At 53.4% G+C, this 122,952-nt stretch overlaps 6 protein-coding genes, 1 long non-coding RNA gene and 2 other non-coding genes across 17 annotated transcripts in view; 5 read left to right on the top strand and 4 right to left on the bottom strand.

Annotated features, from left to right (window-relative positions):
- Positions 1-11,548: 11,548 nt before the first annotated feature.
- Positions 11,549-45,099, top strand: PAK6 (p21 (RAC1) activated kinase 6). 5 transcript variants are annotated; one of them, XM_032481509.1, is made up of 11 exons: positions 11,549-11,830; positions 12,604-12,684; positions 22,214-22,331; positions 32,873-33,081; positions 33,959-34,612; positions 40,074-40,571; positions 40,696-40,829; positions 41,171-41,297; positions 41,396-41,521; positions 41,996-42,130; positions 43,508-45,099. In XM_032481509.1, the coding sequence occupies exons 4-11, from the start codon at positions 32,878-32,880 to the stop codon at positions 43,673-43,675; spliced, it is 2,046 nt and encodes a 681-aa protein (XP_032337400.1). In that variant the 5' UTR covers positions 11,549-11,830; positions 12,604-12,684; positions 22,214-22,331; positions 32,873-32,877; the 3' UTR covers positions 43,676-45,099. The 5 variants fall into 5 exon arrangements, with proteins under 5 accessions (XP_032337400.1, XP_032337399.1, XP_032337403.1 ...); XM_032481508.1 differs by lacking the exon at positions 11,549-11,830 and adding an exon at positions 11,872-12,024; XM_032481512.1 differs by lacking the exon at positions 11,549-11,830 and adding an exon at positions 11,872-12,024 and having other exon boundaries at positions 41,996-42,147; positions 43,508-43,644.
- A 955-nt stretch (positions 45,100-46,054) lies between these two features.
- Positions 46,055-50,615, bottom strand: ANKRD63 (ankyrin repeat domain 63). The gene has a single exon (XM_032481506.1). The coding sequence runs from the start codon at positions 50,132-50,134 to the stop codon at positions 48,986-48,988; it is 1,149 nt and encodes a 382-aa protein (XP_032337397.1). The 5' UTR covers positions 50,135-50,615; the 3' UTR covers positions 46,055-48,985.
- Positions 50,616-55,202: 4,587 nt separating this feature from the next.
- PLCB2 (phospholipase C beta 2) lies at positions 55,203-74,450 on the bottom strand. Of its 5 annotated transcripts, none has more exons than XM_032481504.1 (32): positions 74,129-74,446; positions 70,760-70,837; positions 70,036-70,104; positions 69,238-69,378; positions 69,025-69,104; positions 68,888-68,941; positions 68,708-68,783; positions 66,434-66,534; positions 66,111-66,277; positions 65,874-66,020; positions 65,550-65,707; positions 65,191-65,273; positions 64,846-64,930; positions 64,081-64,243; positions 63,845-63,972; positions 63,653-63,749; positions 62,625-62,709; positions 62,372-62,496; positions 61,704-61,858; positions 61,006-61,170; positions 60,339-60,438; positions 59,750-59,854; positions 59,487-59,581; positions 59,273-59,348; positions 58,965-59,009; positions 58,611-58,857; positions 58,356-58,521; positions 58,171-58,247; positions 57,985-58,080; positions 57,372-57,429; positions 56,650-56,736; positions 55,203-56,295 (listed from the first exon to the last, which is right to left on the bottom strand). In XM_032481504.1, the coding sequence occupies exons 1-32, from the start codon at positions 74,210-74,212 to the stop codon at positions 56,092-56,094; spliced, it is 3,597 nt and encodes a 1,198-aa protein (XP_032337395.1). In that variant the 5' UTR covers positions 74,213-74,446; the 3' UTR covers positions 55,203-56,091. The 5 variants fall into 5 exon arrangements, 3 of the variants coding, with proteins under 3 accessions (XP_032337395.1, XP_032337396.1, XP_014407755.1); XM_032481505.1 differs by lacking the exon at positions 74,129-74,446 and adding an exon at positions 70,920-71,270; XR_004320511.1 differs by lacking the exons at positions 55,203-56,295; positions 56,650-56,736; positions 57,372-57,429; ... (4 more) ...; positions 58,965-59,009; positions 59,273-59,348 and having other exon boundaries at positions 60,339-60,409; positions 74,129-74,450.
- Positions 74,451-78,254: 3,804 nt separating this feature from the next.
- TRNAI-UAU lies at positions 78,255-78,327 on the bottom strand. Its single transcript has one exon. It is a non-coding gene; the product is annotated as a tRNA-Ile (tRNA).
- Positions 78,328-81,051: 2,724 nt separating this feature from the next.
- On the top strand, positions 81,052-81,123 carry TRNAF-AAA. The gene has a single exon. It is a non-coding gene; the product is annotated as a tRNA-Phe (tRNA).
- A 5,895-nt stretch (positions 81,124-87,018) lies between these two features.
- On the top strand, positions 87,019-90,275 carry INAFM2 (InaF motif containing 2). The gene has a single exon (XM_032481503.1). The coding sequence runs from the start codon at positions 87,613-87,615 to the stop codon at positions 88,075-88,077; it is 465 nt and encodes a 154-aa protein (XP_032337394.1). The 5' UTR covers positions 87,019-87,612; the 3' UTR covers positions 88,078-90,275.
- Positions 90,276-94,994: 4,719 nt separating this feature from the next.
- Positions 94,995-104,053, bottom strand: CCDC9B (coiled-coil domain containing 9B). The gene is given in 12 exon segments (XM_006176608.3): positions 94,995-98,784; positions 98,867-98,909; positions 99,569-99,668; positions 99,768-99,821; positions 100,402-100,463; positions 100,758-100,957; positions 101,618-101,743; positions 101,835-101,990; positions 102,583-102,690; positions 102,964-103,077; positions 103,893-103,976; positions 103,979-104,053. Coding segments are annotated over 12 exon segments (1,653 nt in total). The 5' UTR covers positions 104,039-104,053; the 3' UTR covers positions 94,995-98,238.
- A 1,393-nt stretch (positions 104,054-105,446) lies between these two features.
- Positions 105,447-110,883, top strand: LOC116664152. The gene is made up of 4 exons (XR_004320510.1): positions 105,447-105,616; positions 106,017-106,145; positions 110,296-110,466; positions 110,567-110,883. It is a non-coding gene; the product is annotated as an uncharacterized LOC116664152 (long non-coding RNA).
- An 8,396-nt stretch (positions 110,884-119,279) lies between these two features.
- Positions 119,280-122,952, top strand: part of DISP2 (dispatched RND transporter family member 2) — a 14,741-nt gene continuing 11,068 nt past the window's right edge. The window contains exon 1 of the mRNA XM_032481495.1: positions 119,280-119,724. Within this exon, the coding sequence (XP_032337386.1) occupies positions 119,609-119,724 (116 nt within the window). The 5' untranslated portion in view covers positions 119,280-119,608. The remainder of the gene's footprint in view (positions 119,725-122,952) is intronic.

Genomic DNA, 122,952 nt, shown 5'->3' with positions numbered 1-122,952 from the left:
TTTGTGCAAGTTAGAAAAAGGCCCCTTCCTCTAGTGGATTCAGTACCCCACTGTGCACCATAGCTTGACTGGATTTCAGTACCCACTTACCCCCTTGGCCTGTGCCCTTTTGCAGTGAATAAATTGCACAGCCATATGCAGTGGTCTTCCCTGTTTCACTATTTATCTGCAAAACAAATTTTAGATAGATCAAAAATATTAATGTAAAAAACTGAAAATATGAAATACAAAGTGAGTGAAATTTTTTGTCTGTGACATAACACTAAGATTTAAGCAAGAAGATTGCTGTTTAATTATTATAATAGATAAAAAACAAAGTCTAATATACCCATTTATCTCTCCCTCTCCTCCCTGAAAAAACCCTAAATTCAAACTAGGAAAAATTACTTGCCACACGTTTGCATCATCTTTCACTTGCATTATCTTAAGGTCTCGTAACTAGTCTCTCTGCTTCCCCCACCCACCTCCAGTCATATCAGAACCCTCCAATGACTTCCCATCTCACATGACACAAAATCCCAAGAACTGTCGCAGCCGGCAAGACCATACCAGGTCTAACCCCGCTCTTTCCTGACTCCTTTTTAACTTGCTCACTCCACTGTAGCCTGCCCACCTCCTTTCTGTTCCTTAAACGTGCCAACTAGTTTCTCTCTTTATGACCTTTTTGCTGCTATTTCTTCTGCCTGGAATGTTCTTTTCCATACCCTCACATGGATTACTCCCTTCCTTCCCTTCAGGTGTCTTCTCAGACCTCCATCTTATCAGAGGCCTTCCCTGGCCATTCTGTATAAATAGCACCCCACACACACACTGCTGTGCTGCTGGTAGTCGGTTCCTCTTTACCCTGCTTTATTTTTTCCATGCTATCTACCACCTATTCTTTCCCATAGCATATATATAAGTTTTTTTTTTTTCTTTTTCCCTGTATCCCACTCCCAGAATTTAAGCTCTTTAAGGGCAGGGCTTTTGTTTCTTATTCTAATCCCAGGGCCTAGAGCACTGTCAAAGCACCATTTTACGTAAGGTACAAAGAAGTCTTAAAAAATTGAAAACCAGTAGAAATAGACAAGACATGAACAATCCACTAAAAACATTTTGATGGCCAGCTTATGAGATGTTTGCTCTCATTCCTAACTAAATAAGATGCAAGATAAACCTGAAATTTTCACCAGTCACATGGTATATGATTGAAAATTGTGTTTGTGAGGGTGAGGAGAAAGAAGCACTCATATTATTATTAGTGGGAGTGTAATTGGTACATTATTAGAAGGTGATTTGGCAATATTAATTAAATTTAAATAATCATTCCCTTCAGCTAAGAAATTTTCCTAAGAATTTATCTTGAAGAAGCATTGGCTGGGTGCCCAAATAAAGCACTGTTTGTAGCAGTTGTTTTCCCTGCCTCCAAGGTTCATTAGGCCTAAAGGGATAATCAGTGTGACAGACCTTGGGAAAAGAGGAGTCCTAGAACCAATGGAGAGGGGAAGTCGGACCATTTCCGTAGATGACAGGGCTGCCTTGGCATTGGTGCTGAAGTCCAGCCTTCCAGTTTTGCATGAGCCTGTAGAGGTGGCAGAACCTGAGTTAGGCTTTGAAAGTTGAATTCCAGACATTTCAACTTATGTTCAAAAAAGAAAAGCTGAGGGGAAGAAGTGATTGCCTTTGGGGAGTATGTGTAGGGGCAGAGAGGAACAGATGAAGGCTTTTACTTTTTAATTTGTATGTTTCTGAACATTTTGAATATTCTAATTTTTTATGTCTATGGGATAATCTTGGCTAAGAAATTATGGGCTATGGTTTTGCCATCTTTTCCCTTCTCTACATTAAAAAAAATTAAAAGCCTGAAAAAAAAGCCTTAGTGTTAGGGATTTTTTTTTTTAAGTGGGAAATTTGGGAGACTTTATCATCCAAATATAAAAGCAAGATTAACTTGGAATTAAAATGAGAGAGTGAAAATAATGTTAAATTATTGCAGTAATGTATCTAAACTTCTATTTTTAGTGTGCTTAAAAACTCATACATGTTCAAATGTTTTATAATGTTTCTATTCCAGATATGCTTTCTAAAATTATCATCTTCCTACTATTACAACTTCCTGTCTGTAAATGAGGGATTGAATTACATAAAATTCAACTTTTTTCAGAAACAAAATACATTTTATGGCTTTCATATAAAAACTTGCATTTCCCACAAACTGACATTGTATAATTAAAAAAGGCACAATGACAAATTCGGTTAAGTGTCTATAAACATACTTTTATTCCCACCAAAGCATACTTCTTCCAATAAGCTTGCTCTTTAGATGCTCCCGCGGCGTACTTCCAGCTGCTGAGCAGTGTTGTCCCCTAAGTTCAAACTGGCTTCTCCATGGGAAGTAGCGGTTGCCCAGTCACACCGCTAGTTTTCAAACCCCTTGTGAGCAAAGGACTATTGTGTCTATTAATTTTATATAGTTCCAGAAATTAGTAGTGAATTAAATACATAGTGAGTTAAAAATTAGTAATGAATTAAAATGTTGGAAAAATAGCAGCCACAAGTTCAAAAACTAGTTATTTGCAGACTTGGTGAAGGGAGAAACCTATCCTACGCTATCGATGTGCCTAGAATCACAATCTTGCTTTCATTTCTAGTGTGTCACTTTGTGTGTCTGTCTTTAACCTTCTGTTTTAATCAGTTGGTGGCCTTACATCATGATACACTTCATTGTCCTGTTTACTCCTTTCAAAATTAAATGTTATTTTCACAGGTATATTTATACCATCAAAATGTGTACTTTCTTTTCCACGTGTGTCTAAGTCAGCCTTACATTCATTTGAAACAGTTATGTGAATCAGCATATGCTGCAGTTTCAAAGCAGTTTAATCTTACTGGCCTGGTCATGTGATGCATTTTATTATTTAATTGCCTCAGTCCTGCCATTAGCAAAGTGAGGATGGCATTTCATAAAAATAAATACCCATTAAAATCTATGAACAAAATGATGAATATACATTTGTTTGCTTTTGCATTTTTTTAACAAAAATAAAAAAGAAATCTGGCAGTGCTAGAATAAAGTGATAAAAATACTGAAAAGGATGACACATGAAGCTTCAGTGAGACTGGCTCATTCAAGGAGATGAGGTAGCTAAGGGTGAGAGAGTGTGTGGTACAGCAAGTCAGGGCGTCCCAGCAAACAGGGGATCAAGTGGGCAGAAATATGAGCATTGCTAAGAGAGACCTTCCAGATCAACTGTACCCTGTCACAGAACAGATTGAGGAAGCTGCTTGCTCAAGGACTCACCCAAACAGGCACATCCAGTTTCCTGACATGTGGACTAATGGTCTAGGTGTAGGCCACTGGGGGCAGCCCCATAGCTCCTGCCTGCATTGTATTATCAGTTGCCTTGGACAGGTACATGTACATGCCTTACCTCTCTAACTTAGGTGAGCTCTTTGGAACAAGATCTGTCTCTTTTTATACCCTAGTTGTAACTTGAATGCAGTGCTCACATTGTAGGTCAACTTCACAGTCCAGGGCCTGCTAGGACTTCCTCAGTATTGAGGTGGCTCCTTGTCTGTGGTGCCAAACCAAATGCTAGCATGGCGGTGACAGATGCTGCCTGTACAGCCAGAATGCCTGGGTTTGAATCCTGGCTGTGTGGCAGTGAACAAGTTACTTACCCTCTCTGAGCCTCTATAAAATGAGGATAACCTAAGTGCCTACTTTACTGAGTATTGCAAACTAAATAAAGCTTTTAGTACACATGCTTGTGAGTGTTTGTATTGATTTAGTTCTAATGTTGTTAAAGTGATCTGCAGTTCTCTGGAAACCTCTCCAGTAGATTGGAATCCTAGTTAGTTGATTGGAGCCTTTCTTTCTTTTGAATTAATTTACAGTACAGAGTATAGCCAAACCTGTAATATAATAAAGGTAGGTGAAAGAAGAATGGTGTTCTGTAATCTAAAGGGGAAATGAGTTGTTTCTATTGAGTGACCTTCAGAGAACCAAATATTTGTACGTAAAGAAGGCAGTCTCTAGATCAGCCAGGTACCAAGGCTATCGGGGAGGCCCGCTTGGTCCTGTCCTCAGTCCACAAGGCCATTTCTGTCTGAAGGCCTCCTCTGACTCACAGCTTTCCGCTGCTTCTGTGCCATGTTCAGAGCACAGGAATCTTTTAAATGCTGCCTCTGGTCCCATTTGCTCTGACACTCCAGGCAGGGTCTTGCCCTCATTGGTGGGAAGCAGGATGTAGCTCCCTTCCTGCTAGCCACCTACAGTTCCGTCTCACTCCTCCTCTGCCCTCTTCTCTTCCTCTACCAGGGGAAAGGCTTTCTGGCTTAGGCAACAGAGCCTACTCACCCCATTTAAGGCCAAGACATTTAGTCTTCCTGAGACTCTTCCTGCTAGAGCTTAGGCTTTCAGAATATTCCTATATTATGCTGCGCTACATCCCTCTCCTGAGCCAATGGATAAAAAGTGACCACTTACTTAATAGGAAAAGGGAAGAGGGAATATAGGAAGCCCTATAAAACTTAATTCATGAACTGGAAAACCTGGCTCCAACCCCAGGTACCCATACCGGCAGCTTAATCAGGGCAGGTCAACCTGCCGCCTATAAACTAGTGCTGATGGCTTCTACCCTAAAGGGTTGTTGTGAGAATTTAAAAACACAATATGGTTGCTAAACATGAAAGTTCCTTGACTCTTAGCAAGCAGGAGATTCTCTGTCTCTCCCCAGCAGCCAGCCCTGAGCCAGGCACACAGCGGGCAGCAGGAGCCATGTGGAATCTAAACCACAATGGAGATGCCTGACATTCTTATTTAGTCAGGCCTCCAGCTGCAACCTGTTGACTCCTGTTTACTCTTTGTTGAAATGTGTTCATTTACCCGCTTCAGGGCAGCAAATCTATTGGAATGTGTCAAAGACAATTAGCCAATAAATATTAAACTACTTTTAATGACAATTACCATGAAAGACATAAAGAAATGTAAGGCGTGCTCACTCCCCTCAGGGAGTTAATAATTTAGTTAGAGAAACGGTATTACAGGTTAAAAGCCAAGAAAATATAGAAGGAAGTCAAAGGACATCTCAAGGTAAGCCATGCCCAAGAGCCCAAAGAGTGGAGCAGATGTGTTAGAACACTTGGAAGAAGCAAAGGCCAGCATGGATTAGGGCATCGTGGGAGCCATCATGGCACTGGAGCTAGTCTGTACTGGGTAGTTTTCAGCTGCAAAAATCAGAAAAACAATCCAAACTATGGTGAGAGCTAAGAATATCTGTTATCACACGTAATAGCCTGGAGCCCAGCAATTTGTGGAAGACCCACGTTGCTTCCCTGTTCTGCCATCCTCAGTATGTTGGGTTTTGTCCTCAGGCTGGTCCCCTTACTGGAACCCAGTTGGCTACCAATTTTCTCCCAAAAACTCTCCCAGCAAACTTGCATTCCTGTCTCAATTGTCATATACTTAAACCAATCCCTGGCAAAAGGGAATTACCAAGATTGGTTCAAACTAATCAAGATTCACCTGGAGGGCCTGGTGCTGCAGAGGGGCCCTTCCCTGAGCTGACAGGAGAGAGGATTATACATCCAAATGAGTTGGGTTTCTTCCAGCAAGTAAGAAGGAAGATGAGATGGATATAGAGAGAACCAGTCGTGTCCGCCACATGGGTGGTGTTGGGAAGGAAAAAGGCAGGATTTGGTAGGAAAATAGCATCCTGGACTCTGAAACAGATTGCCTGGGTTCAAAGCCCTGCCCTGTCACTTAATGACCTGAGCAAGTAAGTTAACTTAAGGAGGCCTTAGTTTCTTCATCTCTGAAATGGGATAATAGTTCCCACCTCAATTATAAATTTCATGAGGACAGGGACCTGTCTTGTTCCCGAAGTTATCCCCAGCACCTAGCACAGAGCTTCATACTTAGCAAGTACTCAGTAGCTGTTTATTGAAAGGATTCATTCATTGGATTGTTGTGAGGATTTAATGAGTTAATAATGTATGGCAGGGGCTTAGCACAGTGTATAGCCTATAATACGTGCTCAAGAAAATGAGATTTCAGCCACAGTCACGGACAGTGGGAACCCTGCACGTGTGTCCTTTTGCTGCTTTGCTTCACCTGTGCTGCCAGATTTATCACTAGCTCTTGCTAATCGCAGCAGAAACAGCTATCAGGAAGGCTCTGCCCCTGGTGAACTGGAGCTGGGATGGCAAAACCCCATCACATCCTCTCCTGGGAAGAGGACACACTGGTAACTCCAGTGCTTAGGACTCCGCAGTTTGTAACTGCTCTGACTAGTTTCTGAGCCAGCCCTCACATTGTCAGTAACCCGTCGGGGTCAAGCCCCTGAAGCCGCCTGGGACCAGCCTAATTCACAGCTAAAGTCATGTGGCCAGAGTGGAGAGGGGCCCATTTCACTGACAAAAGGCTTTTTTGCTCTGTCCCAAGTGAAGTCCCAGCAAGTTTCCACCAGTCCCTCCTTTTCCTGGCTCCAACAGAGGTGGACTAGCTCCTCCCAGAGAGGCTGCTCCCGGGATGGCTTATCCATAGGAAATGCCGCTGCTGGGCTGGCTGCCAGCCGCTGCCCTTCTGGGCATTGAGGGCTGACTCCCTCCTGAAGTCTAAAGGCCTTGTCCTTTCACACAGCAATGAAAGCCAGCCAGAGGCGGCACTCAGCCCAGTCAGAGCAGGTTGTGGCCGGACCCTAAGTGAATGGTTCTCATCAGCCATCTGTGCAGCGTCACCCAGAAATAGTCATGCCAGAGCTCCCCGGGGAGATCCCGCCTCAGCACAGGGTGTTCCAATGAGAGCCGGGGCTTTGCACTCAGACCCTGGCTTTGCCACTTCCTAACTGGTGGGGGGGAGGGAAATTTTTTAAGCACTCTGAGCATCAGGCTCCTCTTCTGTACAAATTGGGATAATAATACTTACCCCTTGTCATTTGGAGGATTCAGTGAATGAACAGGTGGCAAGAGCCTCGCCATATATTCTGCCCGGAACATGGTGAATACTTCATAAAATGGTTTTCTTCTGCTGCCACATCCCTGTCATGAAAACAGGGTCTTTTCACAATTCTATACACCTAGTTCTGGAAAAAATATGCCATCCCCTATTCACTTACTTGAAAAATCCTGTTTCTCTTGAGAGGAAACTCCTGGAGATCAAGAGCAGAAACCCTCACCAGGGTCGCTCCGAATCCTGATGAGATTCAGGTCTGTGCCCCCCTCACGTCCCCTGTGGCAGTAACAGACCGGGCCAGAAGGGAAGACCCTACACTCTCTGCCCTCAGGCCATCTGCTAACTGCCGTCTTCTCTGGGTCTGTCTCCTCACTGGCCATGACCCGTCACCCTCTCTTCTTGCTTCCCCCAGTTGCCCCAGAAGTAGAGGCACTGTGGGGAGGAAGGCATGGGGGATGCCAAGTCAGCTTCTCAGGGGCTAGTCCCCACCTTCCCTCAGTCCGTGCTGTGTCCCTTGGCCTCCCCCACATCCCCCGCCCACTGGCGTCCAGGCAGGTCCTGCAGCCCCGCCTGGGCATTCAGAAAGCCTCATCGTTCCCTCTTCACTTTTAGGCAGAGGGCCAGCGTTGGGCCTTCTGATCAAGGGCAGGGGGCAGTGGCCCAGCAGCCAGGCTGTTGGCCAGCAACAATAGGAATTCCTCCTGGGCTTTTCCAATGTCTATTGTTGAAGAGAAAGAGTTCCTGGAAAAAATGCCCTAACATGCAGCCCGGCGGGCATTCCTACTCCGCGGAGCAAGGTGGAGAGACTCCCACCAGTCACACCTGGCCTCCTGCCAGCCGTCCCGCACACACCTTGCCCCTCCACCAGGGTGCCTCATTTCCCTGGGCTCCCGCCCCACTCCACCCCAACAGGAGGGAAAAGGAGCAGGGTAGGGGGACAGAGCCCAGAAGGGACTCAAGCATCCTTATCTGGTGAGGCCCTTAAGTGTCCTTCCCACTGAGGACCCCCAGGACTCGACTGGTCATTCTCTCTTTTGCTATCAACACCTTGGAGGGTAGGCGGGTGCCCTGGAGGCATCTGCTCCCCAGGCACCCCACCTGCTCTGCAGGAAGCCATTTGGAAAAATCTCTTGTAGATGGGGCCCCTGCCTCTGACCTGGAGGCCCAGGGCTGCGGGGCACCTTTGCTGTAGTACCAGTCCTGAAGCACAGGACACAGGTCTCCAGTGACAACACCTGCTCATTAGTCCCAGCCCTTCCTTTCCGGAGTCTGCTTTGGGATGGGTGAAGGCAGGCAGAGCTGTTCCTCCCTTCCTGGCCCTGTGGTGAGAGGTGCTGACGAGTGTAGGCAGGTGGAGACAGGCCCACACAGCCATCAGAAAGGCCTGTGTGAAGCACAAGGGGGCCGGGAAATGTGGGGAAGAATCTAAAGATCTAGAAAAAGTTGGTAGTACGAGGCCATTTTTCCAATACGATAGAACCCTAGACTTTGGATGTGAAGCTTGATATTCTTTGGGAAAGCCTGGGAAGCATTCATTTATGAAAATTTGAGAACTTCACTGTTACATGGCCTTTCTAAACACATCACTAGAGGGGACATTTCGGTGTAAGCAATCAATCCAGCAGAACCTAACTCACCAAAATGGTGCAGGTGCAGCAAAGTTGCTTCGGGGGCTTTTATCTCCATTTTGAAAAACAAAATGGAGAGTCAAGTGAAAGACTATTAAGTAATTGTAAGGACACCATCTTGGCTGATTCACATGCTGCCACTCCCTGGGAGCCAAGAGTCAAGGCAGAAATGGCCACGGTGACACCACCGCTGCTGCCTTGGATGAAATTACAGACACGTCACTCTCTGGGCTTGAGCTGGAACGGCCCGCGTGGGCAGTGCAGGGAACACCATGGGCCTGTGAGGAGGAAAGCTGAGCTCCAATCCCAACTCGGCCTCTGATTCCCTCTGTGGCTTTGCTGAGTCACGTAATATCCGGGGGCTTCAGTTTTCTAACCTGCAGAATGTAGGGTGGGGCTGGTGATTCCAGAGTCCCTCTCAGCTCCGTGATTCACTGTATTCCAAGGAAGGGTCCAAGTTAGGGTGGCCAGAGCACAGAAGAACCTCTTCAGATGTTCCTGCATTCACTCATTCATTCAGCAAAGCTTGCATGAGCACCTACTGTGTGCCAAGCGCCAGGCCGGGTTTCCCGCCCTTAAGAGCTCAGCCTACTGGGATTAGCAGGGCAGTGACTCTGCTGGGACAAAGAAGGGCTCAGGGCACCTGACTGGCCCAAGAACACAGGCAGTGTCCCCTACAACAGGCAGCCAAGCCTCTGCGAGATTTCTTCCAACGGCTGGCAGATCCCCTCTCTTCTATAACTTGTGAGGAAAGGGATCTAAATTGGCAGGTATTTTCACCAAATCAAGAACACATGCAATATGATAGAGGAAAGAGTTCCAGTCTATGCAGCCATCAGGGTTCAGAAGTTCATGAAGACAAGAATAACAGAATCAACAGTGACTGATTATCATGCTCAGGAATTTAAAATGATGAGAAAAAGTGGCCAAGATGCCACGGTAACCCTTGGCTGGTTTTTGGCCTCCAGCACCCTTTCCTTTAGTAGCAGCACCCTGATCTTCTTCCCCACCTCAAATGTAATGGGAACACTTGCCCAGCCTACCCTCCCCTCAGCCAGGCCAGAGGTGGGCAGGTAACCTGAGCCTCCAATCAGACACCTCCTGCTCTTGGACCAGGCAGGGCAATACGTCTTCTGTCCAGGAAGGGGAAGCCCGGAGGCTGCAGAGTCAGGCTTGATGCATAGAGACCTCAGGGCTGTCCAGCTTCTGTCCTGAGCTTCATTCTCCAGACTTCTCATCAGTGCTAAGAGTTAGTTACCAAATGGCCGTCAAAAAATCCCTTTCCTGCTCAAGATGGCTAGCAGTTAGAGAACCTGAGTTTTTATGATTAATGCCATATGGTCCAATACTGTGCAGCTCAATCAAAATGTCTACATGAGCAGCCTGAGACCTGAGTGACTGGGGTCATCATTTGGAAGATTAACCTGCCTCCATTGGGGGTGGAGAAGAATGAGCCACAAACAGCACAGTCATGAAGCTGTAACTGAGAAGAACATTCGTGTTTATTGAGCTCTCACGGTGAGCAGTCCCTGTGCTAAGAGCTTTGTTCATTTATTTCCCACAACTCTGTAGGTGGGCGAAATCATCCCCATTTTATGGATGAGGAAATTGAGGTCCAGGTGGTTAAATAAAATGCCAAGGGTCATTCAACTGATGGACAGTAGAGCTGGGATGTGAACCCAGGACAAAAAACTCAGAGCCTGGGCTTTTAACCAAACACCACATTGCTTCCCTACGGAAGAAAATTCATGAAGGAGTTTCCAAAAATAATGTGAGCAGCCTAGTGCCACCTTGGATGTATGGGGCTGGGGGTGGGAAGCGTCGAGGGAAATGGCAGATTTCATCTGGCTGTCAGCAGCAGTGGACACTGGAAGCAGGAGCTGGTCGGTCCAGGTGGTGCCTGCAGTGGGGCAGCTGTGACTTTGGCTCTAGGGTGAGCATTCCCAGGTTGATGGTCAAAGCCACAGAGAGGATGGTGTTCCAACAGGAGTGTGGGTGAGTTCAGAAGAGAGGAGCAGGGGGCCAAGACTGGGGGTGGGCACTGGGAGAAGAAAGGGAGCCAGGGAGGGGACAGGTGGGTTCCGAGACCCAGAGGGCCTTGTGGAAGACTGTGTTCCACCTGGCGCCCTTGGAGCTCAAGCTCCCACCTGCAAAGGCTCCTGTTTCTGATCAGGGCTGGAAAACAAAGGGTCCCTGCCAACCCCGGAAGCCGGCACCCACGCTGCCCAGCACTCCCATGTGCCACTGTCTCACCTTCGTGGCAAAACCAGCCGAGACCCCAAAAGGGGAGCTCAGCCAGCTGTGGCCTGGCAGCCAGTTCTGAATCCCACAGCTCTGGGGGTGGGGAGCCTTGGAGGTCTGGCTTCCCACGGACTGAGGGAGGCTTGCACTGAGTCGAGCGGGCAGCCCTTCTCCTCCCTCCCCCTCAGTAAAGGAAGGCAGGAAAAAAAATGTGTTTTTATAAATAGCTCCAGCCCAGCTGATTTGTAAATTCAGTGGTTTCTTTGTGTCAATGACATCACCCTCCTCCCCATGGCAACCCCCGACGATATCAAAATTGCCAAGCAACGTTGAAGCAGCTCAGCGCCCCAAATGAGCAGGTCGCTGCCTGAGGATTTAATGGAGAAATCCCAAAGTGAACTGGGGTGCTCAGTGGAGGAGGGGCACACGGCAGCCGAGGAGGAGGCTGGAGCCCGCCGGTGCTGCCTGCCAGCCGGGGCTCCTCGGCTGTGCTCCCTTTGACAGCCTGCTGCCGGCAGCAGGGGGGAGGGCACCGCTCCCGGCCTGATGTGCCAGGAGCCAGGAGCAGCCATCCAGGTGACTAAGCCGGCCCACGGGCACTGAGTCACCTGCTGGCCTGGAGGTTCCTTTCTTTGCTTTTGCATCTGATTATTTTGGGAGCTGGAAACTTGGAGCTGCACCTGGGTCCCGCCCCTTCTAGCCCTCCCCTCCCTACCTGGGGCTCTGAGAAAGATGGGATCTGCCACGAGTCTGCTGCCACCACCTAAGGATACAGAAGATGCTGTAGGGGCCCAAGGTGCCCAGGGAGAGACGCCAGCCAGCAAAGTGCAATAGCAGATATGGTGATGAGGCTGCCTGTCCTCTGGAGGTGTTGGAAGAGAAGGGGAGTCTGGTGCAAGCCGACTGGAGTCCTCCTGGGCTGGCTTTGAACTCACGTCCTCTGGGATATTTCTGTAAATGAGCGCCTCCTAGAGTCAGAGTGGCATTTGGAGAGTGAGGCTGGATTGGCTTAGGCTGGCCTGGGCAGGTAGGTGGCTCTGCGCTGGGTGTGGCCCGACGTGTGTACGAGAGAAGCAAGCGTGTGTGAGTGCGGACAGCAGAGGAGCGGGCAGAGAGCTGAGATGGGGGACTCGGCAGCAATTCGTCCTAATTGATCCTGGGGCCGCCCACGCCCCAGGGTGCTGCTGTGGAAGAGGGACACCAGGCACCTGGCCAGAGCAGGTGAGAAGCAGCTCTAGCTCAGACAGGCCCAGGCCCTCTCTGAGTCCACAGGACAGAGAGACCGGCAGGTCGCCAGGGTAGGGAGTGGTCCAAACGGGCTGGTGGAGGATGGAAGCCAACCCGCCAGGGGGCCAGCCGGTGCTTGGGCTGCCTCCTCTTCCGCCAGCCCAGGGCATCAAGGAAGCAGCTTCCCAGCAGGAATTCTGTCCCCTTCCCATGCAGTGCTTGTCAGCACCTCTGAGTGTCCTCCTCCGAGCTCACGTGGGTGCATCCCTGAGAAGAGTGCTGCCCAGAGCTCTGCTCTCCCATGACCTGGCGGGCGCTCAGGCCAGCCCCTCGGGCCCTGACCTCCCAGGGCATGCATGCTCCAGTGTGTCAGGCTGAGGGGTGTGGGCCCCCTGCATCCCCCACACAGCTGGCAGCCACACAGGCACACCGGTGAGTAAGCCGCCGGAGGGAGGAGGCTGTGTGCCCACAGAGGCAGGACGACACCAACCAGGAGCCTTCGGGAGAAGCGGCTGGGTGAGAAAAGCACTGAGGTTTTCTTTTCCTTTCCCTTTTTTTCTTTTTTGCCTGAAGGGAGTGCCACTTCCTGGGCTAGAGACAAGCACCAGCCTGCAGTGAGGAGCTTGGGGCCCAGCTGCCCGGAGGACGGCCAAGGTAAGATCCCTGCTGCCTCCGTGGCTCAGGAACCCCTGGGTGGGGTGGGGGTGCCAAGATGTCTAGGTTACCCACCACCTGGGACCCGGGCGGCAGCTGTGGGATCCTGGGCTGAGCCCCACTCGACCTGCCACTCCCTTTCCACATGGATTTTGAAGCGACCCAGTGCAAGCTGCCCTCTGGCTTCCTGGCCAGAGAGAAATTCTTCTTTCTGCTATTCCTGCCTTTACCTCCCCTTCCTGCTGGGCCACGCCAGTGCCACCAGAACACCCGTCCAGGAAGCCTCACCACTTATGGACACTCCCCTCATATCTACGGAGCATCCGCTGGGCCCCAGGATCCAAGGCACACCCCTATGCTGAGCTTGGCCTGGCACAGATTCTGATTGTGAAACTCGGGGTGAGGCTGGGTTTGGGGGCTCCCTGGCTGAGAGCACCATCTTTCCTCACTAGCCTCAGACTCCCCTTCAGGGTTAATGACTTAGTCGGCTCCAGGGATGTCAAGCCCAGTGAGCTCGGGTTTATAAAGCCCCACCGAGAAGCCAGGCTCACACAGTGTAGTTTGCTGTTCCCCTGGCATCACAAACCACAGTTAGAGGGTCCAGCTTAGAGTCTTTCCCTAAGTGGTTTTGGTGGGAACCTGGTTCCTGAAGTAGTGCACTTGGGCCTTGGCCTCACTGAAGCTCATCCAGCTGAGAATAAGGCCTTGGGGCCAAGCAAGGGGTCCCCTCCACAGCTCAGGAGTGACAAACCTGGGAGCTCCAGTGACCAGGGTGCCTGTCAGGGGGGGTCAGCACCAGGAGCCAGCTTTCCAGGAGCCTCTGATCTGGATGGAAAGCGCTGTGCAGCTGAGAGTGGCCACAAGGTGGGGATGGGGGCCGCATGGACCTATCAGTCCCCCAAGGACAGACATTTCTTGTGAGCTCTCTGGGATGTGCCAGGCCCAGGGAGAGTTACAGGCAGGTCTGGGACCCTCAGCCACAGCAAACCCACTCTGGGCACAACTCCCAAGAACGAACAGGATGCCCTCTGTCCTGGAGGAGTTCATGGGACCAGAATCAGGATGAACCCAAGTGTCTCCCACTGAATTAATCCCCACATCTGGCTCCAGAATGAGGAAATGGGGTATTCTGCTGCCTGGAAAAAGGTGACTCCAAGCCTGGGGGGTGCCCCATGTACACAGAGCTGAGCAGTGGAGAGTGCCCCATTACGGGCAGAGTGGCCGAGGCAGGGGAGCCCCAGACAAACAGCAGGCCAGTAGGGTGGCAGCTGGCTGGGCCAGGACAGGGCAGAGGGTGGAGGCCAGGGCTTAGCGAGGAAGAGAGGAAAAGGCTGAGGGAAGGCTCTGGTCGCTGGCTCTCTTATACCAACTATCTGCCTCGGTGGGCGGGCCAGGCAGGGAGGAGGCGGAGACCCTGAGGGACTGCATTCCTTACCCAAATGGCCCCAGGGGCTCCTCTGTGCAGTGTCTTGGGTGCGAAAGGCAGGAAGGACCCCTGGGAAGCCCACCTGTGGTCAAGGCAGAGCCCTTCCCAGAGGATGCCCTCCACATTTGAGTGGGAAGGTGACTGGGGCGGAAGGAAGGGTGCTAGTAAAACTTATAAGCGGGCCTTCTGTAGCCTGTCCCTAAAAGAAGCAGACTAGCCAGGAGGTTGGAATAGAGCATGGAAAATGGACGCTTCGGAGGCAGAAAGAACTTCCTAAAGCCGGGCTGGCCCTCCTGCCCCAGGTCAACAGGCCGACTGGTCCTGAGAAGCTGTGCCTTCCGAGCTCAGCCCGAGGGCCCACTGGGGCTAAAGGTGAGAAGTGGGAGGTGTGAGCTAAGGGGGCCGTGTCCTTTCTGGGCAAGCTGTGGGCTCTAGGCAGCACTAGGCCCCTTCTATCTGGCTCAGTCCTTCCAGGGCAGGGACAGCGATGGCCTGAAGAACTAGAGTACAAAATGCTGGTGGCAGCACGGGGGTGGGGGTGGGGTGGGAAGTGCTGATAAGAGCAGGGCAGAGTCCTTGCCCTGGGGGAGGTTACAGCCCTCCAATGGGGGAGTGGAAAGGAAAGCCGAACATGACAGACTCTTGCATGTTCATAAAAACCAGGTTCCCTCATAACTATGTGGGGCCACATCCCCCCCAACAAAGGGACACCCATGCTGGCCAGCATTTTCTATAAAATCTCATCATGAGCCACCAGGCAGTGCAGAGACCCAGGTCTTTGCAGAGGGACAATAATGATCTTTTTCATACACCTGTGGATCCTCTGTGGCGACCTTTCCCAAAGAGCTGCCTCAGTCAGCAATGCTGGCACCTTTCTGCTTGGTTCTGCTTTGCCTGAGTTTGCTAAGCTCTCAGGGCTCTGGGCCTCTGGCTAAGGGGGTGGAGGCAGGGCTGTGTTCTCTTGCACACTCAGGCTGCCCAGGACCTGGAGAGGGCCTCTGCACGCTCAGAGAAGCAGGCCCGGAAAGCTCAGGTCAGCTGGTCCCTTGTTCTGGTCTCTGATCCCAGTGCAGTGAGAACCCTGCCCACTCACCTCGGGGCAAATAGCAATGAACCGGTCACCTTGCTCAAGGCCCCTGCTGCCTGCCTGCCCGGGCTCCTGAGTGCTACAGCGGTGGCAGGGTTAAAACCGGGAGGACTGGTTCTCTGGTTCAGTCCTGGCCTGGCACCTCCAGCCTCCATTTTCTTTCCTTCAGCTTTGAGTGAGGCGCCATATGGACTTGTGCGAGAAGGCACAAAGAGGTGCAGGGAACAGGGTCCTGTTGTGCGTCCAGCGGGGAAGAGCGCAGAGGAGGAAAGGTCTGCCCCAGAAAGGAGCTGGTCACCTGGGATTGCCTTGGATTGCTGTACCATACATATTCAAGCCAAAAGGAGGCCCTGAGAATGTTCAACGCAGCCCTCATAATTGTATACAGGGAAGCAGAACCCCGGGAAGGAAAGTGAGGTCCTGAGATCACAGAGCTAACTGGGGGCAGAGCCAGTTTCAGGCCCAGGCGTCACTGTCTCCCACCCCAGGACTCTTTTACTGCCCCGACTGCCCTTCCCTTGACAGCATCATCAAAGGTGCCCCCAAGCAGGGGCAGGTGAGAGCTGCCAGGTAACCTGATGGCTTGAGAGAGGCAGTCTGGCCTGACACACTAAGAGGCTGGACAGGTTCCCTGTGCCTCCTGTCCTAACAGGGGCTGGGCCCTGCTATCCCCCACCCCCTACATCTTGCTTGCCATGGGGCCCCAGCTCAGCCCAGGCTCATTCACCAGCGCCCCCCACCCCCAAGGAGAGGCTTGGCCCATGCCTGGGACCAGGCTACTCTGATAAACAGATCCAGCTAATTTATAAATGGATTGACTCCAGTTCTATTCTCCCAGGAAAAATTTTACATTTAAACAAGAAGCCTGTTAATGTCTTAAGCCAAAGGAGGGAGTAATGATGACAGCATCTAGGAAAGAAAGAGCTTCTGGGGCAGACTCTGGGAGGGGGAGGCACGCAGGAGGCCCTTTACCTCAGGTGGCCTTTCCACTGGTCACATACCGTGACCCCAGGCAGAAGTTTAAATGTCCACCATCAGAGGTCAGATCGCAGAAGCAGGTGGCGTGTCATCTGTCATCTGTCTCCCTGTCCCCAGGCCCAAGCTGGACGAGAAGATTTTTATGTTCCGTTAGAGCAGGTTTTGCTGGAAGTTGGTGTGTCTGGGAGCAGGAAAGGTGGAGAGGTCTCAGATCCTGGGGAGGGATGGGGCCAGACCCAGGGGCAAGAATGCAAGGCCGGGAGTTAGCAAGCACACAGGGCTCCGGTGGAGGAGAGGATGGTGAGACAGGAGGAGCTGGGGCTGGGGAGGTGAGTGGTGCAGTACACACCAGGACCCTTCATGTCAGTGTTCACATGAAGGTCCCACAGGGTCACCCCAAGCCAGTCAAGGTGTGGGCCAGAGACTAAAGAAGGAAGGACCCTGAGAAGGGATGGCAGTGGCTGCCCGTCCCACCACCACCCTACGACCCTCTAAGCACAACCCTGCCCAGCCAAATGGCAATTAGGTCATGCCTTCTGACACTGACCCAGGGTGGATGCAGAAGGTGGAGTTTCACAAGTTCTATGCCAGATGGTCAATGCTCCCAAGAGGCCACACAGCCCAGAGCCTATGAACCGTGTGCATTTTAGGGCTAAGGTGTTCCCCTCAGAGGACTGGGGTTGGGGGGTGACAACCAACATCATGCTTCTTCAGACTCTTTTCTCCCGTGGGCTCCAGCCGGAGCTCTCACCTGATCAGGCACAAGCCTTCCACTCCCCCAACTCACCTGTCCTTCCTACCAGTCAGACCCTGGGCCCAGGACCTGAGTATCAGTCACAACCCTGTCCCAGCCCCAGACCCGGGGCAGCTGCTGGAGGCTCAGAGGAGAAAAGGAAGGACAATGAAGGGTTTCCATTCAGGTGCTTCCAGCTGTTAATTCTGCCAGCACAAATGCCAGCCAGAGAGCTAAACTGCCAGCAACAGACATTTGGATGGAACTTTGGAGCCCATTAAGAGCAGGGGCTGCAAAGTGATCACAGTGAGAAGATATTAAATGAATTCATCATGTCTGTAAATGAGTGTGTCCTTAGCACGGAGATGGCTCTTTCTGTTGCCATCCTCCCTAGCGTAGCTCATACCCCCAAGCACCTGGGAAGGGTGCTACAGCCTGCCCTGCCCCTGCTTCAGCCCCCTGACATGGGTGGACAGTGGCCTCTGCATCTGAGTGGCTCATGCAGGTCACCAGGCCCCTTTGGGACTATCAGGCAAGTTCGTCCCCCAGCGTCAGTCTGCGTTTAGGGTAGACAGGCCTATGTATTCTCATTGGCATAGGGAGCCTGGTACAGTTACACCCTTAGAGAAGAAGGAAAAAGAGGCTGGGGGCTTCTGGGTGTGGTAGTTTCCTTCAGCTGAGGGTCAGGGTGGCAGAAGGACACATCTATCCAGCAGCCAGGCAGGGGAGTCCCATGGACTTTTCCCAAACACCTAACTGGGCCCAGATGGTGCTGCAACTTGGGGCTGGGGTTCTCTCTCTGGGATCTGTTGGGTTGATGTAGTAGCAAGTTCTCCTGGAAGAACCCCAGTCCTGCCCCTGTGCACACTCAACTGGGCTCCATTGCTCCCTGTGGCAGCTGTGTGCATGCATGGTATGGGGGTTCCTTCAGCAGCTGAGAGGGCTGAGGGTCAAAAACTGTCAGCCTGTTTGGGGGTGCTGGTCCTCAGGGCCCCTGTACCCCAAAGCTCTAGGCCTCATCATTCCACCACCTTCCCAAGGGAGAGGCGCACCCTCTCCCCCATTATACACATCAAGACACTAAGGCCGAGACATGCTGGAAGTCTAAAAAGGCAGGAGGGCTCCAATCCTGCAAGAACCCACGGTCTCTGCAGCTAGTCTACCTCCCTCCTTCCTAAGGGGCCCAAGGGCTTGGCAATGTCAGCTCTCTCAATTCACACTCCCAGACCCTCAGAAGTTGATTCTCAGCCCCATTGGCAGAGACAGACGGTCCCAACAGGATAAAGAGCATTGGCCCAGGCCACCTCAAGAGCAGGAAGGGACAGGTGTTGGACAGCCTGGAAGAGAAGGAAGGGAAGGGATCTTCTCCAAAGAGTGCCTCTCTCTTAGGGCTGGGGGCTCAGGAGGAGTGGGCAGCTACCCCTCCTGGAGCTCAGACCCCAAGGGCTTCCTCCAGCAGTGTAGCAAGCAGATGCGCCAGCTCCCACCTCCCCGGCAGTACCTGCATGTGGGCCTGATGGCGCCTGTCCCATTCTGGGTCTGCAAAGGACAGACGACTTGATGCAGGGACTACAGGCAGGGTGTTGGCTCATGACTCAGTGACAGGGTCGCGGAAACTGAGGTCCCCTCTGCCCCTCATACACAGTACCATGTGGGGTCCTCATGCCCTGGTCAGAAATGGAGGAGGGATATCTCCCTACTTCTCTGTGTCACATGACTTACCCTTCCTGGGTACCAGCTGGAGTAGACAAAAAGAGGCAAATTATCAGTGCCTCACTTACCAACTGCTCCCAGGGACCTGACCCCACACGATCAAGTCATATCAGACAGTCCTTGGAACCAGGGACCTCTAAGCAGTACAGAGTTAAGAGGACAGACTGGGGACAGATACACTCGGGTCGAAATTCTGGCTCCACCACTCAGTAGCTATAGGACCCTGGGCTGGTTCCTTAACCAATCTGATCCTCATCTGTTCCCTCATCTGCAAAATGAGAATAATAATAGTATAGTGCTTCTGTGCCAGGGTTGTTGTGAAGACTTGAGTGATGATATGTGTAAATAGCTTAGCATGGGGCCTGGCGCAGCGGAAGCATTTCATAACTGCCGGGCATTATTAACAGTAGTAGAGGAGGGCAGAGTCATCCAGAGAAAGGACCCTAAGAAAAAAGTGGGCTTGTCAGCAGCATTTCTGATCCTGAGGAAGTTTTTCAAGCCACAGAGCAGAAAGGTGCAGGGAAAGGATAAAGTCTTTGTGTTTCTAAACCACAAGTCGATCTGTATCTTTCCTCTTGGGCCCTAACCTGGGCTCTCAGCCCTGGCTATCGGTGCTCAGCTGATATAACAGGCCCTCACAGCCACAGGCTGACAGCCAAGAGGTGCCTGCCCTGCCCACATGCCCTCCCTGATGCCCTCCCAGACCGTGCTGGTCAACCAGTGCCCCAGAGCTGGCGGAACTCCAAGAGCCATTGCCCATGGCGAAATATCAGTTCTCCGTGTCCCTGTCCAGCGCTCCTGCCCAGTTTGTAAAACAGCAGTGCGTGGACAACTCCCTCAACCAGAAGGCCTACACCAGCTGTCAAGGCTCTTCAAAGGAGGGTGTACCTTGTCCCTCTCCTTGTGCTTGGCACGGCACTCTGGGAATAGGCCAGAAGTAGGCACATGGATGCTAGAGGAGAAGCTGTCCCCAGAGTGTCCCTGCCACTTCTCACACTGTTGTTCTGCAGCCTCCTCCTGGTCAGGGCTGAGTTGGGCATGGATCAGAGGAAGATAAAGTGGGGAAGAGTTAGAAATTAATCACTCAGGACCCATCCTTACATCCAGCCATCCCCATATGCAGAGAGTCATCCAATTCACTGCAGCCGACCCTCCTGTAGACCCCTGGAAGAGCAGATATGTGGGGTTGTGATGGGCCCAAGAGGCCCCATAGTCTAGTGTGGTATCCACTACAGGAACCTTTTCTCTAGCATATCTACTGATAGTTATCTGCTATCTTGAACACCTCCAGGGACAGGGGATTTATTACCTCCTCAGTCAGTCTTATTTGGGAGTCTCTGCCCTTCTTAAGGCCCCAAACCCCATTGCAGCTGTCAAAGGTGAGAGGTACCCCCAAGGTTCTCTAGACTCTCTCCCTACGGGGTAGGGATGGGACTTGGCTAGTAGCCTTTCTGGGATACCCAAGGCTGGATTCAAACCAAATTAAATATCACTTCATTTCTCATAATATTCTTATATTCACACTTTATTGTAGTTTAACAGTTCAAAAGTACTGCTTCGAGCTGTGGTTTTGATATATAAGGTATCTGTATCAAAAGAAAATAATTCATGTGTGTGTCAGTAAAAATTAACTTAGGGTATTGATTCTAGGTTCAAAAATGTAATGTATTTCATTCTAGCTTTGGTTCATGGTTCATTTCAAAGCCTCAACAACAAATCTCCCCAACTTTCCCGCCCAACACAACCCACTTCCCGTAGCCAGCGTCCCCGCCAGGCACTACCACGCCATTCCCAGGGAGGTGGAGGACACCGGGGCTTTGTAATGAAGGCAGACAGGGTGCAGACCTGTCTTGGGTGGCAAATTCCCACTAGCTACCTCAGCTCTGTTTGGTGGGAGCCTAGAGTAAACTGCGTAAGCAATTGAGCCCATAATGCAAATTCTTCATCCATAAATTGCACTGATATGTCTAAAGAACCAGTGAACAAAAATGATACATGACCTCAATTAATAACTAAAGTTTGAGGTGCCCAACAATGATAAAAATTCCTGTACTGTCCCCAATGCCTACCACTGCCTGGGGACAGCCATTTGGGGTTCAGATATACTGAATTTCCAAGCCAGAATACCCTCAGCCCTCAGCTGGACACAGCCCTCTCTGGGTGCCCAAGGACAGAGAGAGTCTTCTCACTTCCTTGTTTGGGGAAGAGACAGATGGCCTCTGCCCCTCCTCCACAACATAAACACAGGAGAAACACCCTCTTATCCAGAAGAAATAAGGGCAAAGGGCAGCCCACAGTGAGCTACTCGGGATCTTAGGCCAGGGCGCTGCTGAGGACAACGAGGGGATGCTGGCTCTGGAACCCGGACTTACCCTCTGTTTGGGGGTACAGGGCTCCTGGAGGTTTTCTTTCCCCAGAGATTCCCCTACCCTAGAATCCTGAGGCCAGCGGGCTCTCAGAACTGAGCAAGTTCTGACGAGAAAATTGGAATCTCTTTAAATCCCGCTTTCTTGCCTGCACCTGGGGGCTACCCCAAGACAGTCTTAGGGCCTCATCGAGGTGGTAGTTTTCAGCTGGGCTTTCCAGGGTGTGTGGGTGGGCACGCGCCACTCCACAGCACCTCCCGTGTGCATCTGCAATACAAATTAAAGAATTAATTACGCGGTGAGGCGCTCAGCAGTTAATGCAGGTCCGGCCTCTATGCGGCAGCCCAGGGTCCGAGGCGCCACGTGTAGGTCACAGCAGGCCGGCCAGGATCAGCGCCCGAAGGCAAAAGGCCGGCAGGAGCTGGAGCCGAGCGGTTAGAGGGAAAGGGTTGAGCCGGGGGCGCCCCCCTCGGGCTGAGAGGCTGCTGGCGGCCCCCGCGCCCCTCTGCGACTTTTCCCGGGCCCTGCGTTCGCCGCGTCCTACCTGAGGCCACACCCCTAAATCAAACTCGCGGCAGGTGAAGCCGGCGCTGCACAAACATGTAAGCGCGGCCTCTCCTCGCCGTTGCCGGCGCCGCCGAGGTGCCTCTGGCGGAGGGCGGGCCGGGCTCCCGCGGCCTCTCCGAGAGCTCCGGAGGCTTCCCGCCCGGCAGGTGGGTGACCCGACCACCCGGGGGCTGCGAGCCCCGCCCGGGCAGGGGCCAGGATAGGGGCCAGGCCTCCCCGCACGCGCGGCCCCATGGTCCCCGGGTTTTCACTCTCCGAAGTGTGGGGCCGCCGGCGCTGGCGGAGAGGACTCGGCGGCGCCGAGAGCGGACCTACTCCGCGTGGGCGCCCGGAGCTCGCACCCAGGCTGGCAGGACGCTTCATCCCAGAGAGACACCGCTCAGGCCGGCGAGGCGGGGCGGGTGAACGCGCGGGATCGGGGCGCGGCGGGCAGAGGGGCCGGAAGCGCTGCGCCCACTGCCCCCTCCTCCCTGTGCGCCCTGCGGGGAGCCCGCCGCCTCCCTCGCACCTGAGACAGTAGCTCAGTCAGAGGCGGGCCCGGGGTAGGAGGTGGGGGTAGGGGAGGCAGTTTAGAATGCTCTGGGTTTCGCCCAGTCGCAAAATCTGCGAGGACACTTATTACATTGGTCACAATGAGTTTCTGATCTGTTTCCACCCAGGCCTGGGAGGACTGGCTGGGGAAGGTGCCCAGTCTTCCCTCTCCTCGGTACCTCAGAGCTCTGCCCACTGAAGGGTGAGGAGACTGAAGAAAAAGGAGGCGGGGAAGGCAGCCCGGAGGTGAGTGAGGGACCTCCAGACCTGGGAGGGTGTCCAGGGGCCTTCTTGGGACCTCAGTGAGGGACAGGCTGGAAGGGACAGTGGGCGGGCAGGTGGCCCTCCTGGGCTGGCCCGGTGCTGTTAGGCAGTGCTCCCTTCTAGGTGCCATTTTTCAATCCTTAGCAGATGTGCGTTGTTACTTCCACCCCTGGGCCCACAGCAGACACAAGGCTTCAAATGCCCCGCCCTGGCCTCTGGCCCAGCCTCTGTTTGTGGGCAGGTCTGATGCCTGTCTGGGGTGAGGCAGTGTCACCAAGGCCAGTGTTCTGCATTCTTGTTTGGGAAAGAGTCTCCAGAACAGGAAGGGCAGTCGCAGGCCCAGTTTCTGTGCTGAGCAGGCCGGGAGGCAGCCCCAGCTGAGAAGTGCTGCTCGGCACATCCCAGCCCGCCAGCTCATTCCCCAGCTCTCCAGCCTGCTAAAATCACTCCACCTTTGCCCAGACCCAGTGAGTGGCATCCAACCTGGAAGGGAGATGCTGCTGGGAAGACCAAGGTCTAAGACATGAAGAGTTCCCAGGGAGTAGGCAGCGTTTTCTGTATTTCATCCCATTCTGGTGTGAGTTCTGCTGTGAGTTCTCCTCAGGCCACATATAGAACAGTGGCTGAGAACACAACGTTTGGAACCAGAAAGAGCTACATTCAAATTCTGACACTTGGCCTTTGATTCTTTAGGCAAATTGCCTTACTTCTCTCCAAACTTTAATGTCCTCATCTATAACATGGAGATGGTCTTGCCTTTCTCATAGGGCAGTTGCGAGAAGTCACAATGATAACTGATAAAGGAGGACAGCCACAGCAGGGAACTGCCTAGCCTCCAGTTTTGGAAAAGGCTAAGCTACCTGAGCCCTCCTTTCTTGGAGAACTTTAAGAATGGTTTGGCTGTGTGTCAGGAGGTCATGGAGGATGTTAGAGCAAAGCAATGGGAATAAAGTAAAGGCAGAGGGTCCGTGGAGGATGCATAGTGAGATGGCCCAGGGAAGGGGTCATTTCTGGAAGGGGATCCAGCTTTGGAGGCAAAAATAGCAGCAGGCTCTGTACATGTCACACAGGTTCACCTGTTCATGAGTGACCCTGGACACTGTTACTACTGGTGCAGGCTGGGGAATAGCCAGCCTCTGGCTTGAGGCTTCCAGTCCTTTCTCTGCCCTAAGTAGTTGTGTGATCTAGGGTCATTTGACTTCTCTGGGCACACCAGGCATAGTGGAAGACCTTGGAGTCAGAGAGATGTGGGTTTGAATCCTAGCTCCACACTTACCATCTCTGACAAGTACTCTCTGAGTCTCAGTTTCTTCACCTGTAAAATGGAGCTCATAATATATACCTTGTAGAGTTGTGGCCATTAAATGCATGTGGTCCATTAAATGCTAATGAAAAGCACTGTATCTGACACATGCTAAGCACTATGTATATGTATATGTGTGTGTTCCCTTTCTTGTTTCCTCCATCCTCTCCCACCCTCCTGCTGTCCTTAAAATTCACCCAGTAAAACAGGTTTGGCCCATCTCACAGCAGTATTGTGAGCTTGGAGTGAGGCAGGGAACAATGGAGAGATATAGTAAGTTGAAGGCTATAAAAATATAATCTTTTCGTGTGACTAGGGGACTTAATCCTGTTACTGGGGGGCCCTGGAGGTTCTTTCTGGCCAGGCACGGAGGACATTGTGATGAGGACTCAGGCCTCTATATGTGGAGGCTGTTGGAAATCTGGGACAGTGAAGCAGTGCCTGGTCTGCAGCCCTTTCAGGAAGGCCGTCCTTCACTCTTCCCTTGCAGATAACCCTGTGCCCAGAAAATCCCAGTGCTGAGGACTGGGGAGGCAGTTAGCACAGTGAACAGAGGTCAGAGGGCTAGTCTGGCTTGAGCCACTGCTGGACGACAGCACGGCACTTGCAGGCTGGAGCCGGGCCCAAGAGGCAGGCCTGAGTCAATATTGACCTTCGCTGGCTGGCCAGCCTGGCTCTTCGGCCTCTCGTTCAGCTGGAGTGTTGACACAAGTGATTGAATGAGCTTTATTATCATATTCTTTTCAACAGCAGCCCCATTATCTTTCTCCTGGGGATTCACTGGGACCTGTAGTGTGGGAATGATGACAAGGGTGGGGAGCCCAGACATTTTGGCGTGTTCTGTGCACGTTGCCCTCTGCCCCGCACACTCGGCTTCTCTCAGGGCCACTCCATTCTGGCAGCAGAACCTTAGGGTACATCCCTGCATCCCGGGAAGCTCCATACTTCAGCACAGCAGCCCGGGGCAGATCTTCCAGAGCCTGTGGGCAGTGGCGGTAAGGGCCACAGCCTGGGTCTAGGACCCCCCACCCTCCAGGTGACAGCTGGGCAGAAAAGCAACTGACATTCTCTCAGTCCTTTCCCCCCAGTGTATTTTTAGGGGCCAGGAAGGGTGCTGGGGTGCCATGTCATGAGAAGAGGGCAGATGGCAGGCCTGGACCCCTGCTGGAGGCTGAGGGAGGGCGGAGCTCAGCCCCACATGAAGGATGAGCATGAGGGGACAGAGGGCAGGGGCCTTGAGAAGGAGGATGAACCCTCCCCCCCATCACTCAGCACATTGAAGCTGGGCAAGCAGGGTGTGGACAAGCTCCTGTCTGCAATGCCATTGAGGGACTGAAAACTGGGCAGGGACAAAGGGGAAGCCAGACCCCACCAGCAAGTCCCACAAGTGGGCCGGGCAGGTCATGGTGGGGTTTAGCAACATTTATTTGGAAAAACCAGCTAAACTGCATGAGAGCAAGGATTTTGTTATGTTCACCCCGGTCCACAGAGCTGAAATCAGAGTAGATGCACAATAAGTGAATTTACTGAATAAGTGAATGAATAATACAATTTTATAATTGAACAAACTACAGAAAGTAAAATTAGAGAAAAATCTTCCTGGCCGATGAGAATACTCCAGTGAAAGGCTGGCTTCTGTCCAGGGTATTCTCACCCAGGGGCTAATAAGGCACCTCACTCTGCACAGAAGAGGTCAGGCAGCAGGTCTCAGGGTGGAAGGGCCCCACTGGGGAGGGGGCGAGCCTCCGCAAGCCCCTCTGGGACTGGACGGTGGCAGTAGTTGGGGTTCCTCTGTAGGTGCTCTAGAACGCAGGGGCTTCCCTCTATGTCGGTGTCACAAAGCATCTTGCATGGGTCTGAGAATGACACAGGATGGTGTGGTGGGAGGTGACAGCTGACTGCAGCCACGTTCATATCAGGGTCTGGGTCAGATAGGCAGAGGTCGTCCTCTTCTTTGCTGCTTCACTTGGGCAGATCACTTAATTTCTCTGAACAAGTGTTTCCTCATCTGCATAAGGATATAATAATAGGCTACCTCAGGGCCTTGTGGAGAGGACCCTGTGTGTGAGATGCTCAGCCCAGAGCCTGTGCTCACACCAGGCACTCCCTGAGTGACGATTACTGAAAATGCCCCAAACCACCCCTTCAGCTAGAGCAGATGCTGTTTCTCTCCTCACTGTACCTGGAGAAGCTGGCAGAGGTGAATGAGTCCATTCCCTTGTTGCCCCCGGAGACAGTGAAGCCTAGAAAGGAGGTGTGGGCCGAGATCACAAGCAGAACTAGGGAATCCTGCGCCCCAGGCCCGCGGTAAGCCAGCGCTCAGGCCAGACACGCCAGCCCTGCATCTCCCTCGGGGGAAGCCTAGGTGTGCACCCCACTCTGAGAGTGGAGTGCAGCTGCCTTCTCTCTTCCCAGTCGTCTGGAAGTGGAGGGGAATCCCACCAGCCTTATCCTCACAGACGGTTTACAACATGCTAGAACTTACACAACCAACCAAATCCGGTGCCACTTAGAGTGGCTTAAAATTCCTTCCAACTCGCTTTCTGGAAACCACCTTCCCAGCCTGTAGCACATCCTTGTGAATCCCTTCCATGGGCTGTGTCCCTCCCTTGAAAGCAATTCCACGTGTGGGAACAGCCAGAACTCACTGGAAGCCAGGTTGGGAGGGTCAGGTGGGTGGCCACGTCACACACCGCCACTTCTGGTGCAGAGTAGAGGCCACAGGTTAGGAAAACAGTCGATGCTGTCTCATGACAGGCCCCAAAAGTGATTCCCAAGAGGACTTCTGGAAGTCCTGGAGCAAGTTTGAAGCAGGCAGTTTCGTACCCGAGGATCTGCCTCAAATGGCAGCACTCAAATCTGGGCTCCAGTTTGAGGTTTAAATGCAGGCTCGGTTCTCCATAGCTCTGCCTCAGGTTTGTGGGGCCCCAGGTCTTGGCAGATGGATGTCTCCTCCCCTAGAGGAGAAGCAGTTTGACAGGGTGGGGTGACCCACCCACTGCGGCTGCTCTGCTGTACCTGTTGTGGACCCTAAACCAGCCCAGCCACAGTGCTGGGCCCTGGGCGGGGCCTCACCATTCAAACTGAGTATCTCCATAGACAGTAGCATCAGCCACAAAGCTCTGCCCACTACTTCTCAGGCCAAACCTGCAGGTCACCTGACTTCAGGCTGAGACCCTCCCAAGGGCACATTGACCTGTGCTGGAGAAAATACTCTTCTGCTGTTTCTGCAGCCCCTTCCTTGTATGCCAGGCCCTGACATCACAGCCACCCACTGTGAGCTCTTCACCCCCCACATCCACTGCAGGGCCAAAAAAAAAAAAAAAAAATCCTGGTTCCAAAGTAAGGGTCAGCCTGCAAGTCAGGACAGAACCAGTCTCCCCTGGCCTCTGACTCACAGATCAGCCCCGGAAAGAAAACTAGCAGTCTTGGTTGAGGAAGCTGGCCTTGGCCCACCCGCTTCCTGTTCATAGAGACCCCTAGGAAGGAGATTCATGACCACCCGATCCCCTCAGAGCAGGTGTGGTAGATGGAGCAGGGGCTTTGAAACCAGACCTGGTTCAAACCTCAGTTGGTCATTTTCTGGTTCTGTGATCCTGGGCAGGTTATTTAACCTCTCTGAACCCCATCTGGATTTGTGGGTAACAATAAGTCCTATCTCCTGGGGTCATTGTGAGTATTGAAGTTAGGCCTCGGAAAGGGTCTAGCACGTAGTAAGTGCTCAAGAAAAGTTACTTCCTGTTCTGTCCTGAGTCTTGTTCCTCTCACATGATAGTCCCACCCCTCAGTGACCCCAGGCCTGTGGCTCCCTGAACTCTCCCATCGGCTCCACCCTCGTCCTTTCTGGGTGTGTCAGCTTTGCCTCCAGAAAGCCTCTGCCGGGAACTGACTGACTCCCCATCCATCTACCAGGCTCTGGCTGGAGGAGGCAGCCAGAAGGGGGAGCTTCCTTCTCAAACTGGTTTGGGCAGGGCTCTTCCCCTCCCTTCCCTCCCCCGGCGCTGGGCACCCTTCTCATCCTCATGGGCAGACCTGCTGGCTGGGAGGTGATGTCAGTGGCCAGTCAGAAGAGGAAAGTTCAAAGCATTCCTCAATTGCAATGATGCATCCCAGCCTGAGAAAGATTCTTCAGCACCCCCTCCCCTGTGTTGGGGCGAGGTGTCAGACCAGATGGGAGGGGCAGGGGCAGCAGAGGTCACCCTGAGCCTCTGTCCATATCTTCTTCAGCATCTGAGGCCCACATCATTTCCATCTGGCTAGGCAGCAGGGACTGGTTCTCTGAAGGAACATCTTCCTCCTTCCTCCTACCTCCCTCCTCCAGAGTATCTTCCTTAAGAAAAGCTCCTCCACTAGATGAAGGGAATGGGGATGCAAAGAGGTGGAGCTACTAAAGGCGGCCTGGCCTGAGCTGATTTAACCTCATGGCTGACCCACTCTCCCTCAGCCCCAGGGCCCCTTGGGCATGGCAGAAGTTGGGCTGCTGGGTGGAAGATGGAGACCTGGAAATGGCAAGTGAGGGCCCCTGTCTGGGCCATCGTGTGTGCTCCCAGGACACAGGCCCCATTGTTGGAGAGATGCACGGATGCTTGAGTCTCAGATGATTCACACCCAGTGACCTGGCAACACTGGATCCCTAGTGGGTGTGTATCTCATAGCAACTCAGTCCTCATGGATCCCTCTTCCCTTTATTTAAAAATATTTTGTTTTCTTTAAAAGAGCAGCCCCTTGTCTTTAAGGAAAATTTGGAAGAATAGAAAGATGGGGTAGGAGGAAATCACCTGGAGCCCCACCAGTCAAACACAACAACAGTGAATATTTTGCTTTATTTCCTCCAAATATTCACTGTATTCCTACCACATTTATAAATGAGTCTAGATGGAATCTTTGGAAAGAATTCCCTACTCCTAATCTATGCCATCAAGAATTCTGCTTTAGGTAAAGAAAACCTTGGTAGTTTAATTTGTTCTGAGGACCCACAGGTGTGGACAGGTTTGGGCCCCAGCAGGTCAGGGGCTCCAGAAGAGCCCACCCACTTGGGGCCCTCCATAATCACTCCCACCAGACCTGTCCCCCACCAACACTCCTACCAGCTTTATTATCTTACCTTTCACATTCAATTAATTTGGGGATATGATATGAATTCATTTTTCCAGATTCTTTTTTTACATGGATATCTCATTGCTCCAGCTACATTTATGGAAAAGATCATCTGTTCCCTACCATATTACAGTGTCACCTTTGTCATAAATTAAGTGACCGTATGTGAATGGGTCTATTTCTGGATTCTCTCTTCCATTCCACTGGTCTACTCATCAATCTTTGTGCTGATTCCACACCATGTTAATTATTGTAGCTTCCTAATAAATCTTGATATCTAGTAGTGTAACCCTCCAACTTTGTTCTTCAAGATTGTCTTGGCTATTTCTGATTCTATATGTTTCTCTGCACATTTTAGAATCAGTTTGTCAATTTCTACCTAAAGAAGTATGCTGGGATTTTGATTGAGATTGCAGTAACTCTGTAGGTTAATTTGGGAATAGTTGGCATCATTATAATATTGAGTCTTCCAATCTATGAACATTCTTTATTATCTGTAATGTTTTATATTTTTCCATGTAGAAACCTAGAACATCTTTGATTAGATTTATTCCTAGGTATCTGATATTTTTAATGTAAAATGCTAAAAGGTGTTTTAAGTGTTTTTTCCCCTAGGAATGCTTCTGACATCCAATGAGAGGATTTTTTTCCCCTCTTAAGACCATTTCTCCAACTCTCTGACACCAACTCAGTGTTCAACAATTCAATTTGATTCTGACACTAAATCCCTGGAAGTTAGCACAGATCCCTCAGGCTCAGCCCCACAAACTGCCCCCAACCCTGACTTTAGATGCCAGTTGCAAGTCCCAGGCCACCCGTACTTCTGACCAGCTGGCTATAAATTGAGGTTCCCATACATTACCCCTCCTCACATTCGATCAATTGCTAGAATGGCTCATGGAAGTCAGGAAGTCAGGAAGGAACCTCCCTATTACTGGTTCATTAGAAAAGATACAACTCAGAAACAGCCAAATGCAAGAGATGCATAGGGCAAGGTGTAGGCCAGGGGCCCAGAGATTCCATGCCCTCTCAGGACCTTGATTTGTTCACCAGCCTGGAAACTCCCTGAATCCTGTCCCTTAGGGGTTTTTGTGGAGGTTTCACTAGGTGGGCATAATTGATTAAATTATTGGCCATAGGCGATTAACTCAATCTCCAGCCCCTCTTCCCTTTCCAGGGGTAGGGGCAGGGGAGGCTGAAGTTCCAACATTCTTGTCACCCTGGGGATTGCAAGAGTTTTAAGAGCTGTGTGCCAGGAATGGAGTTGGGGGTGGCGGGAAGGGGGACAAAGACCAACCGTCTATTTCACATTGTACCACAGAATCCTTTTTTAAATTTCGTTTTCTATTTGTTTGTTGCTGGTATGCAGAAATACAACTGATTTTTTTTATACTGATTGTGAATTGGGGACTTTTTTAATTCACTTATTTAATCCCAATCATTTGTATGTCAGTTTTTCTGGATTTGCTATGTGCATAGTCATGTCCCTGGAAGTGCTGGCCTCACCATTGTTTTGGATGAGTCCTGGCAGCCTCCCATTGGGTGTGCATTTCTCACTAGCTAGGTGAGTGACTAGCTCTGATGTCTAAATCTCTACCCCCTCTCCCCTGATGCCTGAGCTCAGTTCCTTGCTTCTGTCGGCTCCCCATCTCCCACCACAATCCCCGGACCCTTGGGCTCTGTGCTGTCCGCCTTCCTCCTCAGGCCTTCCTGCTGCCTGTAGCAAGAACTTACTCTAGAATCGCTGTTCGGGTGGACTCAGGAAGGCCATTCCACAGTCATGTAGACCATTTGCTAAAGATGCTGTCCTTGTGTGTTCCTGCAGCAAACGCTGGGCCCTTAGGTAGGCCCAGGAGTTGGGGAGAGGGATGTTCTCGAGTGGGGAGAGTATTAACCCCATCTTCTTCAACTCCAGGGTGTGTCCCTACACCCCCAGAAGAGTTTACAGAGTGAGGAGAAGGGTAAAATTGTCAGCCAAGCTGCTCCAGAGGTAGAGGGTCTGTCTGAGAGGCTGTGAGGACAGAATTGCCGAGCAGAGACTCTTCTGCAGCCAAAGGCTGAGAGGAGGAGGTCAAGTCTCGCCGAACCATGAAGGGTCTATGTCAAGGAGAGGTGGCGAAAGCTGCAGGACCAGAAATCAGGCATGACCCCTGACAGGTGAATCTGGGAGGACAGGAGTTGGACGTCAGTCTCAGACTTGTATCTGCTCACGTTCTGATGTCTGCAGAGCCCTGAGCTTCAAGACAGGATGCACGGAGAGGTAACATAGTAAGAGAAACAACCCTGGTTTACCAGGAATCTGTTCACCTAATACTCCCTAAACTCTGTGAGGTATCTTTTATTAACCCCATTTTATAGATGAAGAACACTGAGGCTCATATCATTTAGGTAACTTACTCAAAGTCTCCCCAAATTAGTGGAAGACTCCCTGCAATGCACCTGTAACTCAATCAGGTGTATTTCATTCCAAAGTCCTTGGTCCTTGGGGCTCCAGCACATGTGGCCTTTCCTAGTGGGAATGCTTGGTAGATTCCTGAACCTCAAGATCCCCCAAAGTGGCTGCCATTCCAAGAGATATGACATGGATTCAGATTCATTCATGCTCAGTGAACACATAATGGAGAGACTGTGGCTGTTGGAGCCCCCTGCCTTCCCAAGTGGGCACCGGCTGCCTCCCATATCTGTGACCCGCTAGAGTGACTGGGAAAATTCTGTCTTCAGAGCAGGAGCAAAAAGAGAATGCCACGGCACAGACATATCCAATTCTGTGGACAGATGAATGATCCAAGCATTCAATTCAAGAAATAAACATGTCTTATTGAAACAAACCTTCAGGTAACCTTTCCAGCTGACACACGAGCTCACTGAGTATCTTTTCTCTCTCTTTCTCACACACACACACACACGAACACACACACACACGCACACGCGCACACACACACACACACACACACACACACACTCTGAGCTGTTTTGAGCCACTTCAGATACAAAAGCATTCAAGTGGGTACCCCAACCCATCTTCCATCATGTGTGGTCCCAGCCCAGGGCTCCTTGAAGGCAAGGCCAGAACAGCACTTTGGAAGAGTCACTTTGCCTCCTGGGTTTCCAGTCTTCCTCTCTCAGATCTGCATGGCCATGTCACTGCTAGCTGTTGATGGAGCTTAGTAGGGCCTTAGGCAAACCCAAAACCAGCAAGGCGAGGGATAGAGGTTTAACTGCTTAACTGCAAGTGATGTTTTGTACAGTCAGAGTTCTGAGACCACAGAGAACGGGGCCTAGGGGGAGATGAGCTTTCTTTTTTTGGAGAGATTTTCCCCTAAGATAGCTGCCCTCACCCACCGCAGCTGTGCCTCTGGCCCAGAGCCTTTCCAGAATTAGGGCCGAGCACCTGGGGACCACGAGGGCCCATTTAGTTTGGTCCCAGACTGGGCAATATGTCTATGAATCATCAGCCTGGCTTTTTATGAAGTCGTATGTCACATGAACAGGTTTTCTGTTTTTGAAACCCCCTGGGACAAACTGGAGTTGACTGAAAATAAAAAACAAACACGCAAAACCTTTAACGTACAGTTGGATACAATTTGCTAGTTTTGTTTAGGATTTTCATTTATGTTCCTAAGTGAAATTGGTTCATATTTTCCTTTCCTTGTGCTATTCTTATCTGGTTTAAGAATCAAGATCATACTTACTTCATAAAATGAGTTTGCCTGCTTTCCTCCCTCTTCCCCACCCTCTTTTTAATTCTTTGACGGTAGAATGATATTTGTCATGGGCTTTGCATCTTATGAAAGCGCACACTCCCCACCCCCCTACTTCGAGTCTGCCTGCTCAGCAGGGGACTAGGCTCAGACAAGAAGACACACACTTCTTTTCCTTATTTATGGTCTGGATTGGCTTACTTATGAGGCTTTTGTTGTTTCTGGGACCACTCTGCTGGGAGTTAGCCATTTCCCTGAGGAACTAGGCACGAGAGGGGAGGGGAAGCTGTCGGCCGGTCCAGGGTAGTTGTGTCAGGGGACAGAGCCCGGGGCCCCAGCACCCACTGCCGCTAGCTGTGCTTCCTGGGGCCAGGGCTCTTGGGAAGCCCCAGCTGGAGCTCAGTCTGACCCTCCCCACGCAGGCACCATGTTCCGCAAGAAAAAAAAGAAACGCCCTGAGATCTCGGCCCCACAGAACTTCCAACATCGCGTCCACACCTCCTTTGACCCCAAAGAAGGCAAGTTCGTGGGCCTCCCCCCACAATGGCAGAACATCCTGGACACACTGCGGCGACCCAAGCCCGTGGTAGACCCTTCACGCATCACCCGGGTGCAGCTTCAGCCTATGAAGGTAAGGCGGGCAGCAGAGATGGTGGAGTGGGAGGATTCAGACCATCCACAGAAGATTGCTGGCAGAACCACACAGGCACCTGAAGAACCACCTAATTACCAGCTATCAATTAGCCAGGCTGTTTCATTCCCTGCTAATCAGCCCCTCGTTCTCTCTCTGGATGACCCAGGGAGGAGCCTGGGGAGTCCCTCTCCCCAGGGTGGTAGGGTTGCCAGATTTAGTAAGTAAAAATACAGGATGCCCAATAAAATTTGAGTTTCAGATAACAACGAAGAATATTTAAGTACGTCCCATGAAATATTTGGACCTGTAGCCACTGTGGGCTCTCACAGAACAGGGGGCTTAAGTTGTGTGAGTCAGGACAGGTTGATCCGAGAGTCTGATAGGGGTTGGGGTCAGGGCCCTGTTAGGGTTTGGAGGCCACAAATCCAGTGTATGTGGGGAGGGGCCTGGACAGGTGCCTGTCTCCTCAGCTCTGCATGCTTCCCAGAAGGCCGCAGACAGAGCTGGGGAACGGCGGTGGGTCCCAGGCAGGGCCTGGAGCTCCCCCTCCCCACAGATCCCCAAGTTCAGCTGCCCAGACCATTTGGTGTCCTGGATTGAACGCCATGGTTACTCACCTGTCTGCCCTGCTGGACTACAAGCATCCTGAAAATGGGCTTTATCACTGTGTCCCTACCCCAGCGCAGGCCTGGCCCACTGTGGACCCTGTAAGGGACTGAAAAATTAAGAAATAGCTGAAAGACACAGCAAACAAGGTCCTAGGTGTTCCTCCCCAAGGCCTCTGGGGAGGCTCTCTGACCTGGTCCAGACCCAGCCACCCCTCCCTGCCACGAACAGGCTGCTCACCATGCCTCTCCCTCTCCCTCCCCTGCAGACAGTGGTGCGCGGCAGCGCGGCGCCCATGGATGGCTACATCTCAGGGCTGCTCAATGACATCCAGAAGTTGTCGGTCATCAGCTCCAACACCCTGCGCGGCCGCAGCCCCACCAGCCGGCGGCGGGCACAGTCCTTGGGGCTGCTAGGGGATGAGCAGTGGGCTGCAGACCCGGACATGTACCTGCAGAGCCCCAAGTCTGAGCGCACTGACCCCCACGGCCTCTACCTCAGCTGCAACGGGGGCGCACCAGCAGGCCACAGGCAGGTGCCGTGGCCTGAGCCGCAGAGCCCACGGGTCCTGCCCAATGGGCTGGCCACCAAGGCACAGTCCCTGGGCCCCACCGAGTTCCAGGGTGCCACACAGCGCTGCCTGCAGCTGGGAACCTGCCTGCAGAGATCCCCACCTGGCACCTCCCCACCCACAGCTACGGGCAGGCGTGGGACCAAGACTGCGAGGCATGGCTCCGAGGAGGCCCGGCCGCAGTCCTGCCTGGTGGGCTCGGCCACAGGCAGGCCGGGTGGGGAGGGCAGCCCCAGCCCTAAGACCCAGGAGAACAGCCTGAAGCGCAGGCTGTTCCGAAGCATGTTCCTGTCTGCTTCTGCCACAGCCTCTCCAAGCAGCAGCAAGCCAGGCCCTCAACCACAGAGCAAGGTAAGTCAGGCCGGGGCCACAGCATCCACAGGGGACACAGGCCCTGCCTGGCCTTCCCCACTTACAGGGTCGGGTTGGGGAAAGCACAAGGGAAATAGATCTGCAGCTGATTCTGCCCTGAACCAGCTGAGCCCTTGTCCTCCAAAGGCTTAGCACATGTGAGTCAGAAGTTGCAAGCCACGGTCATTTTCCAGGGGCCTCAGAGGGGCTATGGTGTGCCCCAGCTTACACTCTTGCCCTCTGGGGTGTGTCAAGGCAGACCACATGGGGAGGCAGACACCCCTTGAAAAAGTAGCATCTTTAACCACAAGCCCAGACCCTCCTCTGCCCCTAGTGCTCAGCAACCCCCACCCAGGCCTCAGTAGAGGCAGGTGCTCCAGCACTGGGGGTGGGGATCAGGGGCAGGGTCTCTCTGGCTCCATCTCCTTGGACTTTCTTTTTGCCTCAACCTCTCTCTTGTCCCAGTGCTCTCCTGAGGTGGTGCACAGCTTCCCTGCACTGCTTCTCCCACAGGCTTCAGAAATGCTCATGTTAACCCTTCCTCTAGTGAGGATTCCTCCCTCCCTCCCTCCCTTCCCCTTTTCTAGTGGTTGTTGCTTTGTTTAACATTTCTGTAATTATTAATTCTTATATTGTGTGCCATGTGAAAAGCCAGAGAATTGAATTTGCCTGGGTCTGGGAGCAGTAGGAGAGCCGACTTTTGATATGTGTTTGTGTGTGTGTGTGTGTGTGTAGAGAGAGAGAGAGAGAGAGACAGAGAGAGAGAGAGAGGCAGCCTCAAATGCACATATGTTTCTTGTGAAAAAGGAAACAGTGAAGGGAGCCCTAACAGTGACATTTCTTGGCAGGCAGAGGAGAACATTTTTGCTTACATGCCCTGTGACATCCTGTCTGTGGTGACAGTGACATCCTTTCCCATTTGGCAGATGAGAAGACTGACTCAGAGAGTGCAAGACAACCCCCAGGGTTCGCGAATGAGTCAGGCGAGGGGGGAAAGGAGGGGCCCTCTGGGCTCCCTCCTCTTGCTCTTGAAGGCTTTCCGACCATGGCATCTTTTAGCTCCTTCCTGAGGGGACAGGCAGAAGTGAGTTTAGGCTGCAGCATGAGAGTTGTAAGTTAGCCTTAAGAAACAAGCTCTGACAGCAGGGTGAATGATGGAGCCTCCCGTCCGGGGATAGCACCAATGGGTCCAGCCTGTGCAGTTGGTGGGGGCCGGGCATGCAGACCCTCAGCCTTCTAAGTCATTGCCAGCCTGAGGCACCCAGGGAAGGTTTTGGGCTTTGTGACCTCCAGCCCCACACAGGGACAAAGGATGGTGGGCTGAGTAGGGTAGGGGGTTGGGGGAGGAACATATGAAATGGGGACATATGCCCACGAGAGAGACACAAGTGCCTGTGAACAGAGGGGGTCTCTGGGAGACTGTGCCCTTGGGGAGACAGTCCACAGGAAACTAAAGTGGGAGCAGGACAGTACACACCGCCAGCATGTACACTTTGGGAGTCCTGCTGGGGTTGGGGGTGGTTTCAGGAATTTGGAGAAAGTGGGTATCAACACTGGGCTGGGCACTGACATGCATGGTCCTGGGCTCCTGCCAGCACCCCACAGCAGCGGGGCAGGTTGTCCCCCCAGCCTCTGTCAGCCAGTCCATCCCTGCACACATCACCAAGCACCTACCACGGGCTGCTGCCCCCGGGTGTGTGGGGTCTCCCCTGCACCCTTGGAGGCAGGTGGTGGAGGCAGGTGGTGCTTGTCCAGGACTCAGAGATACCATAGTTTCAAATCCAGGGAAGTGGTTTCCTTCTCGGCCCACTGGGCATACCTTTCTAGATATTCTTAAGCCAGGCCTCTAAAAGGCAGGGCCAAGACTTCCCCTGAGTTACTCTGGGCCAGGGCTTCTCAACCCTGTACTCTTGATATTTGGATCAGATAATCCTTTATTGTGGGGGCTCGCCTATGCATTGTAGGAAATTAAGAAGCCTCTCTGGCCTCTACCCCCTAGATGCTAGTAGCATGCCTCAGATGGGGCAATCTCAATCCCTTCAGACATTGCCAAATGTCCCCTGGGGAAAAAAATCACTCCAATTGAGAACCAGTGCTCTCAGCAAATTACAACACAGTTGGGAGGCATTCAGTTTCCTCCTCCTCCCACAGGGCCCTGGGAACCCCTAAACTAAGCCAGCAGCCAGCCCTCTGCACTCAGCACATCCCAGAGTTTGGCTCTGGACACTCACAGCAACTCCTAAAGCAACGGTCCATGCACTGGTACCCTGGGAGGTCAGGTCACCAATGGCCACAGTGTGCCAGGCGTGGCTGCAGGAAGATCTGTGGCCCTGGAGCTGTTGTCCTCAGCCCTAGGCAGCTTAGCCTACAGTCACTCACTTTGGCTAAAAAGCAAAAGAAGACCTCAGGTGGTGGCAGGGAGGCCAAAGAGGTAAGACAGGAGCTTGGGGGATTTAGAAGTGGTTCCACTTAGCAGCAGAAAGGCCAAGTCAGGAAGACCTCAACAATCAGCAAACCTTGGTTTAGCCCTACTGTGTGCATGTACTTTGTTATATGCCAAGGATCCCCAGTAGGACCACAGCATAGGGGTCAGAGGTTAGGCTGACCAGGGCTGAAGTCTGGCCTTGTCCCTTACTACTTAGTGATTCAGGGCAAGTTACTTAACCTCTCTGAGCCTGTTTCTTCACCTATAAATGTAGTGATAATAGTACCCATGGGATAATAAAACAACCCACAGGGTTATGAGAATTAAATGAGATAATGCATTTAAGGCCTTTGTCAAAGTGGTAAACCCTCAATAAATGATTTTATTATTTCTTAAATATTATGACATGGCTTCTGCCTGTGTGGCACTTATGGCACAGGCTCCCAAGCCCACAGCTGGAGAGCCCAGCCCTATCACCGTGGCTTGGGAAGGGAAAGTGATGCATCATTGTAACACCACGTCCAACTCTTCTTTCTGGTGGCTTCCTGCCTCAGTCACACAAGTAACTGCAGAATTAATCCAGAGCCCCGAACAATTAATTCCATCTTTTGTCCTCCTTTCCCTTTCTTGGAGCAGTTTAACGACTTTCATCTGGTCCTTTCATGTGGTTACGTTAAGTGAAATCTCCCTCCTGTGGAGACGGGCAGCAAGGCCAACTAAGGGACACCTGGGACAAGACCCCGCTGAGGTGAAGATGGAGCCTGGTCCCACTACCCCCGAGCCCTGTGTCCCAGCCACAAAGGTGCTGGTCTCTTGACTGGGTCTGTCTGCTGCTTCCATTCCCCCACTGCACCCGCGCCCCTGAACTCGGCCAGCACCTGCAGCAGAGTCTGCACAGGGGCCTTGACAGCAGAGGAGGGAGTGAATCCCCCTCCTCAGCCCCTCCGTGTGGCTTGTCCCCACCCTCTTCATGTCCAGGAGGCCGGGAGGCCAGAAGGTGAGGGAAATTCTTTTACAGCCTTCCTTAGAAATCCAGGGTGGAGAGAGGTCAAGGGCCGTTAGAGCACCTCATCAGCAGCTTTAGGGGCTTTTCAGGTCCCCAAGCTCCGCCCAGCCCCACACAGATGCCCGGAGAGCACCTTTTCTGTTTTAAGTCCATGCCTCGCAGGCCAGCAGGCAGATTTTAACAGAGCCTTGGGGACTGCTTCTAGGTGGCATCTCATGGAACTTCTGCTCTTGAATGTGGCCTCACAGCCTCTGTGGTGGCCATGCTCCCTCCACATCCAGTCTTAGCCTTCCCTGTGAGGCCATGGAATCACAGAGCTGCTCAAATCGTGGTCCACTGTTCCTCCCACATCAAACCCAAGTGCCTTGTTAAAATGCAGAGTCCCTGCTCAAGGGACTTACTGAAGCCATCTCCGAGGCCCAGGAACCTGCATTTTACCCATCTCCCTGGATCATTGTGCATTCATAGAGGAGACCGGGGCTCAGAGAGGGTGACTGGCCTAAGATTCATCACAAGTCTGAGCAAAGCAGGACTGGAACCCAGGTCCTGATCCTCAGTCTGAAGTCCCACTGCTCCACCACAACAGAGTAGGAAAAGTTGGGTGAGGGTCAGGCGCTGGCAGGGACATGGGAGAATCTATTTATTGCACAGATGTGCTCGCCAGGTGGGGATGCAGTAGCTGCATTAGTCCCGGGAGGCTCTCCTGGCTCCTTCACCATGAAGGCTGAGCTGAGCCAGGAACCGCCTGCTAGAGGCTGGCGCACACTCAGAGTGGGCGGGCGGGGCTGGGGGTGGCAGAGCCTGCCATGGCATGACTCTCTGCTGGCAGATGCACCATGCACGTGCTATGTGTTGAGTAGATTTCCTGGAAGCTGATTCAGCTTTGAGGATGAGGACTGGGACCCTCTGGGCACCTGGACAACCGCCTGTGAGATAGGCTCTGAGATGTTCCAGAAAGGCCTCTCTGCAGCCCCTGAAGTTCCCCAGTAGGTCATGTATGACCCTCTCCAGGTGTCCCCTTTTAAAAACACACAATCCCTGGGAGGAGTCATGTTGCACCTCGCCAGCTCCTTGGGAAGAATCCAAGGATGGGACCTTTCCTGCTGGGGCTGGCAAGAGGGCTGGACCCTGAAAGGCAAGGAGCTTCCAGGCCTGGCCTGAGCGGGGCTCATTGGGGCCCAGTCTGCTACTCAGTTCCCCATCCCTCCCTCCCTGCCTGCCAGAGACCAGAAGGATAGGCCGCCTGCCTTCCCTTCCTTGTTGGGGGTCGTCAGCCAGAAATTTCATGTCTAGGAGCAAGTGGAAGGGCTGCTCTGGGGAGCCCTAAGGAAACCACCTCACTGCTGGACTTACCCTCCTGATTCCAGATCTCTCTAGCACCAGATCCCCAGCCCAGGGGACACCAGAGGAGCCCCCAGATGGTAACATGGCTCTGTGGTCCTCTGTTGGGGACATAATCTCACAGCACAGACATGCAGACCCCCCATTGTCAGGTACAAGCAGGACTATCAGACCCCAGCTGTGGCTTCCCTGCCCTGTCATGGGAGTCAGTCACAGCTGCCCCGCTGCACCCACCACTCCAATGCCCAGGGCCTCTTCCGCTCACGTGGGCCCTTGGGTGGGGGAGCCATGGTTGGAAACTGACCCAGATTCCCTGTGCAGCCTACAGCACAGAGGGAAGATTGCCTCCCGGTGGCCTCCCTGGGGTCTGGCTGTCAGTCACCCGAGGAAGAAATACCCAGCACCAGATACTCCAGGGACTCAGCTTTGTCTTCCCAGGATGGGCAGAGTGGATGTAAAGAGCTGTTTTATCTGCTCACCTGGGAACACTGGGGGTTGGTTTCTTAAGCAGGACTATGGTTTGTCTTTTGTTTCATTTGAAAATCTTTGCTTGCGGCACCTCCTCCGCTGGTCTGATGCCCTGTCTTACCCTGCCTGTGTCCAGAGGTCACAGCAGCCACCTCCTGCCTCTGGGAAGGTTGCTCCAAACACTCCCCCAGCCAAACCTGTTTCTTTCTTCTTCTCTGCAGCCCAATTCCTCTTTCAGACCACCGCAGAAAGACTGCCCCCCAAACCTGGTGGCGAAGGCCCAGTCCTTGCCCTCGGACCAGCATGTGGGCACCTTCAGCCCTCTGACCACCTCGGATACCAGCAGCCCCCAGAAGTCCTTCCGCACAGCCCCAGCTGCCGGCCCTCCTCCAGGCCGGTCTTCCCCAGCGGGCTCCCCCCGTACCCGGCATGCCCAGATCAGCACCAGCAACCTGTACCTGCCCCAGGACCCTGCGGTGGCCAAGGGTGCCCTGGCTAGTGAGGACACGGGTGTTGTGACTCATGAGCAGTTCAAGGCTGCGCTCAGGATGGTGGTGGACCAGGGCGACCCCCGGCTGCTGCTGGACAGTTACGTGAAGATTGGCGAAGGCTCCACCGGCATTGTCTGCCTGGCCCGGGAAAAGCACTCTGGCCGCCAGGTGGCTGTCAAGATGATGGACCTCAGGAAGCAGCAGCGCAGGGAGCTGCTCTTTAACGAGGTGGGAGGAGAGGGCGTGACGGGGCATTTGGGACTGGCAGTGTGCGCGGAGCCAGGCTGGATGTCTTTGAGCGGGTGCAGTGGGGAGCGTGCCCGGCACTTAGGCATCCCCTCCTGTCCCCCAGGTGGTGATCATGCGGGACTACCAGCACCTCAATGTGGTGGAGATGTACAAGAGCTACCTGGTGGGCGAGGAGCTGTGGGTGCTTATGGAGTTCCTGCAGGGTGGGGCCCTCACGGACATCATCTCTCAAGTCAGGTGGGCAGCTGGGAGGGCTGGGCCTCATGAATGCCCTGGCAGGGGTATTAGGCAGCCTCAGGCCCAGATGACTGGGGTGCCTGTCTCATTGTCCTGAACCGCCCCCATCTGTTTGGGTTAACAGACCTAGGGGTCTCAGGGGCCTGGGGAAGACACTAGGTCTCCAGCCTAGGCCCAGGCTCATTTCCCCCAGGGCTCTGGTCTGACTGGGTTCTTTCATGCATTGCCCAGGAGCTGTGGGGCCCAGGACCAGGGGCACCTACTCTGCCCAGCCCATCTGTCCTGCAGCCCTGCCAAAGCTCACATTCTCTAACGCTGGTGGCCCTGCCTTCCCTGTCCAGGCTGAATGAGGAGCAGATCGCCACTGTGTGTGAGGCCGTGCTGCAGGCCCTGGCTTACCTGCACACCCAGGGGGTCATCCACCGGGACATCAAGAGCGACTCCATCCTGCTGACCCTCGATGGCAGGGTAGGGCGCACCCACGCCCCCCACACTTCTGCTCCCAGCATGGCTTTTCCTCCTAGTTGACTTTTCACTCCCTTCTCTCCCTCTCACCCCAACCCCAGGTGAAACTCTCAGACTTTGGATTCTGTGCGCAAATCAGCAAAGATGTCCCTAAGAGGAAGTCCCTGGTGGGAACCCCCTACTGGATGGCTCCTGAAGTGATCTCCAGGTCTCTGTATGCAACCGAGGTAACAGCTCCCTCCATCCCCTAATCTTCCCAGAAGAGGCTTAGGAACACACAGCTCTTCTACTAGTGGCCCCCTGCCGAGCCCCCCACCCAAAATAGCCCTGGTTCTCAGGTTCCCACTTAGTCAATACCCTACCCCACTGTCTACTGCCCCCTCTTTGGTGGGTCTTCTCTGGCCTGTGACTTTGCTGCCACAAACTGGTCCCCACAATGCTCTTGCCCATGTTTCAGGGGTAGGCTAGGGTATGGCCAGGCTTCCCTATGTGTGATGGCCTTTCTAAGAGAGTGGCTGACAGCTGTGACCCTGCAGTCAGAGGTCACTCATACAGGAAGTAATTGACCACAGGGAAGGTGGCCAAGAAGGAGGCTGACTCACCAAGGAGACCTGGGGCCAGCTGCTCCACTCCCCTTGCAGCCTGTTCTACCAAGGGGCCAGACTCTGGTCAGGGGAGTCAGGGACATTCTCCTTCTGTAGGTGGATATCTGGTCTCTGGGCATCATGGTGATTGAGATGGTGGATGGAGAGCCACCCTACTTCAGTGACTCCCCAGTGCAAGCCATGAAGAGGCTCCGGGACAGCCCCCCACCCAGGCTGAAGAATTCTCACAAGGTCAGTTGGTAAACAAGGTACGACCCTGCAGGCCCTTCTTCCCCAGGTTTCAAGGATCAGACACTGAGCTTTCAGGCCCAGCTTCTCCCTTCCACAGATGCCAGAGAGCCTGGGCTCCTGGAAAAGGCTCCTTTTTCTCCACATAAAACCCACATCTGGGTATGGAGCCTAGTCACAAACTCCCATGGTCACTCCAACAAGTTTCCACCTGCAGGCTACCGACAGGAGCCTGAGAGAAGGGAAAGCAAGCCTGCCCGGAATCCTTGATGTCCTGGAGAGGAATCTAGAGAAGCTAATTATGCAGGAACCCACCTCGACCCCATCTGTCAGGGGAGTCATACCATGGCACAGTGCACCCAGTCCCTCACAGAGGATTGGTATGCCCTCCATCAATGTACATCCTGACCAGTTTTTCCCTTAAAACCAACATGTGTGTGTATGTGTGACCCTTTCTTGCCAAATCCACCCAAACCCACAGTCCTTACCTGTGGGCACCCCTTGCTGGTGACAGATCAGCAGAGGGCTGCAAAATGGCACTGCCATCTGGTGGCCAGAGTGAAAAAATGTCCCAGAGAGTTGAAGCCCAGTTCCTAAATAGCAAAATAGTTCTGTAGCCCAGCTGGATGGGGAGGACAGACAGGAAGCACTTTCCAAGACAACTGGTCCTTGGAGCCCGCACTCCTGACCCCAAGACTAGCAGTTAGGGAAGATTTTTAATTGGTGAATTCCCCAGAAGATGTAGCCTTCTGTAACAGCCTTATCCCAAGATACTGGCTCAGAATGAACCAAGATAAGCCCTTGACTTAGACTCTAAGGCTTACAGAAATAAAGAAATCTTCTTTTGCAGGTCCCACTTTTGTTCTTTTCTATTTTTCAAAACACTTCTTCATCCCTGATTTCTTTTTTTATCTTCACTAAAGCCTTATGTGGCAGATAGGGCAAGCACATTTTATCATTAGCCCACTTTACAGATGAAAAAAGTGAGGTCTACAGAAGAGTGCAACTTGCCAGAGATCAGGGATAGACCCAGGACTGGATCTCTGGTACGAATCCCATGCCCCTTTGCACAGAGCCTGAACGCGGAGCCCTGAGAAGCAAGGCAGGGGATGGGCTGTATTTGGAACCCAGCTCCCTAGCTCCAGGTAGCCTAATTCCATTGCTCAGCAGCACCCCCTGAAGGTGAGCTGGCTGCTTTTCCTGGACTAATGCTGACTTTCCTTACCTACCTGATAATCCAAAAAGTACTCAGCCTGGGAGGAACCAGGAAATAAGAAATGAGAGAATTTAAGACTTTCAGATGAGAGTGGGGCTAGGCAGATTGGGTCACCCCAAAGTGGCTGCAAATTGTGGCTTTCTCTCACTGACCTGCGTCCACAGGTCTCCCCAGTGCTGCGAGACTTCCTGGAACGGATGCTGGTGCGGGACCCCCAGGAGAGAGCCACGGCCCAGGAGCTCCTGGACCACCCCTTCCTGCTGCAGACAGGGCTGCCTGAATGTCTGGTGCCCCTGATCCAGCTCTACCGCAAGCAGACCTCCACCTGCTGAGCCCGACCCCAGAGCGCACCTGCCACCTGTGCCCACAGGCAGGGGACACTGGGCCGCCAGCTTGCAACAGGGCCTGCCTGCCTGCCTCATTCTCTCAGTATTCTCTCCAAAGATTGAATGTGAAGCTCCACCCCCGCCCTCCTGCCCCTCCGCCCACTGGGCCAGGCCGGACCTGCCCCTTGGTCTCTCTCCCTCCGAAGAGTCCCTAGTTGCCTTTGGGATGATGGAGACCCCTTCTGCAGGGTGACCCTTTGTTATCTGTACAGGGAGATTTCTAAGAAATATGGAGACTAGTGCTTTTGGCCACTGTGGCCAATATAGCAGAAAAGGCTGCTGTGGTTTTTTAAAGGTAGTTGTACACGAGCATCCGAGGCCACCCAGGAAGGAGACTGCCCATCTTCCCCAGGATGCTTGCTGTCCTCAGCTCCAGTTCCAAACCCTGGGGCCTGAGAGGGCCACAGGAAAGGTCTTGATTGCCTGAATCGTCTTCCTCCCTTGTGTCCAGCTTCCTGAAGGCACAGTCCCACGTGCACCTGTTTCCCGACCCACCAAGCTGACAACACTCTCCCTGCACAGCCCGTGCCCAGCTGTGGACAGACTGCTCGGAGGCCATGGTGGCAGGGAGGGCATTTTCTGGGTGAAAAAGGAAGGAGGCAGTTGGTGGTAAAGGTGGTCTCACTGTACAGGGCGTGTTGCTTGTTTTTGTGCCCATGTGTGTGTAAGTAGAGGAAGGGGTTGCCCCGACAGCCTGGCTCCCTTCAGGTCATTGTGGCTGGCTCCAGTAAGGCTTCTCCTTCCTCTCTCCCACTAAGTTCTGCTCTGAAGGGACCTGCTTTCTTGGCCTGGCTTCCTGCATCTTAAGTCCTGGGTTTCTATCTGACCAGTGAAGAGATCTGTATTGAGTCTGACACATCCTGGGGGCTTGGCAGGTTTCCGAGTTCCTCCTGCACTGTGGAGTCTGAGAGCCAGAGATCAGAATGGTGAGGGAACAAACTTTGTTTTACCTGTGAGCTTCATCTCAAAAACCAGGTCATCAGGGACCCATCCTTTTCAAAATCCTGGTCTGAGGGAGGTGAACCAGCTCCCAGGGTTCCATCACGTTAAGAGAATGGGCCCCATTTGTGCAAACCACCTGCCCCTTGCTGCCTCCTCAGACACCTGTCTCCTTGTCCTCCCCTCCCTACCATCAGGGCTGCTGTGAGACAGGGAATCCCAGGGAAGAACTCCAGGTGTCCGGACCCTATCTAGATAATATTTTTAGATTCCTCTGCTCCCTAGTGGCCTGCTTTAGGGCAGAAAAAAAAAAAAGAAAAGCAAGGACTTTTTTTAAGGGTCAGAGTTTTAAAAACAAAAGCATCTTCCCTAGAAATTTTTGTGAATTGTTTGCACTTGTGCCTGTTTTAAATTAAACTGAGTGTTCAAAACCTCTGGCCTTCCTGTTGTCTCTGGGAGTGGAGCCAGGCTGTTTTCAAACTGGAGAAGCTATCGTGGGTGTCCGGAGTGGCCTTCTCTCCTCCCTGATGTGAGCTCCCCAAGGGTCACTCTAAGCCACAGAAAATCCAACTCCCTGGTGGCAATGTGGGCCTGAAATGAGGGCAGAGGAGGAGAGAAACAGGAAGTGAAAGGCCCTTGGGACTGAAAGAACTAAGAAATAGGGCTCCTTCCCAGGGGAGGAGAGCCCAACCCGGAAAGCCAGGGCTGCAGGACATGTTTGCAGGCACCACAGGGGCCCGGGGGCAGCCAACAGGGCTGATGGCCCCTTTCTGCAGCAGCATCTCCCTTCCCCCATTTGCCTCTCACTCCCTGGAAAGTCAGAGGCTGTTCTCCTCAAGTTGTCCGTAGGAAGTGGCCTGGAACTGCTTCCAGTGCGAAAGCAGTCTCTGTTTCGGTTCTCAGAACAGAGTGAGAGCAAAGAATTGTGAAGGAGCACAACCGGGAATCAAGAAACCTGGGGCTTTAAACTTCAGGCTCTTACAGATTCCCATAGTTCCTTCCTGAGGTCTCATCCTACCCCTCCAGGCCAGGGTTCACTGAAACCTCTTACCCAGGAGCAAGCAGTCCTGCAGACCCTCTCCTGCTCCCCACAGTTTTCCCACCTAGACAGGGCCCCAGTTCTCAGTTGGAAGCAGCACCTTAGACTTACCTCCAGGAGGCAGCCGCAGTGGGCCGTCGGGCATGGAGGGAGGGATGGCCGAACCTTTGCAGGAAGCTGGCATGCCCTTCCACCTCTCCAGTCAGACCCTGAGTCAGGAGTGGTTGGCACGGCAAAGAGAGGCTAGTTCCCACAACTGAATAACACTGGATTTATTAACTATTCTTTTGAGTTCTAACAGTTCTTCCACCACACAGCGCCATTCCAAAAGCATGTGCGTACGCCATTTAGCCTCATACACAGACCAGTTCTGAGCTTGACCCAAGAGTACCAGCTCCGGTGGCACAGGTGACTTCACAATGACAAAAGCCAACAAGAGTTGAAAAAGCAAAATGTTCCAAAAAGTCTCTTCTAAATTGGAGCAAACTGGAGGGGACCCCAGCCTTAATGTCCCGGGGCTGACAGTGAAGGGAAATTCAGGAGAGTGCAATGTGGTGAAATGTTTAAGTTCTGCACAGAACTGGGCCTGGTAAGAAATCTGCAAGAACAGCAAGGCAGTCAAACCCACAATTCAGAGCAGACAGGAAAGATCTGCTGTGGTTTCTTTCAGAGACATTACTTTCAACCACCAAATCCTTGGCATCTCCACAGAGAGGAGCTCTTGCGGTTGTTTACCCAATAAAGAGGGCGCAAGGTGACATTCAACCAGAAAGCCCCGGGGTCAGCGACACTTGAAACATGACAGCACCTTCAACACAATGTGCAACCCAGACCTTGTGCGCAGAAGCAGCCAAAATACTTGTATTCTTACACCATTAAAAACTTCATGAAAATTAAACACAGTTGCAAATGATAAATGAGCAAGCAAGGATCAGAAAAAAGTTTGTGCTTGGGGTGTCCAATTATCCCCCATCCCACCCTAGATCCACTCCCTCTGGCCTTTCAGGCGCTTCAGTATGTTTCACCCCCCCACCCAGACAGTGGGACTGAGGAGAGGAGATATTTGGGGAGAAAGGAGTGGGGCAAGGGCAAAACATCCCAGAAATGAAAGCAAATCTCATCAGAAGAAAACAGTGCATAATCAGCAGGTCCCAAGGTTCAGAAATCATAGAGGACAGGCTGGAAACTCAGTTTTTCAGAAGACAGCAGGAGCTCTCCACACGGAAGACCTTGGGGTCCTACGTGAAGGATCTGGGCTCCTGCTACTCCAAATGTGAGTTTTTTGTTCATCGTCCCTCACTTCACTGCCGTGAAATGACTTCAAGTATCCGGATTTAATATACTACAAGAGGAAGAGTATTCCATGGGTAAATGCACACGGAGGGAGAAGTACACAGCGGTGATTCAAATAAAACCAGAAGTCTGAACTCCCAGCCAGGCCACAGCGAGAGCGCAGCGTTGCCACCAGGGGGCACCAGAGATCACGTCCAGTGTCTAGGCCCTCGCGGGCTCGCGGGCTCGCGGGCTCGCGGCCCCGGGGGTGGAACCATTGCCGAGGTGTCTGACACCTACACAACACAAGGCCCGCCCCTGATCACCCACCCCTCACCCTAGGCCAATTTCTCATCACAGGTCATTCTCGCCCTGGGCAGTTCCCTCTGAGTTACCAGTGAAAAACCTTCCGTTCTGCAAAGACGAATAGATCGACGTCTTGAAAAGACCCCAGTGCAGGCAGGTGAGGGGCTGCACGCTCAACCTTCGGATTCACAGAAAGCTCCCCAGGCGCCACCACTCTGTGCTAGCGCTTCCGTAGGGTCCTAGGGCACGCGATTCGCCAGAGCCCCCCATACTCTTCTCACTAGGCCGTCGCAAAGAGGGCGGGGCCAGGGAGGGAGGGGAGGAAGGGCCAGGCCGGGAAAAGGCCTTTAACTGCCTCTCCACGGTTTCCTCTGACTCACTAATCTGCCCAGTAATGAAGCTGGCCGGGGGCCTGCATCCCACGCGTTGTGGCAGAGGCAGGGGTCCTTGGTCTCGACCTCCAGCATCCATCATCCGCCCTGCCCTCCATTAACGGCCCAGCGAGAAGCAGGAACCGTTTAACAGCCCCCTTCCAGCTCTCGCCGGAGTTCGATGTAATTTAAACCCGGACCTGCGGCTCGTGTGGGCTTCAGACTCCCGCGCGCCGCCGTTTAACGTGGCAAACACTTCAGTCAATTATCCCCCTCGCAGAGCTTCTATTTAAAGAGACATTGTCAGGTTCTTAAGCCTCGGATCAGACCCGCTGCTTTCTGCTTCATATACAAAGGCTCAAAACACGAGTTCTTTGAGGACTGGAAGAAATACAATTAAGCAAAGCCTTCGCAACCGTTCCACCCTGCAGGAGCACCCACGTGCGGGACGGGGGAGCTGGGAGGCGGTGGGGGTGGGTAAAGTGCTAAGTCTTTTCCATTTTAGGCCTCTGAGAGTGAGGAAATAGGCTCAAGAGCCCAAAGCTGGGCTGGGTAAGAGTTGGCTGGAGGCAAAGACCCCCACACTGTCAATGAAGCTGAATCCTGGGTCTGCCTCGGGCTGAGGCAGAGGGATCTGAAACTACCCAAAAGCTGGTTTAAGGGACAATTAGTGTTCCTGCCACCCCCCACCCCCCCAACATGCTTTCAGTGTCTTGAGGCAGGAGTTTCTCCCTAGAAAAATTTAACCTCCGGATTCCGTCTCCGTCCAGAAAGGCTCCGAGGCACGTCTCCAGGCTCCCCTTCTCCAACACTCTAACACTTAATGAGAAGGGAGACTTAGGTCGTGTGGGGTATTATTGTCAGTATCACTGGGTTAGAGGGATGTTGGGAGGGAGACTAGGCCTTTGTTCTACAGGTCAGCTGTTCTGCCTGCCTGGCTGGCAAGGGTGTGGGAAAACCGGGCAAGGCGAAGGAAACCCCAGCCGGAGCCGGAAGGACTCAGCACAGAGCCTTAGCGCTGAGGTAAGGGAGTCCAGCTGGAAGGCCGTAGCCTATGGAACCAATCTACTCCTTGCTTCCACCACAGGAATGGCAGGCCTTTAGAGCAGGTGAGAGACTTAGGCAGGGAATACCAACAAGCACAAAAAAGAAATAACATAGGGGTCCCTTTCAGAGAGAGGGCTGATGTAGTTCTCGCCTTGGCAGTAGGAACAGGTTCTAGGATCAGGGGGGTGGGAAACTACCAGGAAAGTGAGGGACCTGGAAAAACAGAAATCCTCGTGGAACAGAGACGGGAAGGTAGGGGAAACAGGGCTCTGCTTGGAGACTTTACCGCTGAGCGTGCAGCACCACCGCCTCCGTGCCAGCCTGCCAAGGCTGAGACCCAGGCACCAAATGGGGCAGAGCGTTGGGCTCTAATTCCGGGCAGCCCTCGGGCCCAGGTGCCTCCCCGACCAGGCTGGGGATGTCTGGAGCTGTGGACCGTCGGCGCAAACCCAAGCGGCCAGAGCCGGGGCCGCCCTCAGGGTGAGGGCTAAGGCCGACGGGGACTTGCACTAAGGTTGGGGGCGCTCCCTCCAGCACCTCCTGCGAATGCCACCGTCCAGCCCCGGAAGACTGGGGCGAGTGTGGTTGGGCCATCAGGGCTCCCGCCCGTAGTCGAGCCGCCTCCTCCTCGGTCACGGCACCCAACGCCAGGCTCATGCTCCGGCCCAGCTCCGGCCGCTCGCTGCCCTGCGCCCGGTGCCGGCCGGAGCCCTTACCCCCCGAGCCAGCCTCGCCCCCGTGGCCGTGGCCGCCGGCCGCTCGTGCAAAGCGCGCCAGGAGAGGCCGCGGTAGGCGGCGGGGGCTGGGTCGTCGGCGCTCGGGGCTAGGCGCGGGAACCGGACGGCCAGGGGGGCTGTCGGAGTTGGAGCCCCGGGCGGCGGCCGCGGCGGCTGCTCGGCCCCAGGGCCCGGTAAGGGCCTGCACACACGTCCCGTGGCCGCGGGCGGCGGCCAGCTGCAGCGCCGTGAGGCCTGCCCTATTGGTGCGGTCAAGGCGCAGACCGAGGCGGCGGAAAGAGCGCACCAGGAACTCGAGCACTGCCCCGTGGCCGCACGCCGCCGCCCACATCACCGGGCTGTTGCCCGCCGAGTCGGCCGCCTCGGGGTCGCCGCTAAACTGCACCAGCAGTTGCACCGCGTCCAGGTGGCCGCGCTCGCACGCCAGGCTGAGTGCCGTGCGGCCGCGCTCGTCCCGCAGGTTCACGGCCGCACCCTGCTCCAGCAGTAGTCTTACAAAGCGCGAGCGCAGCGCCGGGTCTGGCAAGCCCACGGCCACCATGAGCGGCGTGCGGCCCTGCTCCGCGCGGCAGTCGATGATGCTGCGGTCCAGGGCATCCAGCACAAAGCGGGCCAGGTGCACTTTACCCGCCTGCATGGCCTCCAAGAAGGTGCGCGTACCCGCTCGGGGGCAGAGGTCCTTGGGCTTGAGCATGGCCTCGGCCGCCGCTCTAAGGCTGCCCGGCAGGTCCGCACGGGGGCGCCCCTGTTCCCGCGCCCCGCCGGGCTCCGGCCCCCGCCGGCGCGCTGGTATGGCTCCCTCTGCGCGTGGGCGGCTGCGACCAAGGGTCCTGAGGTTCCAGCTCTGACCTCCAGCTGCCCCGCCGCTCCTGGGCCGCACGCCAGGCGTCTTGCTGCTCCTTCCCTGGGCTTCCCGCCTGGAGGTGTAGATTGCTCCCTACACCGGGCTCCGCGCCTGGCCCGCCACAAGACGACGGGAGCCGAAGCTCGGGCCCCTCCAGACTCTCCCGCCGCTTTCCCCGTGTCCGGCGCCCCTCAGTCCCTCGTAGCTGGGAGCCGCGCCACTCACCAGCACCTGGGGCAGCCCCGCTCCCCTGCTGAGACAGTGGCGCCCGCCGCGCACGCTTGCCTCCAGCCCTGGCGGGGCGCGCCGCTCCTCAAGCTGCTGGCGCCGCTCCTCCGCCTCCTCCCCTCTCGCGGGGGCCGGGCCACGCCAGGGCGCTTGCTCCTTACTTTTGGGGCTCGGCGGCGCCGGAGCCGGAGCCGCCGCCCGCTTGGATACCTGGCTTTATAGTCTTGGGGGGTCTCTATGGCAATGGCTGCCCTGGAAGCGGGCTGAGCAGTCAGGGCAGAAACGGACGGGGCGGAGGAGACCGTTTCTGGCCCCCACCCCTTCGTGGGCCATGACGTCGGGGAGCGGCTCCTCCAACGCGCTTCCGTGGGGATGCGGCGGCAGGTTGCGGGCGGAGGCGGGGGCTGCTCGCAGGGGGCCACATGCACCCGACCCGGCCAATCCCAAAGTCATAGTCTTCTCTCCCCGCCTTCCGCCCCCGCTGGAGTCGGTGCTCTGGGCTCCTTAGAAACTCGCGGAACCCGCAGCCCGTCGGGGAAGACGAGGGCTGCCCCCAGCGGTGCGAGTGGAAGGAAATGGGACCCCATGAGGGCAGAACTGGATCGTAAGCAAGCTGGGGGTGGCGGTCAAAGGCGGACAGGAAGTGATTCGTGGTAGGGGGTACTGGCCCCGTGCGGGGTTGGGGGCGCTCAGACTGGCTGGGAACTGCCACTCAAAGTGTACCGAAACACACACACACACACACACACACACACACACACACACACACACACACACACACACTTGTCCCTCCCGCACACGCACACACACACACATACACATGTTCCTCCCGCACACGCTCACTCGGCGCGGGGGCGGGAATGGGGGAGTGCGCTCTCCAATCTCAGACGTCTCCAACCTCGACAACGCGCCCGCCTGCCAGCTCCCTGCCGCTGAGAAGCTGGCGGAGTGGAGATGCGGCGACCCAAGCGGGCGCCTTAGGATGCGGGAGTGCTAGGGCCGCGTTAGCAACTCCCCGGCGTCACACCAGAAAGAGCGAGGGACATGCAAGTCTCCCCCAGGATCCTCGTCTCCCTCTTAAGCACAAAATCACCCCCAGACCACAGGGCTCTGAACTTGACCACTAGCGGACCCCACCCGAGAGGAATAAGACAGCACGAGTCAACAGGGTGCGGGAAAACCACCGCATCCCCTCTCCCTCCGGCCCTCTGCTCCGTGGGGAGGTGGGGGAGGGAGGAGGGGCAGAGCGGGGGAAGGGTACGCAGGCCTCGGTTGAGGGGAGTCAGAGTGCCTCAGAGCTGCAGAGGGTGGGAGGGTGTGTAGGGTTGGAATGGATATTTGTGAAGTAACAAGTGAGTCAGATATTGACTACAGAATTTACTGAGACTTTTCGTGAGCCAGGTATTGTGTTTCCAGCCGTGGGAAATAAAGAGGCGGAAGAGACCTCCCCTCTCAAGAGGGAAGACAAGATTGGGACATAAAAAGTAGAATTTATCGCTGTGGGGGCTGAATATGTCTGTTAAATGCAAAACCGAGACAGTCCCTGGAGAAGATGGAGTTGTGGGGAAGGGAGGGCTTCTGAGGTGGTCTTCAAGGATGTGGGATCTAGTTGCTAAGAAGCAAGGTAGACATTCCAGATGGGGTTACTGAGGCCAAGGCATGGAAGCAGGAAAAACACCTTTAGGGGACAGCGTTGAGGGCTACTTTAAGGCGTCCCTTTCTATGAAAGACAAAAAATTAAGGGAAGAATAAAGGTATCCTCAGCCTGGGCAGAGCAGTGACCAGAAGATTTGTAGCAGGATCTATGGGAAAAGCCAGTGGGCCCAGATGGGCAAGAGGCAAAACGGATACATCACTCTGTACACTGAGCTTCTCACCTCTCTGGCTCCCAGGCTCCAGGGATGCCTACCTGGCATCGGGGCCAGCTATGGAGCAGGAGCTCCCACTCCCCTCTGCCCTAGGGGGAGCATGTGCTGTATGCCTGAGCACACTGTGAAGCACCTCTATTTACTTTTTGCATTTTTTTAATCCCCCTGCTCAGGGCTCTGCCAGTTTTCTCTCGTGGTGTCACAGAAAGGGCACAGTATTTGACATCAGTTAAGTCCCCGCCTCAAGGCATTTACTAGCAGTGTGGCTTCAGGCCTGCATACTCTTATCTGCAAAATGAAGCCCAGTACACCAGCCTGCCTGCTTCACGAAACAGCAAGCTAGAGAGCAACAGGGAAAGAGCTGCACAGCTATTCAGAGTACAGAAAGCCCAGTCCCACGCCTAGACCTGGGGTGTCACCTGGGATGGGTATGGACTCCCCAACCCCAGTTAGGATGCAGGAATGCTCTCCAAGTTTACTTAGGTAGCAGAAGAAAGGCTTGTCTTCCCTTCATGACTCAATTTCCCTTTTCTGCAGCATAAGGGATATTGCTTTCTCCCCTTTTTGTTTCCAGGGTCAGGGTCAGGGTACCCCAGGGATCTGTGTGTGGTAGGCCAGCCTGACAAACCAGGCAGTTGACACCTCCAGTGGAGGAGAGAAGCAGCAGGAACACAGAAAGGTCACTGTTCCCAAAGAGCCATGCTGCACCCCCCACCAGCCTCCCTGAGCCAACTGGGCCTCATTTACATCCCTGTTCTCCATGGTGGATGGAAACCGTTCCAGGGCAGAAGAGGGGCTGGAACAGGGTCTCACCCTGGCCTGTCAGAGAGCACTGTGCTGGATAATCTTTGGGAGGAGCAGCTGGCTCCATCGCCCCAGCTGGCACGGCCACCCTGGCCAGGCCCGTGGTGGGATGGGGGGGTGGGGGCACTAGATCTCATGCCCTGGAGCCTTTGCTCTGACTTCCCCTGTGGGCTCAGTATGTTCTGAGCAGAAAAGAAGTAGCAAAGATGAAAAAAGGCTGAGACTGCTGTGGAGCACAGAGGCACCAACAGCCGGAATTAGAAGCTGTCGCTTAGGGAGCTGAAGGCTGACAGGAGATGGAGCCCAGGCAGGCAGGGGGCAGGCAGGCACTCCACACTCCCCTCCCACCTGCTGAGCCTTCCCCCTGCAGGCCCCAGGCTGGCAAAAGGGCTTCCTCCCAGAGGCGGCTCTCGGGTCTGCAGTCTGTCACTCTGTCTGCAGCTGCCCCCCTCCTCAGGCTCTCTTCTTTCTTCCTCAGGTGTCACCAGCCCCCTCACCCTGTCACGTTGCATCAGCTCAGCAGGGTTGGGCCTGGTGGCACGTGGCTGGGAGATCCACAGAGCTAGAGAGGGGGGTGCAGGGGGTGGGGTGAGTCAGCAGGGGACTCTGGCATCTGAGTCAGCAGTGGGATTGGGAAGGGGGTAGGGACCCTTCTCTTTATGCAAAAGGTGAAACTGAGGCATGCCTAGTGCATAGGGCACCTGGCCCCAGCCGGAATGGAACCCAGGTGCTTCCCTTGCCCCAGTGACCTGAGGGAGGGCATCTACTCTTCCTCTGCACATCCCCTGCGGTCAGATTAATTCACCTCCTGGGCCTGAGGACTATGGCAATTTCCCAGGGGCACCCTGCCCTTTTTCCAGAGGACAGAAAGCAGGGAGGTGGGAATTTGCCCTGGCCTCCTGGGAAGCCTCCAGCCTGCTGTGCAGAGGCCTCTCCAGGAGGCAGGATTGCATCCTCTTCCCCATTCCAGGGCTTCTCAGCCCCAGACTGGAGGCCTAGAGACTCTGCCTGGCTTGCCTGAGGGGTGAAGAGAAGGCAGTCTTCATCCCTCGAGCAGTCATTGGCCAAAGCTGGGGGCTAACCAGTGCTCCCTGTTTGGCATTGGCTCTGGCTAATGCCCCCATGCCCAGGTCAGTGAGTTCCTCTAGGCCTGGATCCTCACCCCTGAGGGGTTCTACGCCTGGGTTGGGGAGGCGCTGAGGTCTCAGCTGCAGGGCTGATGACAGGGCGCTGCTGCTCTGGGTCATAGATGTCCCGCTCTGGGTTGTAGATACCCCACCCTGGGCTGTCTCCAGTGTGCCTGCAGTCTGATCAATGACAGGCCTTACTCCTGTGAATGAGCAGTCCCCCTAGCCTTACCCTGCAGCCAAGGACTGCTAGCATCCCAGAGGTTAGGCCCCCAGAGGGACGGGGGGGGGAGGGGACTCCCGTTTATTTTCCGAAGGCACAGGTGCTCACAGCTAACAGCATTTGCTCTAACTCTGATAAGAAAACAACCTCTTCCCAGAATCAAACCCCACCTGGCGTCTCCCAAGCCAGTACCTGTCCCCATATGGGATTTGGGACCATGCCATAGGTGCAGTGAATAGCTGCCCAGAAGACTTTCTGCTACAAGTGTTGGGGCTAATCATAACTGCCACAGGGGCCCGAGAATCTGACCACTCCAATTCTGCCTAAAGGGGTGGCCTGAAGGTTTGTGATTCCCCAAGAGGGTGTGGACCACCTTTGCATGAGCCCTTCTGCTCCAGCCCTGAGGGTGGAGACAAGGAAGGACATCTGGGTGGGGAGTGAAGAAGCATGATATTATTCTCCAGGGGTTGCGGCATCAGGGCCAGCAGAAAGGGCAGTGAATCCTCAAGCCCAGAGGCAGAGCCATTCCACTGGGCTCTGGAAGGGACCTCACACTCAGCTCAGCTCTCAAGAATTTTTTTCCCCCAGTTCATTTCATTTGGGGAGCATTCCACTCCATAGGCTCCCATTTCTTAGCTGTAGAACAGAGGCCAGGATTAAGCAGGATATCTTGGAACAGGGTTGTTTAGTCAGAAGGAGAAAAATAAATAAAACCTCATTAAAGTCAAGAGAGAAAATGGTGCTGACCTTGTGAGGCAACCTGAGTTGGGGCCCAGGCTGGGAAGTACCACCCCACTCCTCCGACCGAGGGAAAGAGGCGGCCTGAGCTCTTGGCACGAGAGCATATAAAAGACCTTCCTTCTCCCTTCACCCCCAGCACCAGTTGTCTCAGAGGCCTGAGGGCCACACAGCTGAGGGAGATTTTCCACATCAGCCTCCCATCCCCGACAGGCAGGAGGCAGGCAAGACAACTCAGCTGGGGTTTCTGGGAGTAGCTGTTTCCAGGGAGCTGGAAGTAGAGTCAGGCTCTGTACCAAGGAGCTGACAACAAGGCCAACTCAGTGCAAGCCTGAGATGGGGCCGAGAAGCTGGGGTGAGCCGCCCGCCTTATGGCAGGAGGGTTTGGAGTTTGGACCAGCTTCAACTACAGGTGCTAGAGTGGAGATTCCAGGCAGCCAGGCCTATTCCTCCAGGTGAGGAAACTAAGTCTAGAGTGGCATGCTAGGAAAGGCAGAGTGGGGCCAGGACCCCATTTCCTACCTCCCAGTCCATATTCTTTTGCCCTCAACAAATAGGTGACACTTAGAGGAGGAAGAGAAGGAGGAGCAGGAAGTCAGCTTGGAGAGGACCTCTAGGCCCCAGATGGGCCCCTGCCCTGATGGTACCTGGTTCTTGCCTCCTCCTTAGCCTGCCTGTTGAGGACGGGGTTCTAGTGTCCAAGGGAGCCCCAGCTTCCTGCAGCCTCACAGTGCTGGGGCCCTTTCCTCCAGGGGGGATGGAGCCACATCCCAGAGAAGGGCGAATGTCCTTGCAGAATGTCCCAATCGGATGAGGGTATCAGAGGCGGCTCTCCTGGGCGTCTGCCTTCTTGGTGAGTGCGTCCTGCTCACACAGCTCCCTGGAGACCCCACAGGGCCTCTCAGGCTTGCCCTCCTCTGCAGAGGGGAAGCAGGCCCTGAGGCTGGCCTTCACCAACTCCTTCACGTCCACCTCCAGGCCCTTCATCCTGGCCTCATACTCTGCTAGCGCCTCCTGTTGGAACTGTGGGGACAGTGAGGACCAACGCCTGACTCAGGAGGGGCCACCTGTCCACTCTCCCTCCCCTGGACAGTAGAGAAAGGAGATGCCCAGACTGCTCAGACCTCCCAGGAGACTGGGGTGGAAGGTGGGGGTGGTGGAACCCTTCAGGGAGTCTCTCAGGATAGGGTGTGCCAACCGAGGAGAGAAATCTGCAGAGCTGCCTTATGACCCCTTGGGAACCAGATCCCTGACCCCCTGGTGAGGGGTGAGTGCTGCTCCCCTCACCTCCTGACTGGCCACTCCATGGAACCAGGCCCCTCTACACCCTGGAGCCAGGCCAGCTCTGCTGTGGGCCAGGGTAGTGGTCCCCATCACCTGCTTTTCCATCTCCCGGATCTGCTCCAGGCAGGCTGCCTGCTTCTCCTCCAGCTTCTCCTGGTGCCTCTCCAGGTTCTCATTCATCTGGGTGAGAGAGAGGCAGGGAATCAGGACAGCACAGGTAAGCAACCTGGGTTGGAATCCAACTACAATCCCAGTTAACCAGCTGTAAGACTTTGGACAAATTCCTTAACCACTGAGTAAAATAGTACCTATCTTGCTGGATTGTGAAGGATTATATGAGACAGTTCATGTGAAGCACCTGGCTTAGTGCCTGCACAAGGTCAGGCAGGTCTCAGGAACTGGCAATGCCGTTTCTGTTGTTAACAACCCCAAGGAGCTTTAGGGCCATTCTCAGCAGTGCTTTCCTTCCCCTTCTGACTCCCTGGAAGCCTGACTCAGGAAGCCCCCTTGCTCACCCTTACCCACCCCCCACCCCCAATCCCATCCTCCCCCAGCCCCTGTCAGCTGGCTCATATCATTTCCAGCTGGCCAGAGACAGACCTCTTTAGGCTGGTATCCCAACCTTCCCACAAAGGCCAGAACTCCAGATGGCCTAGAGGTCCCCTCCCCTGCACTGCCTCCTCCTCCCATCCATAGCTGCATGGGCCACTCTGGACAGGGTATCTCCTAAGGGCAAAGGAAAGGCCTGGAGCCACCCCTTCCCTGCAGGGAGAAAGGGAGAGAGAGAGTTTGAGAAGGATACAGCTCTCACACACCTGCTTGATGACCTGCACCACCTCCTGGATATGGGAGTTGTTAATCTCTCTCTTCAACCTGTTGCAAGGAACAGAGTTTCAGAGAGGGTAGGAGGCCCCTGGGAAGAGTTGGGTAAGACAAAGTCTCCACAGGGTGTGGGCAAAATGAGTACTCCATCATAGAACCATCTGTGGCTGGCATGCATCTATGGCTGGTCTGGGAACCAGCCAGATCAGCATGGGGACCCAAAGAGGATCTGAGGAGCCACTGGGAGCCCTGGGGGCCATCTGAGGAAACAGCTTCCTCACTAAAACGCACCGTCCTTAAAGGTGTGCATGCAAAAGTGCAGGTGGGAATCAGCTATTCCGATGTTTCACCTCTCTCTTTGCACACTTGATTTTCTCTTAAATTCTCCTCTCTGCTCAAATAGTGTTGGCATCTGTGTTTTGACTAAGGAGGATGTTCTCTGATCAGACGTGACAGAAGTAGAATTAACTTTCAAGGGCAGGAGGCAGGCACATCTCGGAAGCAAGTCAGGATCCACTTGTAGGGAGGCCCCTTCCCACTTGGAGTGGTTCCTGCTCAGCCCTGGGCCCTGCAGTTTGAGTCCTGTGCCTCTCCTCTAGGGCTCACCTCTCTTGAGCCATCTTGTCTGTGGTGACCTTGATCATGGCCTGTATCCGCTCCAGCCTCTTGGCCTCCAGCCTTTTCTTTACCTCTTTGGTGTCACTGCAGAGAAAGAGGCATCAGGGAGGTTTTGTGGGGCCTGAGCCCTCCTGGGAAGTTTTAGAGTCAGGCGTAGAAGGGAGGCCAGCATACATCTCCAAGGTCTCCTTGAGCGTCTTCAGCTCAGCAGCCTGTTTCTCTCTGGCCAGCTGCATCATCTTGGTCATTTGCTGCGGGAGAGGAAGGACGAGCTAAGCAAGAAGCCTCTTACCATACAGAGGGTGTGGTTGGTCTGGCCCGCGCTCTTTGCCCTTCAATCACCCGCCCCAACCCCGCACCTCCACCACGTGCTGCTCCTTGCGCTTCAAGATGCACTCGCACTGCTCCTCGCCCTGCTGCAGCAGCTCCAGCTCCAGCCTGTCCTTCAGCTCTCGCACGCGCGTGTCCGTGCCCTCGGGGCCCTCGGCCGGCAGCGCCCGAGCCGTGTCCTCGCCCGGCAGGGTCCTGCGGCGACCACGTGGGGCAAGCCCTGACTGAGCCCCAGGCCGCCCGCGCCCGCGCCGCGGAGGGCAGGATGCCGCCGCCGCCCTTACCTCTTCTTGCGGGAGCCCTTGCCCGGGCCGAGCTTGCTGCCCCGGGCCCCGCCGCCGCCGCAGCCGCCGCCGCCCCCCGCGCCCGGCGGCCCGAGCTCAGCCAGCTGCGCCGCGCCCCTCTGCAGCAGCTCCTCCCAGCGCCGCGTGCCGCGCCGCTCCAACTCCCGCAGCTCCTTCTCGTGCCGCCGCTGGAGCTTCACGACGCCCTTCAGCTTCCGCAGCTCCTCCAGGCTGGCGGTCTGCGGCTCTGCGGGGGCCCGGGTGAGGCGCGGCGCCGCCGCCCGGAAGCCCCCCAGGAGTCCCCGACCCTCCCCAGGCTCGACCCCAACATCAATCGCACTCAGCAGGCCTTACCCGCAGCTTCTTTCGTGGTCCCCTCCTTGGCCTTGGACCCGGCTGCTGCGAGAGCCAAAGAGAGGGCTCACAGGTGCCCTGCGGGCCCCTGGGCTCGGCTCCTCCCCCCACCCACCCCCGTGGGTGGCGGTGTGGGCCCCCTGCAGAGCTCTTCCCCAGCACCGAAGCTTCACATGCAGTGTTCCCTCCCCGGGTGAAAATCTTAATTTTTTTTTTTTAAAGAGCTGACCCCAGGCTGGGATGTGCCTACCGGTACAGGGGAGAGGTTGAGACCCTTTCAGTATGTGGAAAGACCCGGCAGTGCATACCTGCTGACCCGTTGCTTGTTGGGGCTGATGCCTCATTGACATGGCGGGCAACTGGGCTTCCGAGAGGAAAGGGATTCTGCGTCGGGAGAGCATGTCAGGAAGGTGGCTCCAACAGCCTCTCTCCCTGAGTCTGGGACTCTGCCCACTTCCTCATCTTCCCACAGAGAGGGCATAGCTTGTGGGGGTCCCTGGCAGTGGACCTGGCAACACAGACCTCAGGCAGGCCTCTCATGGCTTCCTTGAGCTTCACAGACTTCTTATCATGGGCATTGAAGAACTTGATGGGATTGGCGAGGGCCACAGTGAGATCTGGGTGCACAGGGACATCATGGGCCTGGTAAGGAGATGTACCTGGAAGCCTCCCCCATCCTCACCTACCCCAGGATACCCTATCCTGCCCGACTCTGGAGGCTGGGTTGAGGAGAGAGGAGGGAGAATGGACAGCCTGGGTCTCCCAGAATTCCATGGGCCTCCTACCTGCCCAGGTGTCAGGTACATAGTCCTTCATCTCTAGGAAGACAAAGAGCGCAGGCATGGTGAGGGGCATGTTGCTCTCACTGTGCAGGCACAGATGGTGGTATCCTGTGGGACATGACAGGATGGGCAGTGAGCCAGAGCCCACTGCTGCCCAGCACTGCTCATGAGCAGCCCAGCACTCAAGACTTCTGGCTTTAGTCTGGTTCCTGGCTGTGTAATCTTGGGCAGTAGACTTTAAGTCTCTGAGACTTTCCTCATCTGTGACATGGGGATAATAGTGTCTACCTCATGTGGTTATTGTTAGGATGAAATGAGAATGTGTTATAAGCCCTTAAAGCATTTTAAGTGCCCAATAAATGTCAGCTACTTGGGAAACTGTAGTTTCAGAAAATTACAGACATTCTGTTAAGTGGGCAGAATCCCCACCTCCGTCAGTTTCCTGGAGAGGTACTATTCCTGGCCCGCTTTTTCGGGCTGTTAACAGGAGAAGGCCACCTCCCTGAAGCTGCCCCACCCTCTGGATAGGATTCTGATGCTGGCCTTGGCCTCAGACCCATTGGGAACAGCAAAGAAGGGCCCCTATCCTTACCAGAATTCAGGGCATTGATGGGGATGATGCGATGTCCAAGAAACTTGTTGCCTTCCTCCATCACAGCCACCCTGAGGGAAGCCAGCTCAGGCATTAAGATCTGGGGAGAGTTCAGGATGGGACAAGCTGCAGACAGGAGAGGGTGGCCAAGCTGCCCCATCCCTCACTCAGAAGTCTAGAGTTGGCCTGAGAACATGACAGTTGTTACTGGATTGGGTGAGGACAGAGGGCACACTCTTAAGCCATGCACATAGACATCCTCACAGCTCATGACATGGCTGCTCCACACAAGACAGAAGGGCCGGATATGCAGCTCAGGGCTCCAAGGGTTTTGTTGCAGACAGCCCTTGGCAGCTTTGCCAACAAGTATCCAATGGGAGCAAAAGACCCTCGTAACTCCATTGGACCCTGTACCCTGGTCTGGAAGTTCACATTTCTGTCTCTAATCCCAACATGAACACTCATATACATACACACATGTGCACACACACAAAACCTGCCCACAAAGTAAATTTCTATAAACTTTGTACTCTAGAACCTCAGGAGGTCAGACAGGGGTGGGGAGAGGAGCAGGCTCAAAGAACTCCCTTTAGGTATTTCCTCTTCTACAAGTAGAGACCAAGAACTAGGAACAGATTCCAGCCCCTGCCCTGCCCCAGCCCCCCACCTTCTCAAAGACAAAGGGCTCCTCCTTCCAGACAGGATTGATGGAGTTGGTAGTGGGTGACGGCTTGGTCCGATAGCGCCTCTTGGTGTCTCCAGGAAGGCCAAACAGCTCCACTTCCACATAGGTGCGCACACTGCGCTCTGACAGGAACTGCCCAGAGATCACCTGGAGGTGGGGGGCCCGTGGGAGGCCAGCATCAGCTCCCGTACCCAGGCCATTCCCCAGCTCCCCTAGCTGAAACATCCCTTCTTGGGTACTGTGAAGATCCTCCTCAACTCTAGCCACAGAGTAGAGGCTGTGTGGCTTAAGGGTGACAGCTCAGCTCTGATTCCCAGGGTGATTCCAGCATTCAGGGATCAGGTGTGGGCCACTTCACCTTCCCTTCCCAGCAAGGAGGGAACAGAGCCCTCCCCCAGGGCCTGGGGCTCCTGCTGCCCCACTCTGCCCACTCTTCTCCCCTCCCCCACCCCAGCCTCAGCCCTTCCCCTTGGTTTCCATGGGGACCCAGAGGCAGCCTCCAGTGCTGAGGAGGAGGCAGTTTCCAAGGCAACTTGCTACTGCAAGAACTGGTTGGGACTGAAGTTTTCAGGATATCAGGGGAGGGGGTTGGGAATGGAAGAGTGTCTTTCTCCTCAAGACCTGTGTCTTTCTCCTCAAGACCCCAGCCCCCCGGCCACTTGTCCACCTCAGGGCCTTGCCGTAATGGAAAGGGTGGTGGCTACCACCACGTCAATGCGGTCCACTGAGAAGGGGTTGAACTGCTTGTCCGGCCGACGCATGAACTCATGCTTGAGGAGGTAACCACTCTGCCCATTGAATTCGAAGAGTGCCATGTTCTGCTGCATGGGCAGGTCTGGAAGGACAAGGGCACTCAGTGAGTGCTGCCCGGCTCTGGGTCTGCACACAGCCTCTCTTTCCCCATTTCCCAGCCTTTCCCATCTCGTGAATAGGGAGGCTGGGCAGACCATGATAATGAGGGTTTTTCATGGCCCAGCCTTGGTTCCTTAGGGTCTCATCTCTCAGGAAGGGCCCACAACCTGGAGTCAGCAGGAGCAAAGCCACGACCAGTTTTCAAGCTCATAGTGGGAGCTGAGGCCAGTGGAGCAGGTGTTCCCACAGACCCACCTGGGCAGAGCAGCCAAAACCCATGCCAGCACTGACATCGTCACATGCACACTTATATATGTGCAGTCACATAAGTATGAGCTGTTGCACTCAGATCCCTAAACACACACACCTGCATGTGCACCCAGAGCCTCAACGAACATCAGGACACTCCAGTCTGTTGCAAAGCCCTCCTCCCCATCGATAGGGTACAGGTGGGAGGGGCAGGAGGAAGTTATTAAGGGCCTGAGTGTGCCCTCACCCATTGTCTGGAAGTTGAGAGCAACCATCTGACAACCGGCATTCCAGAACATCTGGGGCATATAGTTGGAGGAGTCCATGCGGGTGCCCTTGGGGTAGATGCGGCTCATCTGCCGCTTGTTGTAGCTGCCACAGAGTATAGGAGCCACGAGGCCGCCTGCGCTGGGAGGAACCCCAGCAGCCCCTGCTTGTCCAGGCCTTCCCCTTCCCCCTACCCCAACCAGGGACCCTGGCTATTGAGGTCTCAAGGATACTCCACAAACTGCACGGAGGCCTTGGAGAGCAGGTCATAAGCCTTGAGCTCTGTGAAGGAGGAGATGACATAACTTCGGTTCTTCTCTGTGCAGAGGAGAAAGAGGAAGGGGAGTCGTGTCAGGCTGTCCCATCTCTCAGACTTGCCCTGCCCTTTGACAGGGCTCCCTCCAACATAGAGATGTCCCCAACCTAGCATTTCCACTGAGGCCTGAGGGTCGAGGGGTCAACCCCAGGACATGGAATGTGCAGACCTGAGAGGAGCAGTGTGTGCTGAGGGTGAAGGGTATGCACAGGTATGGACAGGGGTGGGGTGTGTGCCTCTGTCCTGGAGCAGGGGTGCATGCCCTGGGTGCGCACAGAGGGTTGGAGGAACATGTGGGGATGAGCCCGGCATGCTGTGATGTGCAGGGAGCAGGGGCAGGGGTGAGAGGCAAGCAGCAAGGGTGGTGCATGCCATGGGTGGAAACAGGAGGGTGTGCAGGCTAGGGGTTCAGTGTTGCAGAGTGTATACAGAAAGAGGTGTTCATGTTGGGGACATGCACACGGGGTGAGAGGAACTCACTGTGCGCATGTCCGGAGAAGATAAAGGTAAACAGTGAGGGTGCACTCAGAAACGGAAGGGGACAGGGGGCAGATGTGCACTGGCTAGTTTCTTCACCCTCCACCCCCTCCCAGGAGCTCTCATGCCCCGGCGGCCACAGAACCTGCAAGAGGCTGCAGGATCCCCAGGCTGCCTGGCTGAGGAGGTCTTTCGTAAATGACCTGCCTGTCACCGACACACTCCAGAGCATTCTGCTTGGTGCCAAGTTCTCGGTACAGAGACAAGACACTGGGAGCCACTGCCACTTAAACAAGCCCTTTGCCTGGCTCCTCTTCTGGGTATATATAGACAGGGCCCCCAGCCCAAGGAAGGGGAGGATCCCCCTTGCTCTCACCCCTACTCATCAGGTGTCAGGACATACTTCCTAAGGGCCTTCTCCTGAACCTAGCCTACCCTCCAGCTTACCACCACCCCATGCTAACTTACGGGCAGAGAACTCGAAAGAGATGAACTTGGTAGGCTGGATGTAATTGACTAAGCTGGACATCTCCTTGTAAGCTGTCACCTCCAGGCCCGCTGTGCCCTAGGGAGGAGGGAGGAGGGTGGAGAAGAGGACAGTATAGAGCCAAGGGACATGGCCCATGCCCCCACCTGGAGGGCTCTGCAGTAGACACACACCTCATCTGACTGCATCTTCTTCATCTCCTCTTCATCCAGGTTTCCCGACTCCTCCTCCTCTTCCTCTTCCACCTCCTCGTCCTCCAACTCAGCCCCTTCCTCACCAGTCCACACTGCCTCCCTCAGCACTGGGGGCAGAGGGAGACCACACACCAGGCTGGCTCTCCCCTCCAGGCCCAGCCCCTCTCTCCCATTCCAGATGCTTCCCCACCCCCTCTCCTCCCAGGCCCACTTACCTGTGTCCTCTCCCACAGGGGCACTGGGTGGGCCGCTCCCTTCAGCATCCCCATCTGGCTCTTTGCTGGGAGCTGCTGGGCTAGAAAACTGGTTCTTCTTGTTCTTGATGAGGATCTTGCCTCGGAGATCCTCAGGACTGGGCAGGGGGACGCCTGGGTTCAGCTGTGGGAGAGAAGAGAGGGTCCTTAGCACCATCTCCTCACCTTTGGGGTGTAGCCTAAGCTCCTTCATACCAAGCTGCACTCCATCTGTCCGCTGCCTACTTTTCCAGCCTCACCTCTCATCACTCCCACCTTGTGCCCTAAACCCCTGCCTGATCCAACTTAGCTTCCCAGTGGTGTTTTTTCTCACCTAGTCCATCTGCCTAGAACACCCTTTCCCCATTCTCACCAAGATAAATCCATTATCTCCCTCAGTTTTCAGCGTAGCCATCACTTCCTCCAGGAAGCCTTGCCAGATTCCAAAGACCGAATCAGGACTCCCCACATACTCCCATAGTAGCCACTGGTTGTCATGGCCTGGTTACTTGTCTGCCTCCCCACCAGAGAGTTAGCAATCTGAGGACTGGGATGGCCCCTTTGTCACTAACATATCCCCCAAGCCCAGCACAGTGCCTGACACGTGGTCAATGATAGGATCCCAGCCCCAGAATCCTCCCAAATGAATCCTAGCATCCTCCTGGGACATCTGCCTCCTTAACCTGGCACCCTGCCCTGGGTCCCCAGCCCCAAGGCCCAGATGCCACCCCAGTGAAGTCCACTCACTGGGAACTTTTCCAGGGGCTCTGTGAGCAGCATATCCCCAAATATCGTCCGGCAATACTCAGCCATCTTAGCCTGTTGGCGGGGTCTGCAGGGAGCAGAAGCAAGGTGGGGTTCAGCAGCTCTGCCTGACCCTCTTGTCTGTTTTTCTGACACAGACTAGGGGCTCAGGAAGTTGGGGAGTCAGGGACACAGGCAGGAGATCCTAGAGTCCCAAGGAAATTTTTTTGAGACCTCGGAGAGAGCTGGAAGTCATGGTTTGAGGCTGGAGACAGTTGCAGGGAGGGCAGCTGTAGGCAGGAGATGGGGACAGGGTAGAGAATGAGGCTGGATGGCCTGGATACGCACGAATCCACGTGGTTTTCAAATGACAGGATGACTGGATAAGGGGAGGTCTTAAAGGCACTTTCTGCAATAGCTTCAATTGCTTCCTGGAGGAGAAGGGGACCCCATGGAGAGAATATCAGTGGTCCAGGCTTCCCCTCCCTTGGTGGCACCTTCCCCACTCCCCAGTTACAACACACTCATAGAACTGAATGGCCACTGTCAGCCTCCTGTCTCCTCTGGTCCCCTTGAGTCCCCCACACTGGTCCAAGGCCTCCCAGCCATCCCTCCTCTCTGGCTTCACTCCCCCTATCCCCAGAAAGTTTGTGGCCTCTGCCCTTCCCTAGTGCCACTGCCACCAGCCTCCACACACCGAGTCTCACCTTGAAATAGATGTCTGTGGTCATGGTGAAGCCATGGGTGATGATGGGCTCCTCGTCGGTAGGCTTCCCCTTCCAGCAGTCCAGCTCCACACAGCGGCAGCCGGCCAGCAGCACCTGGCGGTACATCTCAGCAGAGGAGAGGCCTGAGAACTGGCCACCTGAGCCCGAGGGGAGGGGAGGGGCAAGGGCTTCACTCAAGGGCAGCCCGGCTCTCCCCAACCCGACTCCATCATGGGCTGTCCCGTGGGCAGCCCTCGCAGAGGATTCAGGGCACGGGAAGAGCCCCCATAAAAGGAGAGGTCTGCAGTGAGGTCGCCAGCCCACCTGTCAGGTAGGTGTTGTGTGAGGAGTTGATGAAGTAATGGTTGAGCGGCTGCGTCATGTCGTGGTGCAGCAGCAGCTTGTCCTGGGCCAGCACACTGTTCTCTGGCCCGCAGAGAAACCACACCATGCCCTCGGGTGACAGCTGGCCTGGGGGACAGGGGATGGTTGTCAGGGCGACAGCCCGGCCGCCGGGACAGGAGAGGACCGCAGAGGGTCAGAGGTGGCCTTGGTCCTCACCCCTCTGTATGTTAATGCCGCTGGGCTCGTACTTGTCGATGAGACCCTGCACCTGGTCAGGCCGCGCCGGCGGGAACAGCAAGGAGTTGAGCCGGGAGTCGCGCTGTTTCTGGTTGATGAATTTGGTCAGGTGCTCCTTGGTCATGTAGGGTTTGGCCTTGGCGTGGCTGCAGGCCAGAGAGGAGCACAGGTCCCCTCTACGTCCCCGGGGTCAGGGGGCGCTTAGACAGCCCCCTTCTCCAGCAAAGCCACCTCACTGTCAGCATGGCAGGTGGGAATTTTAGCCCCCACCCCTTGCCCACGCCCAGCCCCGTGAAGCTCACTAGGAAGTGAAGATCTCATCTATTTCTGGCCGAGGACAGAGGCTCATGAGAAAACTCTTGTAGACAGATTCTGGGAAGTCCTCAGGATTGATGGCATCATTCTGGGGGGATAAGAGTCACCTGATGACTCCTGCCCCCATCTTCTCAGCACTAAGAACCACCAAACGAGGCCCAGACCTGCTCGAGGGGGCCTGGTCAGAGGGAGGGCTCAGGGCAGACAAAGGAGCATCAAGGACACCCTGAGCACCTAATTTTCAAGGCTCTGGTTGCCTAGGAGAGCATCTTAGCTGGTCCGCTTTGCCTCTGAATTGACACAGGCTAGTGTCTTGACTGGGACGGGATTGGAACTAAGATTGACCGGAATGGGGAGAAAAAGTGGTCAGAAGCAAGTGGCACTGTTGAATAGCTAACCACAGAACCCCAAAATGTGTGAAGCAAAACTGGCAGAATTGAAGGGAGTAATAGACAATTCAACAATAGCTGGAAACACTGAAAAGCACAAGGAATAATAACAAAAAAGACTGATTAGATTTCATCCTAATAAAATACTTTAGTGCTCTGAAGGACATCATCAAGAAAGTGAAAAGACAACTCACAAAATAGGAGAAAATGTCTGCAAATCCGATGTCCCAGGGGCCAAGTCCGCAGTGTAAGACAGCCCAATTGGAAGATGGGCAATGGATTTGAATAGACATTTCTCCAAAGAAGATATGCTAATGAGCAATAAGCACATGAAGAGAGGCTCAGCATCTTTAGTCATTGGGGAAATGCAAATCAAAAACCACAATGAGATATAACTTCATTCCCACAAGTTGACTAAAGTTAAAAAAAGACAAAAAAAAAAAGACAGTAACAAGTGTTGGTGAGGATGTGGAGAAATTGGAACCCCATACAATGCTGGTGCGGTTGTAAAATGGTGTAGTCATTTTGGAAAACAGTTCGGCATTTCCTCAAAATGTTTAATATAGAATGACCATGTGACCCAACAATTCCACCCTTAGGTATGCACCCAAGAGACTTGAAAACATACATCCAGACAAAATCGTTCATAGCAGCATTATTCATAATAGCCACAAAATGGAAACAACCCAAATGTCCTTCAACTTCATGAATAGGTAAACAAGATGCGGTACATCCACGCAGTGAAATATTCCACAGTAAAAAGGAACGAAGTACTGATACATCCATGCCACAACGTGGATGAGCCTTGAAAACATTATACTAAATAAATGAAGCCTGACATCAAAGATCATGTATTGTATGATTCCATTTACATGAAATGTCCCAAATAGGCAAATCAATAGAGATAGAAACAGCAAGTAGATTGGTGACATTCAGGGATTGGTGGCATTACATTCCAGAAAAACCCATCAAATGTTTTCCAGGATCAACATCAGTCTTAGTTGGGAGCAGAGGCTCTGAGAAGGAGAGCTAGACTGGATCTCCCTGAGACCAGATCTTGGTCCCATCAGCTCCAAACAAAGATGGCTCAGTGGCCCCTACTAGGACACAGGAGAGCTGATAAATAAGGGGGACTTAGCCAAGGCGGAAGCGCCAGAGGTAGGAGAAAAGGAGGGTGGATGTGTACTGACAGCTGCAAGTGGTGCCCTCAGCAGGAGCCCATTCCCACCCTCTCCCCAACCCCATGCTTGCATCCCCTGTGACTCACTGCTCAAGGGGTCACCAGCTCCGGAGAGCTGTGACTGTGGAGAAGTATTCCTCCTGGGATCCATGTGGATGGGTGATCAATGAGGTCTTAGTTTTATTTATTTATAATGTTCTAAATTCTTAACAGGAGAAAAGACCTCATGGGGTCCAGGTGGTGCTCTACACAAAGGCACTGGCCAAAGGAGGATTGGGGGCCGAGATCTACCCCTGGCCAGGCACAAACCCTGGCTCAGGGCTGCATCTGTCCTTTTATTAATTCACATAAGGCGCCTCAAGGGGTGACCCTGCATACAACTCATAATTAAAAATTACTTAAGTAAAATGAAGTGGAAAAAAATGTTTTCCTACATTGAGCTAAAGGGGTGCAGACCAACCTGCTCTGAATCCGGGCACCTCATCTCCCCTGCCCTGGCTCTGTCTCTGCACCTGGTATCAGGAACCAGTGGCTCTAGGGCTACCTGGCTTCTCAGGCTGCTGGCTGGGACTGTGCTGTCATTCCTGCCTCCCCACCCCACCCCCAGGTCAGCCCAAGGTGCCCTCTAGTCAGAGACAGCTCAGGTGAGAAGGGGAATTCTGAGGGTGGGCGGGGAGGCGGAGACTACTCACCTTGCCTTTTGGGAGGTGGCAGGTGCTCAGAGCAGCTTCTACCCGCTTGCGGTCAGCAGGAAATATCTGGAAAAAACTGTAGAAGCAGAAAAAGGTACCAGGCAAAGAGAGGAGTCAGGCCTGCAGAGGGAGGGCTTTGGGGAGCTTGGAGGACATGTGGGGAATGTAGGGGAGACTCACTTCTTCACGGGAATCTTCCCCTCGGGGTTGAGCTGCATCTTGAGCTTCACCAGGCTGATGGGCAGAGAGCAGCATGTCAAGGCCCAGGCCTGGGGGACTTAGCCCCACTCACTAAGGCCAGGCAGGCCGGCACTTACATCTTGTCCAGAAAGGTGAGGCGGGAGGCGTTGGCCGTCAGCGGGTGCTTGACCAGGGCCAGTACATCTTCGGCCCAGTTCTGCAGGACCCGAGTGCACAGCAGTCAGACCCCTGACCACAAAGGTGCCCCCCGGCCCCGTGGCCCAGGCCTGTCTCTTGGCAAGTCAGGGCTATCCCAGGTGCCAGCCCCTGGCCAGGTGCCCCCGCTGCACCTTGCCCACGTTCTCCTTGTAGGAGACGAAGTTATGGAAGGTTAGATCCACCATGTCAGGGCCGGACACCACAGTGAGTGTCTTCAGCAGGAAGTTGTTGTCAGGAAAGTCCATGTTGAAGACATCCCGGAGCTTCTGGCTCTGCAGCAAGTGGTGATGTGGTTAGGATCAGAGGGGCACCCCCGTCCCCCCTCTATTGTGGCTCTCCCAGTCTTTCCCCGTCAGACACTCGAAACATGGCCGCCTGGGGTGGAGCCCTGTCCGTGCCCATCTTAGGAGCCACAGGCCTCGGCATCTTCCTGCTCTGACTCCAGGTGCGAAGGTGGGGAGGCAGAAGCCCCACAGAAAGGGATTAACCAAGGCTGTGGGGGCTGGGAGTTCTGTGTATTTGGTTTGCCATTTTTCATTTGAAGATGAATTCTTAGTTTCCAGTCTCAGGGAATCCTGCGTCCCATCAATCCCTTCCTCCCATTTTCCTACCAGCATTAGGCAAACACAGGCAAACCAGTCGGGGTGGAGGAGGGGAGTTGCAAGCAACTCCTCCCAGACAGCCTGGGGTGCGCGAGGGGCAGGCGTTGGCCACACAACATTTCCATTCACTGTGCCCTGATAGCCAAGCCCTGGCAAGCCAGAGAGCAGCCATGCCCCTTCCTTGGCTCAGGGGGAGACCCTCTGCTCAGTGCAGGAACCCTTCCCCTCGCTCCAGAGATCAGGCTCCCCGCCCCCACAGGGACTCCTGCCCCAGCCCCATGGAGCTGGTGGTTGTGCTGAGCCTGGGCTGCTACTGGGCCCACTTACCTTGGGCAGCTTGGCAAACTTCCCAAAGCGGGTGTCCCGGATGCTGGTGATATCCAGAAACTCCATCTCCTGGGAGAGGCAAAGAAGGGATGTGGACAAAAATGTCAAGCCAAGAACAAAGAGCGGTGGGGAGGGAGCTTCATACCCCTTCACGTCTTGGCCAACTGCCCTGTCTATATGCCAAGGCTGTGTGGGGCCTCCCAGACCCCAACCTTCCTTTCCAGAGATTGGGTTCTCCCTACTCATAGTGACCCTCCTGCCTTCCTCTCTGTCCACTCCTCCTCTAGCCACTCGAGTTACTCAGGAACTATGACCTCCAGTCTCCCCTGCACCATCCTGGACTCTCCCCGGGGTCCCCATCCCTTCCTTCTGCCCAGGTGCTGAGGCCCTTCTCTTAGCCTCAAGTTTACCCAGAACCACAGGCAGGGGATCAGCCTTCAACAGCAGCTCTTATTCCTTTCTCCCTCACCCTCTCCCTCTCTCTGTCTCTCCAAGGGATGCAAAGGTTGGAGCATCTGGGCCCAAGGCAGCCACGGTTGGAGTGACTGCATCCTCCCTCCCAAAGCAAATAGCCCCTGCCCACAGGAGATTCCCCCAGAGCCACCCTCACAGGTCATTCTACGCTCCTGGCATCCACATCTCCACCCCAGCATCAAGGGGCTGCTTGGACTCAGTGGATCAGCAGGACCCATGGTAGGGCCATGGTAGGCAGAAGCCGCCTCACCTTACTCTGATATGTCCAGTATAAGTAGTAGCCCTTGGGGTCCACACGGAGAATAACTGGGGAGGCTATTGTCGTTTCCTGCAGAGAGAAGGAGTCAGCTCCCTGATCTGAGACTTCAGGCCAATCTTTCCTGGCCCAGGCCAGGAGTTTCAGAGCTCACCATCTGTCCAGGAGGTGGCTGTCCCAGGAATCTGCAGGCATTTCCCTTTGTTCTCCAGAGCTAAGGGCTGAGCATGAGCCTTAAAAACTCTGAAGCAGGGGTGGGGAGGGGTAGTGGATTGGAGATGACCCTTCTGGAAGAGAGGAGGGTTCCCCTCTAAATCTCAAATAGTTTCTTCCTCTAGGCCCCAAGAAGGGTCTTGGCCCTCACCCTGCCTGTTTTCAAGGCCCACAGCTCAGCCAAAGTGGTAGAAGTTCCCTCCCCAAGACTCCGTGCTACCCCCGGGAGAGCTCAACATGGTGAGCGCCAAGAGTCCAACTCCCGCACCAGAGCCTCACTTCCCACTCGCCCAGTCCTCCCCTCCATGAATCCCCCCACCCCACCCATCCAACTGTCCCATAGACAACCAGTGCCTCCAGGCCTAAGCATCCAATCACTCCTGGCTGAAATACCATCAAAGGACAGCTTCTGAAAAGCCTTTCCAGAAAGATGCTGCTACAGTGGAGTAGGGGTGAGTTCTCAGACCTAGGAGCCCATCCGGGAAATTCCCCAGGGTCTCCCGCTTCCCCTGGGGAAAAAATCCTGTCCTAGACCATGAGCTCCACGCCCCAGGTTTGCTAAAGGAGTGAGTGAATGAAGAATGAACTCACTTCTGAATTCCTGCTCCACTCACAGAGCACACAGACTCCCTTTTTTTTTTAATGGTCTTTGTGTGCATGAATAACAAGACATTAAAATTGAAGTTTCCAACAAGGTATGGTAATTAATGCACACCATACCAGACCAAATGCAGAATTCACAAAGGAAATGGTCCAGAAAAAGGTTCTCAGATCAGGGGTGGCTAGAGTATAGGGGAAAGAGAACACTGTGTGAGGAAACTAATTTTGGAGAAAGCTGTATTATAAGCTCCATTCTCTTCCCTCCACCAAGGAGGGTTGGAGTGCCTGACCCCTCATGTTAAGCCTGCACTTGGAGAGCTTTTGTCACCCCTGCAGTTGTGGGGAATAACAGACTGGGGTCTGACTCCCGCCCAGGAGATCAGGTGGGTGACAGGTGGGCTGACTGTCAGAGACAGAGAGACGCTGGCGTGTTAGGTGAGCTGGAAGCCTCAGAGTCTCTGGGGCAATGAACCCATGAGTATTTGCTGGGTCCAGAGGGGGCCTGTGGGAGAGACAGACAAACAGTCCAAAGCTGCAGGGAGCGGAAGGCAGTAACTGGATTCTGAGGGGCTGAAGAAGTAATTGCACGTGACCTCCTGAGATCAAGGTGGCAGAAGGACCCTAAGCAAGAGATCCCACGCTCAGGGGGAGGGTCTCCTAAGAGTCCTCAAAAATATTCCTGAGAGAAATCGTAAGCCTTGCCCTTTTGCCAGGCCCAGTTTATGATAGCACCTGCTCAATTAAAAACTTTGGTACCCCATTCCTTCCTCCCTCCCTGCACCCCATCCCAAGCAGTAGAAGAGGAGCAGAGAGTCCTCCCACAGGCCTTTCCAGAGGTTTCCACCTGAAACCATTCTTAGATGGAGGTGGGGCAGATGTCATTCTAAATTAAGGTTGGAGTTTTGAGTTATAACTAGTTTCTGAAGTAAGACTGGGCTTTTTGAGGAAAGATGTCCCTAGACTTGTCTGTTCGCCAAGAGCAAACGGAATGTCTTGAGACTGGCTGTTTCCTTCCGTGGGTTGTAGGGGAGCTTCTTCCACAGAATACATTGTAAAGGGGCTGTGGGACACAAAATTAAGTAGGGAGTTGATTACTTCCTGTGCATTGTGCTTATCCAATACCTAGGTCATCTACCAACTAGGCTGAAGGCAGTCTGAGAGCAGAGCCCTGTCAGGCAGTTACACGTGACCCCTGACTGGACGATTCCTGCTCGTGGGAGGTAGGATCCAGGACCCTGCGGTGCCCTGCCTTGGGAAGGGCAGCTGGCCAGCCAGGTACACAGATGCTGGCTTGCAGAGAAGGCTACTTCGAACGTCCCCATCCCTAATGACCCTCTGCTCCATCAGGTCACACACATTTCCCAGAGGAACCGAGAGAGGCCACTTCACGTTTCATTCTGAGCCACTTCCCTCATTCTACAGGCTCCTGGGACATAGCTCCACCATGCCACAGTGACCACACCACTCCGGAGGAAGCAGAAAGCATCTCGCCATGGGGCCCCCTCTCCATAGTCATGGCAACCAAATTCCAAATTTCTCAGCCTAGCTGAACCCAGAAGGACTGAGAGCCTTAACTAACAGACCCAGAGCCCCGTCTTCCCCCCTGTAAGGAGGATGAATCAGCCCTAAGGGCCCTTCCTCCCCTATCAGGGCCTTCAGGTTCCCTTCCTGGGACCAGCCGGCTCTGACTCTCACACTGGGCCAGCCCAGCAGCCTCCCCTCCCTGAAGGAGGGGCCCTATATTGTTCTCATTGGTCCAGAAGAATCCCTGGCCTGTGGCAACACACACATTTTCAACGTCTAGGAGGACCAGAGGCTGGGAAGCAGGCCCCGGTTTGGGAAGGAGCAGACACAGTAGAGATGGAAGTGCAGGGCAAAGCATGGCTTCTCCCTTCCTTGCATACAGGCCGGCATCAGGGAGCCAGGCTGAGAGCAGAGGGCTGAAGCAGAAGTCTATCCGTTCCCTCCCGGTCCCTGGGAGCAAAGCCTCCAGTTCTCACTTGGGGTCCAGGGGCCTTCTGTGGCTGCCCCACAGCAGCTGGGGGAGAGTCGAGCTTCCCTGGGACAGGGCCAGGGCCAAGTGGGAAGCGGTGAAGATTCCAGTTCGGGCATCTCGCTGGGGCAAGAGTGGGCTGTCTGTGCTGGGAGCAGGCACCTGGCTCACCTCTGCTTCTGGCCCTGCTTCAGCTCTGGGGCCACTTTCCTCCCACCACTGCTGAGACCAGGAGCAAGAAACTCTGCTCTTCTTGGGAGCTTTGGCGAAGGACAGACCCAGACCCAAAGAAACTTCCTCCCATGACCACCCAGACAGGCACCCTGTTCCCACATCCAGATACAGAGCCATAGCCCTGGCAGCCCCAGGACATGGGCTCAGGGCACGCACCCTCACCCCTAGCTTTGTTTATCTGGGCAGTTGTGTCAGCTGCCTGGCCAAGCCACCCAGGCACCTGAATCCTGGCAGACTTAAACCAACCTAGACCCCTGGCAAAGCCCCTAGCAGCCCTCCCACCACCCCAGCACCCCACCAGCCCTCGGCCCGGCCCCACTCACATCGTCCCATTTGATGAAGCGCTCCCCTTGGCTCAGATAAGCCTTCACCTTTGGGGGCAGCAGGACAGGGTTGAGCAGAGACATGGTGCCAAGTGTCCCTCTTTGGAGAGGCTGGGCAGGCACAGCACCGCTGGCAGAGGGAGGGGCGGAAGGAGGGCGGGCAGGAGAGTAGCCTGACTGGGCTCACATGGCACCCGCCCCGGAGCTGGTCCGGAAGTCTGGGTGCTCTTATAGCCCCTAGGGCACAGTGGCAGGGCGCAGAGCTGAGTGCTTTGGCCAGAGGCCCATCTGCCTTTTAAATCAGCCTCCTCCCGCCCGCCTGCAGTAGGGGTCTGTGGTTGCTGCTCCTGCCCAGGGAGGCCGGGCTCCCCTCCTCAAATCCCCGCCCCCACCCTGTTTCTCAGCACTTCCTGCTCAGGGCTTCCTTCTCTGTTCAGGACTGAGAGGCAGGTCATGAGGCCTGGTTGCCTTGGAGCGGGAGCCTCTTAGTCCCCGGGGTAGTCAGATGCAGTGGTGGGTGGGGACCAGATGGGGTTACTCTTGCCCAAATGGACACTTAGAGGAGAGAGCAAGGAGTTCACCAGGGGAAGTGACCCTGACAGCAGTGGGGCCCAGAGCACAGGGGTCTCTCCCAGAGACAGAAGAGGCTGGGACCACCCTGGAGGTGGGAGCTGAGGGTGGGGCGGGTTCCAGCTGGGATTGTTTTGAATAAGCAAAGTTCACTGAACACTAGACTCCTCTTTCTCAATGCTTCCTCCCCATGAAAATGAGGCGCAAGTGAGGCAATCCCACCCCTCACCCACCACAAGTGACTCCCCCCTCTGCACCTGGCCAAGACCTGAAGCTCACTGGCCAGCCGCCACTCTACACACAACGCCACTCTACAGACAACCGCTTTAGCAACAAGTGCTTTGAGCAACCTTTGGCCACCAGCTCCCCCTGTGCTCTCCTGCCAGGCTCCCCCCTCTGCCCTGCGCTGTGGCCTGGGGGAGAACACTTGGGGACTGGAGGACTACCCGCTTGCTCGCTGGCTCAGAGAGGCCTCAGCTCAGGGTGTTGCCCAGGGTGCAGGGCCCTAATGCTGCCCTGTCCCAGGCCAGGCCCAGGGACTCAGTCACAGCCCAGCTCAGCCCAGCCCACTTCCTCTTGCCTAATCTGCTCTTATCACCCTTCTTAACCCAGCTGGGGGAGCTGGGAGCTCTGCCCAGGACTTCCTTCCCCTCTCAGGGCCTGGCTTTCTGCCCCAGGTCCCACCATGTGCCTTTGTTCCCGCCCCAACACAACAACGGGACCCTCACCCAGGCCCTAGAACTGCCTCTACTGGCCAGTCCCAGCCCAGGCAGGAGGATGGGGCCACTGGAAGCTGGAGCTGAGGGATTCCTAGCGCAAAAATAACACGCAGAAAGACAAGTCTAAGACCACGGGGCTGGAGCCTGAAGTAAGGCCTGACTGAGCCCCTGGAAAGAGTTTGGGAATCTTCCATGCTTCCAATTCTCTGCCCTCAGGACTCATCCTCTCCCCCCTCTCTAAGCCCTGCTGTCTCTCATCTCTCCTCCCCCAGCCCTCCAGCCTTGGGCCCCTCTGGGGGCCCCTCTGGTGTCTCCTGCTGTTCCAACTCCCTCCTTGGGATCAGGTTCCCTCTCTGTCTGTTTGAATGGATTTTGCAAGGGAAATCCCTGCCCCTTTCCAAAGCCCGTGCACCTGTCACCTGCAGCTGCCCCTGCTCCTGCACCCAAGTCGCTCCTTCTTGTCTGCCCTGCAGCCTTGTCTCTACTTTGGGTCTGGAAAGACAGTCCCCTCCCTCTCCTGCAGCATGGGGAGAGGAAGGTACAGGCTCTCCCATTTCACGGGACTGAAGGCACCACAGGGAGGCAGGGGTTTGAGGACTCTTCACTCTTTTTAATCTCTGAAGGTTGAGGCTCTGAATCCACAGACTAAAAACCTCACCCATCTTTACTAAACCAGAGATGGCACTGCCTGAATCCAGTTCTTGAGATCCCCAAACTGCAGCTTCAGCGGGGCCTGTCCTCTCCTGCCCACATCCTGCAAAGCAGCCCTTAGAATGCAGAACATCCATGCAGCGGGGGAAGACAGGAAAACCTTCATCAAAGAGGGCTTTTTTCCCTTTAAAAATACAGTTAGGTTTTTTAAAATACAGTTAGGTGAACTGAGAAAAATACTGTGTAAATAATGGTAGAGTGAATATAGGGAAAATCAGGAGTGTCACACAACACCCAGTCTGGGAAATTGGCTCCTGGGCTGAGCTGAGTAGAGGGCACCTCAGACAGTCCGCCAATCTCACCTCCCCCCACCTCCAGGGGGAAGAGGGTGGAAGGGTGAGGATGCCCCCTGCTGGGCGTACTGGAAAGCACATGCCTCCTGGGGAAAGGCCGGGAATCCGGGGAAAGGCGGGGAATCCTGGGAAAGCAGATCCTCAGGGAAGCCACAGTGGGTCTGTCAGTTGTGAACTGTGGAGATGAGGAGGCTGGAGAGTTTGGCACGTACGAGCTTTGGGTCACAGAAGGCAGTGAGAATTACACGCAACGCGGTGCTGGAGCCCCAGAGGCAGGTCTCGAAATCACTTGCTCACTTGGCAGCTTTTTGTGGGGACCTCATGCTTTTTGGTTTCTCAGACTGTTTGTCAGAGAAGTTTAGTGGTGGAAGGTGAACTCAGATCTTCAGGGGACTCAGTTACCAGCCAAGCAAGAGTCAGATTAGGTAGGTTTCTTACCTGATGCCAAGACGTGTCTGATGAAGCAGTGGGGTTCAGGAGTCTGGAGGCCTGTTGTGCATCTTCAGCCAATGGCTAGTTTACTTTTAGAATGAAGAAGGCTCAGATGTTGCATCCTCAAGGTTCTGTTTCCTAGTCTGGCACAGGGAGCCAGACTGGGCTCACTGCTTTATAAGCCCAGGCGCTTACTAGCTGGTTTATCTGGTGATGCTTAACTTTCCTGTGCCTCAACTTTCTCACCTATAAAATGGGGATAATTATGCCTCATAGGACATTATAAGAAATAATATAATGGAGGTAAAGTACTCAATACATTATAGTAACTTATGGTGAAAAAGAATATGAAAATGAATATATGTTCATGTATGACTGAAGCATTATGCTGTACACCAGAAACTGACACTTTGTAAACTGACTACACTTAAGTAAAAAAATATATATATAATATATATACAGTACTTAATACAGTGCTTGCATGTGAGCTCAATAGTGTTGTTATTGTTGTTGTTGTTATTATCATTATTACTTGTTAGCAGACACTGAAAGGAGAAATGCAGTTTCTTATTACTTCTTCCTCAGTATATATTGCAATTTTTTCCACAAGAATCTTCACTGACTTGCTCTTTGGATTTTTTTTTTAGCAGTTTGTGTGGATCAGGGGCTGGACCCACCTTCCCAAGGGAGGCTGAGTTAGGGGTGCTCCTGGTTGTAGACTTGAAGCAGGCTGAACTCATGAAGTCATGAGCACAAGGGCTCACATCATGGACAAACACCTCCCACCACCTTCACACCATTACAGCCCCCGCAGCTGATGAGGCGGGTGTGAGAGTGAGGACCAGGAGCTGTCCATGAGTCTGGCTGTATGTCTAGCTGTGGCTCTGGATGCAGCCACCCTCTGCACACTGAGAGCTAAGTGTGAATGGAGGCAGGGACAAGGCTGGTGGCAGGTGCTGAGGTTCTAACTCCTTAGGTTGGAAGGACAGGCAATCAGGAGTTCTCTGCAGAAGCCCAGGAGGAAATCCGTTGCCTGTTCTCCCATGTCAGCCCCTCCTAGAATCACAGAAGGAACCATCTGGGACTTAGAAACAGAAAAGAATCAGTCCCATGTGTGTTTCCCTTTGAAGTGTCATTTTGTATTAAACTTACCTGTAGGCGAAGCTGCGAGAACACTGGATCCCTTCTCAAGAGGCCCAGATTTTCACTTGTATTGTTTGTTTTATGAGGGGGAGGTAATTAGGTTTCTTCATTGACTTCTGCTTGAGGAGGTGCTGGGAATTGAACCCCTGACCTCTTGTATACTGAGCACGTGCTCTACCACTTGAACTATATCCTTCCCCCAGAATTTTTTTTTGGTGGCAGAGGTAATTAGGTTTATTTATTTAATTATATTTTTAATGGAGGTACTGGGAATTGAACCTAGGACCTCGTGCATATAAAGCATGTGCTCTACCACTTGAGCTATACCCTCCCCTAAGAAGCCCAGATTTTAGTCTCAACCGGAGCAAAGGTTTGCTATGAGAGCTTGGCAAGTTACCTGAGCTCTCTGATCTGTTAAGCTTTTGATCATTTCCAAGATTCCTTCTGGCTCTAAAAATCTCTTTCCAATCAGAAAGGCCAAACTTGTCACTTTCCTCTGAAAGGTGACAAACCTAAAGATGAGCGTTGAAGATGGCAGGAAAAGGATTGGCTCCTTCCCCTACAGGATGTCCTTGGGTACATTACTCCTTCCATTTTTCTGTCTATGAAACGGACCTGTTTTCATAAGTGTGATGGAAATAAGTTAGGTGATGTCCTTCTCCAGGTGGGCATGGAGCATTGCACATGAGGAATGCCCTCAGAACTGATTGATTGCTTCCATCCTTCTTGCTATCCTGGTCCACCTTTTCACCAGGACCTGGGCAAAGACACAATGAACAAGCCCCTCAACTTCGTGAATCCAGTGAGGACAGGGAATGTATTGGGAAATACAGGTTCCCAAAACATGCTAACCTGCTAACACAACAGCCTGAACCTCACAAGGTAAAATGAACAGGGCTTAACTGAGATCCGGGCTTGGCTCCAAGTCACCGACTGTACAAGGACAGAGTGGGGAAGTAGCGGCTTAGCAGAAGCATGTGTGAATAAAACTGAGGGGTTTTGCTGACAGCCAGCTCCATATGAGTCAAACGAAAAGGCTGCCAAAAAAGCGGACAGACTCTTAGGCTGCTGAATTAAAGTCGAGTACTGAGCCCAGTGATTCTCCATCTTGATGTCAATCAGAATTGCCTGAGAAGCTCTAGTAACACTGCACATTCCTTGTTGCACCTGGACCCTCTGAATCAGGACCTGGGATGGGTGGGTGGGGAGAGGGGAAGAAGTGAGGAGTTCGGATTTCTAAAGAGCTTCAACCTTGGTTCCAATGTGCAGCCATAGCTCTAGAACCAAGGAAGACTTAGTCCGATTCTCATTCTTGGCATGTCAGACCACATCTAATGTACTCAGGGACTTCAGTCTAGTGGGCTTTATTGTGGAGAAATGCACAAGCTGGAGGACATTTGGTTGAGGGTGGCCAGGATGTAGTATACACCTGACACTCTGTGAGGACTGGTACAGGGAACCCCAGCATAGAAGACAGAGGTGGCTGGGAGGTCCACCTTCAAATAGATGAGACTTCACCTGGTTCCCAAAGGTTGGAATCTTAGGTGACTTAGATGACTGTCTTGGGTCAAGTTTCTCATGAAACATTATGAAACTTGCTTGCAGAAAGTTTATCGGAAAGTGCTTTCAGAAACAATACAACCCATCTGAGAGAGTGAAAGAATCAAGACTGAGTAGAAGAAGAAATTAATCAAGGATGCAGTCACAACAAAGGACGCCTCCATGGGGAGCCCGAGGGGATTGTGGTGATCCTTCAGAGCTGGCCCCAGCTGAGGCAAGAGGGCTGGACCTTTGAATCCCCCTCATTGACCAGGCAGATTATCCCTCATAAAGTTAGGCAAGACAGCTCCCTTTCGCAGCTGAAGGCAATGCCCAGGGAGAGACTCAGCTGTGAGCCATCAGCAGCCAATGCTCCTGGTAACGTGAGGATAAGCTTCTTGGTCCCAGAGGCAGGATATGGGTAGTACCTCTCCCCACCGCTTTGCTTGGAACTGTTTGCATCATATGGTAAGCACACTCTGCCTGGGAATAGCTCCTCCAGAATTCTGGTGATTGCTTTCTCTGGGAAAGTAAGTAGAATGAACTATAACCCCTACTACTGCAGCTTGCCTTGGTGTCACACTGATATTCAGCCCCACCCCCCCGCCACATTATCAATTCTAAATTCTCTTTTCCTTCAGCTTGTACCTCTCCTAGACTGGGTGGCTTACCTGGTGGGGTGACTCAGGTCCTCATTCTCAAGGAATCTGAGCTCCTAACCTCCATGCTCTTCTGAAACCATGCTGCCAAATTTGTCCACTTACTATTAAAACTGTGCAAGGGAGTACCAAGAGACACCCTAGAGGATCACCTGGGTGCCAAACAAAATCTTCTCTGACCCCATTATGCAGCAGCAGCCCTATCCCTTTCCAAGGATCAGGTTCTGGTACCCCCGTCAGGAGGTGACTTCTTTTTTTTGCCTGCTGGTCTCCTTTTGGACAAGGAGTCCAAAAGGCTGGAAGCGGCCACACTTAAAGTTTATGGGATTCTTGTTCTGTGCCCTGGTAGAAGTGTTCCACCTCTGGGAGCCAGATTCTCTAAACCCAGAGATCCCAGAACTGTAGGAATAGGAACCACAAATTCCCCCAAAAGAATCACTGGAAGTGATGGTAAGTGGGATTATTCCTACTTCATCCCTTTGTTTCCTGGGCCTCTGTATCCTACCTGCTGAGCCACAGCACTGCATTATAGTTATTGAATAGGGTACATACTTCATCCTGGAGCATGGTGTCCCATCATCTCTAAAATGGTGCTTCAGCAGCACCTTTGAAAGGCTGTTCTTAAACTCTGTCAGCGCTATTCACCATTGGGTAGCAAAGTATGTGACAGGCCCAGAATATTCTATAACCATGTGCCCAATCTTTTGCTGTAAAGTAGGACTCTTAGTCTGATATAATGTTATGTGAGGTCCCATGTCAGAGACTCAAACACTCTTTAAGCCCTCAGAGAGTGGTGCTGGTTGAGGCCTTTAGCAGGGAAGAGAAAGCCATATCCAGAATACATGCCGATTAGAGGGGAGGGTATAGCTCAGTGGTAAAGCATATGCTTAAAATGCACAAGGTCCTGGGTTCAATCCCCAGCACCTCCATAATAAGTAAATAAAAATAAATACCACCCCCCCAAAAAAGACCAATACATGTTTATTCAAGTCAAGATGAATCATCAGCCCTTCCAGATTAGAAGAGGTGCAGTGCAGTCAACTCATTACCAAGCAGCTTCATTGGCCATCGTTGCTGGCAATGTTGATTTGGCAGCAAGAATGACAAGGTCAGCCTTGGTGAGTAGGAGCCCATTCTACTGGGCCCACCCCTGCCACCATAAACAATATACCTATGTGTAGCTTCCATCTATGCCAAATGGCCGCTTTATTCATGCCTCCATCGTGCCAGCACACGTGTTTGATGATAGAGGCTGGCCAATGTCAGCTAGCCTAGTCATTCTATCTACTTGGTCATTTAGTCTCTCCTCCATGGTGGATGTTTTCTGGTGGGCATTAATATGCAATGTATAGATCTTTACACTTTGTGTTCACTCCCATAGATACATCCACATGCCTCTTCTTGTTCCCAATTTTTCATTATTTCTCTTCCTAGGACTCAAACCAAGTCATCAAGCCATTTGCTATAGGCTTATGGACTCACCTCTAGGCTCTTAGCTGTCATGTACTCAGAAATGTTGCTTCTTTTTTATTATCTCCTTAAGAACGCCATGAGCCTGTACATATTTTGATTTAGGGCCACTCTACGAGGCAGCCACGATGATGATTCAGGTCTCCAGATATCAATGTCAACTCAGACACTGCATGACCTTAAAATGTTTGGCTATTCCGCTTCCCCCACTGTACCATTACCCAAGTAAATGGTCCCTTTTGGGGAAGGAGTAGAAAAGTCATGACTGTATTGCCATAGTATTACAGCAACCTTCCTCCTGGGGACCCAACCTCTCCGTCAGTCAAAAGGTTCTGGATTGAGTGGGTCTGGAAAGCAGACAAGGCATTATGACATTTTATCGGAGCAACCGCCATCAACCACCTGGTCTCTCATTCTTGATTCCTTTTCCTTCTACAGCTCAGCAATTCTGTGTGTGGTCTGCAGATCCCTGGGGGTCCCTGAGATCATTTCAGGTGTTTCACAAGGTCAGAATATTTTCATAATAATAGTAAGATGTTATTTATCTTTTTAACGGTGTTGATATTTGCACTGATTTTGCAAAAGCAATATTGGATAAAATTTTTGGCACCTTTACAAACCAAGGCAGTGGCAATAAACTGTTCTGGTAGTTCATTGTGAAAAAAAGAAAGGAGAAAGAGAGAAAGAGAGAAAGAGAGAAAGAGAGAAAGAGAAGAAAGAGAAGAAAGAAAGAAAGAAAGAAAGAAAGAAAGAAAGAAAGAAAGAAAGAAAGAAAGAAAGAAAGAAAGAAAGAAAGAAAGAAAGAAAAAGAAAGGAAGGAAGGAAGAAAGAAAAAGAAAGGAAGGAAGGAAGGAAGGGAGAAAGAGTTTCACTTAAGAATGTCCTTAATGAAGCAATGAAATTTGTTAATCTTTTTTAAATCATGATCCTTAAATACATGTCTTTTTAAATATTCTCTGTAATTAAATGGAAAGTAATGTACTACACACAGAAATATAATGGTTCTTTTGAGGAAAAACACTTACGTGATCAAATTATGAGCTAAACTAGCCACTTTTTTCATGGAACACCATATTCACTTGAAAAAATAACTGACAGATAAACTGTGGTTATTCAGACTTGGTTATCTGGCAGATCTTTTCTCAAATTCAAACCAAGTAAGCCTGTAACTCTGAGGAAAACAACTGATAGCTTTTGCTTCCAATGATACAATTTGAGCTTTCAAATGAAAATTAGAATTTAGGAAACTTGTATGCACTATCTATCATGAGCTTGACAGATTCCCAATACTTAAAAAACTTTTTCTAATGATACTAACAAATATGATTTTCAGTATTGTATAATGAATTATATCAATATTTGAAAGATCTATATAATTCAATGAACCAATATTTTCTAAATGACTGAAGGATGTTACAAAACCACGCATGGGAAGAAGAGTCATTCAGAAAGCAAAGTAGATCAACAGACTTTAATGTGATTGAGTACAAAAAGTTCACTGATGTAGTTCCATAGTCTACATTACAACTGCCATTTAAGAAAATATTGCTAGTTAAGTTTTGGTGTAATATTAAAGAAAAATACCTCAAATTAGCTGGAAAGGCTATTAAAATGCTCCTCTCTTTTCCAACTACATATCAGCATGAGGTCGGATTTTCTTCACATATTTTAACCAAAAACAACATATTGCCAACCAAAGCAGATGTGAGAATCCAGCTGTTGTCTATACAGGCACATTTAAGAGACTGGCAAAAATGTAAAAAAGGTACTCTGTGCACTAACTTTTTAAATAAAGTCTAGTAAATTCTCATAACAATAAGCTATTTATATTAGCATACAATGGGATAATTATTTAAGTGAACAGATAAATATTTTACAAATTTCTCAGTCTTATTTCTAACATGGCTGAGACTAATAGATATAACCCACAGAAACAAAAGCTCTCTGGAGGTATCAGTTTTCAAGGGTGTAAAGTGATCTTGAGAACCACTGATAGAGGCTGAGCAGCACCCAGGGATGCTACACTCGGATGCTACACAATATTACCATCTGCATAGTTCTACTTCAGGACCCCCACTGCCACTCCAACTTGCTGCTTATTGCCATAGTTGTGCCAATCTCTAACTTCTATTTTTTCCCCAGTCCTATCATTCCCATTGCTATTAGGGAGCCAGTTCTGCTTTGGCCTCTTGCTGTCAGCCCTGGCCTACAGAGGACAGCCCAAACTGAGCTTCTCATCAATGGATTCCTCTTTGCTTTGACAACCAGAGTATCCTCTGGGCCTTCCTGCAGAACTTACGTGGGTTTCTGGCCTTCTGTAGAATATGCACTAGAGCGTGCCCATTTCTCTGAGCTTTTTGAACCCTCCTCCACCTTCTGCCGTGGTAGTTCTGGCATTTCCATTTCCTTGGTGAGCCATTGCCTTTCTCCTGTCTCCTAGGATCCTTGTCAAGATATTAAGTCCTGTTTCACAGGGAGTGCTCCCATATCAATAAACTCCCCCTCATTCAACTTAATATTCAGCTCCTCCTCGATCCAGCCTATACATCCTCCCTGGCTTCTGCCAGTATGTAACTGGCTACTTCTGCAACTCCTTGGGGACAGAGCCCTCTTCCTTCCCTAGCGGGCCTTGGCACATCTGGCTGGGTTTTGTTGCAACTTGGCACTATTTATTGGTCATGTAGGCCAAGAGAGAGATGCAGCTTCCTTTGGTGCCTGAGAGCAATTCCCAGGGACAGTGGCAGCTGTGAGCCAACAGCAGCCAACACTCCCAGCAGCTAGAAGAATGTGTTCATCCTGAGGGTGATGTGGGTGGTACCCCAGCATCTGCTCCAGAGGCAAAGTTCAGCTCTGCCTATGAGGCTGAGTAGAGCAGGGATCAGAATCTGATGCCCTAGAGTCAGAAAGACTCAGGTTTGAATTCTATCTAGCTATGTGACCTTGGGCAAGTTCTTGAAATTTTTTTGAGGCAATTTCATCTCTAAAGTGAAGAGAAATAGTAACTACCTGGTAATTGTTGTGAGACAAATGAGGCAAGAATGTAAGTGCTTAGTATGGTGCCTGGTGCATAATAAAGGTGTGGATGTTACTGCTGTTAGAATTGGTCAGAACTTTTCCAAAGCCTGAAAAGGCTGCCTTAGGGAGTAGACAGTAACACCAACATGGATGGTCTTTTAGCTGACGCTGGAGAGTGTTCCATGAGGATGTTGTAGGGGAGGTTCTAAAGTCCATGAGGGTATTCACAAAAAGAATCTTTTGGGCCCATTCTGTCCCCAAGCTGCCTAGATTCTCTGTTCTGACTCTGAGTCCAGGAGAGGCACTTAGAGAAGCATATTCACTTTCAGGCCACTAGGGGGCCATTTAGTTGCCTGCAACAGGAATACACTAATGGTTTCTTAATGGCTCAGGCACCAGGGAGATCAGGCTCGATTATATCTGAAAGCATTTTGAGTTCCTAGGGTAAAAGACACTATATAAATACAGATAATAAATAAGTCTTATTGATGACAGGTTAAAAAATCTGGCACTGCTTAGTTTAGAGAAGAATAGGTTGAAAGGAATTGAATAAGGGCTTCAAGTATATATATTCTTTAGTACAAAAAAGAGTGGCATGCTGTTTTCCTGCTCCACTGGGAACCAAGAAGGGAGAAAGAAGTTTAATGTACAACAGAAGAAATTCAGAGTGCATTCAAGGAAGTGTTTGGAAGTAGGCTTTGGGCTGGTCTCGCCTGGAATCTTAAAGAATAATTCACCTTGGTATATAGCTGGTATGCTCGGTCCTGCCGGGAGGGCCAGAGAGCAAGGGAGAGAAGAGAGTCCAATATCCAGAGACACTTCAGGGATTTTGACTTAATAGGCCGCCCTGCTAGATGGGCTCTGGCCAATCTGGGATCAAGATGGGAAGAAGTTGTCGTCTTTTCCCTATCAGTCTGCAGAAGGCAAATAAGCACTCCAAACTTTCAATGTCTTTAAAATTTCTCAGAAAGTAAAACCGTGGTCTGTTCTGGAAGTAAGCATCCAGTTGGCCATTGCTAGTCATAGACTCACACCTGAGCCTCATGAATGAGAGTCAGGGGCTGGGTTCTGAGCTTGCAGATCCAGCAACTGATCAGCACACTCAGCTCTGGCAGCCACCTGGCTTCTGTGCAGCTGAGGTGGCAGGGCAGCAGTGTTGGGGTGGGGCTTCTTCATAGGTACGGTGTCTGGAAGCTAAGGGTCCCTGTGGAGAAGGAAGACAAGTAGAAAAGGCAGAGAGGGTCCTGCCCCACAGAGTCTGAAGCCAAGAGTCAAGAGGTGGGATTTACCCACAGAACTCCATCAGATCCTAGTCCTCTCCCCACCCCCAACATTTGCAGGCACAGTCTCCCACATCCATTGAGATACCCGGGTGGTCCACACACTCAGCTCTGGGAACACAGGAAGTCGAACTCAAGGAGGAGGGAACCAGAAATTCTAGAAAGCCTTATAGAGAGGTAATGGGGAGGAGAGAAAACAGAAGAGAGGAGGGTGGAAGGAGGGAGAAATCACAGGGGAAAGCAGCTGCTTAGAGTCCGAGCTTGCGAGGGGTCATCAGCACCTAAACAAGGCAGGATAAGCCTCACATGGGAAGGGTCAGAGGGGAACAACCGTTCAGGCTCTGAAGCCGAGAGAGGATGGGAGAAGGGAAAAGCTCCTGGAGCCGCTCCACCGGTTCAATGCAGCCTCTTGAATCCGAATCAAGCCCAAACCCAGGAGTCTGAATCCCCCAAATCGGGACCTGGAACCTGTTGCCAACTTCAGGACTAAGGTGGGAGGCGAGTCTGGAGAACCTGCTCAGCACATGTACTGTCCTAAAAGCTCCGGAAGCACCTGGTCTGGGCAGCCTGACTCGGGGCTCTAAGGGGACAGGGAATCAGGAGAGCAGAGAAGCCTAGGCGGGGAGGCGGGGAGGCGGGAGGCGGGGGGGGGGGGGGGAGGTGCGGATGCGGTGAACGGTGGGGAAGGGGCACGACCAGCTGTGACTACAGTGCACGCTCCAGGCTCCTTGGCTGCATACGCCAGACGGACGTAAGCCAGGCTCTCTAGGTGTAAAGGGGTCTGGAAGACCCGCCCGGAGGGTACGTGGAGCGGGGCGCGAGCCGATTACACCAACACGAAATCATCCCTACTTCTGGGGGTAAACTGAGGCCTGGGAGCGGAAGCCGCTGCTGCTATACCACCTGTCACTTCGGACAGAGAGGGCATAGAGGGGAGGTGCTAGAGTTGACAGCTCCGCGCTCGGACCGCCCCTCCCCGTCCCCCTTCCAGTTCCGCACTCCGCCCCAAACGCCGCCGTTCCCCTTTTAAAGAAGCGCCCCGGGCTCCCACTCTAGCCGCGCCAGCCCGCGCGGGGCTGCGGCGACGTTGCCCTTTTAAGAGCCAGCCTCCGTTAACTCTCTCTTTACGGGGAGTCCCGGAGGGGCTTACGGCGCCAGCCCGCAGCCCGCCTCCTCCTCGCGCGGCACTTCCGGACCCCGGCGTCGCCCTTTTAAGAGGCAGCCCCAAGCAGCTCTCTCCCCCGCCCCTTGTTGCTGGCGCGCGAGGCGGGGGAGCCCGGCTGGAGCGGAGCGCGCTGTCCGCGAGGCCACAGGAGACCGAGCAGCCGGCGGCCGGGCAGGCGGCGGCGGCGGCGGCGGCGGATGGGGACGCGGAGCCGGGCGGCTGTGGCGGCTGTGGCTGTGGCGGCGGCGGGGAAGCAGCTGACGGGTCGGCGGCGGCGGCGGCGCTGGCGGCGGTGACTGGTCCAGGCCCCGGCGGCAGCTGCAGCGACGCGGTGGCGGGCTGCGGGCTGGCGGCGTGAGGAGCGGCGGCGGAGCGTGGAGCGGCGGGGAACCGAGGGCGCCGGGCCGCCCCTTGTTCTGTCCTCGCAGGCCGCCAGGCCCCCTCCAGCCGGGGCCGTGGAGCACCGGGGCAAAGGCCGGGGTCCCCCCATGAAGGAGCGCGACGCGGCCCCGGCCGAGCGGGGCAAGCCGGCCACCTACACCGGGGACAAGAAGGCGAAGATGGCGGCCAAGACCAACAAGAAGTGGGTCCGGCTCGCCACCGTGTTCGCCTACGTGCTCTCCGTGTCGCTGGCCGCCATCGTGCTCGCCGTCTACTACAGCCTCATCTGGCAGCCGGTGGGCGCCGGGACCTCGGGGGGAGCCGCGGGCCCGCCCCCCAGCGGCTCCAACGCCACTGGCCCGTCCGGGACTTCGGGGGCGGTGGCAGCGGCGGGACCCAACACTACGGGGTCGTCCCGCCGCGAGGCGCCGCGCGACGCGCCCCCACTGCAGGCGGCGCGGCCCGTGCTTCCGGAGCCCTCTGCCGACAGCCCCCTGGCCGGGCCGCTGGAGCAGCCGCAGGGGGCCGAGGAGGACGAGGAGGAAGCAGCGGCGGCGCCCAGGAGTCGTTGAACCCCTCCGAGCCACGGGCGGCCGGAAACCATCCTCCCCAAGCCCGGAGGCAGGACTTTGCAGCCGGACCAGGCGGGAAGCCCGCAGGAGTGACCCCCACGGGAGTGAAAGCCTCCCTTCCCTCGACGATCGCGGCTCGCCCCAGGGGCGAGGGGCCTGCAGCCCGATCTTCAGCCAACAGACCACGATTCTCCGGGGGCTGCTCTCGGGTTTTGGTCTTCCCAGGACCGTGCTGCACCAGGGCCCTGAGCCATAAGGGGGAGGGGGGAGGGGTGGGGAGATCCCAGCGCCGAACCCTTCTGCGCCGCTTGCTCTTCTGTATCCTGTGTGCAGGGGTGACTCGAGCTTTCCCCCAAGACTCAGGAGGAGGGAGCTGTAGGGGCTCTTCTTTAATAAGCCGAAGAAGCTCTCGCAAGGAGGAGGGCACCAAAAGTAGTGGAGCTCAGGTATGTCAACCTAGTTGCAGTGGCCACAGATGCATTTAATTTATAGATCCCTGTATATAGTTGTTGACATATGCACTAGAAGCTATAATTACATAGAACTACATGTATCCTCCCACACGCTGGGTAGCTACTGACTGATGGGGGTCAAGCAGGGGCTATTTGCTGGCCCCCAAGTGCAACTAGCCAGAAGGACACAAACACGTTTTCATTACTCACTCTTTCCCCTTTTCCCCCTCCTATTTGAGAGAGATAGGTTTATGACACAAAAGAGTATAATTATTCCTAGACTTGTTGAAAGAACAATGGAAAATCTTTGGAGAAGTAGAAGCAGTTTAAGGAGGGTGGGAGATGTACTGATCGCCTACTCTTCCCACCCTAGTGCCCCCACCTAAGAGGCTTCCTGTTGCAGCCTAAGTATCTGGATATGGGCCAGGGAAGAAGGAAGGGAAAGAGCAATGTCTCTTTCTTCAATCTTTGGCCTTCTCCTCAGAGTTTTTAGGAAGAGCAAACCTTTTGTAAGTACAGTGGCTCGCAAGTGTTTTATCTTTTTTTCAATATTTTTTTTTCTTCTCTTCAAGATCTTGTCCTGTCCCAGTAATCACCTTCACATTCCCTCTTCCCTGAGCCTATAGTGACAGCGTAGCCCTGTGATTAGGATGAAATCTGTTGTGAAACTAGAGCTTTGAGCACGTCCTCTGGTTTTGAGTTGTCGTAGAACCTGAAAGGCTGAAATGTAGGCTTCAAACTCAGGATTGTGTTTTGATAGACAGATAAGAGACCAGCCATGAGAAGGTTAAATCTTCTTGTCTTTACCTCTCCTAATAAACCTTACGTATATGCAGCCTATAACTTTATTGAGATGAGAAACGTCAAGAGAAATGACATGTGCATACCCAGCTCTGGGGCACCAAGAATTATACATCCTCAATTTGGATTCCATTTCCTTCCACCGCTTGCTTTTAGGCAGTTGAGTGTGGGTAGTGACAAGATATCAAAACCCTTAGTGTTTCCTTTTTGGGAAATGAGGCACTTTAAAAACAACAACAGAAACTTATCCACCTGAGTCCTGAAACAATTTGTCTCTCCAGTTTTCTGGCTTCCACTCTAGTTAACCCTGATCCAAGTTTACAGGACAACAGCCTTGCTTTAAGCCATGTCCTGTTGTGGGCAAGATAATAGCAGCTGAGCTGTCATAGCCTAGGGGCAGGCTGGTAGCACCCCCAAGGTGTCTTGGCTGGAGATTTCTAAGCAGCTGACTTGACTGGTTATTAGGAAGCCTCTGAGGCCTTTTAAAATTTTTGGTGAGGGCTTGGGAGAAGAAACATAAAATGCCACTTTATAACTTCAATAATAGCCTGTAATTTATATTTATTGTGTGGATTTTTAGTCCTATATTTTAATAATTTGTAAATTGATCTCTTATTTCAAGAATCCTTTGAACTTGCAGGAGAACATCTGGGAGTCCAGTCCCCTGTCCCCACCCTGACCCCTGCATTCTGGACTGTTTAATCCACTTTGAGATGGATCAAAGAGTCTAGAGAGACCACTCGTGGGTCCAGCTGCTGGCCTCCTGACTCTCTAAAGCCTTCACTGGAATTGGGACATTAGCTCCAGCTCTAGCTGTGAGCCTGACCAGAGACATTATTTATAATTCAGCCATTTAAGATATACCTGTACTCAAAAAGTCCTGTATATTTTTTAAAAGTTTTATTTTTCAGGTGAACAAAAATACATTCTAAGAACTCTGCGTCAGCCTGTGTAAGTTGATTGCTTCTCTTTTCATGCTTCTTGGGGAAGGAGTAGAGGTTGGAAGAGGCAGTGGTCTGAGGTGTGGTGGATAGGTGGTGATGAATAGGTGTAGGAGGAGAAAGCGGTTGCTCTCGTGTTCCCTGTGCCTGGTGGTTTAACCAAATTGATTAGTGAAGGGTGGCAGGAATCCATCTTCGTCAGGAAGCAATCACGGGGTCGGAAGAACAGTGATATCTGGTTCGGCTACCTTTTGCCAACCTTAACAAGGTTGAAAAAATTCTGCTTTTAAAGGACTCGGAGCAGATGCCTGCCTTGCTGAGGAAGCCAAGGGACCCGTAAGCACGCATATTAAGAATTATTATAAACATCGAGCTGTCTGAGGGCTCAGCTGAGGTGAGGATCAGCGCCTGATAGCATCACTGTTCTCACCTTTAAACCGCTGGCCCCTAGAAAGCTCAAGAATACTGGGGGGAGACCAATGGATGCACCTGCAGTGGTCAGACTTGGTCTACAATGAAGGAGGCCAGAGAGCCACAGGGCTCAGAAAAGGTGTAGGTTGCTTTGAAGGTGAGGCTTTTTCTTCCTTAGAGCAAACAGTAAAAGACATGTGGGTGAAAAGCACAAATATAAGGGATTAGTTGTGCTGCAAAATACACGGCAAGCGATTGAGTTCAGCTCATTATTGGACAATGCTGCCCAGTGCGAAGCGGAGTGAGAAGCCAGTGTCGGTGGGGCCCCCTGAGGCCGGCACTTCTTCGGAGCTGATGGGGGGTGGCTGCTGTGCTTTTACATCACCTTGTAGTCTGCAGGGGAGCATGGAAAAAGTCCGCCCTTCTTTTATTTCCCTCTTGAGCCTGCACAATGGCTTTCTGTGAGAGGGCTTGGTAAGGCAGAGCAGAAGGGGAGTGAAAGAAGTTTCCAAGGTTTTTGGAGTCAGCCCCTCCTTTCCATAGACAGTGATATGTGGCTTGTGCAGTTGTACACGGCTTCACACGTTGGGCACATACAGCAGCCTGTGCAGTGGGAGCCTGCTGGCTGATGCAAGGGACGCTGTTCTAGCAGAACAGGGCCCTGTGGCGGGGAGCCGTGGTCAGAATAGCTTTATTTTCAAGGGTTAGAAATGAGCTGCAAAATTGTCCGTCAGGTTTCGAGCCAGGAAAGAGTGATCTGGGCAAAGGGGGATTACTTTCCTTGAAATGTTTTGCACGCGGGACTACCAGGATCATTTCTCAGTGCTTGCTTCTATTAAATGTGACTGTGTGTTTATCCCCCGACAGCCTGAGTTTGAAGAGATAATCCTCTTTTGAAAGTGAGGTTTTGGAGAGTGAGGGGTGAGGAGTTTGCTAAGCCTTTTTGACTGGACTTGTGTGGGTATCATTTCTTTTCCCCATTGTGCTGAGGTGCAAAGAAGTATTTCTCTGAAGTTTCCAACATGAGAAATATTTTTCTTCCTAACAGCTCTAGATTTCTCCACGGTATGAGACCACAGCTTTGGAATTTTTTCTGTCTACCTTGTTTTTCAGTTTTCACTAGGGAATCCTAAGATAATGTGTTCTTTCGTTGAGTATTTATATCCTGTTTTGAAATGCTGAGTGGAGAGCATCTACTTGTTTCTACGTGTTTCTTTAAGGGGAACTGAAAGGTCAGGTCCTGAGCTTTAGGGCTGCCACAGCTATTTAAGAGGGGTAATCATTGTCGTCCCCTTCCTGTCCACAGAGAATGGAGGTATTTCTGGAATTGCAATGCGGTAACAAAAGGGCCACAGCTGTACTTCTTGTTGGTCTCCCTCAGTGGAGGGAGGGACCATGTGGCCTCCCTCATTTCCCAGGACCAGCACTAAGCTCAGTGCCTGGCACCCAGGAGCAGGTGCTCAAGCTTGCTGATCATCTGGTTGATCACTGTGTTGGATAGAATCGGCCTTAGTGTCATTGTTGTGTCACTGTCATGATCCGCTTGTGTACCCACATCCATAGCCCATCATCAGGTTCAGAGGAGTGGATTGCTAGATCACAGCTGCACTGGCCATTCTGGCCGCAGTTTCTTTATTATCAAGCTAAGGGACTTTGGCTTGACCTGCCTGTTCTTGCCGGGTGCCAGGAGTCCACAGCTGTATTCCATGTGGTGCTTAACGGAGGCAACACAGAATATGTGACCCATTCATTGTCTCCTTTGTCCTGGCCCTGTGGCCGAATGTCAAGCTATAAAAATATCTGACTTGTCGACAGTTTTTTGGTCACATGTGTTTTACTCGCTGACATAGCCTGCGGGGTTTCTGCTGCCAGAAAACCTGTGTTGTGCTCTTGGTTCCCTTCAGTAGCTAATTTAAAAAATACAAAAACAAAATCTTTTTTATAACCACACACCCAGACTCAACCAGGCTCTCCATCCTTAGTGCAGAAACAGCCATGACTCCCAGGAACACTCTATGCACGTGAGCCACCTGGTCAATTAGGAACACCTGAGCCAAACTAGCTTCCTTGTGCCCCATTCAATTCTATAAACATTTGTTAAGCTACTACTATGGGACAGAAAATTACCATAACATTCTTGCTTTTAAGGAATTTACAGCCGCACCGACAAGAATTTATCCTTGTTACTTCTCTGTTTCCCTAATTACAGTAATCTGTTTTTGCAATAGCTTGTCAGTTAATCAGCAATAAGATTCTAACTTTCCTTAGAATATTTTCCATAAAGCACCACCATTATTTCAAGAACTATTTATTTATTGCCTCCAATGTGCTAAGTTAGCCTCAGAAGTCCCCAAACCAACTCTTCCAAAAAAGCAGTTATGCTGGTTACCAAGGATTTCCTTTTAACTCTACCTTTCTCTGCTACCTCTGTTCAGAGGATGAGTTGGTCTCCTCCCACTCAGTCCTGGGGGCCACCTGTCCCTTCAGCTCCCTGCAAGTAATGTGGCCAGTGTTGAGTTGCAGCAGCCAGTCTCTGAGCTGTAGGCAGCTCACAGTATTACGAGGACCTGAGCTGGGGAGGCAGTGTGATCTCAGGACCCCTGAACTGGAAGACAAGCAGCCTACAAACCCAGTGATGGCCTTTGTTTATTGCCCTTGACCCATCAACTCTCTTTACTCCTAACCAAATAGGAATCCATTAGAGCAAATGGAGCTCATAGATGTGGTAGGGCTCAGAGATCTTAGGAATAGAAGTATAGTGTCTTCACATGAGGTTATTAATATATTTTTAGGAGAATGTCTGTCCCTTTGGGCAAAAATGATGCATGGAAAGAAATGTGAAGGGGCAAGTAGTAGACATGACATCAGTGCCCAGACCATCAGCGTCAGCATCACCTGGGAACTTGTTAGAAATGCCATGGCTTAGGCCCCATCCCGGACCAACTGAATGAGGAATTCAGGAGGGGGAGCTCCGCGTTGTGTTAACTAGGCTTCTAGGTGATTCTCTGCACTAGCCCAGCCTTTTTCTCTGATTCAGTAACTTGGGGTTAGGGTATTTCTGTTTGGACAGATGGTTATCCAAGGTGACTTTTGACCCTCTTTCTTGGTTGAAGCCAGCTGCCCTGCTGGGGGAAGAGGAAACACTGTGTCCCTAGAGTTTAAAAAGGGAAAAAGCCTTCATTGTTGGTTATTTTTGAAGGTTGTAGGAGCTTGTTGTGGAGAGCTTGTTAAGAAAGAGGCGGGCCTGAAAGGGTCCTCCCTCCCCCTCCCACAAAGGTACTGGTGTGTTTGCCTCACCTCCTGCCTTGGAGCCTGCTGCTCCTCGAGCCAGTCCTTAAAAGGAGCAGTGGGTGCCACATTTGTTCTTTCTGGTGCCAGGTCTGCGCTATTTCACTTCCCCGGCGTCAAGTGGATGCTTAATGAGAGGCCGTGACGTAGGCCGGCAGACTTGTTGAGAGAAAGCAGCCTCGCTCTGTGCTTTATGTGGGCTTCTCTCACTGCCTTCCCAGCCTCCCCCTCAGGGAGGCTATGGTCACCCTGTGCCAGTCCTTCCTCAGAAGCCCTGGTAGCCCTCCCCCAGGAAGTGTTGCTTGTGGGGTCTGTAGACACTGATAAATGACTCAAGAGGCAGAAGTGAAGCGGTGCGTTTAGTTTCTCCTATTCCCTTGGGCGCCCTGCCCGGCTACTTAGTCCCCCAAATAAGAAGATATAGCCAAGTTGGGATTTTTGCCATTTCCTTTGTTCCTGAGATGGGGGTTGCAGTTCCATCTTTTCCTGTTATTCTTGTCCCTGAGGCTAGGGTTTGGGGCTGGAGCTGACTGCTGGATCAGATCTTCCAAACTTAGGCCTTGTCAGACAGCTGGGGATCCTCTGCTTCCAGGGACCCTCAATTACCTGTCCCTTGACCATAAGAAAATAGTCATGCTGCTCCCTTGAGTGATACAACTTTGGGAGGCATGGAGCAAACGCCACAAGGGAGTTTGTTTCTGGGGAGTGAGTTCATGAGATTGCTACTGATGTAAACAAAAAAAAGAGGAAATGCTCTGAGCTGCAAGAGCCAGTGTGCAAAGTCAGGGGGAAATGCTTAGGACATCCTTGTGATCCAGTGTGTGGAAGAGGTCAAAGAACATTCCCTGTAAGAGCAGGGTCACTTCGTGATGCTTTTAACTCAACTAGACTCCCCCAGGGGATTAAAAGCTGCTCACTGTCCTGGAAAGCTGGGTAACCTTTACAACCATCCCTTATTTCCCCGAGAGTGTATGGACCCCAGGGAAGATGAGACTAGAAGGCAATGGAAAAGAGAAAACAAAGTAGACAGAGATCACAAGAAATAGCTACTTCATTTATTCAACAGATATTTACTGAGTGCCTTCTGTGTGCCAGGCTACTGTTAATAGACTGCCTACTGTGTGCCAGGTATAGTTGCATACTCTTATCTTTAATTTTCTCAATAACCCTTCAACATAGGTATTACTAGCTCCATTCTGCAGACAAGAAAACTGAGCCTTTAAAAGGTTAAAATTGACTAAAGTCACCCAGCTAACAGATGGCAGACCTAGGATTCAGATTCAGGTCTGTTGGATTCTAAGGCCCATGTTTGTTCCACTTTACCACACTGCCTGTCATCCAAAAAATACCTCCCTCACGGTATGGTCTGCTGCTCCCCTCTGTAGGGTGATACAGGCCAGGACAGAGATGTGTGCCGGCTCTCTGTGACCCTTTGCACTCTCCTTTGTCAGTTCCTCCAGCTTTGTGCCTGGGACCCTGAAGCCACTTCCCACGAAGAACTTCCCACCTTTGAGGAATAGTTTTCTGTTAGTTGGAGAGGGGAAGGGCATCCAGGAGGAAGGCTCCCAGCCAGGCCTTGAACCAGAGGAGCCAGGAAGAAATGGGCCCGCCTTCCATGGCCCCAGGCTTTGTGGAGGGACGTCTAGCTTCCCTCCTGCTCCTTAGCTGGCTCCATCCCAGAGCAGAAGGGGTGGCCACCATAGCTGCTGGTTTGCTTATCCTGAAATAGGGCTCTCCTCTTTTGAGAAAAGCTCAGTGGTACCTGCCTTGCACTGCAGGTGTCCTGTGCCAGTCTCCATTCTCTCCAACCCCCACTGACTCACCCCCACATCCCTTTCTCCTAACGTCCCGAAGGGAAAGGAGCCCTATTTCTCCATAGCCCTTCTGCCCAGCTTTCTCTCCTGCTCAGGTCCTATTGTAAGGCCTGAACCAGAGCTCTCCCCAAATTCTACATCCCCAGCCATCGTCACACATGCCTTGGCACACACCCTTTAATGAAGGCACGTCTGTACAGTGGGCAGCATTGGAAGTTGGGGACAGTTTGTGAATCTCAGAATTCAAATTCTGGATCACAGTTACTTGGGAGACATCTGAATTCGAGGGCTGTGCCAGAGCCCACCCTAACCCAGCTCCATCCTTTGGGAGTCATGGGTTCCAGGGCTAATGCCGTGCTCTAAAGCTATATATATGTGACTGGAAGGCAAGAAAAAGGCTTGAGCTTGGAATCTTTCACCCTTGCCTTTTCATGTCTCACATGGGTCTTCTTCCCATATGCACAGAATGTTTCCAAGCCTTTCAAAAGTCTCGATCCTCTGGTCAATCCCACACCAACCTCTTCCACCCACCTTCACCTCATCCCATTCCCAACCAGCTTTCTCACTCCCCACTACAGGAAGTTGGCACCACCCACTCTTAAGCATCTACTCAGTGCCTCAGCTTCCTACCCAGCTCTGAGGCCAGGAAGCCCCCACCGGGCAGGGGCAGCCTGCCTCCCTCCCCTGCAGAGCCAGCAACCCTTAGAGCCTAGAGCTCTTAGCCCTCCACATATTCTAGTCCAAACCTTTACTGTCAAAGTGTGTCAGGAACCAGCAGCATAGGTGTCACCTGGAGCCTTTAAAATGCAAATTCGAATTACCTCCCCAAAAATGCAAACTCCCAAGTCTACCCCAGGCCCCCCCAGTTAGAATCTGCATTAGTCTGCACCTTAATGTGTGAGAAGCACTGCTCTAAACAATCTGATCTGCCCTAAAGACACCCTTTCCTCATGCCTCCTGAATAGAAGGGTAGAGAGTGGAGCAAGAGCCAGTGAGGAAGCCCAGCCCTCACACAGCTGAGCCATACTTTATGCCTGACTATGACAGCGGAGAAATCCTGGGAATGTTCTGGACACTTCCTAGAGAACCAGAGAGGCTAGTGAGGCCCAGGGCCCTCAGCAGAGAGGAACAACCACGGCAGGATCAGAGGGAAGCAGTAGGGCCATGTAGGGAGACCCAAGCAGAGGCTTGGGGACAAGGGGCACACTTGATGAGAAAGGGAGGCGCCCCTGCCTTGGTGAGCAGAGATGGGATGGTTCCCTTGGGCTCCTACCACCATCCCCAGCCCCTGTCGGGCACCTCTAGCCAAGAACAGCTCCTGCTGTGCAGCCTGAATCTGCCGGATGACTGGGTTTCTTCCCTCCCTCTTGCTGGCAAAGTCACCATCGCCCACCGGTTGCATTGCTGGTAGTGGGTGCTCAGGAAATGTTTGTTGAATTGAGAGGAAGCCACAGCTTGTGCGGAGTCTGGATAATTCACCAGACGTGGGCCTCAGGGGAGGGACGGGAACGGAGACTAAGTAGGAAAGACAAGTCCTGATGTACTTAGCTGGAGCCGCTGTTTCTGTCTATCAAGTCCCTGCCTGAGTCCTCCCTTTGGCTTGACACAGTGTGGGAGGTGGCGGGAAGAGGAAGTTAGAGATAGCAGGAAACGACCCTGGGCAGCAGGGCTCCCCTCTGCCCCCATTCAGGGTGCACTTGATGTCTGACCTGGGTGTTGGGGAGGAGGTCCCTGACGGTGAGCTCTCCCACCCTGCTGTGGGAAGAGGAAGCTGTCCCTCCCCACTCCACCCCATTTCAGAGAGCAGGCTTTCCAGAGACCCTTACTTTCATAGAGGAGACCTGTCCCCAGCTCTGTCCCTGCCAGCTGTGGCCTCCCTTTCTCTGGGCCTCAGCCTCCTCCTCCCGAAAGGCAGGAGGCTGCCAGCTGATGGTGAGATCCCTGGTTTGGCCATCCTGTGAGTCTGGGACTGTGAGTCACCTGGATGCAAGACAGGGGTGTAGGAAAGGGCCCAGGCCTAGGCTGGCAATGCCAGCTGCTAAGGCTGCCTGGACCTGAGGAGCCAGGAGCTGGCAGCCAGAAAGGGAGTCCAGGCCCTGGGGGTGACAGGAGCCAGGCGAGCCAGGTGCTGAGTGCTTCCAAGGCTTGTCTTCTCGCCGTAGTGGGGGAGCTTGTGGCCTGGACAGCAGTAGGCTCAAGACAGGGCTTGCCTACCGGGTATGGCGCAGGGATGCACCAAGGCCTATACCTGCAGGTGAGAGCACACATGTGCACAGGGAGGTACCCGTGAGGTGCAGGGGCCAGTTCCTTGCCTTCACAGTGTCATTCCGCCAAACTGCTCAAGCGGGGCTGCCACAGCCACCAGCCACCACACCTATTGAACGAAGACTCTTGACAGCGTCTTCCCTCCTCCTCCTCCTCCCCAGCCTGGCCCCCTGCTCCCAGAAGCTTTGCTCAGCATCTTCCTGCAGGGCCAGGACCCCCTGTCCTGCTCCTCACACCTCCTGTGCCCCTTGCCCTTTGGCTGGCTCCTCTGGGGGGCCTGCTTCGCAGTGCCAGCCCCTGCTGGGCCCCGGCCTTGCCAGACCTGTCTTCTCTGGGCTCCAGGGGCCCTGCTCCTCTTTGGGGCCCAGAGCAAGCCTGGGTTTCTGGCTTGGCCTGGGGCTCATTCCACCCCAGGGGCTGCTCGGGACCACCTGGCCAGGACACAGGGCTCTCCTGGGCCCCAGGCCTTGGACTGAGCACACACTCGCTCTCCCCGGGCCCAGGACTACTGGCGCCTCCTAGAGAGAGGTCGAGGGGAACCAAGTCAGTGTTTTGTGGAGAGTCAGGGACGGGACTGGCTGTCGAAGCTCCTGACTCCCCTTTTGGCCCCTCTGGTGATCCTGATGCTGGGGCCAAGCTGGTTGCCGGGGCACTTGTTGGTCTGCCTGGCTCCATCCTGCTCAGAGTCTGTGCATGTTCCTTCTCATTCAGAGTCTTTCTGGTGCTTTGGCTTCCCTGAAACAAGAGGTTGGCTCTGCTGGCTAGTGAGTTCAGGGCTTATGTCCCTAGCCCACCCCATCCTATCCCCAGTACCCACCTCCTGGCTCTCCAGCTCCGCCTTGCTTTCCTTCATTTCCCACCTGTAGAAACACAGCACAGACATGGCAGGCCCTACTCCCACCCACCCCACTTCACATTACCTGCTCCATAGCCAGCAGCCCATGTTCCCCGGACAGAAGCGAGAGCCCAAGGGTCTCAGAGGAACCTCAGAGCCAGAACGAGGCTCCAGGATGCTCCCCTCCCAGCCCAGCCTTGCTCCCCAAACCCAGCCATTTCCTCTTTCTTTTCTTTCTCTTTCTTCCTTTCTCTTTTCTTCCTCTCTCTCTCTCTCTTTCTTTCTCTCTCTCCCTTCCTCTTTCTTTCTACCGTAGCCCCATCCCAGGTCCCCAGCTGCTGTTTATGGCCAAACCTGCAGCACTTTGAGTTCTGTGGGGACTCCAGCATGTCCCGGCCTGTGCTGCCTGAGAAAGGCTGCCTGACTTCCCAGGGGACGGTAACTGCTGTAATTACCACAGGCCTCCCTGGGCACCAGGCTCTTGCTGCTGCTGCCTTTGCTGATGGCCTCTCCCCACATCTCATTAACCTGCCACCAGGCAGCAGTTAGCCAAGAGGCAGAGACCCCGGGGGCTAGCACAGGCACCTGGGCCAGTGCCAGTCCTGACCTCCCAGGGGCAAGGGAGGTCCAGGAAATCGGGGAACTCAGATGCCTCCCTTGATTTTGTTCCCTGCCACATGTTACCTGCGGGCCCTGCCAGTCAGCCTCTCTTTCCCCTGGGCTTTGCTGCGTGTGGCCGGCGCCACCAAGGGTCTGCTGGGTTGTCCACCCCAAGTAGTACCACCTGCAAGAGATGGTCCACAATTCAAGAGAGAAGAGGTCCATAGACCCCCAGCTCCTTTACCAGCTCATGGGACTTGCTCCTCCTTCTGTCCCAACTCACCTTTGCCATCAGGGGGCACTGGTGGGGGATGTAGCTTTCGGTGGCTCCTGGGACCTAAGTGGGGAAAGGAAATGGGGAAAGGGTGGGGTAACAGATCCAAAGCAGGAACATCAGTTCTTCCAGGACCAGGAAGTGGTCGGTCCTTCTCTTGGTCCAGTTGTGAGTGTTCTGGCTCCCAAAAAGAGTCTCGGCCTAAGAGTAGGAGAGCTGGGCCCCTATGCTGGCTTTGCCACTCCTGACTAGGTGACTGGAAGAGCCTCTCCAGCCCCAGCTTTCTCGTGTGTAAAATGATGACCAGCGATTCAGAGCTCTGTTTCCACAACAGGCCTGGGGCAGGGGAACTAGAGCTCCCAACCACAAGGGACCAACACCTTAAAAGGACCCCAGGCTGACTTCCTCTTGAGCCTCCTCCCAGACCTTCTAGGGCCAGAACCCAGGACAGGACCTGTGGGTTCAGAGGATGGGGAGGGAGGTCATGGTGCCCTCCTGTGATAGGGAGAGGAAGGAAGATATTTTTCCATGCTTCCTTCCAGCTCTGAAAATAAGTGGTAAACCAAGAGATGGAGAAAAGAAAGTACTGGGGTGAGGGGTCTTAAAAAAGCCAAGGGTGGGGAAGAAGTGGGTGTTGGCTCACCCCTTGTGCTGCCCACCCTGGCTGCTGGGCCCTCTTCCCGAGGCTTACTGGAGTCCTGTAGCCTGTGTAGCAGAGAGAGGGAGTCAGGCTGCTGGTGGCAGGGAGGACAGAGGCCGCAGCAAGACCCACACCAGCACCACCTGCCCCAACCCCAGCCCCAGAACTGAGGACAGCAGGGAGGTAGTGGGTCCAGTGCCCACAGAGAGGCCTGAGCCCAGAGCCTGACCAGAGGGCTAGGCAGACCCTCACCACCCTGAGGAGGGTCCGAGCAGCCCCCTAAGATGCACCCACAGTTAGCCCAACCTCCAGCCTCACAAGCATGTCAGCCCAGCAAGCTGCCCAGCCCTGCCACCCACGTGGACTTGGCCTTGTCCAGGTCCCACGGGCGGCGCCAGTCACCCTGTGCATCTCTGTGCCGTGCCAGGCGGGCCAGGTCAATCTGCTCCCGCTCCTGCTTCCACTGGGCATAGTCCCAGCCTGCCTCTGGGGCCCTCACCATGGGCGGGTGAGAAGCTGGACCTGGGACCAGGCCCGGACTCTGGGGCTCCCGGGCACCCTGCAAGGAGAAGACACTCAGCACTGTGGGGTCAAAGCAGAAAGAGTCCTGGGCTTGGAATGGAGATCCAGAGAGTGTACTAACCCCTTCCTCTCTCAAGATTTCAACGTCCCCACCCCAAAATTAGATCCACTCCATCTCTAATGGGCTGTTTGCCACGGACATGATTTCCATCCACATATTAGCTGTGTCTTTGGGCAAGTTTCTTTACCTCTCTGTGTATCATTTCCTCATCTGTAAAATGGGGATAATAATAGGACCTATCCCCCAGTTGCAGGGGTGTGTGGTCAGGCCCTGGGTGCAGAGGAACTCAGCAGCTGTGAGCAAGAGCCAGGACTAGGGGCTGCTGCCACCTAGAGGTCACATCTGGCACATGGCCAGTCTCCTACACACTCCTGACCTACCTCCGGAACCCCACCGGCTCGCCACTAGAGGTCCGGTGGGGTAAGGGGCTGGGTCTCATCTCTGGTTTACTCTGCCTCTCCCTGCAAGGCCCACCCAACATGGAGACTGGCCAGAGAAAGGAAGAAGCAGTGAGAATCCTTGCAAATGCTGCCTGGGCCATGTTCCCGCAGATGGTGACATATGCGACTCAGCTTCTATGCCTCCCCGAGATGGGGACCACCACATTCATGTCTCTGTCCCCTCTTGAAGAAGTACCTTCCATGCAGAATCTGAGCTGATGGACATCTGTGTGGATGGGCTCCGGCCCAAGCCCCCTCCAGGTGGCCCTTCTGCCCCCTGGTTCCTTGCTCTGGTGGGCTTCTCACTTACAATCCGCTTGGCCTGAGGGAGGTGAGGATGGGCAGCATGGCAGAGCCAGGGAAGAAGAGGCTGGCTACCTGGCACCTGGGCTTCCCCCACCCACCCTGCTCACCTCGGCTTTGTTTTCCATGGTCACAGCCAGCTCTACTCGCTCCCCTAAGCAGAAGGTACCGATGTGGGCCTCTGCTTCGTCATCCTCAAGCATCTCACTGGCTGCTCCAGGTCCGAGGGTGCTCCTTGCCCAGTTCTGGCTGACCACCCGCTTTCCCTGCAGAATGAGGGGCCATGCCCTCAGGCCACATGGGCAGAGCTGGGCAGGAGCTGGGGGCTGGGTCCTTTGAGTGGTTCGGCTTCCCAGGCTGGGTTCCAGCCCTGGCCCTCCCTGGAATGCCCATAGAGGAGCTGACTCCGCGAGGCGTCCACATACCAGTGGCATTAGGTTATCCAGGCCTGGGGCCACCCAGGGGCCCAAGACGCCACAGTGGCCCATCATCTCTGAGCTGAGAAATCCAAAGCGCTCAGACAATGAGGCTCTGTCCCTCAGACACTCTTCCTGGCATTCAGCCCCAGCTTCTCTGTGCCCCTGGGGTTTGGGGTTTAGGAGCAGCTTGTGCTTAGGGGCACAGGTGCAGAACTCTGTGGCTGGAAAAGGGCACGAGGAGGATTCTATTTGGTAGCCTTTCAGCTGTGACTCTGGGGATGGGGGCTGGCAGTGGCCTGGGCTGTATGAGGCTGGGAGCTGATAGGGACACTCCAGAATGTAAGTGGGAGAAGCAGAGGAACGGGGGCAGCTGTGCTCCCCTGGCACAAGCTGGGCTCCCACCTCCTTGCCACCCCTCCCTCTCCTGGGTGGGGCTTACTCCAGGAGCCTGGCTGATGGTGACGGTGAGGCCATCAGGCCGGAGGAGCTCCGGTGTGGTCACAGCCATGCCCCCCTGCTCCGCCTGCCGACGGTCTTCCTGGATCTCCTGTGGGACGGACCCGGGGTCAGCACAGGCCAGGGCCCCCCAGACGCACAGAGACACAGACGCCGAGAGGCCTACACAGAGAGACACCAGTGGGACACCAAGCGGCAGAGGCACTGCGTCACAGAGTCTCTGAGACCCTCACAGAGCCTCTGAGATGGAACACACCCACCCTAACCTTGAAACCTGCAGGGAGAGACCACCATGCAGGGGTGTGCAGGTCAGACAGGGAGTGCCAACCCAGTCAGTTCTCCCAGCCCGACATGGCCCACTCACCTGGTACCTGCGCAGTAAGGCCTGATTCTTCTTGCGAAGGGCAACTATCCTCCGGTCCAGCTCTGCGTCCTTCTCCTCCTGCCTGCTCATCGGGGACTCAGCCCCATGAGACCCCTGCAGAAGGCCAGGGGCCCAAGCTCCTGACTGCTGGGCCCATCCCTTACCAGTTCCCCAACTTTCATATTTGCTCACCCAACCATATTCTTACCACCGAAGAAACAGACCCAGACCCAGAGCTAGGGTTACATGGGGAGATGGCCCATGGAAGGCCCCACCCCGCTGTTCCAGTCTGCCCATCTCTCTGCCTCCAGCGGGGCGCAGGTCAGGGCCTCCTACCCAGGCCCAGTAGCTCCCAGCAGTGGCCACCCCTCCCCCCAGCTCTCCAGGGAGCTCCGCTGCTGAGCAGAGCCTGGAATGGGAGTTATAAATGGCTCTGGCAGAGGAACCTGCCGTGACTGGGAAGTTGCCAGGGGATTCGGGAGGTCGAAGAGGGAGCTGTTTGGCTCCTAGGCCCAGAACCACAGTGAAAAGAGAGGCCCCTGCTCTGTCCTGGGCTCCCAGGCTCTGGACCCCACTCCCCAGGCCTGTGCCCAGCCTGTGGGAAAGAGCCACTCCCATGGGCCCAAACTCTCTAGGCTGTAAGCTGCTGGCAGTCGGGGCAGGAAAGATCTAGCACCGTGGGCTGGCCTAGCCAGGGAGCCACCCTGGCCCCCTCAGTGCCTCTGCACCGAGATCCCTGGGTCCCTCCTTCTCTGGCTGTAGGGACTCAGTTGTGGCCAGTGCCCCTGCCCAGCCCCCCGCCCGCCTAGGCACAGCCCTCTTCCTCCCAGGCCCAGCTGTCCCCAGCTGCCCCCAGAGTGTGGCTGCCTGGTGTCCCAGCCCCCTCCCAGCCCCAAGAAGCCCCCCGCCAAAGGCAAGGTGCCACTCACAGCCGTGTGCATGGCAATAGCGGGCACAGAGAGAATTCCAGAGCAGCCCCGAGGGAGCCAGAGCAGGAGGGAAGCCGGAGCCACTGCGGAGCCGGGCCTCTGCCGGCCTCTCCCTGCCGGCTTCGCTGCTCAGCACACGAGATCATGTTGTGATTACAAAAGACTCCTCTGGGCTCCCAGCCAGGAACGCCGCGGCCACCGCCCCCACCCATCCAGTCTCAGAGGGCGAGGACCAGGGCACTGGCAGCCAGCTGGCCCTGCCCAGCACCTCTCCCTGCCCTGCCCCGGCGTCCCCAGACAGACTGACAGGGACTTCTCCCTGGCATGTTGAGCCCACAGGGGGCCTGGCTACCCCAGGCCCTGCCTTCCCGCCGGGGCCCTGTGCCCCAGGAGGGCCCAGCCTGGGCCTGCCTGCAACCAAGTAGGCCTCCATTTCTCCGGTTAGTAGAGAAAAGCCTACAGCCCAGCCCATCTGGCTCCCTGGTCTGAGGGCCCCACCCCAAATGAGCCTCCCCTCACTCTTTAGCACTGGTTTAAGTAATTCTGAGGGATTAAGAAGCTCACCTATCGTAGGCCACCAGGTACTACCGCATGCCTAAAATAACATCCTTAGTCATTCATTCCTTTAGGTTCAACATTGTCTTGCCTATATTTTAAAGTTCAGCCACTCCTGGGAGGCTCAGCTGTCTGGGTCTCCCCTTGGTGTGGGGAGCTTCCCACAGGGCCCGCGCCAGCACAGCTCAGGGCTGGCCAACAGCCTTCCCCCTCGGCTCCTGACTCTGGGCCCTTCCTGGCCTTGCTCTCCAGTGCTGGTCCTTTCAGCTTCTCTGACCCAAAGAAAGGAAGCAGCCTTTCTTGGGAAAGCCTCTCCCCAAATCTTCCCAGTGCACCTGAGGCTGTCGTCTCTGCCCAAGGGAGCAGCTTCCCTGGTGATCCTGCCCCTTAGAGTCTCTGGGACCTGGGGCTTGGGGTGCTGGGAGGAAGGGTGGTCCCTCTGTATCAGGATCACAGGGGTCTGGTTCCACAGTAACAGGTCCCCGACCTCCAGGCCCTGAAGGGCAAGTCAGAAGTTCCCTGCATTCCTCCTCCTCCCTGATTGGCCAGGCCTGTTTTCCTAACCCCATGCATGACTTGTCCTCTTCTGTCTCCAGAACAAAAAGCCCCACTGCCTTCTCTCTCCTTCCCAGACCAGCCCAGGCAGCCAGAGGTTCAACCTCTGCTCCCCTTGAACTATCTCTTCCTGTCCACCCTCCCCTCCCCACCACACTTAGCCTCTTCCAGGCCAGGCCTTGGATCAGCACCCCTGACCCCATAGCCCCGATCTCTGCCACCCCAGAGTTCCCATCCTGCTTAGAAATGCCACTGCACTCTCTCTTCCTTTCGTGCCGGATGTTCCCACTGAGTCAGACTCGTCTGTGTTCCCAGGAACAGTGACGCACCCCAGCTCCTCGCCCTGGGCCTCGCTCCCTCTCTCTCTCCCTACTCACACCTCTCTTTCACACACACACACACACACACACACACACACACACACACATGCGCGCGCTCCTTCTCCCTCCCTCTCCAAGTGCTGCCTACAGAGTTCCAGCCTAGCCTCTGAAGGCCAGGGGCAGGGCCCTGGGGCAGAGAGGTGGAAGTCAGGCTTCCCATCATGTGTCCCATGCCTGCGTAGTGGTTGGAGCTTGAAGGCCCTCAGAGCACCAGCCTGGGAGGGGGAGATGCAGGTGAGACCTAATGTTCTCTGTCGTCTTTGGAACCCAGGTCCCTAAACCAGATCTGGGGAGCAGGGGTGTAGGTAGAGGAGGCTGCAGGGGCCAGGCAAGGTTGGTTGTCCCCCTCGCTCCTGTTCCCAGCCAGGGTGGAGACAGGACAGCAGCAGGCCCAGGTAGAAATCCAGCCATCCTGCATGGAGGGTGACCCATACCTTCTGGAAGGGCCTGCAGGGAAAGACTCCCCTAACCTAGTGGCCAAGGCCTCCCAACCCAGCAGGCTGGAGGCCCGTGTGCCCAACACAAATCAATAGTAAGAGAGGGCCCCACAGTGGCTGGGCATGTGCTTCCCAAGTGCTACTCACACAATATGTCATGCCTTGGAGCAGCCCCCACGTTCTCCTATTTTCTCCAGAGTCTGCAGTATGCCTGTATGCTCCCCACTGGCCAGAGGCTCTCTGAGGGCAAGAATGTTGTGCCAAGGGCCTCTGAATCCACGGGGCCTGCACAGTACCCTCCCTCAACGCTCACAGAATGAACACAAGTGAGTAACCTGTGCTATCTTGTGCACGGCTGTGGCTGCCTTCCCCTCTACCCAGAGCACATGCAGCCCTGAGGGAGGTGGTGGGCGGGTGGTAAAGTCCCTAACAGTGAACCTCCTTTCCCTTTCTGGTGTTCCCCTTCCCAGCATGGTGTTCCCCTATGAGACCGTGTCTCTGTTACTCTGTCACCACTAGGGGGCAACAGGGTCACGAAAGCCTGGTTGGGGGCCCTCTTCCCGCTCCCTTCTGCTTCCCAGCTCCTCTCCCACAAGACTTCATAAACCCCACCTCGAAGCTCCACCAGACTAGAGAAGCCACACGTTGTAGAAGCCTTACTTTATTGATGAGGAGGCCCAGAGAGTTAGCACCCTCTGCCCAGGCTGCTCAGCCTGTTTTTGGCACTAAGGAGTCTTGAAGCCGGGCACCTGCCTCCTGCCCAATGCTCTTTTCCTGGCTGCCCCAACAACACTGTTTCTGCTGATACTTCATTCTGCCCCCGCCCCCTCCACCCAGGGATGGGCCCATTGTCCCAGCACCACGACCACAGATCCAGGTCACGTCTCTTCCATGGCTGGTCCCACACCCATCTTCTCAGGCAGTCGGCCAGCTGGGCCCACAGCACCCCCACCCCACCTCCAGCACCTCCCTGTCAAGAAACTGCTTTCTTGACTCCTATTGATGAGAGGTTTCGTGCAGGCCTCTCGGGCCAGGCTAGGCCTAGCCCTGGGTAGGGAGAACTCAGTGTATGAGGTAGGGCCGGAGGGAGGAGCCTTATGAGGCTCTCGCTGATAGGGACAGTCTGGGCCCTACACTCCCAAGAACACGCATGCCAGAGCAAGGTGGGGCCAATGCCTTTGAAGCATCAGGTGGCAGAAGGATAGTCTGGGGAGCCCCTCCTCCATTCGGCTCTCCAGGGCACTCCCTGGACCTGGGCCTCCTGAGATTTCCAGCTCCAGGCCCAGCAGTGGGATGTGAACCCTTGTGTGGAACTAAACCCCTGAGCTACTTCACCTGGCCAAGTCAATGAGGGAACAAAGAGTGAAGACCCAGCTCCACTGCAGAGACACTTGATACCAGGCCACTTCAGTCTGAGGCCAGGGTGGCATGGACTCAGATCAGCTGAGGAGTATTCCAGGAGTTAAGCAACCAGGGGGTGGCAGTGAGACAGCGTCCTATGAATGCGGCGTGAGAGGCAGTGGTGGCTTCTTAGCAGTAAGAGAGCATTAGGTTAGGAAGGTGCAGACCAGAGCAGGGAGGTCACTGAAGGACTGACTAAGGGGGCAGAGGAGTCCAGAGGGTCTCGCTAAAGGTTTGACAGCAGGGCCGGAAGAGGCCATGCAGTGGTTTAGGAAGCCAGGGAGGAGGCTGAGTCCAGACTCTGGAGAGAGAGGTCTGCACCAGACAGGGCTAGGGGGTGGGGGTCCAGGGAAGAGTAAGTGTAAGCAGGAGAGCCTCAGGAGGCCTCAGACCATTGGGAAGTCAGGGGCAGTGGGGTAGGGGGGATATGCGGGAGGGGCAGCCAAGACAGTATGGAGGACTCAGGCCTGGGGCCCTGGTGGATGTGGGAGTTGGCTGGGCTTGCCTACAGGTGCCCAGGGTCCTCCTTCCTCTGGGCAGGCAGGGAGGCTGGAAGGCTGACATGGGACAGACCACAGGGGCCTCTCATGGTGGTGAGGTGTGGGTGGGGCCACACCCTCCAGGGATAGGGCAAAGGTCTGGCACAGTTCTGAAGGTTGGAGAGGAGGACAGAAGCCCAACAGAAGGTCGAGGGATTGGTGAGAGCTGGCTCGTCCCACTGAAAAAAAAGGAAGGGCCTTTGGAATGGCAGAGTTAGGGGATGGTAGTCGTCCCCCCTCTCTGGGTGGTGTCAGTGGCCTAGAGGCTTCAAGGTGTGAGAAGGCAACCAGGGTGAGAACATGCTGAAATGCTTGGGACACCACTGTCACCGCAGGGAAGAGGAAGCAGCCTGGGGGTGGGAGGGAAGCAGTAGGACCAGTTGTCCAGGTTTGCCTGGCACTGACCCTGTCTTAGCACTGAAAGTCCTGTGTCCAGAACTCCCCTCCGCATTACACTAAGTGAAGTCAGACAGAGAAAGAAAAATACCACTCATATCACTTACATGTGGTATCTAAAAATACAACGAACTAGTGAATATAATCAAAAAAGAACTCATAGATGTAGAGAACAAACCAGTGGCTGGTTATCAGGAGGGAGAGTGGGAGGGACAATATGTGTGTAGGGGAGTGGGAGGCACAAACTATTGGGTGTAAGAGAAGCTACAAGGATGTATTGTACAGCACAGGGAATATAGCCAATATTTTGTAATAAGTGTAAATGGAATGTAACCTTTAAAAATTATATTAAAAATTTACAAATTTAAAATCAGAACTTCCCTCACTCCTAGGCAAACCTGGATGTTTGGTCACTTCATGGGGAAGGAGGCTGTGGCAAGATGCTTGGGCAGGGAAAGAGGGGCTCTCAGGAGCCTGCCTGCGAAATACTCTCAGCTATGCCAGGACCAAAGGTGGGGATGTGTCCGACAGGAAGATCCCAGTGTGAGCAAAGGAAGTTCCTTCCCTCATTCCAATGAGGCCAGGAAAAAAATAGGATATGAGTGCCAATACTGATAATCATACCAACAGCTTGCACTTACGTCTAACACGGCCAAAGCCCTCACACACCTGATGTCATTTGATCTTGTCAAGCTTTGAAATCTGTGAATTAGCCAAGGCTGGTGTTATCTGAGTCTCTTTGGAGATCAGGGTCAATGACCGATGTCCTGCCTTCTGGCCTTCACTGTCAGTCCACTTTCCCTGACATCCCCACCCCTGGCCTCTACCGTTTCTGGAGATGCTCTCAGCCTCTCCTCTCCCTGAGCCCAGCCCCTCACCCCAGAAGTGTCTCTTCTTGCTCCCAGAGCACCTTTCTTCTCCACCTGGTGGCTTTCTGGTATGGAAGGGCCACCTCTCTTCGCCAGGCAATAAATCCAAGCATTTGGTGGTGAGCACTTTCTCTTTGTAAGGCACAGTGCCAGAGAGTGGAGGGGACCCACAGGTCCTCAAGGCTCTGCTTGCCCCAGCATCTTAGGATTGAGTATGAAAGAATCCACAAACATCATACTATGCCATAAATTGACCCCAATGTGCCGACCACTGCTCCTCACCTCCTGAGGGCCTCTGCCCACCCAGACCACTCAGATTGTCCTAGCTTCTCTGTCCACCCCATCAAAATGGGTCCACCTCCTCTGCCCAAGACCTCTGTACCACCTGCCTGCCTCCCATGCCCCAGACCCTGACTCCAGAGATGGTGAGAACTGAGGTCCCAAACCTCGAGCCCTCCGCATGAGCGCCCACTACCCTCCTCAGCCCTGTAGCCCCTTTGCCCCCTTGGAGGTCCATGAAGACATAGGGAAGACCTTTCAGCTTCCTGCCAAGGGATGGGGGTGGAGGTCATTAGGGTCCCAGAAGGGGAAAAGGATTCCTGAAGAGGGGGGATCTGAGGGCTGGTGAGGGCAGAGCGTGGGTGGCCACAGGCAGTGCCATTCAGGCAGCTCAGGCTGGAGGGTGTGATCACTACAGGCACCGCACCTTTGTAAACCTGCTGCAGACCTTCGCCAGCCCTCCATGCCCTGGCTCCCCGAAGTCTCACAGCAAATATGTGTATGATGGATTAATAACACCCCACCTAGTCATAAACCAAAGTCCTTTGCCTACAATGTTATCAAAGCAGGCTGGAATTTTTCAGAAGAACATTCCCGAAAGAGAGACAATGTAATGTGGAGAAGGGGCCTAGGCTCTAGACTCAGACCGTCCCCAGTTAGGACTAACTACACACTGGCTGGGTGACCTCAGGCAAGTTCCTTAACTTCTCTGAATCCTGGCTTTTTCTAATCTAAAGAAGAGGGGAAGATAGTAACACCTATCTCCAAGAGCTGATATGTGATCATTGGTATTTTAAAAGAACCTGACAGAAACACTTTCCTGCCCACTGTGGAAATAAAAGAGAATCACTATTCTCCTCTCCATTTTCCAAATTGTTTTCTGATGTGGTTCTGTTACTTCCGTCTTTGTAGCTCTGATTGAGGCCACAATGATATACCAGAAACTGCACAAATTATACAATTTGATGGGTTTGGTCATGTGTTTATTCCAGGAAACCATCATCACAATCAAGATAATGAACATATCCATCAAACCCAAAAGTTCCCTAATGTCTCCTTCTGGCGCCTCCCCCTTGCCACCACGCTATCGCCCCGGGCAACCACTGATCTGCTGTCATTATCAATTAGTTCACCTTTTCTAGAAATTTATAGGCAATTATATGGTATGTATTTTTTGACTTATCCTATCTTTTCCCCTTCATTGTGTTTTTTGTTTTATTTTTATTTTGGGAGGAAGTAATTAGGTTGTTTTTTTTTAAACAGAGGTACTGGAGATTGAACTGGCTATGTGCACACGGGGCATGTACTCTGCCACTGAGCTATACCCTCCCCCTCCACACAGTATGTATTTTTTATGCCTTGCTTCCTTCACTCAACAGTTATTTTGACTTTCAGTCATGCTTTTATGTGTATCAGTTGTTCATTCCTTTTTCCTGTTGACTGGTGTTCCATCGAATGCCTGCACCGTGGTTCCTTTATACGTTCACTTGTTGACGGACATTTGAGAAGTTCCCCATGTTTAGCTATCCCAAACAAAGTTACTGTGAACCTTCAAGGATGAACCTTTGTGAGGCCCTGGATTTCCCCTTCTTTGAGGTAGGGTACTTTTTACAAATGAATTTAAGAAAGTTCAGGTGCATCTAGTTCAGCCAGGTTTTTCACAGGAGAACCTGGAAACAGCAGCTGTTTGAACTTCTCTGCTTCCGTCTGCGGGTGTTTGATCTCACATGGTCTTTGTTCTCCTTGATTGAAAAGGGGGCCAACTGGGCCCCCTCACCTAGCTGAGGGTGGCAGTCTCAGCTGGCCTGTTTCCCCCAGCACAGTGAGCCCAAGGGGTGGGACGCGTGAGCTCAGGTCAGCCAGGGGGCTGGGATCTTGGGAGAGATCCTCCTCCTTCTTTTTCCAGGAAAAAAATATTTTTTAACAATACGTAAAAGAGAGAGAAAAACATAAAATATAAACCACAGAGATGGAGACAAGTTATTACTCAACTGTAACTACACTCCAACCTTGCATTCATTCACCAGATTTTTATTAGGCATCTGCTAAGTGCCAAGACATCTCTTAAGGGCCAGTGCCTGGGAACACAAAGGTGAGAGCAGAGTCTTGTGGAGCAGGAGACATGAGAGGAAAGGATGCAGGGAGAGAAGGGAGCTTGTAACAGAGGCACCTGGTGTGTCTGCAGGGGCCTAAGGGAGGCCAGCGTGACTGAAACACACAGAGCAAAGGGCTGTGACACAGAGCAGAGGTCAAGGGGTCAGCGGGGCCAGTCCACAGGGGCTTGCAGAGTACAGAGTGAGCTGGCCTGGACTGCAAAACCCTAGGGTCCCTTCCTGCTTGTGGACATTCTATCAGGAAACTCCTCTTTTTTTTTTCTTTTTTCAATGTCCTGGAAATGTATTGATCTTATCTATTTTAAAACTCTTTTTTTTTTTGATTGAAGTATAGTTGAATTACAATACTGTATTAGTTTCAGTTGTACAGCATAGTGATGCAGTATTTTTTGTTGATTATATTCTGTTAAAGTTTATTACAAGATAATGGCTATAATTCCCTGTGCCATACAGTACAGTCTTGTGGCTTAACTATTTTATATATAGTAGTTAATGTCTGTTAATCCCATACCTCTAATTTGTCCCTCCTCCCTTTGGTAACCACAGTTTGTTTGTTTGTTTTCTGACTCATTCAATTTCCACTCCCAGGCTAGCTTCCTGAGCTTGGGCAGCACATTTGAGAATTCAGGCCTGGAACTTGGCTGCTCAGGCAAAGATTTCACAGGCTCCTCCACTAGACACACACACACACACACACACACACACACACACACACACACTATTTCTGCCCAGTTAAATATTAGCCTTTCTCATTCCTCCACACCCTATGTACCTGGTCCATCCCAGCTCCTCCCTCCCCTTTACAAATACACTTGAGGACTGACAGAACCTCAGACTGCTTCCTGCCCCCTGCTCTGTCTGCACTCTCAGGTAAGGGTCTGGCTCTGCTGGCTGTGGGCAGGGGACAGAAGGGGCTCTGTGAGAGTGTGTTGTGGGTCGGTGTGATCAGGTCTCCCTGGGTATGTGTGTATGTGTCTTGAACTGGAATCTGTGCTTCTGTGTCTCTTTGTGAGGGTGTCATGAATCTGTGGTTGGGTGTTGGTTTGTGTCTCATAAATGCTTTGTAGGTCCGTGTGCTGTGTGTCTGTCTGTCTGTGTGTCTGCCTATGTGCCTGCCCCCCGCCCTGCACCCACTCCTGGGCTGAGCCCTGCCTGCGCTGTCTCCTTGAGTTTACAGCCTTTGACGTGCCAGGCAGAGGGGTTTAGCTGAGGAATGAGGGGATTGCATTAGTTCCCTTCTGTAGCCACCAACTCCTGTCCCTCAAGCATCTTGGCCTGAACTAGGGAGAGACAGTCCAAGGTCTTTTTTTTTTTTTAAATGAGGTATAATTAACATATAACATTAAATTAGTTTCAGGTGTACAAGTTTGTGCCTTTTGACCTCATCACCCATTTCATCAAAGCCCCACCCTCTGCCTCTGGCAATTACCAGTCAGTTCTCTGTATCTATGAGCTTGAGAGGTTTTTATTTGTTTGGGGGATTTTTTTTTAGATTCCACATATAAGTGAGGTTATATAGTACTTGTCTTTCTCTGTCTGACTTATTTCACTTAGCATAGTTCCTTCAAGGTCTATCCATGTTGTTGCAAATGGCAAGATTTCATTCTTTCTTATGGCTGAGTAATATTCATTGTGTATAATATATATTTTACTTATCCATTCAACTGTTGATGGATACTCAGGTTGTTTTCACATCTCGGCTGTTGTCAATAATGCTGCAGTGAACATGGCGGCACATATATCTTTTCAAATTAGTGTTTTTGTTTTCTTTGGATAAATACCCAGGAGTGGAATTACTGGATCATATGGTAGTCCTATTTTTAATTTTTTTAACCTCCATACCATTTCCCACAGGGGCTGAACCAATTTACATTCCCTTTTCTCCACATCGTCACCAACACACATTTCTTATCTTTCGGATGACAGCCATTCTAACAGGTGTGAGGTGATATCTCGTTGTGGTTTTTATTTGCATTTCCCTGATGATTAGTGATGTTGAGCACCTTTTCATGTGCCTGCTGGCCATCTGGATGTCTTCTCTGGAGAACTGTCTATTCAGGTTATTTACCCATTTTTTAATGGGATTTTTTTTCCAAGGCATATCTTTTCTCTGTCTTCCAAGCCAGATCCTGGCTGGCCCTAAGGTTTTCTTTACCACTCCCCCCCCACCCAAGCCCAGTCTCATGGATCTCTTTCAGACTCATCACTAAGGGGAAGGAGGAGGGGGCAGGAAGGACCATGACATAGCTCAGAGGCTGACCTCAGCTGAACATTTGTGACACAAGTAGAATCCAACAAAAATGGGTGCCTCAAAAGTGCCAAGGGCCGGTCCTGCAAGGGGCTGGGCTATAGTGTTACAGGGGTGTGTGTGTGTTTGTGTGTGAACTCATATGTGCTTGTATGTTTAGCAACCATATGAGTATCAGAGCACCCTGATGTCAAGTATTTGGTCCTTATGTCACATATATTGATTTGTGGGTCAGAAAAAAATGAACATACCGTGTTTGCACTGGGGCCATTTTGGAGTTGTCCATTGTGACCTATGCACCAGCCCCAAGCAAGACAAGCCTAGCCTTGGCAGCAGGACACCCCAGAAGCTCCATCCTATGAGAGCACACTTGTTGGCAAATGACAAATTGGCTCAGACCTCAAGCCCCCTTCCAATTCTGGTGGGAGGAGAGAGGAACAAGCAGTTTGGACTGGGGAAAGTTTTCCATTCACTTGTACTGCAGGGGCAAAGGCCTTAGGGTCCCGGGATCCCCCAGAGGCCACTACCTACCAACCCCATCCTCCCTGCTCTAGGTTCACCGATCTCACCAAACCTCCCTCTACACCTTTATGCCAGGTGTTTACATGGACAAGAGTCTCTGGGGACTGGGTACCTAACACATGGTAGGCACTGCAAGAATAACCATGACTGAAATTGACCCAAGTAGAAATGAATTAATACATGACCGTGAGCCTGGGGGTGGATCTAAGAGGTCAAGTGTGAGGGTGCAGGGTTCAGGGGTGCATAATGGTCTCATGTCTCTGTCTACCCACCATGTGGTTGAAACCACTGGGTCCACTCAGCACTTATGCTGGTGCTCACTCAGTGCCCAGTTCCATACTGAGTACCAAGTTAAGCCAGAGGGAGCAGTTTTATCCCTTTCATCCCTTGAAGGGGCTATAAGGGTACATCCCTGGGAGGGAGACAGAGAGATTTAGATTATAGCAAACTAAACTTTACCTGTTGAATCACAGGTGTTCTTCTTGTCACTCCCTGCATTTGCCCCATAAAGATGGATCGAGGTAACTATTGTAGTGGGCAGCTGTAGGGTGGGAGAAGGGAGAAGGAAGGAGGGTGGTGAAGGCGGGGGAAGTCAGTCAGTCATATCTACTGCAAGCCAAGAGTGTGTGTGTGTGTGTGTGTGTGTGTGTGTGTGTGACAGGGGCTCCTCCCATTATACACATGAGCTCTAGGGAAGTTAGAGGTCATTCTCAGGGTGAGGCTGGGTCTGGAGGTGTGGCTGGGTCTAGAGCCCAGAACCCAGCTCCTGGCAGCTGTGCCACTGGCTCCCCTCAAGAGGAACAAAAGATCATGCTAGCCCTCAAGAAATTTAAATGTCACTGAGTAGGTGACTCCCACCAGTGGAGTACTTCAGAAACACTCAGATTGGTTACTGCAGAAATGAGCCTGCTGGACCCGCAGCTGGGCAGTCGGAGCAGGCAGGATGGTCTAAAGTGGACCTCTTGCAGGAATGCAACATAGAGTCGAGCAAGAGAGATTTCCAAATGGCAGGAGACATGAGCAAAGGCTACTAAGAGCTGGGACCAGAAAGTCAGAAGCAGGAGCAAAGGAACAGCAGAGGATCTGAGCAGAGACTGGGCTGAAACAACTGGGGTCTCGGGGGAGGGGGCAGAGGGGGAAGCTGTGTGGGGCCCGCCTGAGGTGGAGGTAAAAGAAACAGGGTTTGCCAAAGCAGAGTGCCTCCCTGTGCGGAATGTCACAGAGTTTGGCTGAGGCTGGGAAGGCAGACAGCTGACAGAGTGGGGACAGGAACCCACACTTCCTAACTAGCCCCTCCCTACCCAAGGGGAACTCAGCCAGCTCTTGAGCAAACAGGGATGCACTACTGAACTTTGCATTGACTTTCAATATAGATCTGTTGTTGAGCGAATGAATGAAGGGATGATGGTCAGGCAAGTGGCCAAGTCTGAGGAGCCTTGTTGGGGAAGAGGAGTGGGAGGTGGGCACAGAATCAGCATCAGGAAGAAGACAGGATTCTCACTGCAGAACCAAATAATCAAGGCTACTTTTTTTTTCCTCCCCATCTTCTCCTGCAGGTCCAAAGGTAGGAAAGTTCCTTCGCCTTCTCCTCTTTTTCCTCCTAGCTGCAATGTTCCCCTAGACCTCCAGCCTCCTTCCTAGACCCCAAGGGAGCAGCCACAACTACCCTCAAATGTAGAGCAGGGAGCAGTCTCAGGCCTCAGGCCCACGGTGGGTGGGGGGAAAGGGAGGGGGCGGAGCATCACTGCACAAGTCCACCGCCTGCTGGCTGCAGCCTTCTCCTCGGCTCCTCTCCTGTTTTCCCATCTGTCTCTCTCCTCTCCTCACCTCCCCTCCCTGCTCCAGCAGCCCATCCTGTCTCCTGCTGCTTCCCCTCCTGTTCCATGCTTCCCTGCTTTCCTAGCTACCTCCCTGGAGAGCTGGCTTCCTCCCAAATCCCAACCACACTACAGGGCCCCATTGACCTGCCTCTGCCAGGGAAGGGGGCTGCCTGCCCTCCTCCCTGTTTCCTCTTCCCCCAACCCCCACCAATGGCTTCCACCAGCAGACCCCACTCCTAGGCCTGGAACTGGCCCCAGCACAAAAAGAGTCATAGAAGAAGAGACAAGTAGGGTGGGAAGTGTCAGCGTCCAGGCATCACTGAGCCTAGACAGCGCAGTGGCTTCTCTTCACATGGTCACAGGAAAGTCCCCTTGCCCTGGAGCCTCTCTCTGCCCGACCTGTTACAAGCTCCAATGAGGCCCTAGGAGGCAGCAGCAGACTGGGGAGTTATCCAACCCCTAGGCCCACCCCTGCTCCCTCAGGGCCCCAAGCCCCCAGTGCCCAGCACCAGAAGCAAGGTGGTGTCTTTCTCCTCTTCCCTGGGCCTGGGGCAAGAGGCAAAGAAACTCTTTGGCCTCGGGGCCTCAGGAGTGATTTCAGCCAAGACAGGAGGTTAAATCACTCTTTCCAGGCCTCTTCTGTCTCAGGAAATAAAACCTTGATTTTACCTCCTATTCTACCTGATTTCTTGAGTCTGGTACCTGCTTAGGGACAGGCATGGGCTCACACACTCCCACTGTCATGTACACACAACCAGGCACATGCACCCATATGCATGTATCTGTGTACACAGCAGGCATGTATATGCTCCCACCCATGCACATGTATACAGACATTGCTACTGGTATGTAAATGGAGCACAGACCTTTGTACCTGCACTCGTGCACTCACTACCTATCTAGAGAATAAGCACATCCTTACCTTGCCACCTCCTACCTTTGGTCTCCTCTCACCCTCCAGCTGCCTTCTCCTTCTCCTCCTTGGCTCCAGTATCTCCCTTACCCTGCCTCCTGTCTCCTCCTTGCCCCTGGCCCTCAGTGAGTTCCTCTGTAGCCTCCCCTAGCCCCACGTTCACTTCTAAATAGTCAGCATGGCAAAACCTCTAATCACTCTGCAAGCGTTCCTGGATGAGGGAAGGGAGAAGATGAGATAATTTGGCTTCTTGGTTACAGATAAAATAAACCTAGGTCCAGGGAGTGGGAGTCATATCGCAGCTTAAGGAAGGGAAACCAGTGAGTCTAGGTTCCTCTCCTGTGTCTGCTCTGCGCTGTGGCTTCATCAAGGCAAAAGGCCCAGGGCTAGGAGCAGTCACTTGCTGTCTCTGTCTCCCAGCCGTCCACCATGACCCCTGCTAGTGCTCAGGAATCCTGGGTCCTCTAGAGTAGGGGCTGGGGAGGGGAAAAGGGAAGAAAGAAGGGGAGTTGATCTCTGGTAAGACTGCAATGACTTCTGACTTTAACATTGTTCATCTGGCTTTCCACAGGGGCACTGTCATGGAGGTGGACCCCCGCCTGGCCCAGGGCACTGCCATGGAGGTGGGCCCCCGCCTGGCCCAGGGCACTGCCATGGAGGTGGGCCCCCGCCTGGCCCAGGGCACTGCCATGGAGGTGGGCCCCCGCCTGGCCCAGGGCACTGCCATGGAGGTGGGCCCCCGCCTGGCCCAGGGCACTGCCATGGAGGTGGGCCCCCGCCTGGCCCAGGGCACTGCCATGGTGGTCCCCCCCCAGGGCACCATGGACACCCCCATGGTCCACATCACTGAGGAAGCAGAAGAAAGAAGACACAAGACTGGGGAGACTGACTGGCATGGGGCCTGAACCAGAGTATTCTCTTCCTAATAAATAGCCTCCTGGAGGCCATGTTCTACTCTTAAAAGAGTCTGTCTTCCTTTACATCCAACCTGGCTTTCAGGGGGCCCAGTGGTCTCTGAATTCCCTAGTTGTGAAAATGGGCAGCCAGTCAGGCATTCTCAGCAGTTTGGGTCAGAGGTGTCCATAGCATATGGCTAAATAAGGTCACCTTTCCTTTTGTTTTCATTTCTGTCTCTCTCCTTCCCACCAGAGGACCTCAAAAATGGCCGTTATCTTCTCTACCCCATCATGTATACCCAGACCTGGTGTGCCTTCCAAGGTTCCATCTTGTATGCCTCACGCTACAGATCCGAAGCCTTCAATGGATCCCTACTGTCCAGATGTTATTTCTCACTATACCCTGAAAATATACAAAACTTTCCAGCCTCTTTAACTTTGCACAGTTTCCCCACCACCATCACCTCTGCCCCACCCTAGGTCAGGAATGCATTCCTTCCAAGCCAGCTAAAGCTCCACCATCAACATGAAGCCTTCCATAATGCTCATTAGAATGAGAGAGGCCCTTTGTCTCTTTTCACACTGTCCCCTTCTCTGCAACTTATATCAACCATCACATGGGCCGGACCACACTCTACCCAGTTGGCACCAATTAATGGGTTGGCTTTTTATCTCTCCAACCAAACTAAGCTACTCAGGGGACAGACCACCACTTCTACACCTCTAGACTCTCCCACCCTTATCCCCTACTGGTCTATGTCTTGCATAGACTGGCATTTGCACACAGTTTAGGGATACCCATAGTCCAAACACTCCTGCATTCTGACTCTCCAGCCCCATTCTTCAGCTAAGGCAACTCCCACACATACAGACAGCCTGCTCTCTATGAAACCCTTCTGCCCATCCAAATCCCACATCTGGGATCCTCTCCACTCCCCAACTCCCAGGCTTCTCACATTGCCCATATCTGTTCTGGTGCTACCACAGCCTTCTAGCCAGGCCTGTCTACCGCCCAGCACACCTCCCCTCTCACAGCCATTCCCTGGCGGGGGAGGCACCAAGCACCTTGGAGGTGAGTGGCTATTGGGTATCTTCCAGGCTGAAGTGGGGTGGTTATAAGAAAAGGAGCTGGGGATTCTCTGTCTCTCTTCTCCCTCTCCCCCGCCATACTCCGCACTTGAATAACAGAGTAGGGGCTCCACGTCTGAGGGCCGCATACCCACGTCCAGACGAACATGAAGACTCAACCTAAGCAAGTGTTTAGCCCCACTGATGAGGAAAGAGGGGACACTGAGTGGAGCCAAGAGAAATGTGGGACTAAAAGAAGCCCAACCTCTCAAACCCTCGACGTCCTGAGCAGAGAAGTGCCGGCGTGGAGCTACTCCCTCTTTCGGGCAGGAAGAGTCTGCGTTACAAGTTACGAGGCTCTTTATACCGTGCCTGGGGTTGCGCTTCCTGGTCTCTTACGGGAAGACCGATGCCCCGCAGGAAAGGCCGGTGTGCGCACTACAGCCAGACGGCCAGACTCCTAACAGCAGCTCTCAGACTCGGGCTGGGTAGAGGAGCCCACAACACCAGCACCTGGGTCTTCAAGTCAGCTATCCTCCAGCGCAGGGCAGCGGCGCGGCGCGAAGCCCCGTCCCCGCCCCCCGGTGCCGCGCCCATTGGCTGGGATCCTCGTCGACCCCGCCCAGCGATCGGCCCTCCAGGCTATAACGCATGCGCATAAGCCTACCGCCGCCGCCGCCGCCGCTTCAGCACCAGAGCCCGGACAGCGGCGCCGCCCACGGGCATGGAAGGTGGTAGCGGCAGCGGCAGCAGCAGCGATCCGGCTCCCGGCCCGGGTCCGGAAGGGGAGCAGCAGCCCGAGGGGGAGCCTTTGGCCCCAGATGGCAGCTCCCCGGACAGGTAGGGGCGGACTGCTCCGCATACCCAGCTCGAAGACCTTCCCAGAACCCCCGCCCCAGGTATCCCCCGTAGCCGCCATATGCCGCCCCATTCATTCCCCACCCCCTCCCAGAGCCCCTTCCTGCACCTCCAGACTCCCGGCCCCCTGGCCACGCCCTCATTCTGCCGGGTTAATTTTCTCTCTCCCTAATACCCTCTACTGTCAGCTCCCTTCGCTCTCACCACCCCCTGGACCAGCCCCACCCACTATTCCTACCTTACCTCTAAGGCTCCCTGTTACCCCGCCCCTCCGGCCTCCAGAGCCCCTCCCTCTAGGCCCTGTCCCCGCGTCTTCTCAGTTAGCCCCAAGCCTGCAGTGTCCTCAGTCCGGGTTCCAAAAGCGTGTCAATGTGCTCGAGAGTGCGCGGGTATTGTAGACGGGAGGCTCGCCAAGGTATGTGTCCTGGGGAAGGCAGACACTTGGCTGCCACGCTGGGGTCTGTCTTTGTCCATCACTGTCAGTCTCCAGTCTGCCCGGCATGGCCGGCTGCGCACGTGTGGGCTCGAGTCCCCGCCTGTGGCAGCCACCTGCACTCATTGGAGGTTCTGGGTGGTCAGGCTCTGAGGCTCAGGCCACCGTCGCTACCGTCCCTGAAGGAGCACCAGGTTGGTGGGACAGGAGGAACATTTTCCCGCTGAGGGCCCAGATCTTGTTGCCTCTCCTGTCCCTTTCCACCATATGTGTGAGGGAACAGCCCAGCCAGGTAGCAATATGGTGCAATTTCCGTGCCCTGCCTGGTCTACCGCCCCCAAAATCTCTTTCCTGACATGACACTGCCTCTCTTTCCAGCCTGGACTGAAATAAGAATTCTTTGGGAGCAAAAGCAGAGGTGGACACATAGTCTCCAAACTGCCCCAGTTAAAATGTACATTCTGTACCTCAGAGTGAAGAGGAGGCCCTACAAGCTAAGAGAAATGTTTTCTTCTCTCTATTGTTAACAGTTCAGCCTGGGTAGATTTAGCCACCTTTCAGTCTGAAAGGCACAGAACTTTCTTCAAGGGGATGAGACACAGGATTAATATGTTCCCTAGACCAGGGGGCTGCCTGGGACTATGGCCTGACCAAACAGCCAAGGAAGGACAAGGCAGGGACAGTGACAGGGGAGGGCAAGGGACAGGAGCTTCCCTAGAAGGGGCTGGAGAGTCATTTGCTGCCTTGGGCATTTTACCCAGGATCAGCCCTGTCCCATCTGCTCACTTGCTCACTTCCCCTGCACATGGAGGTCATACTTGGGCACAGGAACAACTTGCTCTTTTCTAGCAACCCCCTGAGACCTCCGGCCCCTCTCTGCACTTCTGCAGAGACCCTGGACAAATCAGGCAAAGGGACTCAGTTCAGCTGAAGAAACACAAATACACTCCTGCTGAACTAAGTAGCAATCTGGGGAGTGAATAAGACAGCACACACACATGCAGTGTTTTACTAATGCATTGACTACAGGGCAATTCGAAATAGTTCATTCTTTGTGTTCTTAAAATTACTTTTTTTTGTGAAACTTTTTTTTAATTGAAGTATAGATGGTTTACAATGTTGTGTTAATTTCTGGTGTACAGCATAGTGATTTAGTTATACACATATATTTATTCCTTTTCATATTCTTTTTCATTATGGGCTTAAAATTACCTCTTTATTTTTCTAGTGGCATGAACTCCCCCATCTGTCTTGGCCACTCTGCCAGATCATACGGATGTCCATATGGCTATGTATCTGTGGGCTTGCGGGCATGGTTAATACACATGTACGTTTGCCCTTTATGGGGCTCTCAAGTAAGGGTTCTGTGTCTGGGGTACTATTAGCCAGGCTCTGACTGCTGTGACTTTGGCCTTGGGTGAGGCCTGTGTCATCACTTTCCATTCCCCTACCTGCCTGCCCCAGTCACTTGGCTTATAGGCCAGTGGGTCCAGGGAGGCAGCCCAGGAAGTTGCTCATCCCATGGATCTGAGTGAGAATGAAAGCCCCCTGGGGAGGCAGGGCCTGGAGTGCTTGACTCATGTTATTACCAGGTCTCCAGAGAACAGGGCAGCAGAGGTTGCCAGGAAAAAGCTTTTATTCTGAGAAGAGTTTGGCTCTTCTCCTTGGGAGGGTTTAGACAAAGGCCCAGTTCTACAGCAGTCAGAATGAGGAGGGTTTCAAATTCTGCCACAATGACAATGATGAGCACAGTCAACAAGGGTGAGATTTGGGAGCAGCTGATCCTAGTCCCCTGGAGAGGGATAGAAGAGATTGAGAGGAAGGGGCTGGGGCCAGGGAGGCCCCAGTAGAAGGAAACCAATGGTGGAGGCTGGAATCTCCCTTGAATAGGAGCCAGCTAAGGAAAAGGGAGTTCCTTAAGATTACCAAAGGAGGTGGCTCATAAGACTACCAAATCCTATGAGACTTGGTAAACTGGTTAAGGGGGAGTGTTCTTGTTCTCTGGAGTGCTGGCTTCCCTTAATGAAAAAAAACTGACACTCCAACTGAGGGCCGGGCTCCTAGGACAAGCCCAATGCTCAATGAATGCTCTAAGGCCATGGGCCGCTGAAATAGGCACCATGGCTGCCCCTCTCTCCTGACTCTGGAAGGCAGGTCCTACTCTAAAGAGGGAGAACAAGACTAATGGAACACCTTCATGCCTTCAGGATCCAACCCAGACCCAGCACAGTGCCAAGTACATGGCAGGTGCTCAAAAGAAACCTGCAAAATGAAAATCTTATAGAAGTAGATGTCCACACTCATACACATAAACCCAGGTCATTTTCCAGGCTTCCCTTTGGCTCATGGTGATGGCCCCATAAGGTCTTTTATCTGCCAGGACACTATGTCATTAAATTTATGGGGTCATGTGAGGCCTTGCTTGAGAACAACTTTAGTCAAATTCCTATTTTTCTAAATGTTGAGTTAGTTTCCAAAAAAAATCAGTGATCTAAATCATGAGACAAATTCTGATGCAGTTTTTGGATAACAAAAATAAAAGTACTTATAATTATATATGTAGTGAGATTCTCAAGGTGTGAGAAGTTCCCAAATGGAGATAATCTGAGGTGACTAAAGAGGTCAAATTGTAAATATAAATATACTTCTTAAACTATACGCTCCCTGCAGCACTGTGGGAAGAAGCAGGAAAGCAAATGTCTTCCACATGCTCCACACCAGGCACCTCACAAATGTTAACATCAGTTAATTCCCATAGTAAACCTGAGGAGGCGGGC

The sequence above is a fragment of the Camelus ferus genome, chromosome 6 (genome assembly GCF_009834535.1).
Source record: "Camelus ferus isolate YT-003-E chromosome 6, BCGSAC_Cfer_1.0, whole genome shotgun sequence".
Lineage (NCBI taxonomy): Eukaryota > Metazoa > Chordata > Mammalia > Artiodactyla > Camelidae > Camelus > Camelus ferus.
The sequence above is the reverse complement of the archived record's forward strand: the minus strand, read 5'-3'. Positions and strand labels throughout refer to the sequence as shown.

What these genes read in the sequence shown, in the direction of transcription:
- PAK6 (XM_032481509.1), top strand. Translation starts at nt 32,878, where the DNA reads ATGTTCCGCAAGAAAAAAAAGAAACGCCCTGAGATCTCGGCCCCACAG. An exon ending in GGGAGCTGCTCTTTAACGAG is followed by an intron (nt 40,572 to 40,695) that starts GTGGGAGGAGAG and finishes CCTGTCCCCCAG; the next exon opens with GTGGTGATCATGCGGGACTA. An exon ending in GGCTGAAGAATTCTCACAAG is followed by an intron (nt 42,131 to 43,507) that starts GTCAGTTGGTAA and finishes CTGCGTCCACAG; the next exon opens with GTCTCCCCAGTGCTGCGAGA.
- ANKRD63 (XM_032481506.1), bottom strand. Translation starts at nt 50,134, where the DNA reads ATGCTCAAGCCCAAGGACCTCTGCCCCCGAGCGGGTACGCGCACCTTC.
- PLCB2 (XM_032481504.1), bottom strand. Translation starts at nt 74,212, where the DNA reads ATGTCTCTGCTCAACCCTGTCCTGCTGCCCCCAAAGGTGAAGGCTTAT. An exon ending in AGTTTGCCAAGCTGCCCAAG is followed by an intron (nt 69,379 to 70,035) that starts GTAAGTGGGCCC and finishes CACTTGCTGCAG; the next exon opens with AGCCAGAAGCTCCGGGATGT. An exon ending in AAGGGCTCCCGCAAGAAGAG is followed by an intron (nt 58,522 to 58,610) that starts GTAAGGGCGGCG and finishes TGGTCGCCGCAG; the next exon opens with GACCCTGCCGGGCGAGGACA.
- INAFM2 (XM_032481503.1), top strand. Translation starts at nt 87,613, where the DNA reads ATGAAGGAGCGCGACGCGGCCCCGGCCGAGCGGGGCAAGCCGGCCACC.